This window comes from Megalops cyprinoides, chromosome 8 (genome assembly GCF_013368585.1).
Source record: "Megalops cyprinoides isolate fMegCyp1 chromosome 8, fMegCyp1.pri, whole genome shotgun sequence".
Classification (NCBI taxonomy): domain Eukaryota; kingdom Metazoa; phylum Chordata; class Actinopteri; order Elopiformes; family Megalopidae; genus Megalops; species Megalops cyprinoides.
The window spans coordinates 26,295,889-26,440,067 of record NC_050590.1 but is presented as its reverse complement, the minus strand read 5'-3'; the positions used below and the strand labels follow the sequence as shown (position 1 = coordinate 26,440,067).

The 144,179-nt window shown below is 42.2% G+C and overlaps 2 protein-coding genes across 6 annotated transcripts in view; one reads left to right on the top strand and one right to left on the bottom strand.

Annotated features, from left to right (window-relative positions):
- The first annotated feature begins 24,249 nt into the window (after window positions 1–24,249).
- Window positions 24,250–140,824, top strand: LOC118782129 (neuron navigator 2-like). 5 transcript variants are annotated; one of them, XM_036535390.1, is made up of 39 exons: window positions 46,261–46,333; window positions 46,430–46,547; window positions 51,319–51,371; window positions 61,447–61,519; window positions 61,974–62,214; window positions 64,925–65,073; window positions 74,822–75,941; window positions 78,104–78,216; window positions 80,043–80,151; window positions 81,756–82,142; window positions 88,936–89,058; window positions 103,178–103,307; window positions 107,314–107,617; window positions 107,969–108,656; window positions 109,594–110,052; window positions 110,595–110,660; window positions 112,040–112,084; window positions 113,774–113,934; window positions 114,128–114,307; window positions 117,975–118,027; window positions 120,423–120,446; window positions 120,698–120,772; window positions 124,711–124,794; window positions 125,910–126,021; window positions 126,566–126,723; window positions 128,653–128,661; window positions 129,156–129,328; window positions 130,243–130,396; window positions 130,730–130,889; window positions 131,117–131,214; window positions 131,295–131,390; window positions 132,064–132,232; window positions 133,014–133,249; window positions 133,696–133,850; window positions 134,039–134,110; window positions 136,126–136,322; window positions 136,601–136,719; window positions 136,885–137,088; window positions 137,318–140,824. In XM_036535390.1, exons 1-39 carry the CDS (start codon window positions 46,289–46,291, stop codon window positions 137,441–137,443), a joined length of 7,038 nt encoding a protein of 2,345 aa, XP_036391283.1. In that variant the 5' UTR covers window positions 46,261–46,288; the 3' UTR covers window positions 137,444–140,824. The 5 variants fall into 5 exon arrangements, with proteins under 5 accessions (XP_036391287.1, XP_036391283.1, XP_036391285.1 ...); XM_036535394.1 differs by lacking the exons at window positions 46,261–46,333; window positions 128,653–128,661 and adding an exon at window positions 24,250–24,635; XM_036535392.1 differs by lacking the exon at window positions 112,040–112,084.
- A 1,725-nt stretch (window positions 140,825–142,549) lies between these two features.
- The window catches only part of dbx1a (developing brain homeobox 1a), a 2,813-nt gene continuing 1,183 nt past the window's right edge, over window positions 142,550–144,179 (bottom strand). Inside the window, exons 3-4 of the mRNA XM_036535853.1 lie at window positions 143,054–143,256; window positions 142,550–142,864 (exon numbers count right to left, since the gene is read on the bottom strand). Coding sequence (XP_036391746.1) covers window positions 142,550–142,864; window positions 143,054–143,256 — 518 coding nt within the window. The remainder of the gene's footprint in view (window positions 142,865–143,053; window positions 143,257–144,179) is intronic.

Here is a 144,179-nt window from a genome sequence, read left to right as displayed (position 1 = left end):
TTAGGTATCTCTCTGATACCCAAAGAAATTGAGGTTTGCAGATGACTGTCTCTTCGGTGTCTAAATTTCTGGACCTAATTTGTAAAATCCAACCCTCTGCCATGTTATAATCTCAAGGCACTTTTTTGAGTTTTCATTCTGATTTCAGGTTTCAGTCTGTTGTAAGTAAAATGGTCTCTTGAGTAGTCTCAAAAACAGTCAGATGATGTCTGAAGTCTCACTGACTGTGCAGCTTGATCGCCTTATAAAGTAACTCCCCACCTCACTCAGTCCGAGTGGAAGTGCATTGAAGTGCTAAATCTTGCTGCTTTTGTCTTTGAATTCCTGGTTTAAATATCTGCTCTGGAGTAAGACAGGCAAGTAGCCTGTTTCTCTGTGACTGCCCAGGCAGTTAATGAGCCTCATCTTTCTTCCTCTGAATGCCAGCCACAGAGCATAAATCAGTGCAATGCTGGTCCTGTTGTCCTAGCTAAACTCATTCCTGGGTATTTATCAACCCTATCAAATGAATCTTCTTTACCACCAGCTCCTAGCTGTCTTTAATGGTGTTCCTCAACTGTACAGGGCCAACTCTGATGTCTGTGGTCACACTGAAATTCTGAACCACATGTAGGAAAGAAAGCATATTTCTGCAAAAGTATGTTGTAAAAGGCACCTGTTTAGCTGAAGATTCCTCAGGAAACAGAAGAGGGACATGAGGATGATACTGTTTACAGTTAACTGATATTGCTTGTTGTGCAATGTGCTATTTTACACTGTCTATGGCTACATTTTTGAAATTGAAATTGAAGTCCATTTTTGGGATATTTATGCTGTTCCACCACGATGTCATGAATGGAATATTTTTACACAGTGGTTATGACTCACTCATTGTAAATGTTCTGTTTTCCTTTGTCAGCTTCATTATGGCTGGACACAGACTGATTCTGTTTTAGCTGATATGAGGAGCTGATGTAGGAATTATATTGAGTCAGTTCAACGTAAAATTAGGTCTAATCAGTGGGATTAGTTATTATCATGAAACCACCTCTAAATTGAGCATGCACTTTTGATCCTGTTTAATTGAGGCCACTGTAATTCAGTTTTACAGTACACTTTTGAACTGAAATTTCTCATTTCAAGAATAAATTAAGTCTAATATTGTATAAGCTGCTCCAGTGGATATCAATGAGGCTCTACATTTGTATTAAGCTTTAACTTTGCCTTCATGTTTGCATGTTGCCTTTACGTTTGAAAGGTATCTGAAAAGAGCAGAATTAAGATTTCACACTGACCCTGGTTCATTTCGAAGAGTACTTAGACAGGCTCTGCTGAGAGAGGTCAGCCTGTAGACCCAGCTGATAGCAAAGGTTTGCAGAGATTGCAAAGGATGGAAGATCCAGGTTTTTCAACCACACAAGGCCAATGGGTTTATACTATACAGATATTGGGTCTCTACAGGATCAAACCTTCACTACACTTGTAAGTGTGTATTGCTTTGTGTTCCATGTTGTATTATATAATACTATAAGGAGTAGGATTTTCTGAGGCTAGGCTGTGTGTAGGTGGATTTTATTTAGAGAGCCCACATTAAGAGAAAACACCTCTGTCCTTCAAACATGTATAAATATTACATATAGAAAATATTCTCTAGCAATTAGATTATGTTGGTTATAACATAACAATTAAATAATTTGTGTATTATGTTGGCATGCGTAAAATGGACAGAATTTGAAATTTGGCAGAGATTTATCAAAGTTCAGTGTCTCCTTCTGTATAGATTATTTGCTAGGCTGCAGGTAAGACAGTGAATTTGTGTTAGAGGAATAGAAACCATTATGGAACATTCTGATTGGGGTTCAGGCAAGAATCCAGAGACAGGCATCAGCCGGCTTAGTTCCATTTGGACATCCTCCTCCACTCCCTCCCTTTTTGCTTTCAGCAGCCCTTGACTAGACACAGCACTTGCACAAAGGGCCTTTGCCTCTTGAGAGAAATGAATAGCTTAATTGTAGTGCCAGTGCCAGTTCTCGGCTTGGATCTGTGGATGGTACTGGGACTGTTGTAACTGTCTCTTACTGCCTAAAAGACTCAAAAGGTACTTGGCCAGTGTGACACTTGTGTAACTTGGTCTGTGTAACTAGCAAGGTCCTGTGAAATCTACTCCAAGCAAGCAATCTCTTTTCCCTCATAGGACCGTTAACAAGGGATCATGCCCACAAATCAACCCCACCAGTGTCTAACTTTGAAAGAAGTGCTCTTTCATTCTTTCTATTGTGCTGATATTAATTGTATAGGGATTTAGCTACTAGCACATACCATTGACACAAAATTTGAACAGTTAGTATCACCCATAAGGATGGCTTGGGAATGTGCAGTGTGCAGTGTTTGAGACTCCAGGGAATCACACCAGAATTCCCTATGAAGAGATGCATGACAGCAGCAGAATGTCTGAGCTTTATCACACAATACACCAGTAACAGCTCAGCCTCTGCTGAGCTCAGATGAATCACACCTGTACAATAAAACCATCTGGCAGTCACTGCCCTGGCCTCATAATTAATGGCTTTCATAAACCTTCAGTAGTACAAGTGCTTCATAAATTGATAAACAGGTGTTCCTCAGTAAGAAATTGATTTTATTGATTTGTGTCAGTGCAGCTAGTCTATCTGTTGGATGTACTTGTAAATGTGGATTTGTGGTCCAGGTGGAACAGTGACACAGCCCTCTAATGCTGTGCTGTGCATAAAACAAACACATTTCCCACTGACTATATACCATATGGTTACATATATTTTTCAGTATGATTTAGAGTTAATGTCAGTGTTAATTGGTCAAAAGTAAAATATGCTCCAGCTTGTTACATGAGTGTTCATTCAGTTCACTAAACACACTTAAACAAATGTTTAACAAATCGAAGTCTTCTCCTTTTAACGGGGCAATAAATCATTTTTTGCTGTTACTTTTGCAGGTTATCAGCAATGTGAAATGACTTTAAATGCATTGTCTGATGGTACATTTCACAGTCTGATATTTTTACTCATTCTTCCATTTTGCTGTTTTTAGTATAGCGTGTCTGCAAGTGTGAATATGATCCATTTAGCCTCATGATGAAGTCAGTAGCTGTATTAGGAGGTGTCAGGGCACTATGTTTTCCAGTTAACTGAGGGACGTGGATAGGGTACAATTCTTACAGTGCTCTGTAACAGAATTTTGATGGATTTTTTTTGCTCATGAAGCTGCAGGTTTTCAAAAACATTTCCTGCAGTTCCATGTTTTTGGGTGCAAATTGCAGCAAAATCACTAGTATTTTGAGCGCTGCCTTTCCTTTGATGAAGGAAATGGGAACATCGTGAATCACCAACCAAAAACAAATACAGGAAATCCACAACTTCCTTTCGTCTGTTGTCTCCTACCATTTTCTTCAAGGAATACATTCTGCTTACCGCAGAAAGCAATTACTCTTCCTCTGCTCTTCTGGGGAAAGAATGGGCCAGGCTCTTTCTTCTGTTAAATGAATCCTGTTATCTACAATGGAAGTCAAATTATATCTTAATAATGATAATGACAAGGGCATTAAGATAAGAACTGATGCATTATTGCTCAAAAAAGTAAATGCATTGAAAGCTTTCATAGAAAGCCTAGCATGTTCATTGAGAAACCCAAATAAAACAAACAGTATTAAGCTGTGTTTGCTCTGGCACATATTGATGGATACAAGGCAAATCTATAACACCCAACGGAGACTTAGAGCAGTTTGCATGCCCTCGTTACCAACTGTAGCATGGCCAAACTACCTGCCAGCCGATACATGAATCCTGTCTGCTGAGGATAATCACACTACTGTTTTGCTGTTAGAAGCGGGAGTGTTAAATCATGCTTTTTCCCCCCCTCTTGAAATCATATTGTCTGTGCTGTCTGATTGAGTGCACTTCAAGGATTATAACAGGAAGCAATTGTCTGGTTTATTATGCATATTTATACTGGTTTGTGCATACAACATGAAAATAATATCCTCACGCTTTATGTTTATTCAATTCAATGGTTTGGTTTATCTGTCATTTCAGTCATTTAGTCAGTGCAGAAAACATAGTGAACAAACAATATTAATAAATTATGTCACTATTTATCCATTACTTTATTGGTGGTAGTTGTGTGAAAGTATGCTTCTTGTATACAACTAGCACCCCACTCCCATCCAGTCAGTGAAGACTGATTTTGAACATGTGTGATGGTGTTTTACAGCAGATATTCATTTTTATTGCCTATAGTCTTTATATTGAAATGAACAGGAGCCCACTCCCTGCTGCTCTGCTGAAACCCAGCCTGTATCTCCAGTAGGGCTCATGGCATCTGTGGATCTCATTGCATTATGCAGAAACATTTTAAGATGGTTCTGCAGGGAAGTTTATAGCTTGCTCTTGGTGCAACACTTTAAGAGCCAGAAGTGAGAGAATGCTAAATTAGGTCACACACGTGCAGCAGCCAGCAGATTCAATAAGGTTATTAAAAATAAATCTGCAGGGAACTGCCTGACTCCCCTGATGGCTTCATGGTAGCCAAAAAACAACAGTACAGCACCAAACCTACTTACCTCCTCATATCCATATTCAGCAGTGATATGGGGCCATATGAGCTGGGTGGATTAGTGCTAAGCTGTTGCTGTTCTGCATTTTTTTGGGGAAGGGTTTGCTATCATATTATGAAGACATCATAATAAAGATCACTGGCTGCAAAGCACACTTTGGAGTCTCTTGATCTTCCGCAGCTGCAGGCTGGCATTATTGCTTCTGCGGTGGAGAGGGGGAAACTGCCAGAGTGGCTGCAATTCTGACGCGATCTGACAAGTCAAGGACCTTCAAAGGACACTGGAGGGCATTTCTGCTTCTGAAAGCAGACACCAAGATCAAATAATCTTTATGTTTAACAGCCTTAGTATACTACTTCTTTGCCCAAAGAATTTTTTTAAACCCTGAATATTCTCAGGGTAGTTCCATGGTTGTGTAAAGTGATATCTTTGCAAGGTCATTCTTTGTAAGCCCAGGGTGAATATAATCTTTTTTTAACTGTTTATGGTGTGACTACAACCATAGCAATGAAATTGTTCATAAAGGATTTATTTTTGTATACTATGCCATCACAAGTCACTGTAAATTGCCCGTGAATATGATATGTTACATATTTTTTGGAGTTACAAGGGGATGAAAAGTTCATGGGTGATGCTAAAAAATTCAATGTGAGAGGTTCTGTAAATTTTAATGGTATGTCATTATGAATATATTCATCACTTTTAGATTAAATACTGGCAGTATGTAAAGTGGAATATCTAGACATGTGTTTCATCCCAGTATGACTCCTATGTCTTCAGCTATGCCTTATAGATAATCAGCGCACACATTGACCCCTGGTAGCTTGGCCTGAAGACTCTTAAGCAGAAGATGGGATTATGGGTACACACAGGCTTACCTCACTGGCACAGTTTAAGAGTGCCAGTATGTTCATAAGATGCGAAAAGGGGTTGTTTGCTGACTGGGTGGTCATCTTGTAATCTAGTAATGGGATTGTGACTGCCCAAAGTAGAATAGTGCTGCTGCAGTGAAAGGGCCTTGCTTTTATATCTGAAAAGCTTTAGGCAGTGGCTGGAACTCTTAATGAAGCCATTTTACTGTTTCTTGAGCTCTTCAGGAAGAGGATAGACATGTCTCCATTAAGAAAATGGTGTGTGTTCCTGGTCTGTGAGGCTCAACTTTGTCTGAGTTTGGCTGGGACAAGTGCATATGACATGCTTCGGTGCTTAGGATGGGCTCCTAGGCATGATAGGTCCAGAAAATACTGAATAGAATATCCATGTAATTACCGAAGTATCAATGAATCTGTACAAATTGTATCGCGTGAAACCTCAATTTTGTAGCCATGGATGAGGGACTTAGCGATAAAATGAACAATATCTGTGGCAGACCACACCAACCATCAATCATTAATCAGTCTATGAACACAATATCTAAATTCACAGACATGTGTTGATGTTATTGCTACATCATTTTTAAAGCTTACTGTAATTTTGGTTAGATTGACCTTTATACTGTCCTCTCAAGCTATCTGTGATCTTGCCAACTGTTAAAGTAGTATTACCTCCCGTCTGTAGAGGCAGCCTTCCAATCTGTTGTCTGGTTGTAGAACTGTGCCAAAAGTCGTTTCAGCACAGTGTGCGGCCCATAGATCCAGCTCATGCCATTTGAACCCTGTCCAAGGCCTAAAACACTTAACTGCCATTTTGTTCATTCCCTTTATAAAACCAATGTTCTTTTAAGTGGCTAAGCAATTTCATTTGTTTTATTGTGCAATTTTTATGTGCGCTTACATAGTAAAGGGGGTGGGGTGGGGGGAAACATATATCCTGAAGCCACATATAAATTAGAAATGTAGCATGTTTAACATGGTCCTAATTTTCAGTTTTCCATTTTATTAATCCCATCTTTCTGAGTTTGATCGAACTGAAGTTTACTCCCATTGGTGCCATAATATATAAACAATGAAGCTCCATATAACTGAAATAAATTGATAAGAAACTGCAATGAAAGTGAGTGAATAGGAAATCGCAACTCTAATGAAGCCTCACTGTCTCACTTTCATACAGCAACAACCTTCGCATTTGACTTGGGATCTGGCTGTGTCTGTGTTGATTTTACTCCCCACACTGATCACACAAAGCCCAACTATGCCTAAGAAATTTTAAAAACCAAAGTGAGGTTTTTTATGTTGGGTCTGGAAATGGAGTGATAGCCTGATATCGCTCTTGTATCTTGATATTACTGTCTGTGTGATATTATCTGTGCTACCAACAAGCATTTTAACAGAAGTGGTTCTTTTTTGTGGAATGGAGTTGTGGTCCTTTTTTGACTTGGGGGAAGAACACATTTTTGTGCATAATATTTTTATCATGGTGACTTTTCCAGTAAAAGGAAAACAGTATATAGATTTTTTTTCCAGTTGTTGGTTGTACCATTAGTAGGGTTGGGTACCGAAACCCTTCCTATATGACCACTATCTACTGGACCAAATTGCAATGCAGATTTTGGTCCCTCATTTCGGTGCCGCTTAAATGCCTGAGTCAGCTGTCAATTGAAATATTTGCCCTCTGGTGCTCTGAAACAGACGTTACAGTCCTGTAACTGTTATTTAGTGTTAAATTATTGTAGTTGGGTTAGGTTTTTTTTATTATGAGAATTTGTTATGTAAATTTGGTAAGTGTTTTGTATTTATTTATGTTTATATATTTAAGTATACTTTAACCTTTTCGAGCATGCGGTCACACCGGTGTGATTTGCCATTTAGCGCGTATGCTAAAACTGGTGCGATTACAACACTTGATTGGAAAAATTCTAGCTAATTTTAGCTTTGACGAAACAGGGATTTAACGTTAAAAAAATAGAGCAATTGCTAACTGAAAACTGTGGGAAGCTTAACGCTAAATAAAAAATAACAAACCATGTAGCGCTACTGTTGTGTTACAGTTGTATGTATAATTAATGATAAATACTTATCGCAGTTTCAGCACCATCTAGTGGTCAGTTGATATTTTTCATTGCTATGACATGTTCTATGTCATGTGATTTCAAACAGGAATGAGGAAGTTAGTGTTCTGCCTCATGGAAGTTAGTTTGTTTACATTCAGACCTGCCAGTAATTATTGATGTCCATCTGACGCTTGTGGTAGCATCGTCCGTGTGCATCTTTTGTTTTTTTTTTATACATACCTTTATTTCTACATTATTATTTTGTGGAATTTCATTGTGTTGTGAGTTATAAGCTATGCTAGCTAAACTCTATGATGATTTATTTACAATGCCAGCCAGGCATGTGTTAGCCTGTTGTCAGATGTAAGACAAATTAAATGATTATACTTTCCGTATTATTTTCACTTACACCCTTTCCTGGCTAATAAACCTGTGGACAACAATTATTGTGTCTATGGAGTCTTGGTGAAAGAAAGGCATTTATCTGGCTGTCAAAATTCATCATTCGTGTTGAGGACAGCACAGCTACTTAGCATAAAAATAAGTTATGTGTGAAAGGGTTAAACTGTTAACAGTTAATATATTGTTCAATTTCAAGTTCAGATTTGCCTTAGCAATAAGAAAGCCATTCTTTAATGTGGTTGACCGTCGTTTTGTGCTTTTTTAAAAAATATCGGTTCAGGCACCATCTAGGCACCGGTATAGTATCGCTATAGCACCAGTATCAGGAAAAACCCAAACGATACCCAGCCGTAACCATTAGTAGTTTGGGTATATCAGCAGGTTATGTTTCTGCAACATGAATATGATTTTAACAAAAGTGTTCCATTCCATGTCTAGTTCCACAAAAGTAGTGAAAAAATGGTGCTCAAATCTTTTTCAGTGGAAGAAAGGTGTTGCTTTTTATTTACTTTCCATCACATCAAAATTATATTCAACCACTATTACTTCATGCAAAATCTATTAGAATCCACATGGAAGGTATTACTGAAACCTAATGGAACACATTATTTCATGAGATACAAAATGGGTTGCACATTTCTAAGCTGGCAAATAATTATAAAGTTGTTAAAGTGATAGATTGTTTGAAGCAAAATCTTTTATAGTGGTTCATTAGACTTGAGTGTGGCCTGTTCAGTAGCTGGTTAGCAGTTTCACCCTTCACAAACCCTGTTCCTGTCACTAGCTGTCTTTCAAGTTGAAGTCTTTATCAGATGCATATATGTCTGCTATAATGATGGTAGAGCTTCATTTTCATATTTGCCATTGACTTCACTTTTGCCATTTATGTCCAATTACGGTTAACTATCGTTCACCAGAAAGAAATTTCTTGCAAAAAACTTACAATTAGTGTATATATTACAAAGAATTAAATAATTAATTACCTTACAGGAATAGGTAATATTGTCCTTAGTTTGTAGATCTGCCAGGGGATTACACATTGCCTAAGAGACGTTGACTAGTGACCCGCCTGCACCCATAGACATCGTAATATAAAAGTAGAAAAGGTGGAGAGATGACAGAAACAGTTGACATGACAGTGCAGTCCTGAGATGTGTAAATCTACAGAAGCCAGTACAGTCAGTGTATAAAATGATAAGAAACTCCACTCCCAAATATGTGTGGAAAGGTTATATGGCTTGTTGCTGATGTTTATAAATGTTCACATTTAAGCATAAAACCTTCATGTATCCCCTGGATATTTCCTGTCAACTATACAGTTTGGCTCACTGTCAGCAGTCAAACACAATCCCCTAAATGACCCATGCCTGTTGTACAGTATGGATTTGTGGGGACCTTTGTCAATGAGCATATTGTCCTGAAACTAATAGTATAGCTCAAAAGAGGGGGAAAGAGTCATTTCCGGTCAGAAATCCTCAACAAGGGACCCACTTATTTTAATGTAGAGACTTCTCTTGTCCCCGTTTCCCCTCTGTGCTAACACACTGACCTCAGCATTTCTGATGGAAAAAAACACTGTCACAAAGGGCTTAAGCAGGCAGGCCAGTTTTTAAGCATACAGTTTTGCTGTGTCTGTGGGTTTCCTTTCAAAACTCGCTAAAGGTCCCCTGCTGACTTGCCCTGAATTTGGCCTAAAGCACACACAGGATAAAAGCACCGTGGAGCCACCACTACGTGTCGTCTGAGAGGATCTAGCTCTGTGATGTTGTCATTCATATTGCTCAGTGACACTGAAAATGAAATCGGCCAATAAAAAAACAGGAACAATGGAGTGTGAAGCTGGGCTGCCTTTCAAGGACAGATCTGTGAAGAGCTTGGCCGCAGTAAACCCTATCCAGCCAGCACAAGGTTCTGACAACATCACTGCAGCGTTACCACAGCCTTGTGAGAATGTTATGGGCTTTCTTGTTATCCAGGTGTCAGCTGCAACAATAAATCCATTCACTCCATTGCAGTTTGACTTCAAATAGAAACCCACCTGTCTCCAAGCAGCAGTGGGCTTATATTTGTTGGTTTAAGATACACACAGCAAAGCCTCAGAGGCGGTAGGAAGCAGGACATACAACACAGATGCCATCCTTTGTCACTTGTTATTTCCATCATATGTTGCAGTGTTTCACATGCTTGCAGCTGAAAGCGTGCTCAGTAAGACAGGACTGCACTGTATGACAAGATGCCTGGGACAGCCTTGGCACAGCCTGGACTTGAAGATTAGCCCCCATGTTGCAGCCATGTTGTTCTTTTCCTGCTTCACACCCTCTGAAGCCCACATGTAAGAGTCAGCTGCAGATCGGGGATTACCACCCCCAGTCATAACCAGCCCCATGGTAGCGCAGCGTATGCCATTTTTAAGCTTGCAGCCCATTCTTCCAGTGCTGCCTTAGGTTTGATTACCATTGAAACTTTGGGTAAAGGTCAGAAGGTTTTTGGTTACACGCTTAAATGGTCTTATCTTTGTTCTAAATGTGTGAAGCTCCTGGAGGATGATTGTCATATTGTAAAGAGAAGTACTGTATGGAAAACCTGACTCTGTTGGAGAGGGACTGGGTTTGAAGGAAAAGCAGACCTTGTAAACTCTTTTTCTCTTTGCATGTATCCCAGTTAAACATAGGCTGATTGCACGGTGTTATGTTTCTTTAAATGTATCAATTAAAAATGGAAAAGTGGGAATCTTACACAATTAACCATGAGGAAAATAATAATATATATGCAGTGTAAATACAGTTGACCGTACCACACAACAAACAATTGTATTAAAAATACAATTTATGTCAGAATACCTGTAATTAACAATTTATAATATTGTACTGTACCTATGCTAGCCTACATCAAATTGAGACATAGGCTACCTAATATCATACCTAATATCATAGCCTAGCCTACCTTAATAATAATAAACCATTAACGTACATGGTTGAAATAACTCTGCTATTGAAGACTTTTCTCTACAGCAACCTTGAACTAAAAACAGGCCTATGTAGGATGAACACGATGATTGATGATGAAGTAATTTAACGAAAAACTTACATACACCTCTCTCACACACAGTTCTTGCCATACAGTTAAGAGACTTGCACACTAATACGTAAACACACAAAAACGTATTATAACACTAAAGTCTAACTTTTTACAAAATACAACTAAAAAAATTGTGCATGTTTATGGCATTAAATGATAAAATACATTTATATTTATTTTATGCATTTATTGACTTACAAAACTTTTTCACATTTTCTTTACTTTTCGTCTTCTATGCGCGTCATCTACAGTGCTATGCGGTTTCCCACACAAGGCCGCAAAGCTGCCCAAAAATTCCCATTTAAACGTTTGTTGCTGACCCGTGAAAAATCGAAGCCACATATACTGCATATACAATGGGTTATTTTGTACTTTTCTATAGAAGAGAAGTATATGGAGGTCCATGCTTTTGTCTTTCATTTCTGGTGCTCCAAACTGAAAATGATGTCCACTCCTAAAGGTAAGCCAACTAAGAGTGCAGTGTTTTAGTGTAGTCTCTGGAAGTGTAGAATCCTTATCTTGCCAGTCAGTGACACAAACCACCAAATTCAGTGTGTCTGTTCTTGTTGCCCATAATCATGCCAAAAATGCAGAGATTGCAGCACTGGTCTTGGAAGGCTTAAGTGTCTGCAGGCTGTTCACATCTTCTTGGTTGTACTCATCTACCTTCCCACCCAGTTTAGTGAATATTGATGATTTTAGGAATCATGGGAAGCATGATGGACTGCATCCCCTCAAGGTTTTCTTGTGTGAAGCTGGTTTAAGCTATTTTCTGGCCATGTGTTTGTGTGTGTGTGTGTGTGTGTGTGTCTCTCTGTCTGTCTGTCTACTTATGGTGAAGTGAACATACTGTCCTCCATATCTGCTTGTTATCCTTAAGCCAGCTCTGAACACAATGTTAATTAGCTCAGTGCATTATCAGAAGCAGGTAGCCATTATCGTGGGTGAGAGCTGCACTACTGCAGATCCCAGCGCAGAGAGACATTGTGCCCAGCCTGCTGCCAGCCCCTTATATCCTTCCCCAGACCTGCCAGACCCAGGCCTCTTCAGAACAGGATGTGGGCAGTGTGATATTGCAGAGATATCTCTGCAGGACTTCTGCCAGCAGGAGGGGTATTAATACCTCCTCTCAGGCTTCAGTCAGCCTCCATACACACACACACACACACACACACACACACACACACACACACACACACACACACACACACACACGAGTACATAACCACATGCATACATACTCGCACACAGACACACCCATACTTACATGCACATAGACTCTCAGAAATGTACACACAAACATAAACACGCCTCAGCAGGAATCATTGGTTCTCAGTGCATCAGACTGGGAGACTGTGTTGGGTGCAGCAGGGACTACTGCTGGGAGATTCTGATACTTTCCCTGACCTTTAATACTAAAGGTTACAACTTCACAAAGTGTATTATAGAATTGCCTGTGTGTGCATGCGTACGCGCATACGTGTCTGAGTGTACATGTTTGCGTGTGTGTTTGGATCAGTCAACACTGACTTTTATATGCCAGTGCTCCACACAAACTTGGCTCATATCAGCAGCACTCATGATTTTGAGGTTGTAATTACAGCATAGAGACTTAGGAACATGGGGAGTCTGTAGTAGATTACAGATACATCAATCTGAAGCTTTCCCAAATAAATGTATTCTTTGAACATCTACTGCTGAAAAGGGCTATTCAAAATGCAGGTCATCAAAGAGTGTGCAATGAAGTGGAAAGGTTCAAGCTGACCACAGGTTCCTGAAGCTCATGATTAACTCACAGATCTTAATTTGGCTGCCTCACACCTGAGTAGTCTGCTTTATTCTGCTTGCTGTATCGGCTCCTACAGTGTCTCTGCATATATTAGTGAAGTGGGATTATTGCAAATGCACTTTATTTCCGGATCTGCGTTTCCGAAATTCGATTCATCATTTCATTTAAAAACCGCACATCACTCAAAAAATATTAAGCCATGGTGTTGTAATCAAAATCAACAAGCTTGTTGAACCAGTGGCTTAAAATACAAGCATGCCAAAGACACTTAATTAAACGGTGTGTTAGCTCTGAAAGAGTGAGCTGTTTATGGAGGGAGTGTGCAGGTGTCAAAGGGATAGGCTGTAGTAGGAGGGAGAGAATCTGCAGTACTGAGGACCTCTGTAGGATTCAGTCAGTGTAACTCCAGTTGTGATTGGGGAGGTGACTGTGTGACTGCTACAGTTTGGCTGGGATCAGATAAGGACAGGTCTTCCTGGGAGAACAGCATTGGCTCTGGCTGCAGGAGCCGGAAGCTCTCGATCCTCAATTCTAACAGCTTTGAAATGGAAAACCGGACCTCATCAGGGTCCAAATGGGGACTGCGGAACCGATGCCAGCCGTCAGCTTTGTGTCACCCGGGGCAAAGGCTTGTCTGCTGACCAGTGTTCTCATACCCATCAGTTCTAGTCAGAAGTCAGTTTCAGTGCTGTTAATTAGATCCATCAGAAGTCATTAGATTTAATTTGAGATGTCTCTGCAGAGACCACCTCATGTATGTTCCACTGTATACTCTTCATTGTTGTGTTGTACAGTATTGCACACATTTTATTAATCCTTTGAGTGATTGCACATAGACAATGCTAATGAATATCTGGATGACTGGATTAATCAAACAATGGAACTCTAACAGTTCCTGTATTTCTTAAGGTAAACAAGTCAAAGCTTTTGAAAAAGAATAAAGCTTAATTTGGACTGTTATTTTTTTTTATAAATAGAAATGTAAATCATTGCAAATTCATACAATATTTGCCATATTTTTAACCATACCTCAAAGAACGCAGTCCCATTTGGACATAAAATAGTACATCGGCAATATGTTTGCACATTTCTCCCACGGGTATAGGGAATATGGTTTGGATTATAAAGTGTTGCATGATGTATTGATGAAGAATTATGCAATATGTAAGTATGTCTGGAACTGAATAATACATTTTGCAGCATTTAATTTTACATACGTCAGACTTTCTTTTTCCATGTGAAATTGCACTGGAAGCAGTCAATTATCCTTTATCAAGTCACTTTTAATCCTAAATGCTTTTGTGGAAAAAAACTTGTTCATTTTGGGTTTCATTGGTGTTATATAAAATTACAATGGTATTGAGAATTGTGCATTGCTTTTGAGATCCTGTGTATTTCTGTTGGCAAAACTGCTAGGCCTAGGCTATCTATCTGCTGACATTTTTAATAATGTGCCTTGAATCTCAGCTCTTTGTATTGTAGCTGTTGTGTGTCTCCTTATATTTTTATAACCATAATGACATTACCTTCTGTATTTTACTAATTCATTAGATGTCTGTTGGTCAGGGTGGGTTTTATAAACACAGATTTACACTGTAAAAGTTGTTGAGGCGTCGAGTATCCCACCCATGTTTTACTTTGCAGCCTATCAGTTTATACCTGACTTTTAAGTGGCATGATGTGTCTGTTCATGCAAACTACTTTATACTTGCTCGTCCTTAAGTCTTTCCCCAGTCTGCTGTTAGTGTTTCCTCATGGATTTGGCGTAAGACAGAGACATGGAAGTGAATGATCTTACTTCTACTTAACTTAAACTTTAACATACTGTAAAGAGCTCTCCTTTGTACACAGGGATCGCATCAGTGATGGCAGTGAAGGGAAGTTTTACCTTAATTTAGCACCCTCTTTGTGGTTTACTGCTCTCTCTGTGTGCCAAAGACCCTTCTCCTTACATGGTACCTGTTGATTATGTAAATATTATTTAATAATATTATATTAAATATTGAAATGGATGGAAATATATTTATATTATATAAATGCATGCACTTGTATATGTCTATGTCCACATGTACCTATGTGTGTGTGTATATGTATGTGTGTGTCTGTGTCTGTCTGTGTGTGTGCACGTGTCTATGCGTTCATGTATTTTTGGTCTGTTTGACCCCTGTCTTTTGTACTTTGCTTTGGACACTTTCCAGATAACTGCCATTTACTAGCTGGAGCTGGAACTTGGCCTTCCTGTGATCCTGTATGTATTTATAGATTTAGGTATTTATATAAGGCTCTTCAATTTCAGATTTATAATGTACTTGCATTACCCCAGGGTTCCAAAAATCAAAAAATAAATGCCTTTTGGGATGGCGCCCTCACAATGTGTAGAATATTTTAAATTTTTCTTCATTTGCACTGGTAAGGTAAGCACAGAGGGAACTATTCATGAAGGTTTGTTTTTCTAACCATCCTACGATGCTACTTCACAACTCTTTATCTACACTGAGGCAGATGTGAGCTTATTTTCACCATTAAATTAAAGAGAATTTATTTTTTTGAGTGTACATATTAATTTTCAAAGCTTTTAGATGTCTTTTTTTTCAAAATACCTTCTAGTATTGTATTTATTTTTGCTGAGATCCTACAAATTCAGTACAGCTACGTGATACAGAGTTAACTCATTTTATGATGCAGAGCCACATGGCCAATTCCAGCAGTACTGTTACACTTTTGCACAAGATTCCTAGCTAGTGTACTGAAAAAGATTTTGGTGTGGGCTGTAATTGATATATAGAAAACATGTAGATAACATTTTCATATGTAGGGATGGATGGCATAATGGTAAATTATACCTACATGGAAGTGCTTTTTAATTTATTCACAATCATGACGTTCTTCCTTGTTGCAAACAAGCATAGTTGTTGTAGGATCTCCCATTGGAATAATCTCTCAGTTTGTGACTCTAATTCTCTGTTGTTCAGCAGCTATGGGGATCAGGGCCCACACAGGTGGTCCCATCATTTCTGTTCAAACTGATCCTGACACCCCACAGTCCTGAGCTCGCTGGTAATCATGAAGGGAAGGGGACCTTTGGTGCGCAGTCACGTGTCAGGAGCGATTTGCGCCAGTGGCGAGGGCCATCTGGACGGGGCTTAGCCTCACATGTAGGGGTATTTGTAGTAATGTAGTACTGGATGGCCTATGGTCTGTCTAGAAATGTACAACAATGTCTATTTTCAAAGGAAAAATCACTAGTGTTCAGCACAAAGCAAATACACTTTGTTCAGCCCATTGGTGAGAAATAACTGGATGGAGTGCCTGTTAATTTTTTGTCAGAATTACCACGCTGAAATGAACAATATCCTATTCTTTACTTCTGAGTCATAGAGAATGCATAGTAATACAAGGGAATACATAAAGATGAAGAGGATATTGTTGTTCATTTAATTTAGGTTTAGGTAGAAAAAAGGAATTGTTACTTGTTACTTAAATGGTTATATGTTGGTTATTTCTCAGTTATGGTGAAGTGTCTAATATATGTGGGCTGATATAGTATGATACTATCTACATATCTGTACTACATTTCCCTGGTGATTATAAACTAGGAAAGATTGTTATATTTAATATCAGTATTTCAATTCTGTAAACATGAAATGGCCATTGCAATTAAAAAGCCCAGTTCAGGTCTTTCTAATTACATGTCAAAAACATTAAGATTCTTCCTTCAACTTGTGGAGGGTGGTTTAGCAGATGGAGGGGAGTGATGTACCCTCATTAATACCCATCAGTTATGCAAGCTTCATTACGGGGGTGTGTGGCATAGCCATGCAGTGCTGCTCTCGGCAAAGGTTGTCAGTTCATTCTTAAGAGGGGTTTTCTGATCTAGATGTACAGTACATTTGCCTTAGATATACAATTTAAAATTGTTTCAGAATAGATTTTGCCAGTTAATAAAATGTGCAAGATGAGATTAGCCGTGAAGATGTAGTATATGTCTTTCCCTCTGTTTTCATGTTAATAACACACTTCCAAACAATCCACAATCAGCAGTCTCTTAGTCAAATTCTTATCCTTATTTTACTAAGCCTGATTAGTTAGTTAATTGAAAGAGCATTTCTGGATTTGCTGTGATTTACAGGAGATCTCTTGGTGCATTGGCAAACACTTTATTGAGGCTCATCCCCTGCTTTCTTGGAGAGAAACGACAGGAGGTCTTTCACAGGAAATAACATCATAGAGGACCACAGCTGAGCTTGTGGTGAGCAGGTATTCAACACAGAGCTGCAGGTCTAGCTCAATCACACCTTAACTTCAGGAGCATATGCACTCTGCATAGAAGAGTAATGCATTGGCAGTATACTGAACACCACATGAATTGACTGCAGTGGAGATACATCGTTCTGTTCACTTCAGATCCAATCCACTGCAGTGAATATTGGCTGCCCTTGGACGCTACGGGGAACATTTAAGTGTAGAAAGTAGAAACACTGTAGAGGAGGGTTCTATGTCCATCACAGTTCCAGCTGCCTGGTCGGGATAACACAGTCCAATGACTCCATGGGTTGCCATAATATAGGAGTGAGATGCCTTCTATTGGTGGAGCATGTTAGAGAATCACAGGCTTTTTTCATCAGTATCATCGTGTGGGTAATGAGAAAGTATGTTTAGTTGATTGCCAGGGCTTCACAGACATTCCTCAACTAGGCTGTGTACAGGGATGTACTTGCAGTGCAAATGCACCTATAGGGATCTGTATTGGACTGCACCTGTCAGATGTTTTATGACAGCACAGGTGTGATGAATCCTCTCTGTGATTCAGAAGGTGAGGTCATCCCTGGTGGCACGTCAGGGTCACTGGGTAACCAGGTCAACCGGCTCATAAAGGGTTTAACCCTCACAAAGAAAGATCTCAGACCACAGAGAGCCATCTCTGATGCACCTGACACAGTCTCCTAGAAGACACTTTGACAGTGCATCAGTACAGTCAAGTCGTCAGCGTTAATTGTTACCATACTTTAGTGTGCAAACACTAATACCAATAACTTAACTAGTAGCGACTGAATATTCATGATAACACAACATACATTCTTTAACTAGCACAGAAAAAGGGTATTTATTTGCCTCGTCTTTCTCAATTGAAATGTGTTTTTATTAGACTAGCACAGATTATGACATGATATTTGTTCATAATTTAGGATGGCTCATGGTTTTTGTACAGACTGCATTTTATTCTTCATAAGGCATGCCAGCTATTAGTACATCAAATGAAATCATATTTGAGAGCTGAACATACTGTATTGTTCCTTAAAACAGATTATATATTTAGTGTATTATTATCTGTAGCAAATCATTGTTGAACCAAAAGTTCTGGTCCATTCACTGACAGAGTTTGAGGAGAGGGATATATCAATCACACACCCTTCCACACCTCAGATTAGAACCAAAATGGACATGATCTCTAATCTGATGCAGTGACCTCCCACACAGACCAGAGAAATCAATCTTGGATATGGATATGGATATCAGACTAGAAAGACAGATCCTAGGTTGAAACAATTGTGTGGTCTCTTGATGGTTATTAATGTATGATTAATGTATTAATATTAATGTTTTATTTCAGAAAAGGTAGCGATTTAAGACTGTGTCCTTGCTTCATTTGTGAACTTTATAGTCTGAAATATATATGCATACATATTTTTATTTTATTAATCATTTTTGAAAGTTGATGATAAGGGGTAGTATACTAAATTGCTTAAAGCTTTATTCAAGAGACACATTTTGGCAACCTCATGTTCACTTGTATAAATGAACCTTCAGGTCTTCGTCATACCGTATAGCAGCATTTTGACAATTAGGAAACTTAAAATTTGTCACAGCAGCAGTTTATATCATGGATTGAGGTCATGCAAGAGCCAAAGTAAGTGCAGTCTAATTACAATGTTTCCTCACCAGCTGCCACAGCAGGACAAAAATGACTCATCTGTGTGCGGAAGGGCCATTGCTATTGTATGTGATGAAGGCTATTGACTGCCTTTTTATTTCCACTGAAGAATATTTTTATGCCCTTTATTGACAAAATGCCAGATACTGATAATGGTGTATTATTGTTGCGCTCAAAATAGTCATGTGACTTTTGAGTGTCATCAGTGGATTGATTTTCAAATTGTAAAGAGGTCATTGTTTTTCATTGTGCCTTTTCAATTATAGCCATAGGTGTTTTTTTTTCTTTCACATTTTCTCATGTGGCCATATTAGCTAATGCATGTAATCCATATTCTGTTTTTCTGATAAATCCATAGGCTAGAGACCTTTTCCCTGTTGTACTGTCAGCTGTCAGCCGTTTATTTTGAAACATGGAGTGCTGTGAAATTCAGGGGGAAATGGAATCAACCTCTTACCATAGGTAACCCCTTTAATGTGCCTCATGTGGATATTTGCATGTGTCTACATTTGTCTGTCTTGCTTTCCTAAAGGCTGTGGAAAAATATAAAACCGAACAATGGGCCACCACAGCAATCTTGCCCTGTGACAGGATTGCTCTGTATTCCCCATAGAGGGTAACAGACACACTGAGGCTCATTTTCGTTTATTTAATCTTATTTGCTATTGTTATTTACTTTTGATCTTTTGGAAGTAGGTGTGGTATTCACATGTAGTGCTTGGTGAAACATAAAGAGTGCTGAAAACAAACTGACAGAGGTGATCTGCAAAGTGACAATCAGATTGAATAATGCTGTAGTTTTTTAAAAGAAGATTTTGTTATTTATACAAGATTTGGCACATTTGTGAAGTATTGTGTTTAAAAAGACTATACTAAATTCGCTTTGCTGGGTGGTAGAGGCAGAGGGGATTGTGGCCTAAAAGAAATTGTGGAAAAAATGGAAAACTGTCAAGTGCAAGCTCTGTTGGAGAGGCCAAAGCCCTCTCCCTGGCGGATCCCTGCTGCCGACTGTCCACCCCACCTCCTGCTGGACTTCACAGCAGACAACATATGGACATTTAATGAGTGCAAGGTCACACTTAGCCTCTGGTGGGAATGGTACTTTCCAAAGGCTTTGGGCTGCATAACAGTATTTGGTACTGTGTTTTCTGTCACTTCAGATCTCTCATGAAGATGGTATATTCTAGCCATAACTTGGTTTACTACTATCCATGTGCTCAGTCAACTGAACAACAAAGCCTCATACACAGCTAGTGAAGTGAAATATTTCTGAGGTGGACAGAGCTGAAGAGAGGCCAGCATATTTAAAACACAGCAGGTCTCTAAAGTTCAAGGTTAAGGGTGTGGGTGACTCTATTATAGTCCTCATTTTCCCTGTTAACATGCTGTTTTAAAGACAAAAACAACTTGCTCTGTACAAAAAATGCTGCATCTAACAAAACCATGGAAAGATGATATTGGTTGTGTGACGCTGTGGAAAAATCTGGACCTTTTCCATATTTGTCCCCACAACTACCTATAACCTAACTGCAACTAAAACTAAACATAGAGTCTATATATCCAGCTACATGACTTTATTTACTGCATTTTGAGTGAGTTTTTTTATGTGATCTTTATACAGATGCAATGTTGAAATATCTGTTTAATCTTTTGATGCAACGCCTCTATTGCATTTTGATCATGTAAGGTCATAAATAACCAAATGGTGTAGCTTGGCGGCAGTAAAAGTGTCATACAATGTGAGTAGGATGTAAAGACCACAGGAGTGAATCTGTCAAAGCGACAGAGGGCCACGAAGCATATAGCCCTCATCGGTCATTGAATGGGTCTGTGACCATACCTCAAAGTGAGCAGGTTGGACAGTAACTGAGCCCACATGTTCCCCAGGGTTTGATCTTTGTTTTGGTTGATCATAGGTTTGAGCCCTGTGTAGATTGTACCACATAACAGGAAAAAGTATAGGCTTGGGAAGGTTTCTCATCAAGATGTACAGAGCAGTCTAAATGATGTCCGGTGGGCATGAGGAATGTTCCATTTGTATGATTTGCTATTCAAGCACATTGCTGTTTGGCACCTCTAAGGCCTTGGTTTAATTAACAAAAGCACAATCACCTAGTGCATGTTTGTCATGTGCTAAGGTATGCAAGCTCATCAATGTAGGTTAGTGTTAAGGATGAACTTATCACCATATTGGTTACTGTCAGCTGTTTAAAAGGAAAGCAGTACCATGCCCATGTGCCTGCCTGCTCCTCATACACATCCTTGCAGAGGTGAGGGTGTGCTGGTACTGTGAATCATGGGTATATCATGGAAAAATCTGTTGTCATGGGGACCACTCCCTTCTTGTGCAGCTTGCATATTACATGTAGGGTACATGTACAGTATCTGTTGCACATTCACACATTCAAGTTTACATCCATTGAGTTTTATTAGAAACATTGTTTATTATTGCTAAAACAGGGATTGCTGACACACATTTTTGACTGCTATGTGACAATCTGATCCTTTAAACCAGCCATGACACAGATAAACACGTGTGCCATTAGTAAAGTTGCTGGTCGCTGAGGGTGGAAGGAACATATTTGGATTGCCACTGCCTTCGAAATCTGTGGGACGGTTCCTAGAAGTCTGCTGTAGTTGGGATGAGCGAAGTGCCTGAGGCCGGACAGAGATTGCAGGTAAATTGGAACATGCACACATGTCATAAAGTCAGGTTACAGTCATTGTAATTATCGCCATCACACAAACAGCAGCACTTCTACCTCTAGTGTCAATAGTCACGCAGTGCCCAGATGCTAACAAAACAAGTTTAGCACATCTTTTAGCCACCTAGTTGAGTGAACTATAACTTCAGTTCTGAGAAAGGTAATACACGTACTAATATAATAATGTGCTCCAGATGCATTTTTCCCTCATGCTTAATAGACCATGACTGTGTGTATTACAGCACCACTATTAAAGGCAAAGTGGGGTTGTTACTGTATTGACTCTGTACAGGGGGCTTTATGGATAGTGGAATTTGCTTAGTTTGTTATCCAGGCAAAACCCACAGATAGTCAAGCAGTAGTGGAGACTCTCAGCTTCAACGTGAAATAGGAGATCCAGATGAGATCTGAAAAGCAGGGAACTTAAGACATTGAGCTTTGCTCTTTATGATTTTGGGCTTGTCTCTTTGGTTTTGCCAATCAATAGATGTGTTAATGGGGGGGATCATATGACTTAAATCAGCCAGAATTTTGTGTGGGAACAAAGTGATGTAAACAACAGGACCAAGACTCAAGATGTGGAAGCAGTTTCTGTATTGATTGGGAAGTGGAATTGGCTGCCTCCCTCTCTCTCCCTCTCTCTCTCTCTCTCTCTCTCTCTCTCTCTCTCTCTCTCTCTCTCTCTCTCTCTCTCTCTCTCTCTCTCTCTCTCTCCTCTCCAATCTCTCTCTCTCCCTCTTGCTTGCTCTCTTCCAGTGCAATGCGAATCTACTGCAGTACTACCAAATACAGATACTGTACCATCGTTCTGCAGTGAGCCTGTGCACCCCCTCCCCCTCCCCTGACTCATTGACAGGCAGAAACCCAGGAAAATCCAGCATCTCACAGTAGATCCAAACCTTTATTTCTCATTGTGAGAATAGTCGATGATGGCACGAGTGCCACAAGGCGGTCTGTGCTGCATTACTTCCAAAGTACTGTATTGTATCGTCTCTGTTGTGGGCAAAGGAAATGGAACTGAAGGGATATTATAGTAATGGTTCAGATGACACTCTTTCCGTGTTTCCTGTACAGACACAGACATGAATCCCGTAATCAAATCTGAATGCGGACTTCCATTACTTAAGATTACAGTAACCAGATTAGTGTCAGAGACGGGAAAGACAGAACTCCAGCTTTTCTTTCCACAACCATGTTATGCCATTGCAGCAGTGTTGAGTCATTTACTTAAGCGACTCAAATCTGTTGCAGATTGGGTTTGAATGCCCATTTCATAATTGATTGTTGATGTCTCTTTATTATAATGCCTGGTATAATACATTTAAGCAGTACACACATAATCTTGTTTGCTTTTAATGCCTAGACCAATCCATAAATACTTTTACTGTTCATTTACATGTTTCTGTGACCTGAATTCATATCGTCTGTCATGAGCTTTTTCAAGAATTGGCCATCTGTAATTATTGTAGTGCATATTACAAAGTTGTAAAAGCAGTGTTATGTTCATCATTGAACGTAATACTATAGTCTACTATAGTGGATGGAAATTAGGGTATTGTGATAAAATCTGTGAAAAACTGTCATGCTTCTTTTTCAATTATTTGTAAGATAAAAAATAATACATTAGAATCTGAAAGTTGCTGTCAGCATGCTTTGTTTAGTTTGAACCCACACAGTTCACTGGATAACTGAATTGTTTTAGCACTGTACACTTTTCTGTCTGAACACAGAATTATCTGTATTAGTTGTTCTTACTGTAGTCCATGTGTTACAGTATTGGCGGCATAAAAAGTGCTGGTGCAGCTCAAATCAGGTGACAAGGAATGTCTGTCACAGATCAAGGAGGCCCCTCCTCTATTGCAGGGATCCGCTTTTCTCCCCATTTTTTTCTATTTTGTTCAGGGCACACAGCCAATTAAAGTGCAGCACTCCTCTGGTGTCAGAGAGCAGCCTGCCCCTACTTCAGCTAATGTGCTTCCTCCTCCGGCTCTGGCCACAGAGAACCTGACACTTGTGGACAGATTTAAAGGAAGGGAGAGAGAGGGGCTCTCTGTGCCTGTGTGTGCTCAACCATACTGAGTGGAGAGGGAGGGAGAGAGAGGGAGAGAGAGCCTTTTCTGGTGTGTGTCAGTGCTGTAAAGCCGTGCGTGAGCGAGTGAGTGAGGGACTCTGCTTCTGCTCTGCGCAGAACACGTGTGGAGGCTGCCTCCTGCTAGCAGCCAGCAGTGGCTGTCGCCGGGGAGATCGGTCTAACTGCGTCAGCTGCGCAGCTTGGCTGCTCTGACTGCGTTCTGAGGAAAAGATGCTTCAGTGGAGACACACAGCGTCTTAGACTTCCTTCCAAGGGCATCAGTCCTTAAGTTCCCTAAGCCACATCTGCTGCCTGGCTAATGCCTGGGAAGGAGAGGATATCTTAATCTGCAATCCTGAATCGCAGGCAGGACAGCATCTGCGCCTTTTCATGTTTCCTTCCCCTTTTCCCTCCTTCTCTTCCTCTGACTTCTGCTGGGAGGTGATCCTTCTCGCAAGCAGCGGAGGGTGGATAATGAATTGGCGTCTGGGAAGGAAGGTACATGCTGCTTTCAGGAAAGATTAGGGAGCATTGCCTCTGGAGAAGGGAACAGGTGGAGTGAGACGCTCAGATCCTGCCCCAGGAATCCGACGGAGCCTCCTTAAAAACCCGACTTAAGAAGAGTACACGGTTTGGCTGCCTGTCAAGATAGCCTGTAGGAGAGCTGTGGTTTTTCTTATCGGAGGCAGGCGCTCCACTTTGACTGTGTGTGTGTTCCTGACGGAGCCCCTCACGCTGTATGTGTGCGTGTGTGTGTGATCACACGCTGACTCACTCCAGCTGCTGAGCGTGTGTCAGTGCGTCTCTGTGTGTGTGTGTGTGTGTGTCCTCGCTGTCAAATCTGCCTCTCTCTGTTCCCGGGTTCTGTGTTTCCACTCCCGGCCAGTAAAAAGTCCTTGTAAAGACGGGGACGAAGATGCCGGCCATTCTGGTGGCCTCCAAGATGAAGTCGGGACTGCCGAAACCCGTGCACAGCGCCCTTCCCATCCCTCAGGTCCCAGCCAGGACCCTTGTCCAACCACCCTGCACACTGAAGCTGGGAAGCAGCAAGCTTACCTACTCCAGCCAGATCCCCCTCAAGTCCCCCCATGGGAAGGAGAACGACGGCGATGGGACACCCCCAAAAAAGAGTGCAGAGACAGAGAGCGGAGCAGACACACAGGTCAGAGCACATTGGTTTCCTCTGTGTGGGTGTGAGTGCTTCAGTATTCACGCTCTGAAGCCCTAACCTGCCTGCTGAGATCTCAGTAAGATCTCTGCACCAGATACACTTATTATTATACATGTTATTAGGGCTTTCACTCTATTGAAAGATTAAATAGATGTTTTTTTTCCTCTGATCAGGGGTTGAAGATGAGAATAAGTTTCTAGCTGAATAAGGATAAATGGGAACATTTATTCTGGTGGAATGAATGATAGATATTGATGTTTGAGATCTGAGGGGGGCAGCAGTCATGTTTCATTTGACACCTTTTGCTTGTTGGGTGCTCTGCACCGATAGGCAGGCAGGCATGATGCTCCGCTTTGTTTGTAGGAATTGTTTTGTGAAAGTGAGATTAAACAGCAGCCCTGCAGAAATGCCAGCGCTGTGAATGGATCGCCTGAATACCATGTAAGGCTGTGCAAGGGAGACACGCAACGTGCTAGCAGCCTGTGGTACCAAAGGCTGTGTGGCGAAACTGAAAAGACAAGTCAGTTTAAAGAAACAGAATCAATGTTTCCAGTCATTATGCACTCAAGCAGCTAATTAAGCAAATTGTCATTTATTAAGTATGATTAAGTACATTTTATTGTGACCTTGTTATGCCTCAGTTCTATCTGCTGATGGTGAGAAAAAGTCGACTCCTGAGGCTTAATCCTTCGCCTTTCAGTGCATCGATTTGGACAGGCATTGATTAGAGAACAGAGCTGGGCTTTATTCCCAGTGACACATCTAAGGCTTTTTTTCCAAAAAATAATTTCACAGTGAAGTGGCATCTCTCTTTAACTGTAAATAGAATTCATCACAGCTGTGTGCATATTAGTGCTTAACCCCCTAAAGATGTGTGGTTTTAATGTTTCTGTGCAGGGGGTCTGAGAGCCCACACCGTTATCCCCTAACTGGAGTATTGAATGTGTTTGCTGGCAGCGGACTTGCAACATTACAGCAAACTTTTCCTGACATAGATACTAATTTCTCCAGTGTTTTTCTGAGTGTTTGTGTGCACATGTGGCTGTTGCCAAGGAGGCAGTGCATCTATTTAAAGATAACGGCTTCAGAAATACTTGCTCTCAAGACAAGCTGACTCGTCCCCGCTGGATGTAAATTTAGCCCTGAAATAAGTACTGTAACCCCTTAGTACTGTAGTGTCTCCTGGGGCGTAGAATGTGGGGTAAAGTGTGAATATTAATAGACATTATGGGGTAGCTCAGCTGCCTCACACCTGCACTCAAACGGGTTACACAGCAGGTGTTGTTTTAATGTCTGCTGCTGCATTGCTATATGATTTATGTACTCTACTGTTGATTCTCTTTGGGGTAGCAGTGTAGTAAAGAGATTAAGGGCCCTAGACCACTGAACTTGAACTGTGGGCTCAGTCACTGCTTTGACACTGCTGTTGGACCCCAGAGCAACACATTTCGTGTATGATGTAGTGTGCAGTGCGTATACAGTGCAGTGATCTGGTCTGAGGTGGCACTGCGACTCAGACAGAGCCACAGTTCTTAGCTGACCTTCACCAGCCCCTGTTCCTGGTGGCGGATTGATTCCACTCACCAGCCCCGCAGCAGTCCATGCATGAGGAGGAGCAGAACTGCTTAAAGCAGCACGGCGCTCCACCAGTGCATTAGGACAGCTTTATGCATGAATGGTCTGGCCTTCTGTTTTACAGAGGGCCTGCACATTTTGAGGTTGTTGAGATGCCCTCTGGGCAGTTTATTGGGTTTATTAATCTGCAGAGTGCTTCAGGTGTGAGTCATGCAACGGTTCTGTTGTTAAATATATACAATATTATGAAAGTATATTGCAGCCCATGTGACATATTATAAGTCACATGTTACACACTTAGGTACCTGGCATCTGATATAACAAATTAAGATGAAATACCATAAAATGCACACAAACCACAAATCAATATTGGATATGGGTAATGAACGCAGAGAAACTGACAGTGAAGGCCTGATGGTTTAATGATTGCGTTGATTGTGTGTTGGTCTTACATTAGTATGGTAAATCTTGTTTGCCCACTGTGACACTCCCAGAGTCCCTGTCACCAGAACCTAATTACAGAAAGTGATTGTCTGTGACCACCATCCCCCATGTGCTTCCCTCCTGGGAAACCGGGAAACAGGGCGGAACAGGGAGGGAAATTGATGTTCAGCTTGCTGTTGATGCAGTTTTCCATGAAAGCGTAGCTTTCCTGTCCAGTGTCTGGCACATATAGATTAAAATAAATGAATTTGTTATGAGTAGAAGATGTGATGTATCTGTAATCTGGAGGCCTAGAAGTTCTCAGGTCGAGATCTATAGACATAAGTCTATGCTGTGGTTTGCCAGAGGCAGTGCACTGCTGTGTGTGTTATGTTAAACTGATTAATTGACTTGGTGACGCCTAAGCACCACAGTCTGTATTCTGAAGCTGGGATGCTGAGTGACTTTTACAAGAGCTAATGTCTCTGAATTTCACAGCATACGTAGTCATAGTGTGTCATAAATAGTGTTAAACCTCTGACACACCGTAGTGTTTTGCAGTCATCTTCCCATTTTGTTAAATATGGTTTGTCTGTGTAAGCTTGGAAGGATTCTGTGCTCATCTCAGCACCAAGCAGTGCAATACCTGCGATGCAGGAAGAACAGAGTCTTTTCCTTCCAGTGGCATATCCTGTGCCTTAGTGTGCTTTATCCATTATGATGTGCATCATTCAATTTTGGGACCTGTCTCAACTTACACATTTATCACAAGGTCAGATGTCAACACAGATATCTCAGATCCCAAACATTTTTTCCCAAAAATGACTTTGATGGGTGACCCTTAAAGTCAGGGTTTACTGGAGCTCTCAGCCAGTCCTGGAGCTCCCTGGCTTTGAATGGTAAGAATATCCCCTCCTGGATATTCTGCAGAAGCTTCTAGGAAATCCAGGTGTTGTATGGGATGGCTGCCTGTCACAGGCAGCCATCTGTGACCAGTTCTGATGACGCCTGTCAGCAGTGTGGAGCAGAGCTGTCTGCCGGTACAACTATTTAGTACATTGTCCGGCTGACTAAATGTGGGGTATCACAGGGAGTCGATGGAGGGTAGAAGCTGGATGTGCAGGAAATTGCCTGTCACCTCCTCCGCTCTGCTTATCTGTGCGCTGGTGTATGAACAGATGAGGGGGAGACTGATTGTCAGGCTTTATTGATGTACAAATTCAGTCTGGAATTTTGTTTCTAGCTGGTGAATGGCCTTTGCTACCTGTCTGTATCGTACCTTTTTTACCTACAGCACTGGGAAAAAATAAACAATGACACGGTCTTCATGGATTGACAGGCATTTGAGAATCTACAAAATTGGCTGGTTGAAGGCAATTTGAAATGCTACAGTAACATTCAGAACATATTACTCATGTTGGGACACATTTCACTGCAGTGTGTACCAGATTGAGTAGTGCCACCTACTGGAGGCTTTGTTGTCGCTCAGAATTTTGCCATGGTTTAAGTTGCCAGGTAGCCTGTACTACTGAAGGCTTGGCTTGTAAACCAGGCCCAATTTCAGGATACACATATAAAGCCTACAATATGGGTAGCGTCTGGTAATCTGGAGTCTGTATTCCCAGATGTTTCCCATGTGTATCCATTGTCACAATCTCACTGTTTTGTAATAGCTGCACACTAAAACCATTACCGATATCCCCCAGCACAGTGTGCACAAGATTCTACATTATTATTCAGTAAATTCAAGCAGAGAGATTCCCTTCTTGGGCACAACACAGCACACCTGCCAGTGGTGAATATAGAAGCAGTGGGATTATGTTGGATAAGGTGCAGGCAATGGTGAGGTTTGCCTGCCTGTGGCTTCAGCCAAGGGCTCAACACTCCCTTTCCTTAAGGCATGGCCTTCCTGCAAATGTACATTTCAGCTTATTTTGTTCGTGTCACACAGCCAAATGGCTCCGCCCGGGATGACCTTGAATCTGTCCTCATTGCCAGAGAACTGTTCTGGACATGTTACGTAAATAAGCATAATGCCACAAATTCCGTTCTGCGTAGTGTTGTGTTGAATGCATCATTCTTTGAGAAGCAGTGCCAGGGGAGCTGTTGTGGTGAGGGCCCTGATTCCAGGACACGAGGGTTCAAACACAGGGTAATACACTTCAACTAAAATGCTCCTCTGAAGGCCCAGCAGTATGAATAGGTCTCAGGGAACTCAATGTGTAAGATGTCAGGTGGAATTAATTTTCTTCCAGAGGCGGGTGTATTTTTTTTCAAAGAACATGAATATTGCACTAGTAAGCATGGGCAGAATAGCAGGACTAGTATAGTATAGGCAGAGCTCATAAATATGGAAGTGGATGAAATTCAGTGCATATATATATATATATATATATATATGTGTGTGTGTGTGTGTGTGTATGTATATATATATATATATATATACTCATTTGGACAGTTGTCTGTAGTATCCCCCTAGGACACAAAGGGACTGCATGTTGTAACACAGCAGCCTGCAATGTGTGAATCTGATGCTTGCCTGATGTAGTGTAGCAGCAGAAGGAGGAGGGGCTGAGAGCGTCTCAGACGACCCCTGTCCCACTGACACACTTGGGAAGTGTTCTGCTTGCACAGCCAGTGTCTGCTGCCACCTAGTGTTTGGCACATGGATAGCGCTCCCCCCCCCCCCATAAGTGAGGGTGGGGTAGAGCGCAAAGCTGTCACCTTCAAGGCCACAGCACTGCAGTCTTTCTTGATATGATGTGATCACTTGTGAAACAAAACACTGTCTCTTCCCAGAGGAAATGTGTGGGAGACTTCATTTAGAAAGCTTGCTTAGAAACACCAGCACCAGTCTAGCCACCAGTTTGCCTGTGATGTGGTACTGTATATCAGCATTGTATTTTGGCTCGTATAGAATCTGTCTCACTAATTAAGAAATCCTGTGCCTTTGTTCTTTGGCTGTGGCTCCCTGGTGGGAGGTGTGTTTGTGTTTCGCACAAAGACGCACATGCTGCACTCCTCAAACTTGTTTGTAGAGACGTTTGTGTGGGTTGTGTCTACCAAAGCCTTGATCTCTGAAGAGTTCACCCTGTCTGTCTGTCTCCCAATTTTGCAACTTCTTTGGAAGTGACATTATTTGATGGCTCAGTCATCCTTTGTGAGATAAAAAAGGTACAGAAGAGATAGTCATGGTAAACTATGGCACGAGAAGCATCTGGCAGAGACTCTTATCTGTGGTTCAGCAAAGGCCGAGAGGAGCCAGGTTTGGTTATGGTTTGACTGAAATAGTCAAAACAGTAAGTCCTCTCTCACACACACACACACACACAAACAAGCAGAAACACACAAGCACACACAGTTCTTTCAGAGCCCAAAAATGCCACCCCAGATGTTTCTCACTGGAAAAAACTAATCTGTATCTGAGCAAGATAAAATGCTCTCATTTCTTTAGCCTGGTTTGTGGTGTCACCCTTTTATCTGGAGTGGCTCCATGCAGGGCCTGCTTTGCTCTGCAGACTCCCTGGAATAAGGCTGCATCATTGACCTTCTCCACAGTCCCTCTTTCTTCAGTTTATCCCTGTTAGCTTGGCCTATTTAATTTGGCCTTATCTTAATAAGAATTCTGAAGATAAGAGCCTTATTCTGTTTAAAGATGCAATTCCTTATTTTGCTTCATTAAGTAAACATCTTATCATGGAGTACTGCTCAATGCAATGGTGAAATGTTGATCATGTCATTGTTAGAAATTATTGACTTACTGAATTACCAGCTAATGTTTTCCTGTTGCAGTTTTTGCCAGGATATAGGGTAATGTCTTGGCAAGAAGTCTTTTCACAGAATACAGGAAGACAGAAGAAAAGTAAAGAATTATTTGCATTTTATTTGTTTTTCTTTTTACAGGAATATCAAGGTAGTCTTATCAAATTCTGGCGTTGAAAGAGCGTGGAGACTGGTCACAGTATTGATGACCAAACGATTTGAGGAAGTATTTAATCGAAAATTTTCTTTCTGCGTAGGTATATTTGATAATATTGGGCTAGCACAGGTATTTACCTGAGATAGCAACATTTTACAAAAGCAATATCCATAAGCTTATTTCATTATAATGGACTCAGAATTGATCATTTGCACTGTAGGGTTCAGAATATTAAATTCCCTGTAATGGACTCTAATTAATTGATTGTCTTAAGAGATATCAGAATGATTTGGAGAGTGCTGTAAGTAAATCGACATTGTTTAAAAGCCCTTGTTCTCTTGCATAACCATTCAATGTACCCATGTCTGGTTGAAACATGTGGATGATGTCCCCTCTTACATGCACTAGTTGGCCAAGTGCTGGTAGGTGATTGATCTCTGGTGGCATGTGTCACGCTGTAATGGACAGAAACAAACTGCATTTTTGCAATGAAAGTATGTTATTACTAGTAATGGAAAAGTGATGTTGCGTGATCATAGAAGGAGTAGGTCTATGCTGTGTTATCAGTGACTCACTAGTATGAGTGAAGAGGAGTATTATTATTATGTAATGAATTATTACATTACTATAAAGAGAAAATACATTTTATTAATTTCATGCACCCCAGGTGTGCAGTTAAAAAAAGTTTCCTTTAACATTGTAAATGTTACAATGTGCACAGTACACATTGTCAGTTTTTGCGTTCACAAGTCCTTCTACAGAAGTTTGCGGTTAAGGTGTGGCACTCTGTAGCGAAGGGCAAGAGCAGTCACCCCACCCGGCCTTGACCCCAGGTCTACAGGGTACCAATCATGCGACTTTGACCGCAACGCCAAAGAGCCAGGCTCGTTGGTATGGCAGTCAGAGCGCATACTCAACCGTAGTGACGGCACTCCATCACACTGCCCTCCCTTTCGGGAAGCGCACCCATGCGCTTCACGCACCATGGCGTCCCTCACGCATTCTTTTGCCATACTTCTCCCATCCCAGGGTGCCCCACTCACCAGTGCTTCACCCATCTCTGGGGTCTCTCACACCGTGCTTCACCCATCTCTGGGGTCCATCACACACCGGGGTCAACTGAACCTGGGGATCCCTGATACGACTCACACACCGGGCACGCCTCCGATGGCCTCGCAGCCAGCCATCCCACCGCTGACACCATTTGTAGCGAAGGGCGAGAGCAGTCACCCCACCCGGCCTTGAACCCGGGTCTACGGGGTACCAACTATGCGACTTTGACCGCGACGCCAAAGAGCTAGGTGTCAGAAGTGGGATGGTACGCTGAAGTGGAGCAGCAGTAAGCAGCCGGGAGGAGAGTGAGCTGGTGTCTGTGCAGGCCGGCATGCTGCAGCTGGGTGCAGCTGGTTAATTTGAGTTAATTTTGTTTGTTATTATTAACTTGTTTTTTTTTTTGTTCTTCTATTGGAATTTCATTTTGGTTTTTGTGTCTGCACTCCCTCTATGAGGAATGTTGATGGCTACCATTTTTTTTGCCATAAATAATAAATAAAAAAAATCTTTCCCTGGGAATCCTAAGGCCTGCGTGATTACTGCTGAGCTGGTGTGGCCACTTAGCGTCATCCTGGAGACTCAGGTTGTTGCCTAGGTCTCACACACTCACATGATCTCACAACATTGTGCTGGTTGTAGGCCAGTGCAGTTGAGAATGCACTACAGTCTGTCCCATGCACCCTGTGTCTGTGTTTATGGAGTTGTTCAGTTTGGCAGGCCAAGCCTCATGTACTGGGTCTCCTGGGAGACTGGCAAGTTTTTTCTCTCTCATCAAGAGCAAGTGTGCAGCACTTCAGCACTGGGTGCCAAACACACTGATCACTTGGATTACCATACCAACACAGCCCTGCTTTTAGCTGACCGCCCACATTGTTTCACACACACCATTGAATTTAATTTTGCCAAGTGGATCCCATTTCCATACAGTCAAACAGGTGAGTGTGAAAAGGAAGGCAGTTTGCCTCCTGACATTTAGCATTAATTTGCAGATTCGGAAGGAACAGATTAATTGCTAGTCTGGAGTTGATTTCTGTCCCCACAACAATGGTGAAGAGTGGTTTTGTTAAGAGATTTTCTTTGTGGCACAATGGCAACTTTCAGTGCATCTACTGCAGGTGCTCAACAGAGGACAAATGGATGCTACACAGTTGTGTTGTAGATTCACTGCAGTTACTGATCGTGCAAGATAATTATCTCATTACTTCATTATCTTACGACCAATATTTACTGAATGGGAAAGACCCACAGTAGGGTTTGGAAATGCAACATGCTTCAATGCTGTCTCAGTGGGAAGTGACTAGATATTTGTCCTGCACAGTGGAATTAGCCAGACATGACCCACTTTACTTATAGTATCATTTGATTAAAAAATGCAAAATGTGCATTTTCTCCCAAATGCTTCTTCCAAGTAAATAAAACTTGACAGATTGATCTGTGTAACAGTTGGCAGAAATTCAAAAAGCAGTTCATTGTTTGAAGTTCTGTATTGTCATCTGCATTTAAAACTCTGACTTTCTAAGAAAGCTTCCTTTGCCTTCTTGTAGATTTTGATCATGTGTGACTACACAAGAGTAATGTTAACAGCACAAATTATGTTTGTTAATATTTCATGAGCAGTATGAAAATACAGTGCCAAACCTATAAATCCGACTTCATAATTTCTGCTAGTTTGCCACTGTGTGTATATCCGTGTGTGTGTATATGTGTGTGTATATGTGTGTGTATATATAGGGCTGTGCGACCAAAATCTCATATCCCGATAACGATGAATATCACGATATAGCACATTTTCCGTAAATTCAATGAATAAATAGTTTATATAAAAAAAATATTATAGTAGATATATAAAATATATATATTATAAAATAGTATATAGTATATATATTTTTCAGTAAACCCTTTTGCGTGTATGGTCACACTGGTGTGATTAGCCGTTTAGCGCGTATGCTAAAACCGGTGCGATTAAAACACTAGATTGGAAAAATTCTAGCTAATTTTAGCTTTGGGGAAACAGCGATTTAACGTTAAAAAATAGCAAATGCTAACTGAAAACTATGAGAAGCTTAATAACGCTTATGAAAACATAAACCATGTAACGTAACACACAGCATAAAATAAGTTACGTGTGATAGGGTTAAGCATGTAACAAAATATATATTAATGTATAAAATAATAATTAAACAATCTCGTTGTAGCCTTCGCAAGCACACAAACTACAGACAATCTGCGCTGTTTCGCGAGCATAATCATTATATATATATATATATAATATGCGTACGCACACAGTATGGAGTAGAAACACAGTGGGTTGGCTCAAAGATTTCCCTTGGCCTTGCTGTGTGCAGCTATTGTGCTGACAACCACTGCTGAGCTCAAATGGATTTTTTGGGACATCTGTTTCCTTGTATTTCCTACAGCCAGTGTGGACAGAATTAGTTTTTGCCATGGGGCCTCTTTTAGTTTTTGCAGTGCCCCTACTATGCCCCCATTTTTTTCCCTGCTTACACATTAATGTCACTTATATGATATCACACAAAAAAGGGATTATTGTCACAGGACCACTGCCTCCAAGGACAGTATGGGATATTTTATGTAAAGAAATCAGAACAATTTTCTACCATTATGCAGAATGTCCATCTGTCAGTTTGCATGTTGAATGAAATGGCAAGGGCCACAGACATTACCTGGGCACCGGGAGGAAGGTCATCTCTGAGCTCTTTTCTGATCAGATGAGTCTTTTTTTTTTTTTTTGCTTGAATGTGCTGTTTCATAGTTACCTACAGCTGTCCCTTCGGCATCAGAGCTTTGTACCATTCAATTATTCATTGAGCAGTTCTAACTGATACAGTTCATTTATCAGTCTTTGTTTTCCTCAGTAAAGGAGCTCATCTGAGGTCAGAGTCTAAATATAAATGTACAGAAACAAGGAAAACAGGCACAAATATTTGCATTGTGCTCTTGAGACGCATCCAACTTAAATGTGCAGCTTTGCAAGGCTTCAGTGGGGTAAAGAAATGCATGTGTGAACTTCTGTCTTTGCTTCATACTGGCACTTAACATGCTACATCTGCAGCAGGAGTATTTGAAGTCACACTAATGTCTGAGAACCTACCCTGACTGAATTCCAATGAGTCTTGCTTCACTACCACAAGTAGAGAAACATTTAATAGTTAGTGAGTGCTTTTAATTGGAGAGCTACAGATCCTCACTTTCTCAAATAGCTATTGAGCTCTCTAGTTCCTATCTGGGCTGATAATTTCCCAGGAGTTAAATAGAGATGTGTGCAGTCACCAATGGCCACTGCTTTGCCAAGACCAGGACAACAAAATGTTCCACAACAGTGATATAGTAATCCATTCTCAACAGATGTCTTCAGACCCTGGATTCAGCAGATTGTACACTAATGGGCAAATCTCGCAGGTGTCTGTAGTGAAAAGATGTCCATGAATATGATGTCAGTGAGGTGACATGCTTTCAGTCGCATTTAGACTTATACTACTCCACCATTTTATCTGTGCTGTCCCATCTCATACATTATCCAAAAAACCATAGGACATTACCCTAAGCACTCACTTGTACTAGTCTCCTCTTTTGATTAGTCAAACTAGACTAGTATGCTGTTGCTAGTGATGGTAATGTAACAAAGTTTTGAATTGATGTTTGTGCTGAGGGCAATGGCAGGGCACAGCGTGGCCTCCATGGAGCACCAGAGACCTGTCATCAGGGCCTTTATATGCTGATATACCCCCGGCAGGCCCATATGCCCCCCTCCCTTCCCCCAACCCACAGCCAGCGGGTGTCTCTGAAAACAAAGAGCCCTCCAAGGAGGGTTAGCTTATATTGTCCACGGTTACTCAGATTTCTGCATACACACCATTGGAAGGGGACTCAAAATTCAAAGCTATGTTGCAAGATTAATGAGGTGAACTCACCACAGCTAAAAAACGTCTGATATTATTGCTCAATATAGACCTTAATTTTCCCATTTCTTTTGTGAATACAGTCATCAACACCATGGCAGCATTTCAAGGCTATTATTATATCAATTATGATATAATAAATATGAAATATGGTGTGATAAAGGGTATCTTGCTTCATAAAGGATATCTTTATTAAAGTTTCATATTCCTGTAAAATGCATTCTATCCAGTTTAATCTGGTGAATTTAGATTCAGGTAGATCAGCATCTTTAAAACTGTTATGCTGTTTCAAGTGTCATGTATTGGTAAACTTCTGCTTTCCTGTTTTTGCTGATAAGTTTCAGGCTTTCATGATCCAATATAAGGTGCACCTCATGGCACAAGACCATTTGTGAATAGTGTGTGCATTAGCGTTATGCTCTGAAGTAAGATGGAATCTAGTGTGTATTTTAAGAATGCAGATTCCCAGCATCCTGGCATCAATCAGTGTGGGAACACAGCAAAATTGGCACATCACAGCCTGGTGTAGCCTGAAATTCAGCTTGTAATTTGAGGTTTTTGGGGGGGGGGGGGGGGGGGGGGGGGTTGGAGTGCACGCAAATGGAGGACATCCTGTTATTCTCTGCTGCATAGTGTGGGCTGCTGCACTTAACTAGAGACTGTCATGTTGAGATCTGAAATACTCTGTTTGTGGTGATGGAAAATGAAACATTAAGATGGGGTGAGCTGAAGAGAAACGGGTGCAGCTGGTAGAAGGGGCCAGCCCAGTGTGGTTTCTCTTGGTGTTTCCTCCACTGCTCCACTCACTGCATCGTGGCGTAGCAGCGAGGGGCATGGACACACTTCTGAGAGGGCTGAGTGGAATGCTTTCTTCTGGCGCATGACGGATGGTCCATTGAAGTGGAGACACCCAATGTGAGTGGTGCTGTGGGCAGTTGGGTGGGAGGAGGAGGAGCGGGGTTGGCGGCTTCCTCATCCTGACTTTCACTTTTCACTTTTCAACTGTGTCCCACGCACCACTTGGTTGGCTTAGCTTTCTCTCTTTGGAGCATTTCTCCTAGTCCTTGGTGGGGGGTGGGAGGACAGACACAGTAAGCCACCCTGCACAGCAGCAGTCAGGGCTTTGGATAGAGTAATGGTCTGGCACTGAGTGTGGGGAGTGTGTGCAGCCCATGGATCATGATTTGGGCCGGCAGGACAGGCAGTGGCAGGTGTGGACCAGGAATAAGAACCCAGGAAGATGAGCGGGATGCTTTGGCGTTGGGAACAGAACAATGTCGCCATGAAACTGGTAACTACTGCTGAGAGATCCTTAATGAAGTGATCATGGTTTCTTTTTGCACATTATATGGAAAACTACTGGTTCATACAGTATGATGCTGACCTTGTATGATAACTACTACTGTAGTGCAGATAGACTTGTTTTGGTGATAAACATTTCTCTGTCTGCCTCTAGCAAGGAAACTGTTTCTTTTTTTGATGTATCTGATGCTAACATGGCTTTCATGTCAGCATGGAAAGCTGGAAAGCACAAAGAGGCTTACTAAGGATTTATTCGTTTTTTCTTTTGTGTGAGAAGATGTACTTTTTTTTCCCCTTTCAGAGCACCGGTTGAATGGAAAACAGATTAGTTTTGGTTCATTCGTGGTTTGTGTTGCACAGTTTTGACAGTAAACATCAGTACACTGATATTTTGATAAGCAATCTCATTCTTGAAAGACATGTTGAATACATAAAGTTTAATCATTCTTTCAACTTACCTGAGCATCTCTGAAGTGAAGAATTTAATTAGATTTTAAATTAGCTAGGATACTGACCTAAAGGCAGAGCTGTATTTTACTCAGTGTTTGACAGTATTATTTCAAGCTTTGTGCTTATCTGTACCTCCTACTGTACAGAGAGGAAGAACTAGTTATTTCTAGCCCGTAGATAAGACTGCGGTTTAATTATACATTATCAGTGCCATGCAGCTGGAGCAGGAGACTCAGGATAAGGGTCAGGTGTTTGTGTGTGTAATTGGTCAGATAGGAGTTAACATCATTGACAGTGACCACGGAAAATGGAATGGCAGGGCTGCTTTCATTCCTTTTGATGGCTACTTTGTTAAACTCAAGCCCATTTCTAGTCATGAATGGCCACAGTCCAGAGGATCCTCCTGCTTTATTCAGACATTGCATTTCCAGTTTAGAGCTGGAACCTGGCTGGGTCACTCACATCAGGTGTAGGCTTGCATGATTTATTTTTTATCACACTGTCACATGTCTGATTAACTCACTAGCAGTTCTGATCCAGGCCTAGTTAAAGCTGATTCATAGGTGATATCAACAAGCTGTGTAACCATATTGCTTCATCTGGCTTCTGCTAAAACCTAAGGAGATAAACAGATAGAAGAGAAGAGCACCACTGCTGGTCATGGTTAACATGGAGGGAAAGAAGTAATATGGAGTCTTTTTTCTGGGCAGCCACAAACTAGGCATGCAGATGAATATTTGGGGTTCATACTGATTTATACAGAGTCTTGCGTTCAGTGTGATGTTACTTCCCACAGCTCGGGCAGAAAATACAGGGACAATGGTGCTGCATCATCACTCTTCAAGTACTACACTGAACAAGGGGTATAACACATTCATTGGTAATTTTGAAAATGGTGGTTTAGTGGCTCTTGGTAATTGAATCAGTTGGAGTGCTAATGTATGGGACCAGGACTGTACCCCCTGGCTAAACTAGAGGATAAAAGTGGTACAGTACCCTAATCGTAAACCCTGTTTACAGCACAGAGAGGGTTTGCCTACTGCTTAGCTGCCCTGCATCATTGTGAGTGTCCCTGTTCATGCTTCAGTGTAACTTCTTGTATGCCTCCTCCCAGACACTCATTGTGGAAAGAAATTAATCAGGGGCTGACAGTTGTAGTGAGAGACTTTGTGCCAGGGCTCTCCTGGGAATGAAGGGAAAAAACAATAACTAGGACAACCAGGTGTCTGTCAGGGATGGGAGGAAGGAGTGTATTTGCTAGTGAAGAGGGATGGAAGACTAAAGGGAGGAAAGGAGGGACTGAGGGACTGGGGAGCTATAGAGAGGGGATGATCAGCGTAAACTAATTACTGGTATATTGTTGGGCTCAGGCTGACAGCTGTCTCTTCCAGTTAGAAATGAGGAGTGCTAATTGTCTTTAATCTCTTCCATGGAGCCCCCGGCCTGGGTATTCTCTCATTAGCCTGGGATAACTGTGAGCCATGACAGCCTGACCAAAGAAATCACTGGATCACATCCTCATAAGTTTATCGCTGGCGTGCTTTTTTTCATACTGGCACCGGGAGCAGATGGCATGAAGCTGGGCTCTGTTTTTGTTTTTTTGTTTTGTTTTTTCTTGCCAGCAGGTGTCGAGGTGTCTTTGTTTTCATCTCGCAGTATGTCAATAATGAGGACATGTTTGGGGTTGCCCTGACTGTTTCAGTCTGTCAGACAACCTTTCTGTTTTCTTCCAAGAAACAGGATTTTCCACTGGCGTGTCTTAAGACTCCATTACTTAGACCATACACTGCCTTTTGAGGAAATGTTCTAGCAGCTTGTTTCTTTTTCCAGATTTTACATGACCAGGTTAAATCAAAACAGTAAACCCAAGATGAGGAGATGGGTCTCAAGCCACTCTTTCTCTGACTTACTGGCCTGATGGAAACCTGGCCTAACTGCAAAAAATGACCCCTGCAGTCCTCATAACACATTTTTATGTACATGTAGGTGGTGACTTCCTCTGTGAATCCTCAGCAGTGAACCACTTTGTTTTTTGTTATGAAATTTGTGATTTTTGAGATTGACCTGAGACCGTGACTTTGGTTCATGGCTCTAAGCAACAGTGATCTGAGAGTATTTAGCCTGTCCCTTGAATTCACGTTCATCCACAGCTGTACAAAACCTCAGGCCATTCATCAGGAGCCGGACAGTGAGCTTGCTAAAGCCACTTAAAACATGGCCACACAGACGGTGCATGCATGAGCGGCCTAAAAAACCAAACCAATATGATCTGGAGTACATTCTAATTTGCAGAGGTTTTTTTTTTAATGAAAGGAATTCTCTCTGGCAGTATTTATTTGTATGTCTGAAATGTGTCCTTTTACTTGCTGCCATTTTTGTTCACTTAAATGTTTTATTTTAGTCTGCAGGAGCTGTTTCCTGTGCATGACAGGCAGCAGATGCAGATCATTTATTGAGGTAATAATCTAATCACTGGTCATGGAAGATTGTGATTTTAAACTTGTTCATCAAGAGTAATTGTGAACGGATTAAATGGGAGCACTTGTTAATGGGAATCACATGATAACAGCATGCCGGACTATGGCTTTCAAACTGTTCAAAAGCCTTCACTGTACACTACCAAAACCACAAACTGCTTGCACTGTTGTTTTAGTGATCAAATGGCCATTGATTTGCAGTGATTTTCATGGCATATGCAAGTTAATTTATACGTTTTTGCGCTTTTGCATCTTTAAATGAAAAATAAAAAATGCACTGCAAAATTTGCAATGCTGTTATCTTCAATTACAAAAGAGATAACAGCAATTTATGTTTGCTTGGGCTGGAGGGGTCAAACAGCTTCCAGTATTTTGAAACGGTGCAAACTGTTTTCATGTAATTATGAGAAAATTTATTGATTTTCAATATACTGTCTGCTTCTTATCCTAAGTGCAGCCTGAACCTTGACCTCTTGTCCTGTAATGTGCCCCTGGGTGGGAGGGTTTGCAAGAATTATGCATCTTCAGTCTCTGATTTATCCTTGCTCTGACATTTATGGGAAAAACTCAGCATGTGGTTGACTTTCAGGTCAACACAAGTGAGTACAAGCCTGGTGGGTCATTCCAGGAGAATCTCTGCCTTTGAGATACTTAACTTTGATTCCCTTGGTCATTCTAGAGATGTATCTGCCTTCAGCTGCAACTGTATGATAACGGCATGAATAGCAAAGTTGACTTCTCAGTCTGCCTCAGTCTGCAGAGTGTTGAATAAATCAGCTGAATGGCAATCTCAGTCATTTCCATACAGCCCAAATGGATGGCTAAACCATGATAGATAGGACTTTGGTGGAGTGTTTCAAGTTCACTACAAGAAATGTAAATCTGTTTCATGTATGATTACAGTACAGCTTCCTTGGGGTAAGGTAGTCTCTCGCTCCAGCCTAATTCTTTACTCTGTGCAATTTTTCATTTTCATCTGCATTTCCATTCATCTGTGGGTGCAACTTCACTGCACTGCCTGCATCTCCACTGCAGCGGACGCAGCTGTAATTTCATCATATGTGGTGGGATTTACAGTCTGAATTCCGTAGCTGTCAACACCTCTCAGAAAGTTGGAAGTTTATCTTGATAAAAGGCGGGGGTCAATGAGTTTTACATAAGTACAATGCCTAGACATTCATTTAGAGGATCTCACAACTTGGAGAGTACACCCATCAACATGTCTGCCATAACTGGCTGTCAGCCGATGAGAGACATCTTAGCTGAGCGCAGTTTAATTTGTAGTGTCTGTGCGCTGTTTCTTTGTCAAAGGATGCGTGTGATTAATAAAACAGTGCTACATTTAGCCCTTGACAAGCATGAGTGGTTGTAGCTCTACTTGTGTGGCTCCAATGTGTGTGTCCCAGGGTTTGCTCCACCATGGTGTACTATAGAAGTTCAAACTGTCACAATTCCATTGTTCAGGGTCATTTTCACAACAACTGTGGCAAGATAATTGATTACACCTTGACCCTGACCTCGTCCGTCACCCTTGACATAAGATAGGGTGTTCTTGGAGGGACACATCCATCGCTTAGTTAGAGACCATCTGCACCAAACTCGGCAGTGTGGCGTGGAGAAAGGGGAAGATATTCCAAATTAAGCATAAACAGATGGATTCAACTGTGAGAAGTCTGCTGGGCAAAAATGACCCCCTCCTTGCCAAAAGCCTGGTTTTCTTTCATCTTAACCTTTGGCAACATAAATGTAGTGGTATATGATGTAAAAATAAATGTGAGATGAACATGATCTTACTGAATGTGAAAATGACATGCTATTGGGTTTGATTGGATTTGTGTATGACTTTTTATTGACCCTACAGACTTGGATAGTATGTCTTGACTTGTCAGGAGACCACTGGGCATGTCAGTACAAGGTATATACAAATTGTCCAGCCTTCTATAGAAGTGTCCGTCTGGACGGTCATGGAGGCGGAGCTGCTGTGGTTACAAAGCCACAGATAAATCTGGTGTGGGTGGAGGCACTGAAAGTAAGTGAGAACAGGTTGTCTGTAAACTGAATTTGCAAAAACATCAGATCATAAGGCAAAACAAGAATGACATCTGGGTTCCATGTGGCCAGCCACAAGATTATTAGATTAGGTCTTGATGTTAAAGCTCCTGTAGAAATTAATTCAACACATGATGCTGCTGGTGCAAAGAGTTAGCTGATCCTGCAACCTTGTTTTATGGGACTCAGAGGACAATGTAGAATATATGCTCTTTTACCATTGTTTGACTTATTAAGTTTTATTGTGAATCAATTTTGAAACTTTTCCTGATTGGGCTGCCTGAACACAGTGATGTGCGTTATTGGATTTTTTTTAATTGAAGTATATATTCTCTGGACTGAAGCCACGGGGCTCCAGAGTGTAAATCTCCACTAACCCAGTCCTCTGCAAGACAATTTAATGTACCATGGGCTGCAAGGTAGAAACTTCTGCCACCAGGGGGATTTCATCACCTATGTACAAAACATGAGACAAATCTGTGACAAATTCACAAACATGTTTTCTGTTTTTGGGGTCAAGATTTGGAAAGTTAGTCACAGAAAAAAATATGGCTGAATCATAAATAGGGCTCCATCAAGCTGAGAAGCAGCAGTTCTCTCTGGGTTCTGTTAAGGAGGTGTGTGCCCCCTCAACATCTCTCTCCCCTCTCTCTGTCTCTCTTTCTTTCTCTCTCTCTCTCTCTCTCTCTCTCTCTCCTCTTGTTTCTCCTCTCTGTTTCTCTCATCCTCCAGATAACCTGGACACTCACAGTATACTGTTTGTTGACTGCCAGGGGATTGATTGTAACTGAGAGATTAGAGGATGTGGTGCAGCTGTTTGTTTGAGTGCATCCTCAAATTGAGCGACACCCTGTGATGGCCACAGAAACATCAATGACAGAGGACAGTTTGCAGGACAGGGAGAAAACAGAGGGGCTTTTCTATTATGTTGCTGTCTCTGGGTTTCAAGTGCTTGCCAGACCTCCCCCTGGACAGACAGGCCCTGGCCCTGCTTTATTTACAGTACCAGGTGTTGAGTTTAACAAGGCAGTAAACCCCTATCTGGGGTAAGCCCACTGGGGCCCTGTTTTCGTATTTGTCTGTAGCCCTGAGAACACATTAATGCTGTTTACATTGTCTGGGCCTGAACTTTGCTGTATCTTGAGAAGGGGAGGAGGAGTTAGAGCAGGATGGGGGGTTTCAGGGGCAAGGGGGGTGAGTCAGAGTGAGACCCTGCCAGAAAGAGGGACATGCTACTGTAGCTGGGAAAGCTGTAGGAAGGGAGGGAGAGGCAGCATGGCTAATTTTACCCCCACTCTTGCTTCCACGTGCTGACACTCATTTCAAAGCCTGGGGACGCGGCAGTAGGGCTGAGGCCCCACACCGCAGCCCAATATCCCTGCACAGGCCCAGGATGGCAGGCAGTGTGGCCCTCGGGGCTCCAGCAAGAGGCCCTAGTCGGCTCTCCTGTGAGCACTACAAAACGGTAAGCCCATCTTTTCTCACACATTGTAGGATGGAGAGAAATGGCAGTCTACTAAAATAGATACAAAGGAGTTTTGCCAGACACCTGCTGTAAGGTGTCAGGAAGGCCAAGTATTTTTAACTCACTTGGGGGCAGGTAATGTGCCATCAGATGAGATGCATTCAATCAAAGGGTAGAAGCTGGCGGGAAAAAGTGAAATGCTGAACTGTAACTTTAGAGACTTAAATATTCTTTTGCAAGTTCTCCTGCAGTTGGAACTTGCTTTGTCGGTTCATCTGAACCCCAGCAAATCTGACTGTAATGGTCTTGCTCATTTCGCTTCTCTTATTTAGAGACAAATGTGATGTGCCAGTTGCAGTGAATGAGTAGAAAACCTAGGCTTGTGTCTCTGAATTTATCTTTGTCAGAAAAGGCCCCAGTAGAGGTTAATGTCTAAGTCATTAAAGTGTCAACCTGCTGAAAAAGAGCCAGGTGCAAAACTTTCTTGCTGCTCTCACTGTGTTTGTTGTCCTTAATGTCTATGAATAACCAACAGTCGTTAAGCAATTCTTTCAGTGCTTTGATAGTAAGATATCAATTGACAGTCCTAAAAATGGAAGACCTACCACAGAACTGAAGTTGGCAGATTGGTCAGTTTTGATGAAAACTGCAGCTCTGTCATTCTCTGAGAGGGGTTTCAACCTGTTCACAAAGGGATTAGCCTCAGTCAGGGTCGTCATTACATCCACAAAGCAGGTGCTGACATCAAATGGCATGTGAGTGATGGCAAATAAACCAAACCAACAAATAGCAGCACAGTACATGTATGTTGTGGTAAATATTCTGTTGAATGGCCTGGGGTGTTCTGGCTACAAAAGCTGTATCTGTTACTGGCTGGACCGCCCTTCTCGCGGTTCTGGCACGCAGGGTCAGTGATTCACAGGCTTTGTAGTCTTCTGTAGTGGGGCATTCCGAGGCGGACCAGCTGCATGCGATGGGGGTGGACATGCTGGGCTTATGGTGGTGCTGATCTATGTCAATGGAACATCATGTGTTACTGATTCACACTGTGTACAGAGAGCAAGGGGGCAGAGCGTGGCCTGGAGAAAGAGTCAAGCAATGACAGCTTAACTGTCACATGGCATTCCCCCTTTACAAGCGAATCTTAAAATGCTGAACATCAAAACATGTTAAAATGAAGTGGTTATGAAAGGTGTTTTTTAAGACTGTTTGGTTTGAATGTCAATATAAATGCTATAAATGTCAAAAACTGTAGTTTGTTTCATTGCCTCAGACTTTCAAGATATAGGCCATTCACAGATTTAACATCTTTCCTATCCATTTTTATAAATTTTGACAAATTTTAATACTGCACTACATTCTCAGTATGATACATTTATACCCCCCAGGGTATGTTTTACAACACTGTATGTAGTGTGCTTTACCATTATATTTTAAGTTGCAATGAATCTTGGACCCTCTGAGTACATAGTTTAGCTAAGATGGTGATTTTGTGACCCCATGATCATCTGCTTAACTTAATGTGAATGAGGTAGTGAGTTACAAAAACAACCATCTGCATAGTTTACATGATCTTGGGTCTGAGCAGTTTTGTCTGAGCAATGACCAACTGAATTACCTCTAAAAGAAGATTTTGGCTATCCTCAGTCAGCATTATAGTTTTGTGCACTTCCATAATGACTGATACATATTTATTTCTTTTGCTTTGTAATCACGCAAAACTTATTCCAACCTGCATGTTTGACTTCAAAGGAGTCTTGTTTAGTGGGGTAATCTTTGTTTTAGGACTCGATGAGTGCAGCTTGAAAGCCTTGCAGTGCAGTGTTTGATGTGAAAAGGCATGCACCTGTTGCTTCCAGTCATTAGATAGCCATGAATCATGCAGTGAGTAGCACTGAGAGTTGTCTGGGGTTTTTTGAACATGAAACCACACAAGGTCAGTCTGTCAAATAGCATCCTGTACGGCAGCGAGGCGTTGTGGAGTAGTGAATCGTGCAAGGCCTTTAGTGGCTTTTTTGTGCGTACTGTGTTTGTTTGTTTGTGTGTGTGTGTGTGTACAGTCACGTGTATGTTGTTTACCGGGGTGCTGAACTCCTTCGATGTACATTTTACTCTAGTGAAGTGCAGTAGTGACATCGGCTTGAGGAAAGCACCTACTTACAGGGGCCAAATATTTCTCAGATTCCTCTGTGAGATTTCCTTCCTGCACCCAGGTCAGCATGTCTCTTCTTTGAATGGAATCTTCATTGAGCACACAGGCCTTATGTTCAATTTGGTGGTTTATGTCTATATGAACTGAAGGAAATACAATGCAGACTACTGAGATGTATGACATTGTAAGGGCTCAGTCACTTTCAAATTATACAGACAGACAGAAATGTGGAGAAAATCTGAGATTTCTTCTGTGACAGTTAAAAAAAACATTTTCTGTACAGTAAACTTGTCTCCATATTCTTAACCTCTCATTAGATATAACGGCAAAGCAGATTGACCGTCAAGCTCTATGGGTTGCTTAATTTCTTTCCCCATGTGTTCAGAATTACTCACTTGTCAATCCACCTTACCCCCCTTGGTGACATGGTTTTGTAAAGGAGCTCCTCTAGTATTAAAGATATTCTATAGAAGCAGTGGCCTGTATTATTTACTTGTATAATCTCATAAATTCTTTGGCCCTGGATAGTTCAGTGTTTGCAGACAGTTTTCAGAGTAATGAGATGCCAAAATGAAGGAGAAGCCGTTCTAAACGCCCAATTATCAACAAAGCTATTCAAATTATTCAGACGCTAGTACATTCAAGTGCTCTTGGCCAGTGAAGGCCGTGTCTGTCTTAAGCCGTGATGTCAGACTCCTCGTTTGAGAAGAAAAAAAAGCGCTCACACAGCTTGAATACGGTACTTGAATTGTGCACAATGCCCTGCATTTGAATACCACGCGAATACCCTAGCCCGCGCCAAGGGAAAGCAGTATGTGTTCGTAAGTTTTTACACCACTGCATAAAAGGAGTGTTTTTCATGTGCAGACGTTTGATTTATTGCAACATTTTTTTTTCGTTTAAGGTAATTAAGGTATTTTTCCGTTCGGGTTCATGACGTCTACTTTTTTCTTTCTTTCTACAACCGAATTAGTAAATATATTCCTCTTGTGTTGTACAGATTTACACGGACTGGGCCAACCATTATTTGGCGAAGTCAGGCCACAAACGCTTGATCAAGGACCTGCAGCAGGACGTCACTGACGGGGTCCTGTTGGCCGAGATCATACAGGTTGTAGGTAAGGACTTAACGTTATATTCGTTTCGTTATTTTCTTAACGTTATGTATGAACTAATTGATAAAAGACTTTAAGGATCATAGATAAACATATCAATTATCAAATTATATATTTTTTGTAGTATTAGTGTTCCTTTTTTCCGGATATTTTTTGTATTTCTTCAGGTTGGATTCGATGCATTATGATTTTTTTTTTTTTTAATTAATGTATCAATATAATACTTAAATAATAAATGCAGTTGTGGAAACTGATTGCACACTGTATTTTTCATGTTTGTCTTTTTGTGAAACCAGATTTTATTATTTTTTTTATTGTGTAAGTACTATAAGTACTAAATGTTCACAATAACGGACTTTTGTTGAAACATGGTAGATTTAACATCACTTGTAGTTGTGGTCATTTCTGAAAATGTAAGGGGAATATTTTGAAAGTGTGCAGGTATACAGATATTTAAATTATTGTGCTTTGATGTATACTTTGATGAAAACAAAGTTAAACTGTTTATTCTGATGCTAATACTTTATAACAGTCTGTTAATGTCAGTATTTTAAAAAGGGGAAGTGTTTGTGTAGGATATGGGAAAGCACCTCATAACATCTTTTACAATGATGGAAAGGAAGTCGTTGTTCCTACACATCGGGTGGCATTGTCCTCTGGTTTAGTGAATCCTGTCACATTCTTGGTTCAAAAGCTGCCCTGTATTTTACGGAGGGGTGCAGTATGCCCTGGGGCCTCCTTGAGTGCCCAGCATCGCGTCAGCACAGCAGTGACACCGCAGCGCCTTCCTCTCACTAACATGACAAAGGGGCTCCTTGCGGGACTCATCCACTCTTCCGGAACTGAGCCCTGCATCCTCTTCCTGCAGTGGACAAGAAATGTTTCAAAGATCAAAGTAGGTAGGGCAAGTGTGGAAGCCTCTTTTTAAAGGAGATTCTGTTGGTTATTTCAGTAAAATCTGGAAGCCATGTTATTTTTAAGTGAAGGTCAGCTACAGTCAGTTAGAGATTTTGATGGACCTTGCATTTTTGTAATGTAATATACTGATCATGCATTTAGAGCTTCTTTCTGTAGAGATCAGTAAAGGTGATCAGAGAGCTGTAGCTGCAGCTGTTATTTGCAGAGAATTCTTTTACTTTTTTAACTTCTCACCCAGTTGGATACAGATATATCATCACTTTTCATGTCAGATTGACTCGTCTTGTTCCAACTGCTGTTATTAACTACAGCTTCACAGCTCCAGTGAAAACTGAGTGATGTGTGAAGCCCTGTCTCAATCCTTCTTTCCTGTTCTGGTAAACATTCCAACCATTGCAACTGCTAGCTTGCCAACCACATAAAATTAGCACCTGGTCACTGACTAGCAGAAACTTAGCTAGCAAGGTGGAAAAGCAGTCCTACTAATCAGATTTTAATTTCCTCTTGGATAGTTTGGTTTGTAACATTAGATAATATGTAATCTAGTCTGTGCTGCCTGCATTTTGCCATTTTCATTAATTTAGCTGATAAACATGCAGAAAAGAAAATGGCGAGAATAAACACAAAAACAAACAAAAGTTCTCCCTTTCCCCCTAGCAGTAGGGAATGATGACTTTTTCTGGCAGGACAAGTTAGGTGATTTTACACAATTTCTGTCTGCAGGTGATCACACTCTTTACTTTCCATTCTGCCAGGCTTCTTCCTTCTTTGTCAGTACCTTAAACAGGCTTACCTCTGCCAGTAGTACTACCACGTTACCTTTTATTGTATTAATTCAGTTCTATGACATGTGAATGTGGAATTGCCTCCAGAAATGATCCAAATGAAAAATGCCATGATTGTTGACATGATGATAAAGAAACTCTGATGTGTTTCACAACAGCTGCGACAAAGATGTAAACAACTTAATGCCTACTTCATTAGAACTATGAGAGCTTTTCAGCGAAGTCAAGGGTTACCCTTTTGTTTTGACTCCACACACATAAAGGGAATCCCTGGGTGCCAGTGAGAGAGCATAGCAGTCAGTGCGCTACAGATGGATACCAGAGGACCAGTGTCTGTGTTTTGGACTTTTCCTCATCTCACAACATTCACTAAAGAATGTTTGTGTTGTCAATGTAGCGGCAACAGAATAGATAATCTTTGTGTCTAAGTGTGTCTGTTTCAAAGATCCACTTGAGAAAGACAATGACTGCATTCTGTCCTTTAACAATTAAGAGGTATGCAGTATTTGTAATAACCTATTTATTTGTGTTCTTCTGTATAATAACTGAAAGTCTTAATGCGATGTGCTATTTTTGAAGTGACAGACATACAAAGGGCTCAACACATACTTTGAAATGTGGTTGCTACACTGGCCATCAGTCATCAGTTTTGGTTGCCTGGAAGGAAAATATGATTGCCATGTTTTATGTATTTTGACCCCCCCCAAACCTTGGCAGTGGTAAAATGCTGACCGTTCCTACCTGAATTGGTTTCAGCTAGATGGTCATGCTGTAATTTTTATTTTTATTGCAATGTAAGTGCAACTGAATTTTTAGTTACTCACTTTTGGCACAGTTTGGAAGTTATAAAATATTAATTTTCAATTATCTCAAGATTCTCTGGGAAAGGAAATTAGAGATTTGTACATGTGTCTTTGAAGAACAGATCTCTTCTTTGCAATACAAATAAAGATCACAAGGTGGCAATTGCCTGTAATATTACCACAGGGATGCTGTGTATTTAGCCTCTGCCTTACCTATTAGCCTTCACATGTGGAAGAGCACATAACAAAAAAAGATAATGTGTGCAGCAGAGCTTAACATCTTGAGCATAAAGCCGGGAGGGTAGCAGGTAGCAGAGTGCTTTCAGTGTTGAATTCAGACTTAGCATCACTGCCTATGGAGTTAAGGCCAAACTGCAATTAGCTCAACTTGTAACAACGTTGGTGGCTAGAGTTTAGTTGTGCAGTGAGACCAGGGGTTCAAAGATCACTTGTGGAGTTGCAGAACTCTTTCACATTTTTTACATTTGCAGTGCTTTCCCAACGTCATTTGACTATAAATAAGCTTATCAATATGCGCACAGGTTTCTTGATTGTCTGATGTCTGAGCCAAATTGTAATGTAGATAACTAAATAACTTTAAATAATGTATATTTAAAAAAAACATAAAACCCCCAGCCTGTAGTCATGTTGCTGGGAGATTTTTAGTGCTGGCTTAATTCCTCAATCAGCCTTCTCACCTCCTCTGTAGCCCCTGCCTGTCCCTGCTGTGGTGGGTACTGCCCCCAAGCATCAACAGTGAACAGAAGTAGGTGTGTGGTGGCATGGGTGTCAGAACTTGGAGCAGCTGACCAACCCACTGACTGACAGACTGCACAGGCTGGCTAAGCACTCCTGTGGCCCCCGCCTGTGCCCTCCAACCTCCCTCCCACCCCATCCTTTCTTTTTGTCTGAAAATGTCATGAAACATCACACTTGCCAATTTCACCCTTTCATCCCATCTCATTGCATTTGAGGCTGGTGGGCAGTGATCAGAAGAGAAAGACCTGGTTTAAATTAGTAGGTAAATCATTTTTTACTATGCTTTAAGCATGTCAGGTCATGCAAACTTAACTGTACTCCTAGTGCTTTGGGTGGAAGAGAGGTTGTAATTATCTCCAATAGCTTTGTATTAGACTGTAATGAATGGATGGAGGGAAGTTGGGGAAGGCTAAAAAGGTGTTCCCCCACTGTGGTGTTACAAGGATTTATATTAGGTATGCTGTTGTGTCCTGTCATGGTTGAATTGTAATTGGAAGAGCCTCAGAGTTGAGAAAGTACAGCATTGTGGTTATGGCATAGCTGAGGATAATTCAGCTGCAATAGTAGATCCGTTTCAAAGCTGTGTTTTTTGGTAGTGTACCAAAAACACAGCTTTGAATCTGGGTTTTCTGTATGGCAATATTTTAGGATGTTACTGGCTGAAAGGATTAGAGATTAAAGCCATACCAATCTTTTTTGTGTAATGTATGAACATTTTGAGAGGTGTTTAAGGCCTTATATAGGCTGTCATTCTCAGTTAACTCTAATGACCTTTGGTTTTAGGGTTTGATCTTACAGGATTTGACGTACAGATACAAAGCTTAGTGTTTGTCTCCCTCTCTGGGTGGTCTATAGCTAGTAGTCCAGCCACACTGTCTCTTATACTGAGTAAGTTACATTCCAGTGCTGTGCTAGGTGCTCTGCTAAACGTTTTGCAGAAGTGGGTGAAGATCTTGTCTTTTAGCCTTGTCTGAAAATGACTGGACTCTTAGTAACCTGATGATGTGTAAAAGAATTGGATACTGTTAAAGGAATATTCCATTTTGTGTTTCTTTTACTACTCATTTGGTGTATAAGACATGTAAGAGAGGATACACCGTAGTGTCTAGTGTATGTTCACGCAGTGCAGGTAAAGCCCTCATGTGGACTGCAGCTCTTTCCCGCAGCATTGGTGGCAGGGCCCCACTATGGAGCTGCAGTGGTGGGCTCATCAGGAGAAGCTGTCAGCACAGTTGTTGGTCGGAGAGGATGGCCTTGTTTCAGCTGCTGTGGGCTGGGCCTTGGGGACCCCATGAGAATACCCCCAGCCAAGGACCACTCAAGGCCCAGCCGGCCCTCCACATTTGCTTTGATAAGATTGGGTTTCGGCACTCCAGGGTAGTGCCTTCCTCCGCATTCAAGTGGTATGTTACAGTCTGCTGTGACGGCCTGAAAGAAGACGCCATTGCAATAACAGCAGATATTACTAAAAGGGACTCTTCTCTGTTTCTCTCCCTCTCTTTCATCCAGCCAATGAGAAGATTGAAGATATCAATGGATGCCCTAAGAGTCGGTCTCAGATGGTGAGTGCTCCTGCTTTTACTTCACTGTCCATATTCCTCTCATTTATTGCCTTTGTAAACTTAGTGTGTGTGAAGTAACAAGTTGGTAGACAGCCTGCTTGTGAAATGTGTGTGGGCCCTTAGCTGATAAAGTGGCTTACATTGTCCTCAAAGACTCGACACTCTTCAGTAGATGAGGATATTTTTACTCTGCTCCATGTGACATGTGGAAAATTCAGTGATGCCAAATTAGATGTCAATTAGTGTGAGTTGTAACACTTGAGTGCTAGAGTCTGGATAAAAAAATAGTCCCTGCAGCTCAATGGCTTATATACAAAATTCAACCCAGGAGTCAAGAATGACTGTACATTCCCCAGAGGTTTAAGTGCTGTAAAAATACTGTAAATCAATTACATTACTAAGAGGTACTGTAAAGGCTTTGTCTCCCTGGGAAAATGATTTGTCTTGACAACATAAGACTTTGTGGGAAGCTCTGGTGGAGAAATAGACAGCACCTTCCTCCACACAGAAACGGCGCTGAGATGTGAACACAAGTACCTCATTGTGGCTTGGCTGTGATGGACGCCATTGTTCTCAGACAGGTATCTGATTTCCAGTGCAGGGTGTAGTGAATTGGGCTAATGGTGGGCTTGGAGTTAAATACAGTACTGAGCCAAGGTGCTCAAGCGCTTACAAGCACTGGCGGGAAACCTGCACCCAAAATTTAAGAATCACTCAGCCACCCCTCTCAAGTGCCGGACCACTCTATGTCCTCCACATCAATTAGCTAGGGCCCATTACCAGCAAATTACGCCTCCAGTTCTCTGCAGTTGAGAGGCCTCGGACATTCTGTCTGTTGGCTCTTGATTTCCTCTTTGTCTGTGATTATCTCCTATGATTCTGTTGATGAAAACAAAGCGCTGCTTTCAGCGAGAGGCCCTTAGCCCGCCGCGTGCTTCAGTTTGAGGAACAGCTCGAATCGAATGCACGTTTCGCCATGGCGATGGGCTGCTTTGTTTTTGCTTTTAGATTCAGTGGAGCTAGAGTGCACAGAGCTGCCACTGAGGCAGGTGCTAGTGCAGCCATTATGCAAATGTGGTGCATTTTTTCCCTGAATACATTTGTGTCCTTTTAGGCAGCAGAAATCAGGCAGAAAGATTGCCAGGGACCGATGGAGAGCTCAATTACTGAGCTCGCTTTGACTGCTGTGCACGTGCCCCCCTCTCACCCTGGAAAGGCAGTCACACTATGAATTAGCACATAGCACCTAACCTGCTTATTTAAATAAATAAATACACAACTAAACAAACAAACAAATTGATTGGTTGTTAATAAAAGGTATGCATAAATATATTTCTAGAAAGGTAAATGGACAGATGCGTTCAATAAAGCAGCAGTAGTTGGGAGTTGTATATGATCAGCTGTTGGGATAACTTCCTAGGCTGCTTTAGGAGCACCAGGAGAGGGATGCTACAACAGCGTCTTAAGAGAGCCAACTTTGGAAAGTAGATGTGTGAAAGCAAACCTCAATGAGTAGTAACTCAGTTAGCCTGGCAGAAATTTTATTCAGAATGTTCCCATTCTTGTGTTGACTCACTGTAACAAGTAGGGCTGGGTATTGGCACAGATGCCCCGATTCGATTCGGATTCACAAGCTAACGATTCAATTCAATCCGATTCGATTCGCTTCCGATTTGATAAGAATGAGATATGAAATACTATATAGCAGCTTTCCATATTTGGGGAGATGTTTAAAAAGCTCTAAAGGGAACACAAATTTACAAATGCAGAGTCATTGGAAATTGTGAAAATCACTAAAGAAAAGGCCAAAGGGCTTGTACAGTCATGCGCCGCTTAATGTCCATTCGGACAACCGTTCGTATATACGTCCGTAGTCCCATAAGGTTATAATAAAGCTTAAAAATCCCGATCGCAGAACGGGATGTAGCGGACATAACCGGACGTAGTGAAGGCAACGCTTCCCGCACGCAACACGTCTATCTCATGCGTCTTGGAAATTGAAAGTGATTGCGCTGCCAGGAGTATGGTCCAGTACATAGTGTACCGTATAATACATATGTTTTGATAGTCATAATAAACGCCTATGCGAATGTCTTATGTAGCCTATGAACTGTACTGTACTTTCTATCGTTGTTTTAATGTGAATTACATACTTACACTTATACGGCAAACTTTTTAATTGTATGCTTCGACTCATAAGCAGCAGCATCCAATCTCGTGCCTATTCCATATAGGTTTGCTAAGTATATGTCATGGTGTTGGCACAACGTCCAAATCACATAACGTCCTATTTCACAGAACGTTTCGTTGACGTTAAGCGACGCATGGCTGTATACCAAAATCTTTTGAGGAACATATGGGTATAGTTCCTTAAAAACAAAACCAACCCGTATCATTGCCTACTTATTAATGACATGAAGCAGCAATGTGTTTGCATCATTTAGCTCAGGGAAAGCTGGTTTGTAAGGTAGCTACAATGACTGACAAAACATAGCTGACTGCCAGTATAGCAACTTTGCAATTGTGAACTTTTTCTTGCTAGCCTAATATGAACAACTAGCTAGCTAGCTACCTAGCTAATGAACATGAACAACTACGTTTCTCTTGAATTGCGCTAAATTACATTGTATTCGTGAGGAAGTGTTGTGGTTCAGTTTCGCTAGCTAGCTAGTTAGGTAGCTAAGTAGTGGTTGGGCACTGTATTAAAGTTAAAGCTAAAAAGCTGTGACTGCAGTGCACATGTATATGAATATGTATAACAGGGATCTCCGTGATTTCGGACACCCTTCTCCATGCATCTTTTTATTTATATCTCTGTACGTATCAAGAATCAAACTGTACGAGTATGGGGAAACCCAACACTGCCACGATAAGCTTCTCCTCCATGTTTGACTGGAACCAAAAATGTTGGATCATTTGTTTCAGCAACGTGTGTCACGCTGCCTTCGCCGTGTGGCATTGCTCAGTATTTGCAGAAACCAGATCTCGAGTCTAGTCTATTTTAGCCCCACCTAGTTGGCTTTGCAACGGCCACTTGTCTCTTGTTGCTGTAAACCTGTAAATCGCCAACTCTCAAATGAAAGGCAGCCGTTCGCTTTGTCCCTCTTCTGTGTCGTCCGTGTGTAAGGTTAGCCATGGTGAACACTGAGAGGTCGTATCATAGTAAAAAAAAGTTGACGCAACAGGTTTTCCTCTATGCGTTCGCAGCTCGTTAAAAGTTAAAAGTTAAACGAGAGAGCGACATCTAATTGGGGGGAGGGGAGGAGTGGGCGGGACTAGTAATTGCCTTTAATATGGCAGTTAGGCTGTGTCAGAGCCCGTCTATTTAATTCTTTGGCTATGTTTACCCATTTCGGAAATGAACCTAGAAAACCGGAAAAATAGCATATTAGCCTAAAAGATCGATCCATAAATTTTACAGATCGATATCGAATCGTAACAAGTATTCTCAAATCCCCCCACACACATAGACAGAACACACCCACTCACTCTTGTTTGCTCTTTATCATGAGTTTACACACATAGACACACAGGAGCATCCTTGCAGAAGTAGCTTCTTTTGTTTCAACAGAACTGTAGGCTAACACATTAAGAGCTGTTTTTACAACTGTTTACTGTCTGATCTTGTTTTAACACCCCTCCCTACTCCAGTGACATCCACCCAAGAAATAAAATGAAACAAGCCTATTTCATTTACGTGTTTAAACCAAGGGGACATTGACACAGGATCACCAAAAATACAGGAAGTTCCCTGCTTTAAATAGTGGTTGATTTGCACTGCTGAAGGTAGATCTGTGAGAAGCCTGTTGTTCCTCCAAAAGCTCCCATTTATTGTTAGGTTTATTTGTATAGGACTGCAATGTCTTGCAGTCAGGTCTAGGTAAGCAGGTTTGTTTGTTTATGTACCATCAACTGAACTGTATAGTCCACAGTTTGCAGTTTAGACCAGAGTAATGAGATGCACACTCACGATGACCCAGCCAAAGCCTTTAATTCCAATGTAAAACCATGGGCACAGCTTTCTTTAGTCAAATTGTTTTGCAGAATAGAGCACCCCATCCTTTGTTGAGATGCCCGATTGAGAGCATTAGGAATTCTGTGATGACCTCTCTTGTTGCTCTATTGGGTAGAACACTGTCTGCCACACCAAGCCTGTCTTTATACTAGTTTACTTTCTCTTTCTTCCAGAATGTTGATACCAGTAGTGGAAGATTTGTTTGTTGGATTTGTTGTACTTTTTCCTTTGATTGTTTGTGTCTGTAATTGGGATGCCCCGATCCGATACTCAGTATCGGTATCAGTCCAGTACTGGCCAAAATCACTGGATCGGATATTGATTGGATCCGATACGATCCATTATGGTGGATCATGGTCATGTCTCTGTGCGGGCCAGTCAAGTTCTTCCACACCGAACTCATCAAACCATGTCTTTATAGTCCTTGCTTTGTGCACTGGGGCACAGTCATGTTGGAATAGAAAAGGCTCTTCCCCAAACTGTTTTGCCAAAAAGTTGGAAGCATAGCATTGTCCAAAATGTCTTGGTATGCTGAAGCATTAAGGTTGCCCTTCACTGGCGATAAGGGGCCTAGGCCAAACCCTGAAAAACAGGTGTGGCTAAATACCTTTGTCCATATATTGTAGCTGGATTTTGTCACGTCGTTGTGTGTAGGCTACATTTTGTGAGGTTAGGCTACTGCTTTGTGTGTGTGAGTGAGAGAGAATGGGTGCTCTCGGTGTTCCAGACAAGAATATTTTAATGCTTCAGAAAAGATTAATCACTGTCAGGTCAGCAAAGATTTGTGCATGTAGATAAAGCTTAGTATTGTGTTGTTTCAATGAAGTTACATCTAGATCTGAGAGGGCTCTACCAGTCAGCACGATATAGTTAAAATCCATACCGTAGGGCAAATTCATACCAGTGTACTTTCTATACCGTTTATACCATCCACCCCTACTATCATGTAAATGCTTAAAACCCTTTAGCACGTACGGTCACAACGGTGTAATTTGCTGTTTAGCGCGTATGCTAAAACTGGTACGATTACAAAACTCTAGCTAATTTTAGCTTTGAGGAAACAATGATTTAACATAAAGAATATCGCAAATCCAACTGAAAACTATGAGAAGCTTAATAACGTTAATGAAACCATAACAAACCATGTAATGTAACATGCACGTTACATAGCATAAAAATAAGTTACATGCGAAAGGATCAGGCTAACTAAACTTTGAGTGGTTTTGAGTGAATTATAATTCCCTCTAAATACTCACATTTAAACTTTTGCACGAAGTTGCACTTTAAATTTCATTTTGATTGTTTGAATGGTGCTGACCAATCAAAAATGCTGCTAAAAGTTCTGTGTGAGAAAAAGTTTAAATAAAAAGAAGCAGTAGTATTGCATAACTGGGTCATGTTGTAGGCTATGCATTTCTTCCTTTAGGGGAGTAGAATATTTGTTTCACAGTTTGAGCATGATGTTTTTTATATGGCTAGGTTAAGCAAAGTGCATCCAGACAAATGTATTATTAACAGCTTAGTTGTTTAAGAGAGGGAAAAAGACGGTATCGGATTGGTATCGGTCTCGGACATGAAAAAGTGGTATCGAGTCATCCCTAGTCTGTAGCCATCTCTCCACATCTAGAGCAACAGTAAGCAGGTTACGAGTAACCAGTTCAAACCAGTTACCCACAGTGTTTTCTTAGCTGATGTGATAATTACACAGCTTTAGGGTCCTCCTCACCCAGGAAGACATTTTAAATCCTTTTACTGGAATAATGTATTTCATACTAAGCCATATCAGTTTGTTCACAGTAGTGTAAGAAACCAAATGTTAGCCCCAGAAGACTTGGTGACTCGCTATGCAACTCACATGAATGGAGGTTTAATCATTGCTGCATTTAAGCTATGCCCAAGCAAGGTGAAGCCTACTTATGTAGCTGTGTTGCTATGGCATTTTGGCAGTATGAGACCAGTGTTACATGAACATTGCTGGAATGTTTTGTTAGATGCTGATGTACTTCATGTAGTTGTACGGTAACTTTTTACTCTGCACACTGTAAATGACTTGCCGGTGTACAGGAAGCTGAATCGCATATGCATTTGATAATGATAACGAAAGTCTGGGTGTGGTGAGGATTCAAAGGTTAATGTTTGAACATCGTGATGGGGAATACCGGCCAGGCCACGTCACATCGCTAACGTCTCTCCTTTATGTTCCCCTGTTTGATACACAGTAGTATCAGCTGGCTGGAAAGGTAAACTGATTTAGAAGACTACCTGCCTTCATGCAAACCACCCTTCTATCACAGGTGCAGCACAGTGTTGCAGAGGCTAATATGGGCGTGATTTGTATGTCTACAGTATACCTGAATGCTCTGAATGATGTGTGCTGTTTGAAAGGTGAGCTTGTAATTACTGTCTCTCAGAATTATGTTTGTGCTCGGTAAGTAAGCTGCTTTGGATTTATTATTTTTTTAGATAATGCTGATATGAAGATGAGGTGGTAAGATATAGTTAAATTTCATGAGAATCATATGTCTCTTGATTTTAAATGGTTTGATATTAAGTGGTTAAATGCTTGGTTTGCACTGACAGTAAGTGAAAGGTTTGCCCTTACTAAGTTCATAAAGTACATACAAATGTATTATCTAGTTGCGTTATATACACCAACCATTTTATGGGACTGGAAAAAGGGTTCTTATACAACAGGCCACAGTTCTGGCAGTTGTATCTCAGTTAACACAGGTGATACTTGGATCTGGCTGAAGTATTTACAGTGAAACTAGTTGAAAGATGCTGCATCCTGCGTTGAGCTTATGAATTTCCTCAGACTTGAAGCTGTGTGCCAAGACCTGTCAAACGCTGACAGGCAGTAGTGTCACTTGCCACTCTCAATCTCAAAGACATGCTGTGCAGCCAGATTCCTGCAGGATTGTATGGGGGATACCCATTTTTGTTAGGGCAAAAAAACTAGTGCTCATCCATAAAGAATGTTGCAATGAGTAAATAGCTTACTGTTAACTGGGAGTGTGTTTATTTAGAGGGCTGTTGCTGTAGCAATGTGCTGTCCCTCCTCTGGTTTCACTAGCAATCAGTGTAAATTGACAGTTATGAATCTTAGAGCCATAGATTTGCTTTGGTGTAATGGGGAGTTAAACTCAGAGAACATAACAGTAGAAGGTAAGATGTAGCTCTTAGTTATAGATATGCTGCATAAAAGTTTTTTTCTCTATGGTTGTATTGTTCTTTATATTTTAATTGAAGAGGACAGTGAGAGTGTTGCTGTGTATCTACAGACTAGTGGTGATGTCAGAGTGGTTGCAGTGTAGAGCTGTAGAGAGGGAAGAGTTTTATCACATTTCAATGTGTTGTGCCCATTATTTCAGGTGCAAACTCTTTGACGTACCTGATTTATTACATCACAGGCAACTCGCTAAAGCTTTGTAACATACACTGTTGAGCCTGCTGCAGTAATCTATTTACAGGAGACATCAAAACCTGTATGTCTCAGTTCCATTTTCCTCAGTCTCAATCTTCAATCAGATGACTTTTAAACTGTTGCTTTATGATATGTAGTTGTACAGTATTTCATTGTGTTTGAACTTTGTCTGCATGAGTCATTTGATTTTTTTTTTTAATTTTGAAACACTGTGGGAGTTATATTTAAAACCCTGAGTGTACTGGGATCAGTCATTTCAGGGGGGGAGAAGAATTCAGAAAAGGGCATTACTGGTATTCCAGCAGGGGCGTCTGGCTGTGCTGAAGAGACATGTGTCACTAGAACAGCTGTTAGGGGTCAGGGCAGTTTCTGGCTCTTCAGCTCTGGGACCATGCTGCCTCTGTGACCCTTCAGGCCTCTACACACAGACTCAGTGTGGCCCTGGGGTGGCCAGGAATTGACATTCTTGAGGACTTATTACATTTTCTTATTTGTACACAAGCTGCCCATCCTCACTGGATCATCAGCGCTTCCCTGAATCTGCTCTATGCCTGAGTGAGGGAAACAAAATGAAAACTCCAGAATAATGTTAAGAGGCTGCTTTGCTCCTTGGATTCATACTAAATTGTTTGAATGTAGAAGTTATTTTACTCTTTCAAATCCAGACTAGAAATAAAGATCTAGTAGCATAGGGCAGATTGGTACTACAGATCCTTTAACAGCATAATACAGGTCAATTTGTAAACTATTGGAATTTAAAATGTGAGCCATCTGTTTATGATTATGTTTGACCTGTAAATTTGCCTCTTATGACGCTTCCACTGTGTAAAATCCTCCTCTGTGAATTACTATGACCTGCAATGACTCGTCATCTTCTCAGGGGGCCAGGATTCTAAAATAAACTGGAATTAGTGTAAATGGAAACGTTGACCCTCCCTTTAAACACACATTCCTGATATTAGTATGAGGTTTTTTTCCCCCGGAAAGACATTTGTTTTACCCCAAAGCGAACCTGTTAATAGCACTGGGTGCATAATTTCAAGTAATGGGTGGGGTGTACGGCAGTGTGTTTATTTAATCTGTGATGATTTCTTTTTTCCTTATTAAGGTGTTGAGAAGACAGAATGATTTTGTATGCATTTATATGTCAAGTGCAGTGTTGTGCTTTTATTATTTTAGAACAGTGATATTCATTAAACATCTTAAAACAGCGGAATGGCATCTAAATGTGGAGCATAAAGAAAACCTATGCAAGCAGCTGTGCGCCCAGCTTTGTTCTGCTTGTTCATCTGAAACAGGCCTGTTTGCAGACTCTGATCTACCTTTATTTATTGAAGCATGATGTCATTTGCTGTTAGAGTAAAGGCTGCATTTAATTTCACCTGACGATAGACAATAACCAGAGTCAATAGTGGTCACATGATCATAGCCTGGTGTTTGTCAGTTTTGTCCTCCTCTGTGTTGAGTGAATGCACACCTATGACTGTACCTCAGAGCCCCAGTGTCTGGGACAGCACTGTGCAGGTGGGTCAGCTTTGTCATGTTGCTTGGCAACAGGGTAATGTAAACACCCTCCTCAGGACTGGACTTCAGCCTGCTTTGCATTTTGCCTGATGTGCTCCTGCTCTGGGAAGGAAAATGCTGCATGTCATTATGTGCCACTCAGCATGAACAAATTCCCCTGATTTCACCATGGAAAACGGGACAAGACTGGACTTAGACAGGTGTGTGTTTGTAGGGAACTCTAATAAGAACTTCCCCCATCCTGGTTGTGCTCTGTGCTAAAAACTTGCGTTACACCCCAGTATAATGAAAAGGCTACAGGGAAGGGGTGATGATCACTCATTCACGAATGCACTTGTCTATACACCAAAGGTCTTCCCACCAGATTTTTGTTCAATAGGACATTGTTGTAGGTGGTTCAGTCCGTCAACAACATGTGCATTTTAGCAAAAAGCCAAGTAGTATTTGAACCTATTTGAATTTTCATAGTCACGTTGTCAGGTCAAAGTGAATGACTTCATTTTCACAGGCAGATCTTGCTCCAACAGTAGGAAGTTTGTGTGTGCACGAGCAGTTGTGGGTTTAATGATGTGATTGAAGCCACTTTTAGTGTATAATGCACCTTCAGACTGGTATTACACCCCTTACCACTAATGACAGTTATCACTATACAGCAAGTTCAAGTGCATGTTTCTTAATTTAAATTTAAAACCTGATGCCAGTGTCTTTAGATATATGAAATAAAAGATGAACATTTCAGCAGATGTCACTGCTAATGGCTCAAGCTTTATTTTCTTCTTTACTCTGACACACTCATTGAAAGGATTAACTTTGAAGAAAGCTAATTATCATGAAGTACATTCTAATTTTGTCATCTCTAACAGCTACCATCTCTGGCAGGTGACTTTCAGGGCATGGTTTATTTAACCTGACTTACAATGAGACTGAAACTGGGCTACAAGCTTATAATGTTCTTCAGGTTTTTCCTGTTTCAGTGGCGTCCTCTTTGTTATGCCATATTAAATCTTTTACAGAACCTGCATTTATGCCACAGAGCTCATCCGCCATGGAAGTTTACTTTATGCACACTGACAGCATACCTCTGACGCTGGTCCTTCTCCTCTCTCCCCCAGATTGAAAACATTGATGCCTGCCTCAGCTTCCTGGCAGCTAAAGGTGTCAACATACAAGGCCTGTCTGCAGAAGGTAAATCGGCCAGACCCACATTTACTGCTCTACACTGAGCTGGGAATGAACTGGAGTATAACAAATTCTCCTGGTCCATGACTTCAAAAAAGTGACTTCACAGTTGAGAAAATGACTGACTGGAGGTTAATGTTCAGTTACTGTTGTTACCTCAGATCTAGATAGGCCTGGAGTGAAACTGGGAGGTCTTTTATAAAAGGAGCTACAAGGATGACTTTTATTTTTCTCTAAAATTGTGTAATAATAAGGTATAGTATATGTATAGACATGGTAATGAGTCCATATAGTATATGGACTCATTACCCTGGGAGTTACAGTAAGAGAATTTCCATGTTAAAGGTAATAGTGTGCAGGAATGGTTTGGCTGAAGCCCCTCAGTATGAGATGTTATGTTGTGATGGTCTTAGGGAGATGGCCTCCCTGCTGATCCCCCCTCTGTCTCTGCTTCATACAGAGATCCGGAATGGGAATCTGAAGGCAATCCTGGGACTCTTCTTCAGCCTGTCGCGCTACAAGCAGCAGCAGACCCAAAAACAGGCACCCCATCAGCAACACCACCACCAGACCTGCGCCCCCACCCAGCAGCCCCACAGCCAGGCTGGGCCCCCCTTGCATGGGACCCCTGCCCAAACACAGGGCCCAATGCACACCCCCTCAGCGCACACGCAAAAAGCACAAGCAGAGATGCAGTCAAGGTAAACAGCTTCACAAATTACAGATGTGACTCATGCTGGGAAGAGTTTACAAGGAGTTTATAGAGGCAGATCAGCCTTCTTCTTGGTTTATCCCTTTACTATTTTAAATTCTTTATGTAGCCCCTGATTACAAGAAGTGATGGACTATGAAAGTACCCCATAACTTCAAATTATATGGGCCTGAATTTTTTTATTATTATTTATAAAATTCACTAGTTTGATATTTGATACTTTTGTTAGGTTTAGCTGGGAAAGAAAGAAGGAAACATCTAGTGTTTGTAGTAAGTTAATGGCAGTACCATTTGATAAATGCTTTTATATACTGTTACAAATCCAGAAGATTTGTTCCAGTTGTGAAAACCAGTCTTTTTTGCACTCAAAATCAATTCCTACACAATGTTACATTCACACAATATGTTTGGTTAATGACATTTTAATGCAAAAATTGTAACCACAGTTAATCGCTGTTGTATTGAGCTACATGCTGTGCTCTGCAAGAGAAAGCCCAGCTTTTATACTCCATGCTCTTCGCTTTGTTTCTACTCTCCCTTCTCTCTTTTCTTTTGTTTGTCACTTTTCTCTCTTTCACTCTTGTCAGTCTCTCACTTTTAACCTCGCTTTCTCCCATATCTCAATCTCACTTTTTCTCTTTCCTTTTTTCAACCGCTCGCCTGAGTCGCCTCACACTCTCTTCTTGCTGTCTTCTCTTCTTGCTCTCTCTCTTTTTTTTCTCTCTCCCTCTCTCTCTGATTTGTTCCATGCCAGTGTTTGGCAGATCATCTCTCTGCAGCCCCTGTGCTCCTGCTCCTGTAACATATGTTTGTGCTTCTCTCTTCTCTTCTTCTCCATCTCTCTCTTCTCTCTTCACTACACAGTCTTCCATCCAGGGATTCTTCTCAGAGTAAACTGCTGAAGTTTACTCTTGGTCAGAGAAAGGCCTCTAGGTCAGCTCTTGTTTGTGTCATGTGTCTCCCCCTTCCTCCACCCTCAGTGCATGCTTTCAGGTTAGATGCAGGGCTTGTCCCAGGTTGATAAGTGTGACCTTCCCCAGTATTGATACATTGTTTGAGAAATCTTTCCAACTAGGTATGAGGAACCTGGCTTTAGATGACCCATGGCCCCAAATGTGTTTGTTGCGTGCATGACATTTTATTTGAAATGTACTATAAAATATACAAAAATATTTTACTGCTCTTGCAGTAGAGCATTCTGTGTGTGGATATTCTAACCAAAAATGCACAATTCTGCTATTGTCTTTAAGGAGAGAAAACGCATCAGCTTCATGTTTGGACAGTATCTAAACCGCATGCCTTTGGAATATCTGTTGGATTTCTTGTGTGTGCTTTGTAACACATTCAACTCACAAAATGCAAAACCAAACATAAGTTTAAAATGTAATTATTTCAACTTGCACGTTGATGCTGCTCATTCCCGAGTACATTTTATTAGACCTGTTCATGGAAATTGTACAATATTGCCACCTACTGGTGAAAATGGTGTAACATCATGCAATTTCGACCGAAGTAAAGCTGCTAGGGGGGCTGTATTTATTTGTTGAAAGCTTGTGTTTCCCTTCTTATTTGATTGGTGCTCCTCTATGAGCACTTCTATTGATTACTCCCTTCACCTAATTTTCAGTGTTTATGTATTCTGGTTGTACATATCTGCTGATAAAATACAAATGTGCAAATACAAATACACTCTTGTCATGTGATTTAGTTAAATTGATAAATAAAAGACGGGCTGTTTTTCGTAGTGTTTGTAAATTATCGATGACGTAACACACAAATATACATGAATTAGACTGTTGCATTTTGGTTAAAAGTGTAAGCGTAAGATCATGAAAGAGTGGAGGAGTATGAATCACACCCATGGAAATTACTGTATCTTTTGTCGTTTTGTCACCTTCATAATGACTTGGCCAGGATATTAGAGTAAGAAGGGGTTAAACTGCCATCCTATGTTTGGTGTAACTGAAAGTCAAATTAGCCACTATGAGATGGACAAACGCTGTTTGATTTTCCGGTGAAGAAATGAATGAAATACATTTACCCTTCGGAATAGTAAATGGGAAATTAGAATTTTGATGTTTTACACCGCTATTAAAAGGCCATAATCGGCTTACCGGCGCTTTCAGCATTGCGCTGTCGTTCCCGCCGTCAAATTTGCAATTCATGAAGCCATGCGCGAGACATCAGGAATAAATCAGTGTGGACACCCGATTCTGGCTTGGGCGATTAAATGGGAGAAAAGGGTAGAACTGCGGCTGAAACGTCGGCCTTATCATGAGATATATTATCGGAATTAATAGTAATCCTGGCACATCTGCAAAGTCACGTTTAACTGTCCGCCAAATATTTAATCGATACGTTGAATTGCGTTTAACGTAATGTAGTGTAATTTAAATGCAGGCATTTTGTATTTAATCACCTTGTCTTTTAAGTATGTGGCTGGGTTTTCTAGCTGCCTTTGTGGCAGTAGTAATGAGTTGTAATGAGCGAGCGCAAACAGTGTAACAAGGTTGAGGCCACATAAAATTAAGATAATTAAAGAGCCAGAACGTGACTGTGGTTGCGCTAGTTTACCCATTAGTGCTGTGATGGTCACTGGTCACATAAGCACTGATCTGAGTCCAGTGAGCCATATGGAATTTCCAAAGAATTGGCTGGTCTCATTCCTATCTCTGTCTCCTGTCTCGACTGGACCCCAGGCTCCCAGGCCCTACGACGAGGATGTCAGCTGCAGGCAGCGAAAGCAAGCCTCGTGGGTCAGCCAGCAGCTGCAACCGGCGGAGCCAGAGCTTCAACACTATCGACAAATCAAAGCCAGCCCCTGGATCAGCCAGCGCACACAACAAAGGTGAGTGCAGCAATTCAGGGATAAATCCCAGGAAAATCTGGGACAGTCCCCTCGCTGGCCACTGCTAACTGAGTCTTGCTTTTTCTTCCCTGTTCTTTGGTTGTTAAACTAATTGGAGCCTCTGGGTTTGTGTTAGAAATTTATGATTATATGCATGTTAATATATTTTAAGCATTGTAATTCACCAGGAGTAGATTTTCATACCACACAAAGAGCTAATTTCGTTCAGGAGAGTACACATACAGCATTTTTCTTTGGGTGGGTCCAGTGTATTAACTTCTTTTAAGAAAATTTGATAGGTTATTCTATCATTGTTCTCTGCTGCAGTTCCCTCTTTTCTAGCAATGTTTGTTTTCTATAGCTCAATTCTGGCTGTTGAACTAATTCGATCCTCCACATCATCAGTGTTCATGGCAGATTTTCTGGTTTCTGAGCGTGATTAGGCTTTAGGCCCTCAGTTCATTATGAATACATTTTCAGCGGTTTGCTTGGCAGTTTGAAAGACAGCAAACATTTGCACTGTTCTTTATAGCTCTGACTAGGTTTATTGAATGACTGCATACACTTGTGAATGCAAAAAAGGATGGTTCTCTGTATATATTTTTGTAGTACAGGGAAGGAGGAGGGGTTGAGGTTGTAATATGGATGCCAGGTCTTACTTCATTTTTTTTCTCTTGATTTGGGTTCCTGTTTGTTTAGCTGGTTTACATCTGCTGTGATTGGATATGAGTGTACATCTGTCAGGCTGCAAGAGAACTCCTTATGGAGGCTGCTTAATGTTGTATTAATTGAAAGCAAATTCTGAGGATGCAGTGGTGCTCTAGTTTAAATTTTTAGTTTTAAAAGTAACTGGTAATTCTTGAATCTATTTCTGACCTCTTTGGTTTGTTTGTTTTTTTGGGTAATTTTCCAAAAACAATTCTCACACAACAAGGGAGTCTCTGGTCTGCTCGCTACACAGACTTATATGAGCAGTCCGGCATGGAAACACCATAAATCACGCCGGTTGGCCTATGACATGGCACTCCATGGAGCAGTTATAGGGGTGGAGGTGCGGGAACCAGGAGGGAGAAATGCACCATGGGAAAAAGTTAGCCTGGTTGCACCCAGAATAGATTAGAGCCAGCAGCCACTGTCTTCCTGATACAGTGACAACACTTAATATACTGGCCTCATTAATGTATGTCGATCTTACCAGACTATCTGCCACCCAAGCCGGTCTGTAGACATGATTTTCTCTTTCACTGTATCAGAAAATGAATGTCACCCCTGTAAGCAAACGTAGCATTGCAATTCAGCAACCCTGTCGAAGTGGTTGATTGCTTTCCATTTTAGTTTGTTGCTGTAATGTGCAGATCAAACCACCCAATCACACATGTCAGTACTGGATCTTGGAGAGTTAAAATAAGATCAGGAATCACAGGATGGGTTTGACTGAGTACACATCTAATAACTGTGGTGCAGTCCACACAACTCATTACCTGATTGTATCACTCTCAGTATTTTAGCCTGTGATGTGAGTGGAAAAGGAAACATCCGGCCTCTCCACCATGATATGATCCAGACTGATCCTCACTGGATGCCAGTGTGTGTCTGTGGGAACCGCGTCTCGGTGTGGTGTCGTTTCCACGCATAATGAGCACTGCCTTTCTCTGACACCTTTTGATAAGTGCAGTAATTAGATTTGGGGGTAAAGCCAGCTCAGTGAAGGGTTAAAGCCCTCTTTGTTGCTAAGGAACATTGTGTGGGGATGTGCAGGGCTGGGGAGAACAGCTGTCTCCAGAGAGGGTGATTTATCCGTAATGACTGAACTGTCAACAGCACCACTATTACTGTTGCATTAATGGGCTGTGCCACAGGGGCTAGAGCTGCCTGCTTTTTGAGAGGGAATACAGTGAGCCTCCTCTCAGAGGCGGGCACTGCTGTTAGAAGACTCTCCCAGGAACCTTGACACTCATTTTCTCGGTTAATGGCTGTAGGGCACAGGGTCGTGATTTAGGACCTAGGGGCCTCTCACAAGAGCTGAGCATCGTAATGAAAATTGCGGACAGAAACTGGCCAATGGTCCAAGGTGTTAAAGAGGGACATGCTGGATAGGAGCGGTTGATTTTGATACTGTGGATTGGCGATTGGCAGTGTTACAGAGGTAAACCTCTACTCTTGTGTTCTATTATTTTTCCAGTTCTAAACATGTCCATTTGTCTACATGTTTGTTTTATCAGCTGTATGCAAGTGTGTGTGTGTGTGTGTGTGTGTGTGTGTGTGTGTGTGTGTGTGTGTGTGTGTGTGTGTTGTAATCCCTGACGGTCTTTGGAAACAAGCCCTGATTGCTGACAGCTTGGTTAGAAAAAACCTGAAGGCCTCTTGTTGTATGCTTGTAGGAAGCTGCTCGGACCCAGGGCCAATGACCCGTGACCTGTCTTCTGTGCTAATTGATGGTTCCTCATTTTTGGCACTCGTCAATCAGCTTAAATGCCCTATGTGTTTACTGAATTGGTGGAAATGTCCTAGTGTGCCAGTTTCTCTCTACCAGGCAAATGGGGTTAAACATTGGCCTGTGAATAGAGCCACATTGTCTCGTGCTTGTTTGCTCAGCATAGAGTTCAGTGATTCAGACAAGCTCAGAGATGTTGCTGGCTTGCAGTCGCAGGACCATGGGACAAGATAAAACAAAGAAAGAAGTTTCCCTGTCATTATGTGCCTTTAAATCTGCAATCCCTTTTGGATAGCATGCATTCTTAAAGAAAACACAATCGTTCTTCTCAGTCATTGTGAGTCTGTTACTTTGATAAACCAAATGATTTTTCCATGTCAAAAACTGGGCTCATTTGACTAATTGCTTGTACTTTTATTTGCTGAATACATATTGTTTTCACAGTACAAAGTACAGCCAGGCACAGAATTCAGAATTGGCAAGACACGTTGCTCCTGTACTTTTCCAAGCTGTGTAGTTTATCCCAGATCTTGAGCTCTCCAAGCCTAAATTTACACAGCTTTTCTTCAGAGTGTATTTATAATGATTGTGCAGCAGCCACAGGGGCCTTTTTAGTCAGGGAGGTGTAAGATTTATTGGAGTAGAGGTTAGAGTGTGACCATGTGGAGCTGCTGCCTTGTGCATAAGGTCAGAGTTACTGTATTTCTGTATTCAGGTTAGGGGTCATGCTGTGCTGGCCAGAGTCCCCCAACTTTACGGGCAAAATTTCAGACATGTTTGTGAGTCATACCAGCTTTTCTGGGATACCTCCACCTGACAGCCCTCCAACAGTGTAGAGTACCTTTATTTTACTGGCTGCATGTTCATTGTTAAAAGCACTTTGAAGCACTGACAAAGCTGAATCATCTGTATGAATTTACCTTTCCCTGCATGCAAGTAAGCTGCAGAAAACTGTGGCAAAAAAATGTACATTTTGACACCTCTGCTTTTATTCTGACTTAATCCTCACTAACTGCACGTACATTAATATGGAAAGTTGACATCCACCTTGAAGTAGTGGTGTAGTTTGGGTCTAGAGCTGTCTCTCTCAAGCACTGCATTATTTTTAAGTCAGTTACTCTTAGAATTCATTTGACATTTGGCTTAAAGTTGTTGGTGGCAATTAGCAGATGATCTCTACTTTCCTCATGTGAACCATGGCCCTAGACCAGCTGTTGTGGTATGTTGTGGATTGAGGTATTCATTGGGCATTGGATTAAGCTGGAATTAGTATGCAGAAATTAGAAATGGTGAAAAGCAGAGAATCACTTTGTAGAGAAATAACCTGTTGAGTTAGACCACTCCAGGCCCAGCTATCTCACCTGTCAGTCAGGTTTTGGCTGCAATGGCCACTTTGTCAAGCCCACTCCCCTCAGTATTTCCTACTGCATGATGTCATCACTCTGCTTTGATTGATGAGGTCTTTGTCACCACTAGTATCACATATTGAGGAGGGGGGGGTTGATTTTTCCCCTCTTCTGAACTCGCTGAAATCCCTCCAAAGGGGAGTGGACATTTAGAGAGAGAGGTTGAGAGAGTGGATGTTCAGCAGGCAAGGGAGGGAGAGAGAGGGGGAGAGAGAGAGAGTGTGAGAAGTGAGAGAGAGAAGTGATTGGTATCATTAGTATGACCAGGGAAGAGGACCTCAGATTGCCTGTCTCTGCATCCACTGATAAGCTGCCAGATCTCACTTCTCTTTGCCCTCTGAGTTTGGCTGCCTGTCAGCTTTTGGATTCTGCTCAAACCCCACACCATTTCTCTGGGGTATCTGCACATGAGGTTTGTAAAGGTTATCCTTGGTATATTTTGATTTCAGCTCCTATGGGAAATATTGCAGATTTTTTTCTGTGCTTTGTTAAGTTTGAAAGAAGGTAGCAGTGCTTGTGTATTTTTGTTAATACTGATATAACCATAGTTTTACCCTGATGAATACATCTGTGTTATTTGGAAAAGGCACCGAGGCAAAGGACAGTGTGATAAGATGAACACTGTCAAAGGTTTCACCTGTTTTATGTTTAGTGAAAGTGGCATGGTGACCAGCGATGTAAATACTGCTCAGCAATACTATGGAAGTGCTGTTCCAGTAATGTCCTTTTTTGCACATTTACTGTGGTCTTCCTCCCCAGTGTAAAACTATCATTTTAGTAACATTTTTCCTTAGCTTGCTATGATTTGTAACAGTCTGTGGAGATGAGGAAATGAGGAACTATTTTGTGATCCTTGACCTACTAAAAATGACCATTTTTGGTTTCATGGGGAAGCAGTGTCAGTGGTCTAGTATAACAGGTGAGCAGAAATCTAAGGGAAACTGCTGTCACTCAAAGTGCTGTGACTATTGTACTGTATCTTTAAGGTGACAGAGTACTCTTCCTCAGTAGCTGTACTCCATGTATATGAATAGCTGTTACCACCGACAGCCAGACCGTGAATGGAGAGGCAGCATAGCTGTAGTTGTTTTATTTGTGTTTATTCATGTGAAGGAACTTTAAAAAGTTTATCAGTGACTTAGAACAAGGGCGGACTGTCTAATTCACTTAAAAGGGCACAATGGCTGAGATGTACTTTTTTATGTGTGCGGCTTTGTGAAGACATCATTAGTTATTGGGATGCAGTTCAGCATTCCGTAGTGTACCAGAACTCTCTCTGATGTTCCCATACTCTGGAGAGATGTGCAGACAACATGCTTTCAGAGCAATACTATGCAACTCCAGCTTTTCTTTTTTGCACAGCTTCTAGTTATGTGCTTTGCTGTGTAGGATTTTTGGAGTCTTTTGTAATAAGAGATAAAAAGCCTTGACATAAGTATATAAGTAGACGTTATATCCACCATCTGAACTGTGAACTCCTAATATTCAAGATACTAACAGTTTCTGCAGTATTGCAGTCTTGTGTATTAGATGGCTACACATAGAACAGTGAAGGGAGTAAACAGTATTAGTTTAGGGTGACTTAAGACAGTTGAAATGAAAAGCTCATGACCATTAAATATGGTGAAACAAACTGTGTTGGCTGAATTAGGCCTGTAATGCATTTATGCTTGTTTTTCAACTCGGTAAACTTCCAATATTAAAGCAGTAATCATGGTGTTATCAAACAATCCTTTGGGGAGAAAAGTGGTCCTTTCAAGTGTCTCAGTGTAACAAGGAACATTCTAAGTGATTTTGGCAAGTTGAACTGCTCTGCTCTTGACCCATGAAACGGGGTCATGTTGAGAGCGTAGCTGCAGGGTGTGGGGGTGGGGGGGACTGCCGGATATCCCGGTCAAGCAAATCAGTCGAGCCCTCGCACACGCCTGTCCCAAGGAAAGGGTCCTCTTCTGAAAGAGAGTGCAGGGGCACAGAGGTATTGATACAGTTACAGCTAACTTTTGGGAGTGTCCTTTTCTTTCCTTAAAATTAAGCTGGATAATGATCATAACATGAGCAGCAAAATGTACTTACTGTAAAATGTCTGAAATTCCCCAGGTCCCAAATGATAACCAGTTTACAATCAACACAGAAACTGTGTGCAGCTTCCCAGATTAAGTGCCGAGGGTGTTTAATGGAAGTTTTTATGGTATTCACAACTAGGTCGCTGCAATGCTGCAGAAGTATGTGATTTACGAGATCCCTTTTCTACAAGATCGAGTGCTTTGCTGTTGTGAACTTCCTTGATAATGAGGTAAATTAGGTTTCAAGCATGTGATGTGAACTAGGTTAATTTGACTTATTGCCTAAAATCTCATTAAAGTACTAAAAAGTATGGCGAAGTGTCAAAATTCGGCTACAGATATCTCAGGCGATTGCGCTTATTTGTATTACAGTCTATCGTGTCATTATCCGAGTAAAGGGGTTTGCCATTTCTTTAATGTCTCAAATAACATTGCAGTTAACACATGAATTACAGAGAGCATGGAAAGGCCATCATTCGGTGTGTTGCAGCTTCCATGAAAAGTCCCTCTTCCTTTGCATTAAGTACTGGACTGCAAATCTGTGAAGTGAAGTTCCTTTTCCCACATCTTGGAAGCACATGTTGCACTTTGAATCACTCCAACACATTGGCAATTACAGCCAATCTTTCATTCATCTGTTTATATAGGAAGTTATTAGCAATTTGACCCACTTTCTGCTAGTTGGCATGGCTAATTGGTCTTAAGCGTTTGCTAATTACTTTTTTTGTTTGACCAGGACAGTCAAAATGTGCAGAAACTGAAGCAATTTTAGGGCTTATCTAATTAGTGCATGTTAATTATTTTAAGGTGCAAGGCATGAACACGTGCAGAAGGGAATGAAACGCTGTAAATGGACAGTGAAAGAGTTTCCTCTGAATAAAGACACAAGATCTCGCAAGATTACTGTGAGCCACTCTATCATTCCAGAGCCAGACTAAGTCTGAGTGTGAAATTCACATTATTTTGGGATAAGGGGCTATATGAATGTAAAGCCTATATGTTGAATGACATGTTAATGCAATACAGCATTTCTTAAAGCAATAAAGAAGTGCAATTTCAATGACAGTTTGGTAAATGAAATATATGATGATATATATATATATGATTTTATGCACTGACTGTGTAATATCATCTGTGTGTCTCCAGCCATGAAAAGCAGTAGTAGATTTTTGCTCAAACCATATCTACGAAAGCTTGAATTAGGAAGGGACTTCACTGCTTATACAAAAAATGCTGTGGTTGATAACTAAACGATCTAATACCACCGCTCTGCTGTTTGTTATGACAGCAGGCTTTTAGAGTAATGTTACATTGGGCTGCTCCAGCAGCTCAGCAGCCTGTGTGTGATATATGCATGTGTCTATTGCCCCATTTCCACCAAGGCAGTTCAAGGGCAGGTTTGGAGTCGGTGCCTAATCTCAAACCAGTTGTTCACATTTCAACAACCAAAGAACCGGCTCTCGGCCAGGAAAACTGGTTCGAGAGCGGCACCAACACTTTGCTGGTCTAGAACCAAGAACTGCTTACATCAGGGGCTGGGCGCAGGATTATCGTAACCAACAAGACCAACTAAACTAAAATGTTGTGACCACCATTTTTAAAAATAAAAAAACAGAGCTAGTGTAGCATCTAGTCTGCCTAAAAAGAAGAAGAAGAAGAAGAAGAAGAAGAAGAAAAACCAGAGTTTTATTTTTATGTTTCGCCTTGTTCCCAGCCAGCTATGGATTTCTTAGCTGTTTAGCGAGCTACTAATTTCTCACATCAATGATACGAACGTAACATTGATGGCTAGCAAGCATACATTACCCAAGCAAGCATAGCTACTAATTTCATAACATTGATGTGAGAAATTAGTAGCTATGCTTGCTTGGGTAATGTTAACTGACCAAGAGCTCGCTAGCCAGCTACCGTAACCTTGGTAACAGTAGCTAACATTAGCATGCTACTTTCTAACATTGCCATTGACTCACCTACCAAATCACTTAACATTTGGTTCCACAAAAGGCTAACATTGTATAAAATGTAGTGGGCAAATTTGTTTTTTTAAAGCATTGTTGTCTTGTTTTTGTTGTTGTTTGTTTCCGCTAGCTTGGCGCTAGCGGGGAAGCGGAGACGTATACAGTGACATGGCTCTATGGTGGCTCTCTAGCCGTGGAAAAGCAAACCGGTTCTTAGAAGGTTCGCAAGTTGAACCAACTCCAAACCGGCACTAGCACCAGCCCAGAACTATCACCTAGTTCGCACTGGTGGAAATAGAGCAATAGAGAGCAATAGAGCAATAGAAAAGCGGGTTATAGGCCTACAGCTGAGGAGGGCTCATTCAGCATATAGCCTCTTCGGGAAATGACAGAGGCAGAATTCCAGTCCTCCACTGATGGTGTTGCTGTCACTACAGAGGGGGTGAGTGGAAGCTCTTGAGGGCAGGTAGGGAAAGGGGGGGCCTGGTTTTAGGCGAGGAGACGTCTGTAGTGTGAGGATGCGTGGGGGCTACCCCAGCTACAAGCTATCATCCAGCAGACTCTGCCATGATGGTGCGGCAGAAGTACTATGTTACTGCAACGTTTTTAGAATGTTATGTCTGTGGTGCTAACTGTGTGGGGTCTGGGTCATCTCAACTGCCAGGGGGTTTGGGTTGAGTAAGAGCCAAGCAGACAGCCTCTGTGATGATATACAACCTGCAGGCGCACAGCCTGGCCACACTCGCAAAACATAGACAAAGCTCTATCTCTCACAGTTTGTTTTTCCAATTTGAAACGCTTGCCTGCTGGTATTGGCCGTTAGCTCCCTAAGGCAGTTATGTTTTTCCTCCTGTCTCCTGTATATAAAACTCCCTCTCAAAGGTAACGCTAGACTTACGGCTGAAGCTGGGTGTTGCTGCAGAGTTCTCAATAAGGATTGATATTCCAGGTGTAAGCAGGTCATATTTTCATTTGTTTTTTACTTCTTATATTTTGCTTTATTTCTTTGTTTTGATTGTAATCACCTTCTGCAGTTCTCAGTCTGTAACACAATGGTTGCGGTACATCTTCTAAAATTCTAAAACTTGTCTTAAAATTGAACCTTTTATAGAACAGATAGTAAAGATAACATTTGTGCTCTGCACTGCAGGGATTTTGTACACTTGGGTATTGCATCGGCTTCATGAAAAAGGCAAATGTAGGTTTATGTAGGTTTAAAATATGTTATACTGTAGTTGATTGTGTCATGCTGTGAATGAAAACATTCCATAATTACCAGCATTTAAGCATTGTGTACTATTCCAGTGACGTTTCAGCCAAGCTAGGACTTATGAAGCACACCCAAGAAAAAAGAGGAAAGAAGCACAGGGAAATGTTTATCTGGGGAATCTTAAATGAAGGTGGAATTAAAGTGTTACTACTTCATACGCACCACATGTAGACAAAAATAAACCCATGAATGTACCTTTACTTACTGAAGCTGCCTCGGATAGACATAAAGGATCTACTCATTGTTAGTGTTAGCAACTTATAATTGTTCTTGGTTTACTTTAAGAGTGTCTTGGCAGACTTTGTTTGAAATAACAAGTTTTGTCTGGCTCCAAGTTCTCTGTCCAGTGAAAAATACAACACTTGCACAGAGTGTCAACAGTTGAGAGATACAAGCAGCAGTCCTTACATGGATGGGTGTTGTAGCTCAGAGTAGACTGTTCTGATTCAGGATCATATACATCAGTCTCTAATCCCAACCCCAGCCATTTTTTTTTTGAATAAAGATGAAACTGACCCAGTGTCAGTGCTGAAGGGAAGTATCTAACTCCATGCTGTAATTGTGGCAGCTCCCACCACCCACCAGTCCCCTCTACTTGTTCCTCTCTCCTTCTACAGAGCCATCGGAGGGTGCCAGCACACAGAATCCCGGGATGACAGAGCGTGCTCCGTCTCCTGCGCCTATCAGCACCTCCGCCAGCACCTCCACCATTAGCAGCTCCTCTGCCACCTCTTCTGCCATCCCCCAGCCTAACTCCGCCAGCAAGCCCTGGAGGAGCAAGTCCCTCAACGTCAAGCACAGTGCCACGTCTTCCATGCTGTCTGTTAAGCAGGACCCCCCCAAGCAACAGCAGCAGCAGCTGGCCATGCCGCCCATGGAGGCCCCCCCGAAGGCCACCCCCACTGCACAGAAATCCATGCTGGAGAAGCTCAAGCTGTTCAACAGCAAAGGGGGATCCAAGGCCGTTAGCACGGGGCCCCCAACAGACAGCACGGTAATCCGAGAGCCAGTGGTGGAGAGGGTGGAGGCTGGCTCCAACACCGAGCCACTGGAGGAAGCGGAGGGTAACGCAAGGCCCTTCAATGGAACGGGCACCCTCACCAGCAGTCCCAAGATTGCCTTGAAGGGCATCGCCCAGCGCACCTTCAGCAGGGCCCTGACCACCAAGAAGAGTTCCCTGAAGGTCACTGAGAAAGACAGGGACAAGCTCAAGGAGAAGGACAAAGCCAAGGAGAGCTCCAAGCGCCTGTCTGTCACTGAGAAGGCAGAGTCAAAGGAGGAGCCAAAGGAGGAAGTGACAACCATCCCTGAGGTGGAGCCTAAGAAGACCTCCAAGATTGCCAGCTTAATTCCCAAAGGGGGAAAGGTCAGCAGTGCTAAAAAGGAGAGCTCGGTCCCAGCACACAGTGGCATACCAAAGCCAGGGTCCAAGGCCTCTGGGGCAGGTAAAGCTTCTGGGGCGCCCTCTTCTGGGAAGGATGGGGACAGACCTCGAAGCATGAGGTTGGGTGGGGGGCTTTCCCTGCACAAGGGTCAGCTGGATGGCAGGAACTCCAGCTCCTCTTCCAGTCTGGCCTCCTCAGAGGGCAAGGCTCACCACACCAACAGCGCTGCCCCAGTGGCCACAAATGGAGCTACACAGTCCACAGCCAGCAACACTGTTAGTGTTCAGCTACCTCAGCCTCAGCAGCAATACAACCACCCCAACACTGCCACTGTTGCACCCTTCATGTACAGGTGAGACATTCTGAGGAGCATAAATTTACAAGCAATAATTGTTGGAGCATCACCTAAAAATGTGTAAATTCTGTTTGAATTTGTTGTGATAAACTTGGTTGACTTGGTTGGTTGCTGTCTTTGAGTTGCTTGTTCTCAGGATGCTAGCTTCTGCACTGTAATTCCTTTAAGGTATCTTATTATAGCCTGGAGATAGAGGGTCATAAATCTTTTCCACTTGTTTTAGATTTAAGAGGCAAAATACTTGGAATTTTATATAAGAGTATTGAAGCTATTTTGAAGTGTGTACAGCTATAAAATCTCTGCATGTTTGTGCATTTATTAAACCTACCAGCTTTCTACAGTTTTTGCCCAAGCTATAAATATGATTTACCTTGACCCTTATTGACAATCAGTGATATAGTATTTTGTATTACTTACCTTTTCTATGTCATTACCAGTGCTGTTTTCTCAATCGTATGTTAAAGATCCGGCGTGCAGAGATTTTAGATCAGGCAATGAATTATAACTAGCGTATACGGGCTCTGATATTACCAGACGGGAATGCAGTTTTAGTAAAAACAATCACTGACGTGTTTTTTCAGATGAATTTTAACAAATGGTAATGATTTTAACCCTGTTTAGGCGACGTACAGGCGCGAGAGCACCAATCTATCCAATGTATCCGATCTGCAACTAGTTTCAACTTTCTGTGAGGCAGTACCAGGAAGTATTTGTGGGGACTGTATCAGCTGATTACTGCACAGTAGGCTAGCGTGCATTGAAATAGATGGAGCATGGAAGCGAAACCTGTGAAGGTTGGCGCAGACACAAGCACAATAGAATGGGAGATGAAAAATAAACGGCGATAGGCTTGGTTAGATGAAAGCGCTAATAGTGGAAAAAACGTTCGGCGTATGTTGTCACAAATTAAATGAGTACGGGACCTGCTTTTCACCATTTGATCTAAAAAATTACAGTATAGGACAAGCGGCAAAAGGTATCGCCTCAGCATGATACAGATCCCTCACACAAAGCAGTTGTTCGGGCTCGTGGTTATACGTCAACGTTGCAAGGGGCTGTAGCCACTGTAGCTGCTGCCGCTTCATCCATCCAAGACTGTGTGTGCTGTCATAAAGTACGCATTTATAGCGGAACATGACCTGTCTTACAGGATAACGCCAGCGCTAGCTGACCTGTGCAAAACATTCTCACAGGACAGAACTGCTGCACACTTTAGCACACTTTATACTTAGCGTGTCAAATACACAGGCCAGCTACCTCTCCACTCACGGCATTGCCTGTCACATTATGCAATGTTTAGCGCACAAGCTGTCAAAACAGATGTATTCACTGAATGTTGACGAGTCCACAAACCGCAACATGGACAGAATTTTCAATGTCTTGGTCTGATTCTATGATGATGACTTGGACAAAGTTGTAACACAGCATCTTGGTACTCGACCAACTTTTATTGAGGTTGCACTTCTCATTTTCTATAGCATTTAAGAAAAAAGAAAGCACTTTTAATTTGAGCACGGTAATACAAAATTGTTTTAATGTGTTTTTTGTTGTTGTTTTACAATTTTGAATTAAAGCTGTTGTGGTAACGCTAAATGTACGTGCGTCCCATTTTGTCAGATTCCTTTATCTAGTTCCACAGATCTCCTCACTTGCCTCATTTTTAGGCCCTGCCCTGCTTTCTCTTTCCATGCTGCTGTAGCCAATAACCAGTCAAAAGAGAATAAAGACTGGTCCATTCCAAAAGCTGCTGGTGCTAAACCCCTGCTGGGCCAGCATTGCCTGTTCACAATTCCCCCCAGTTAAGACACTATTTAAAGTCAAATTCTCACAAAGAGGAAAAAATAGTGGACCTTTGTACTTGTTTTTAGTAGTACTGCTAAGAATGGGGACTGAAATGGTTAAAACCCAAGGAGCTTGTAGTCAAGTAGTGTACCTAAGAGTCTAATCTCAGCGTATTCTCCCTTCTGTAATTCAATTCTTTAACCCCTGAATAAAACCTGCTGTTAGTAAATGCTGTGTGGAAAGGCAGGTAGGGCCTGTGATGGTGAAGAAGCGTTACTGCATGAATGAGAGCTGATTGGCCAGTGAATGGCCAATAAATAATGCAGACTTGAATGTCGAGGGAGCAGGCTTTTCCTCACTCCTTGCTCCATTTGTAGGTCACAGACGGATGTGGAGGGGACCATGATGAGCGAGTCGGGATCTGGAGCAGGGAGCACGGACCCTGCACCCCTCAGCAAGCCTGCACAGACGTCCGTGGAGGATCTCACAGGTATACTGTTACTTACATGTGTTTTGTAGTAAATATTTAATATAAATATATAAATTAAATATTTCCTGAAATAGCTGAATTAGCTCCTTTCTCCCTATCTCTTGTTAAACCAAGATGTGACAGTAAGAATAATAGATATGTGACCCTAGTAGTGGCAGAGATGTGGCAGTGGGAGTCGCACTTATAGGACCATAGCGGTTGCAGAGTGGGTGGTAGACAGCAGTCTTTGCAGGAGAGGCATCTCTGAGCTGTACACAGCTGGTACAGGGCTTCGTGTTTGTGCTGTCGCTGTACCTTTTCAAACAGATGGATGAACACAGTGAGTGGGTGGAGCATTCTGGGAGCCGTTGTGTCATTTCTCCACATTGGGAGCATGACTCAGTCTTGAGTCCCTGACAGCAAACGGTCTGGGTGGCCACTGTTGATTTGCCCCCACTTTGAGGGAAGTTACATCACTGACAAATGAAAGTTACATTAGTGTAACTTTTACTGTAACTGTTGGGTGTAGCTTTGCAAGAGAGGAATATGCTTGTGTGAGAGACAGAACAGGCATGCAGTGAAGTTTGGAAGCTGTTAGGGTTAGCAGCGTGAAACAGTGCTAGAGAGGGCTCCAGCACGGCCTGGGCCAAGCTAGCCATCCTCTAGCTCCACATGCTGGCTACATGAAAGCCACCCCCTTGCAGAGTGGGACCTGCATTCTGGCCCCACAAGGGAAGAAATGGATGGTGGGTGGGGCAGCAAAGGCTGGAAAGGGGAAACTTGGACAGAGGCTAGCTCTGAAGCATCCCAGACATAGTCACCTCTGCCAGGTGCAGCAGGCCCAATGGGGAAGTCCTGCTCACTATACTTGATATTTACAAGAAATTTGAGAGTAAGTGGAAAGTCTGTGTCGCTTTTACGAGTTGCCTACATTTCTAGTTTGTTGAACTCTTCCCTTTTATAGGAAGGTTTTCAATGTAGACGAAGCATAGTATATTTGCAGAGGATACGCTTGCTAATACCCTTTAAGTATTTGCAGCATGTTAATATTTTTCTTTTCACTAAACATTCTGTCAGAGCTCTTGACATATTTTACAGTGAAAGCCATGTAAAATAAGACTTTAAAGAGAGGCCATCTTAAAACTGGGAAAAGTTACACAAACCTTTCATCAAAGGGGGAAGCTTTAAAAAGCTCGCATTAAGGAATTATGACTGTTGTAAAAGGGCAAGTTTAGCCTTCTGAATGGACTCGTTTGTGTTCTTCGAGCCGACTGGAATGCCTGTGTGCAAAGCTCTGTCTCAAACACGTTTCCACACCACCAAAGGGAGCTTTTTGAAAAGCTCAATCCACCGATTCGTGGCAGCTTTGGAGCCCCCCCCCCCCCCCCCCCCCAATCATAATCAACAAAGAACTTCAAATCCCTCCACTCTCTTGCACTTCCTGTGTTTTGGAAACAGGGCTCTCGGAGTAATCACGCAAACATTTACTCCTTGCCCCTCTGTAACAGTGGGCTGTGGGGTGAAGCTGGAGATTTCCTCTTTTTTCTTTGAAAGGGAAGAATAGAAGCCAAGAGCAGCAGAAATGACAAGGTGTATCAGTGTGTTTTTGTGTTTAGTTTGAGTTTTCTGTCTGAGCAGCGCTGTACTGTTTTCTGTGCTCCCTTTGTAATGAGTGTTACTCTCCCAGGAGTCACATGGACACCTTCTGTAGTGCTCATGAGGTGGTGTTTGAGAGTGTTTTGGGGATGAAGCCTGTCACATTTTGACAAAGTAGTGTGAATGGTAGGGTCACTGAGGTGACACTGTAGTACAGACTGTTTCTAGCTTAATGTGCTTTTTCTCCACAGGGGAGGATCCCGAAGCCAGGCGTCTGCGGACGGTTAAAAACATAGCTGATCTCCGGCAGAATCTGGAGGAAACCATGTCCAGCCTCCGGGGCACCCAGATCACACACAGGTAGGTACAGACCCGGGATAAAGCCTCCAGAACCATTGCTGTGTGTGTGGGCATGAGAGAACCAGAAGGGGGTGTTAGAGCAGACCAGGCACCAGAAGACCCTGTGCAGCCTTGGAAAGTGATAAATTAGAAGACTGCTTCCTCAGTGGAAAGCCAAGCACTAGCTGAGGATTTTAAAGGAGAACTGTGGGTGGTGCTGTTTGTACAAGTAATCGTATTTACTGCTCCTTTGGGAGAATGGGATCATTTGCAAAGCTGAGCCCTGTGGTTTGTCCAGCAGACTAGAAAGTAGTGCTGGCCTGCTTTGCAGTGATGAGACTGCCATCTAGTGCACATTCAGTGTTAGAGCTATCACTGATATGACCAGGACATTCTGGTAAATTACTGATATGGGAAAGGGTAATTGCTCACATTTAAAACATGACATCAAGCAAGATTGACTGATGAGGAATGAAAAATGCACCAAGGAGGAATATGTATAACAGCTCCTTCTTAAGAGACACTTTAGATTAATTGAAGTTATTGATGTAGGTGAGAATCATCTGAATATGTGCGCAGCATCAAGCCAATAGGTTTCCCTAGAAGAGTCACTGCCGCTCACATAAGAAGGCTTACTCACTTATGCTGTGTTGTCTGTGAAGACATAGGCACAGTCTCTGAGATGAGGGTAGTGTGTCTCAGTCTTCCCTTACCAATCTTTCCATTAAATCCTGTCAGAATGGGAGAGTGAACACTGCCCCCCGTCAGGCCTTAGGTTTTGTTGCCCAAGTCAGCTAAAACAAAATGTGCATCCTGTCCATGTGGAGGGTTCTGTAAGTTTAGTAAAGACCTTCACTCACTTCTGTTCTGTGGAAAGATGACAGATGTAGAAACGCTGCCAGAGCCTTTATTGTTGAAAACAGCTTCTTAGGGGAGCTGACATCCTGTATCTGATTCCAGTCTCTTCACTGTAACATGTGTACAGGGTGGACATACACAGTACCTCTGTTCATCAGTAGGTGTTCATTTTAGGATGGGCATAGCCATTCTCAGAAGAGCTTAAGTCTGTATGAAAGCTTTTAATGCTGAAACTGTTCATGCAGGGGTTAGAGTACTACTACAGTGAGAGTGTAGTATTTCAGCTCCTACCAATGTCAGTTTTTTTAAAACTAGTTCTGTTTAGAAAACAGCATGTAATTTGGCTTGTGTGCACTACAATGCACTGTCTGTCATAAACTTGGATCAATTCCGGACAGAAGCAGGCTCCCTGTTGGTTGGCTCATGGCCAAATATTAGTAAACCAAATGTAATGTCTATTTTTGGTGGAATCTTTGGCCAGCTCGGCACAAGGCCCTGGGAACTACAGCAAGAGGACTGCTCAGAGACACATATCCTAGAGTGCTTTGAATGCTTTTAGGAGGCTTTTTGTTTCCCTCTCAAAGGGAATATGTGTGTGTCCACTTTTGATTCATTCACCCCCTATGGAGTCTTTGCATGTGATTGACAGGCACTGTGCTGGATGAAGTACATGTTCGTCTGGCTACTTGATGGACAAAGGCAGCAGGCAACAGGAGTACAGTTGATATTACGAATGCCACTGAGTTTCTCCTCCCTGTTCTCCTCAGCACTCTGGAAACGACCTTTGACAACAGCGTCACCACAGAGGTCAGCGGCCGCAGCATCCTTAGCCTGACCTCTCGTTCTGCTCCACTATCGTGGCGATTGGGCCAGTCCAGCCCACGGCTCCAGGCAGGCGACGCCCCCTCCATGGGTAACGGTTACCCACCACGTGCCAATGCCAGCCGCTTTGTAAGCTCAGAGGGTGGACGCTACCTGTACTCTGGCCCCCTGCGCAGGCAGCTGGTTGCCCGTGGCAGTGGCATCTGTGGCACCGACCTGACTGAAAAGGCAGACGAGTTGGACCTGGAGGGCATCAGCATGGATGCCCCAGGGTACATGAGTGATGGTGATGTGCTGAGCAAGAATGTCCGCACCGATGATGTAACCAGTGGGTGAGTCCACCGCGCATGCTGGAAATTATGGCCTGTAACTCAATGTTTCCTTGTCCTCATCTTTTACCCCCTTCTTGGCTGCCGGGTTTGTTTATAGCTGCACTGTATGGCTTGATTGGAAAATGTTTGGAATTTGGAACTGGATTTTTTTCAAATACACTTAATTGATGGTTTAGTGCAGGCTCTAGTATGGTTGCATATAGTTCCAGCAGAATGGAGCCAACAAATGGATAAGTATTGTAGGACCAGAATGGGAAATTGCTGTTTTTACACTCAAGGCAGTTTTACCAATACTGACAATGATTAATGTTGTTGCACTGTTTTGCCACTAGGGTGCAGTGTTTCTCCAACCGCTTACAATTTACATTTACATTTACATTTATTCATTTGGCAGACGCTTTTATCCAAAGCGACTTACATAGGTTACAGTTCTTTACAATGTTATACAATGTTATCCATTTATACAGCTGGATATTTACTGAGGCAACTGTGGGTTAAGTACCTTGCCCAAGGGTACAGCAGCAGTGTCCCAGCGGGGATCGAACCGGCAACCTTTCGGTTACGAGTCCTGGACAATGGCAGTCCAAGTTATGAAATACAAGCCAGTGAGGCAGCAAGAGGTCTTTTATGTCGAGCTACAATTGGAATTGAACAGGGATTGCTTTTACAATACGTTGTTGAATTCTGTGAACATGCAATCAAGTTTCAGTGCAGATGGGAATGAGGGATTAATTGATATGGCCGTTGGTCCTTAGGTCCACACACAGTGCAAGATGTTTTCCCCAATAACTGTATGATCTATAGCCGATACATACATGTGTGTACAAACATTTGTGTGCTTTTAATGCAAGGAGTTGGTGTCACAACATAAAAATGAAGAGATCTTCAGCAGGATTGTTGAAACGGGTTTACTCTCATACAAAGATGACATATAAGGAAACGTTGTGGTTCACAGTGACATTAGAATCAAACACTGTTTTTATTGCACCCAAGAACAGTATTAGCTGAGAGCTCAACTCTTAGCACCTTCAGAATCTGCAGACAAGTGTGCATTTTCATAGGTGAACGTGGTTATTGTCATGTGACACCAAAACAGTTTGTTTGTGCATTGTCTTCTCTCATGTGTCCTTCTTTGGAGTCTAGCCAACTCCATTGCTTTCATTCACCCTGACTGTGTTGTGTTTCATTTCACTTAGAAAAATCAGTGGTTCCTGGGACACAGAGAACAATGCTTGTGTGTTTATGAGAACAGTGAACTGGCGTCATCTCTACAATACGGCAGTCAGCCAGTATCTTCGTCTAGTCTGCGGCTATAACACTGAACTGATGGTGACTCCGAAGGAGACATGGTTTCCTTATGCAGTTCTCTTAATCTAGTAATCACACGGCTTTCCAGTGAAAGACTCAGAAAGACCCAAAATGACACTCATTGGATACCAAGTACTCTTATGTATGGTGGCGCATTCAAAATAAGTAAGAAAGAACAGGGTGTTTCTGATCTTTCTGACCGGCTAAATCGAAGGAGCAACAGTCATACCCAGCTCCATACATTTGTTTGTACTGGCGGCATGCAAATTGAGGCTCCTGTGAGTTTAAAACAGAGAGTAGGGCCTTGTATAAATAATCTGCTCAGGACACCCATAGAAATGGAGGTCATGGGAAATATTCATGGCAGAGTCTGGGGATGTGTATGTAGGCCAGATTTACGGGAGATTTTGGTGCTTTGAGCCAATGCAACTGTAAGTTAAGGTAAAGCAAATCAATGTAGACATTTAGTTCCATAGTTTGCTGTATATGGAGTTTTTCCAGGAAGAAGTTAACTGGTTTCGCATCCTTTAACTGTATAAGAATCAAATGCACATTTAAACAGATTAATGTCATGTTGAATCCTGTCTTTTGAGGAGTCTTAACAAACCACTTTCAGTAATGATTGTATGTTAATTATAAGTTGGTTCACCAAAGGTACTGAAACCCTGTTCTTTGTGTTAGCTGTTTGTTTGGCTAGGGGACATATGATCACAGTCGAATTGGGTAGCCATAGGTAACCCAATATCTTAATGTGTCCAATGATCTTGGTGGAACAATAACAATCATAGTGGTGGTGGCGGCCCATTGAATTTGACCCATTTTGGCAGTTATTATCATTGTAACAGGCAGCACTTTTGAATGTTTGAGCTGTCAACATGCAGCTGTCACTAATTTACTCTGTAAAGCCGTCCAGATTTTTACAGACCTATAGGCGGTTTTGTGTGTTTAAACACGGTGGTCATAGGTCACATTGTATGGAAGACCATTTCAATGTGTGGTACTTTTCTCCTGTAATCGGTGTTTGAATATTTATTTCAAATTGCAACAGATGGTGAGATAGAAAACCTAGTTGGATAGTTTGAAATTAGTGGTTTTTAAAGGGTGTTGTAAATGAATGCCTTTGACCACACAAGTTAACTGCCTCCAGACAGGAGAAACCTGATAACTAATTATTTATCTAGCTAAAGAAAGGGGAATCATTCAAGAGATTGCCAAATCCAGACAGACAGGTAATGTAAGAACGGGAGTTGGGGTGTGTTTTTATCTTCACAGAGCTGGTGTGAATATGTGGTTTATTTTTACGGCTGTCTCTAGCCGTGTCGAAGCAGGCACCTGCATACCTTGGCTTTTATACACCGCAATTAAGCCACTTTTATTATTTTACTCTCCTCGAGGATTCCGCACCAGTGTTGGGAATTAAGGGAACATGATCCTCTCTCTTGAGGAAAACTGTTAAAAACAGGTCTAATGATGTAGTGTGAGGTTCCTTTGTAATTAAAAAAAGAAGCAGTGATATGATTCAAACTTATGATTGCCCCCATCTTTTAATAAACCTTTTTACAAACCCCACATATTTAAAATATAAGTTTGTACAATCTAGCTGACAAATTCTGATTTAAAGATAGATAACATGGTTTTTTAGTGTGTGTGTGTGTGTATGAGAGAGAGAGAGAGAATATGTTTGTGGGGTATGCCCTAACAACCTGTAATTTGGTAGATGGCACAACTGGCATCCATATTTTATTGAGAGAGAGAGAGAGAGACAGGAGCTTTAGGGGTAGAGAGGAGCTTTAAAAACCTTTATTCTCATTTTCAGTGCATTGATGCAATAAGTTGTACGTGTTTTTATAAAGGAAGATGAACCCAACTAATGTCAACAAATGGGGTAAACACAGAAAAACCTTTGAGCCTGTTTTCAGCTATGAACAGTGTGGTGCCCGTGAGCAAATAACAAAGACGTCAGGGTCCTCTGAATGTGAAGGTTAATGAGTTAGACTGAATCCAGACCTTGAAAGTGAGCAGGGGGCTGTGATGATTGCAGTGTAAACAGTTGGCCAGCCACTGACCTACTGGGCTATCTGCTTCTCTCTAACTGTCCTGTGTTGTTCAGTAACCAAGTTATCAGTGGTCTGTTTCCAATAGCCAGGCCCTGTTTCCAACCCTTTACAGGCGCCATGCTTTTCTCTGCTGAAAGGGTTGTACACAAGCTGGCCTTGACTCACACAAGGTGATTGATTTGTTGTTTGTATTCAAACAACATTTCACAATGTTGCAGTAGTGTTGTAGCAGTGTTTGGAGAATGATGTGTTGTTGGTAGGACTAAAGCAAAGTTACCCTCTAACCTAATGAATAAAACAGAAGAAGATGAGTAATCTTTCCACTGGCTTTGCTCTGGGTGTAAAACAGATAATTGTAAATAATTGCTCATCGCGTATTGTTTTTACTGTACGTGTGCACTGCGGTTTGTTTGAGAGGAGACCTGCACCCCCATGTCAGTGGGCTGATACCTGTCTGTCAGGTTTTTCAGCATACATCCTGACTGCTACAGCCTCCGACAGGAAATGGCCTGTGCTTTTGTCATTGGTGTTATTATTCCTTTCATGTGTTTATCAGAGGACGTGAAAGAGCCTTAACCTTTCGTTCATACTAATTTGTGTTTCATTATTCACCTGTCATTTTAGGTAAAGGTTGTTATTTTGTTGTATATTACAGGTTTATTTTTCCATTATTTGCTTGGTTGACTGATATCTGATTATTTTGTCTCAATATGAAATTGTTTCAAAGTTATCATTCATATCATGCATCACACCAAGAATACAGTCATTCATTACTGTTATAAGGCACAGATGAGCTTCTTTGCTTATTTGTCGTCATGAAATACTGAGTGTTCATTTGGATTACACTCATCCAAGATAAAGAAGGGACCTTGTGTGTGAAACCAGCACTTAATGTTTCTTTTTCTCTGTAGTTAATCGAGTTATCTTCTTTCAAAAACAAGTTAATGTAATGGATGCACTCTCGCCTCATAATTCGTGATAATCAGAACCCCAGGCTATACTGCGCCCCCTCCCTCTGCCATTAGACCCCCCCCCCACCCCCACACACACACACACACACACCCCCTCTCCGCTCCATGCCTCCCTGCCCCCATCTCCAGCCCTGGTAGTGTCCCGCCTCGGCCTACCTCCCTCTCACTGTGCTCCGACTTGCAGAGGTGATTCAGTGCTCCAGCGTTCTCCTCAGGCAGCCTCCTCCTCCCTTTCACACACTCCGGAGAATCGACTGGGCAGACAGGCACTGCGCTCACCAACTAGGATGTGAGGAGGGAAGAGAGGGGCGCATTCCAGCACAGGACAGGACATCCTACACACACAAACTCACATGTGTCGGCTATTAATGGAGGTTTAGGGTGCCTCTGTGGGACCTGCTTTTATCAGTCTGGAGTTTTCATTGGGCTTTTCTTATCTAAAAGGGACGGGTTAATACATTTGCCCTAACCTGGATTAGTCTGCTTGGGCTTGGATTCACGCTGCGTACATGTTCAGCGCGGAAAGGTATGTCTGATTGTTTCACAAGCCTTTTGGCTGGTACTGAAGTAGCTGTAGTCCTGTTAGCACCAGTGGCTTTCTGACTGTTACCTTGGATATTTCACCTAACTTCACTAACCTAGCAGAAATGTGAAGTAAATGGTTAGAGCCAGTTGCCTTGTGCTGATTAATGTCTTAAACATTAACTTTTGTTCCATGAATCCTTTCAAGTCATGCTCTTCTTTGTCTGGCTGCTTTTATTGCTGCAAATTAGGGTCTTGCACCTTTTGTTGAAGCCAGTGTGTTAATGTTACTAATAGCCTGCAAAAATGTGTCAAGGAAAGGGGACAATGCACAAGTTAATCAGTAGTCATTACAACCCTTTGCTTCCTTTCAATTTTTCAGTTTATCTTGGAATGCAATATTTGTCCTCTTGTGATCAGTTTTTTATCTGTGCTATGCCCACCACAGAGATGACTAACACTAGACTTTTTTTGAGGAGAGCAAGTGTGATTATGCTTAGAGGCGAATCCAGCTGCAATACCCTGAAGTATTTGTGTCTCAGGCAGTCAATACAGTATCTCCTTACTGAAAGAGATTGTGAGTGCTTTCCAGTATCTCTGGCTCAGGTAGAATTCACTTGACAGGAGCTTACACAAAAGGAAAGCTCTGCTCTGCTGTGCCACTACGTGACAGCCACTGCTTGAAAAAAGATAATGATGCCCCTATGTAACCTCAATGGCTGGGAGTGTGCCTGTATCTGTCCCAGACAGGGAGGGTTATCGAGGGGGAGGACCTGGGGTGCTGTTCATTGAAGAGAACTGCCTAAAGAAAGTGAACATGGCATACATATCTGTTAAGCTGTGGCCTCTCCTGCTCTCTGAAAGTTTCCCATATGTAGCCTCAAAGGTTTGTTAGGGATTACTGAAAAGGGCTAATATATGTAATGAGTTTTTTGTTGACCTGGTGGTATAAATGAAGTGTTTAACTGTGAGTGGTTGTCTTCCCCTTAATGTGCACCAAGCACTCAGTACTTAAAAAAGAGTCACTGGCATTTTCCCCCACTTCATGTCCTGTTTCTTGTCCAGAGTGAGGGCTTGCAGAAGTGAGATTTTTGAGCTATGTTAATCATAAAATGGTTTAATCTGGTATGCACATACTGGAAAGTCTCTTGCTTTGACTCAGTTTAACAACCAATATTTTTATAAGTAGAGATGCACATATATATATTTTTTTCATTCAATGCATTCATCAGTCAAGTAACAGTCAAGTAAAGTTAGTTACTTGTTAGTTTTTACCAGCCGCAGTACCCATGTTGGAATCTTTTTTGCCTTTTGAGAATGATGGAAAGAAGTGGGTGACCATTGGCTCACTTCGAGTTAGTTATTGCAAAGATGTATCCTGTCGGCTGATTTATTTGACATCCACACATGTTTAATGTGTTTTTTTTGGAGTTATTCTGCAGTTAATTGTTCCTGAACTGCTTTTTATTGGCTCAGTTTCCAGCGTGAAAGACAAAGATATCGTTACATTTACTTTCAGCCTCAGTGTGGAGCTTGTTTCTACTTTGAAATAATGGATAAATATACCTGTTTCCTCACATAACTGCAGAAGTGAAGCTTTATATGTAAAACTGAAAAATAAAGATATTTGAATAAAAACATAACTTTTTAATCTTGTTTAGAGCCCTCTCTGTTTAGTGTAACAGTTTGCTACTAGTCAGACCAAAAATCCATAAAAAACTAAAAGCAAAATCAAGCCCTAGTATTGAGCAGTCTGTAGATTTGTAATGTTTACTCAGCCAAACAGAGTACGGCAATCCTGTTTTATAAGCAAAATACTTTCAATAGCTAAGTGAAGCAATAAGCATGTTAGGCTATACCTCTGCCCTCTTCATAGTTTGTGTGGAAAAGAGGCAAGTTTGAGTTTGACACTGTCTGGTCTGTCTGTCCTTGCAGCTACATGACAGACGGAGGCCTAAGTCTGTACACACGGAGACTCAACCGGCTGCCAGATGGGATGGCCGCAGTCCGAGAGACCTTGCAGCGGAATGCCTCCACGGGCCAGGGGGATGCGGACAGGTAGGTCACCAATCTTCTTGTATCATCCCCCTCTGCACTGCAGAACAAATACAGAAAACCACACAGGCATGTGGAGCTAGTGCTCGATAGAATAACCGTATTCATAAAGAGCTCCTAAAGAGAGTTGTTGCATTTACATTGTATTATTGTATCCCGCAGAACTACAGACATCTGATATTTTACATTTTTAAAGTAGATGATATAGCTACTGTTGTGAATGAAGAGTTATTACAATAAAATAGCACTAATATATCTGCCTGGTTCTGACATACTTGTGACCTTTTGCTTTCTTATGAGTGGAAACATTCTACTGATCAGGTCAGTTGTCTGTAGTTCAGTTTACTTCTACAGGATCCTAATTGGTTCTCATTGGCCCTATAGAACAGTATTGTAAGGGGACAGAAATTCCTTTGTTCTACGAGACAGAAAGTGAGCGATTGTTTGGCTCGCGGCTATTGACAGCTGGTTATGGATGAGTTCAGGCACAGAGTCTTCCCCTTGTTTTGAGCCATAAATTCCTTTTTGTTTCTCCTGGTTCTGAGTGCAGTATTGTGGCTCCCTTGTGTGTTTTTTTGCTGTTGGCAGCAGATTGCAGCACTGTATTAGTCAAAGCCCTCAGGTGTGTGCTCTCCCCACCCTTGTCTTCCACCACTGCATGTCTAGCTGTGCCACTTTAACATGGGAAGGAGGATTGTGTGTGGAATGAATGCCAATGTTCAGCATATGCCTGCAGTCTCCACAGGATGCACAAACATCCCAGTGCTCAACAGCCGAACGCCTAGATGCAAATTTAACTGTGGCCATCTTATTTGTTGATAAAGAGGTTGAGTCCGGATGCAAATGATTCAACGTGGGAGAGTCTGATAGCTGAAAATTAATTGTATTCTAAGCAACAGAGGAACCTTAGAAGGCATTCGAAACATTTATTTTCATGGCGCTATCTTCAGTTTGGTATATTAATTCAAATTACAGAATACTGAAAGAGCCCATAGCATGATATTGTTTTTGGTGATGTGGAGATTACAGATGTTTTGAAACAGCTTTTTGTAAGAGCGTTGTTTCCTGGACCTTCCTGAATGAGTACAGAGGGGTTGGAAACGTTGGAAATGCCCTGAAGGAATCCTGGCAATTTGCTTACTTGTTTGCATGGGGGCCTGCATTAAACAGTGGGTGCTGTAAGCAGGGTTCTCCACATTAACGACATTAGCATAAAACACAGACCCTGCTAGGTGCGTTTTGCTCTCCCTGCACCCCTACTCTACCCCCTGCAGCGGCGCTGGGGAGCCCAACCAGACAGTGCTAATTTAATAGATGACAGAGGGGTTAATGGACCCAGAGTGTAGCCACAGCTGAGCTCCAGGCAAAGGTATCAACTGCAAAGAGAGCGGTGGGCATTCCCATTCACAGTGTTACTGTTGCTGCTGATAGCCTTGTTAGACCTCAGCCTGTGTCATAGCCATTATTTTAGACATAGTCTTGCTTGTTGATTTTTTACTTGTTGGACATTCCTCTGACTGCCTCCTGATTTTAGAGTAGCGTTACTAAAGCTGTAATTTACAAGGCAGTAATTAATTCTGAAACTGAGCTTAGCATTCCTGGATGTTTTATAGGCCCCAACTGTCACTTTGAATGCCCCCTCGGTGGCTTTCATCTGCAAAGGTGTCAGCTAATGATGACTCGATCTATAAAACGTATCGCTTTTCATGTGGCTGGCAAATGCAGCTGCAAGGGCCTTAAGACCCCATCAGACTTGTGCTGGAGCACTTCTGTGTGCTGTTTCAGATGTCTTCATGATGTTAGGTAAAAGCTGGGGTAAACCTTGTTAAGTACATCAAAGTGTCAGAGTGAACACTGATATTCCTGTGTCCCTGATAGATTTGCCTTAGCTGGTGTTGTAAAACATCCTACAGATCCTGGCAGGGAAAGGCTGCTGGAGGATTGGAAGAGCATAGCTGAATGCAGGATCATTCCCTCAGAAGCTGTCAATGCTGGAATTGAGCCATTTCTTACAGAATTGAACTTGGAAACAGGCAGCCTTGCCTCATTTGTCTTGTTGTTATCGTGCATTACCACAAAAGTATGAAGAATCCTTTGGGACGTAGTGCAGTGTTTGAACACAAGGACTTCATGTATTATTTAATGATCACATTTTTAGCTCTTTGCACTGTCTACACAAAGGCTTGTGCTGAGCTAGACATGAGTCTTATGGTAATTTCTGGGCCTCTGGCTCTGTTTAGGTCTTCTTTCTCACTGCATTTTTGTTAGATAGGCTCCCAGCAACAGAGGAAGCAATGCTTCGCTGGGTGTCTCGTTTTATTTCAGAGATGTTTGTTCCCTAACAAAGAGCAGCTCTATTGCTTAGCATGGGTTTATTTGCATGGTGTTTGTAGCACTTTGTCCTGACGGCACTGTCTTCATATTGCATGTCTGGAAAGTGAACTTCTGAGTTGTTGCATCCGCTTGGAAAAAAAGAGAAAAACTGTAGCGTCTGGAAGATACTGGAGCCCCAATACAAAAAGAATCTCACTTTTTGAATGAAATGCACTTTTTTATGATACTGTCCTTATCATTTTTGTATTTGCATTTGAGATGATGTAGATTTTGTGGAGTCATTAGAAAGTGCCCTGGGGAGCATCATGCTTTCAGCCATGTTGTTCAGATTGTACAGACCCTCTTCTGTATCCCTGCCCTGTGCCTGTGGGCTCGCACCTGTCAGCCAACCCCTCCCCCACCTTGTCCTTGCCCTGGAGCTCAGGCCTCCAGCACGTGTGCTTGAACCCTGGGCCTCATGATGCAGGTGCTGTCTGTGAGGAATCACCAAGGAAAATCTGTCTTATCCTTTCTCTCTTCCTTCACATCTGTTACTTTTCTTCTGTGGGTTGTTGCAGTTTCCTCACAACTTTTAATATTGATGTGAAGGTTTTCCTGTGGTTGTTTGATAACCATTTGACTCTGTGAGGGAGCTGTGGTATGATGTGAAAATGATCAGGTTATGTGGTTGTTGGTATTTTATTAGAAAAGTGATTCTATAGGGAGGCCGCTAGGACCACACCTCTTCTAATCAATTCTTTTGTTAAATGACATCAAGAAAAGACTCATTGTGTGTCACCAATCATTTGGGGGGATCTCGTTGCCTCCAGTCTGATCATGTCTAGACTGTATTTTTTTGACGATATAGAGAAACAAGGTTATTAACATTAATCAAAGGGATATGTTAGAGTGCTCAGAGTAGAGTGGAGGGGAGTCAAGAGTTCCCTGTGCCCACCACAGCTTTTAAGCCCTCACCTCACTGATCGCCTGACAGATAATGACCCTGCAGCGTGCAGAACTGAAGAGAACATGAGGGTGGAAGGAGATTGAGACAGGGGGGCTGGCTCTCTTAAGATTTCATAGATAGATCCAGGCTTAGCGTGAAGAGTGTAGTTGATGTTGTTGGTGGAATTATCTTTTCAGTGCGGTTTGGTTTACTGAAATGAGCTGTGAGAAGGAAAGCCACTCCCTCCCTTTGTTTGCCCTGAGTCTCCCATTTTACACACATATCCTCTCTCTCTCTCTCTCTCTCACTCATACACACCTACATACACCCATGCTCACACTCACAAAAACACTCAAATTTTGATTTAATTTTTCATTTATTCTGGGGAAACATGGATTCATTATTCAAAATACATGTAGAGCTACCTGTTGGAAATGAATGTAATTATTGTACCAGGAGAGGTCTTTGAGGTTAATGTGTGTCACCATTTCATGTCCCTTTTGAGCTGTGCGTGTGTTTGATACAGTCTGAGCTGCACAAATGTGATCAGATATGTAGCACAGAAAGGCTGCTGTTTGCACCACCAGCAGAACCGGTGATGAGATATCAGTATCCAGTTGAGATCAAAGCCCCAGCCATGGCCACACCAACACCTACAGACACAGGGAACATAATGAGCCGCTGTACTCTGAACCAGCGCAGTGTAAGGCACACAATAGCGAGAGGCTCGGAGTGCCCTCATGGACAGCTTCCAGTGAGTGGGACCTGAATAGGGTTCCTGTGGCTCAATTCTCTCCTGCAGGTGAAAGAGAAGACACTGTAACAAAATACTGCCAGTGATTATCGCAGGTAAAGAGAGAGGTCAGGCCACAGTGGGTGTGTCTCCCCCTTGGGACCCTCAGAGCACTGTGGCTGTGGATCACAGCCAGATTACAGCCTCCCTCTCCAAAAAACCAAGGTAGTCTCCAAGTAGAGACAGATTTGCAGTCCGTGTCCCATAACCTCCATTCTGCAGGATTAACAAAGCTGTTCCTAAACAACTTCAGACAGTGGTAAACTAATAGGGTAAACTAATAACATCCCATCACTTTCTCTGCTGATGGAAGCAAAGGGTTTTAATGGTGTTTTCGGATGGGTTCAAATGACAACCCAGGCGGGACGGATGACCCCTTGAGCACCTCCACTGTGGCATCCCTCAGACCCCAGGAGACATTAGGAGTGGTGCCGAGGCCAGAGAGGCAGCCAGCCCACCCTCACGCCAACCCCACGTGCTGTCAGAGTCCACACACAGCAGCACAGCCTTAGTGGGGGGGGGTTAAGGGGCTATTAGTATTCCACTGCTGAGTGGGAACGTGACTGAGTCTCTCTGGCACTACGCTGCCGTGGGAGGCGCTGCTCTGTCTGCAGAGCGCACCTGCTTCGCCCAGGAAACAGGTGGGGAGGGGCTTCACTCCACTCCGCTCTGCATCTGTCTGCCTCTCTTGGACACAATGCCAGTAGGAACAGCCACATCCCCTGTTTTGTCTGCAGCACTGATTTTTATCTCCAGACTGCCAGCTCTGGTCTGGTTGTGCCATGTGGTTGTGTCTCACAGTCACACAGCAGTCTCTACCTGTTGAGTGCACCCGTTCTATGCTCTCCTGCACATCTCACCCAGTGGGGGATTTTTGTGGAAGGAGGACTGCAAATGAATGGAGACGCATCGTGTCATGTGCTAGTGCAGTTTTGTGTGACAGATGTGAAGTAGCTTTTGTTCCGGTATATTTCGGTAGCAAGGCTGGTATCCTGTGATGTTTTTTTTTTTTTTTATGGGCAACACTTTTGGAGGGAAGACACTTCCATTTGTTCTGCTGTGGAGGTTCCAGCCTGGGCTTGGCTAAATGTCGACACCTTGCACCGTAGCACCCCTGTAACATGATAAAGGGTAAGTGAGAGGCGCTCACTAGCCACATTGGGCATCCCTGGCATTCTGCTGCCACCACTTCCAGATGAAAGAGAGCTCGGGATCCAATTATGAATGCAGACTACTGCTCGTGAACAAACCCTGGGGATTCCAACCAGAGGAAAATATCTTGCTTAATTATTTATTTCAAGCCTCACATGTCTCGATTCTCACTTGGCGAGAATGTTAATGCTGTAGTACTGCCTTGGAGTCCTCTCATTAACTGAGATGGAGACTTGAGTAATGTTGAGGAGGTGCACTGGCTGATTACAGCAGACCGGAAAAGCTCTGGAGGGTGAAGGGTCATTCACCAGGTCATTTGTGATTTAACTGGTCAGGCCACTCAAATTTCCAGCCAATCCAGGGGGGAACAGCAGGCAGTGTGGAGTTTAAAGGGGAATTAGAATGTGAAATATCTGAAACTTTGTGTGCATGGCAAAAGCAGCTGTGCCAGGAGCTGCAGTAGTGTATCAGGGACAGTGTGGGGGGAAGGGAAATTGGTTGCTTGCTGAATCCCCCGGCTCCATTTTGTTTCTGGTCTGGTGAGCAGCGCTCTTGGTCTTTGGCTGCATGGGGGCTTTGCTAAAACACCACCAGCTGCCCCTCTTTCAACAAGACTTGCAACTGACTGGGAAAGAGAATAGGGAATTTGGCTGTGTTTGATCTGACTGAGGAAGACTTCCTCTGCATTCATGAAAGGAACAACTTGTGTATTTAGAAAGTTGTTTTTTTTTTTTACACTGGTACTCGAATATCCTTTGAGTTAGGTTGCTGCTGATTGCTGGTTTAAAACTGTCCATGAAATGGTAGAGAAAGCATCGGAAGCTATTAAGCCAGATTGGCAATGGTTAGCTCCCCTTGCCAATAGAGTGAGCATTGACAAAGGGTTTGTACGTGCATGAAGGCCCTAGTATTCCTGAAGGCTATAGCCGTATTGGAAGATCAGAAAGGGATGTGATTGACATCAGTAAAATGCCAGACTGTGCTTTGCCTTGTGTCACACCAGTGTTGCATGTGAAGCCATCAGGAAACCAGTCAGAGAGAGGGTTCCCTCACGGTCATGGTTATATAACAAAGCAGACTGTGTACAGGGGGGTGAGTGGAAGTCGTTCACACCCTAAATTGTCATTTGGATTGAGCTCCAAACAGTACCCTTAATTACACTGAAGTGCTGTTACACCCAAGAGCCTATTCATGTGCAAATGCATGAGTGTAAAAATTCATGACTAGCACCATCGATGGAAGAGAACTCCTGGTGGTGATGGATTGATCTATTCTTCCTCTCCGCGTGGGGGAACAGAGCAATGGGGGAGAATGAGGGCGATTTTGACAGATTTCAGATGAGAATGCTGGAAATGGTTTCACATAAGCCACAGTCAAATTACTCTGCAGGACTGTAATCACCTTAAATACCTCAAATCATTTTTCAGTAAGCAGTTCAATTGCTTCCAGAAGATAAGACAGGGAAATCTTACAGAGAAAATGCTGTCATAAATGAGAATGCAAATGCCAGAATGTTGCAGCAGTCAGCATGTGCATCATTTCAGTGTGTCCATTGTTAGCTGAGATGCTTTTGAAGTTGTTAGAAAATATATGCTCAAGCTGTCGCACTCATTCCCAAATGACTGCTGAAGTGAATTGGAAGGAGTGTGCACTGGAGTGTGTATATGTGTCTATATGTATTACTGTGAGTGTGCATGTTGTTGAGTGAGTGTGCATTTGTCTGTGTGTGTTTTAGGGACTCTTCATGTGTGTGTGTGTTTTTTTATGACTTTTTGTGTGTGTGTGTGTGTGTGTGTGTGTGTGTGTATGTATGTGTGTGCGTGCGCGTGTGTTTGAGTCAGCATTTGTGTCTGTATTTTAGCAAGTGTACATGCCTGTATGTGATTGTGTGTATGTCTGTGATTAGGGCAGTTAGGGTATGTGTGTTAGAGTGTGTAGCTGACCTTGTGTATCCAATAAGGAGTTTGCAAGTGGGGACTGAGGGTATGTGTGGCAGTGCGGGGTATTGTACTGTGTGAGATGTGAGAGGCTTTACTTTGACATACTCACACAATGCAGCTGACAGATAGACCGGATATTGCCTCTGGGCAGAGGCTAAGCTGATCAGTCAACAGTAGGGTCCACCCTGTTGACACAACACACTGCAGGTTGAGGCTTAATTGGGCGGTACTGACCACGAGGCTGGAGAATGCTCCATTTACACCACAGAGTCCCAGTCAGGCAGATGCTCTGCACTGCTTTGTAAATTCAGAGTCCAGTCCAGCTCTCACATACCTTCCACACCACTCAGTCATTTTAACTTTTTTTTGTTTTTCTTTAAAATCACATTCCATGGGTGCGATTGGTGTGTTCAACACTGCCCCCTGCTGTCACCACATTTTCCCCCTTTCTCCCTGACTGCTCAGTCGGGTGAGATTTTTGCAGTGTCACTTGCTTTCCATGACACTGGCATAGCAATCCATCAGTTGCCTAGCAGTGTCAAGGCCAGTCTCCAAATGGCATACATTGCGAGATTTTGGTACGCAATCGCCAGGAATGAATTGTTACAGGTAAACTCAAGTTTCAGATGTGAAACAGTCCCAAGATAGCAGTAACCACAAAGCTGATCTTAGTCTTTATTCATAACATGGCTTTAACATCACATTGTTTAGGGTTAGAGGGGTAAAAGTGCACGATTGTGCATGGTAAAAGTGTTGCTCCAGAAAAGTAAACCACAAATACCCAGCTCTATCAAATGTCCGAATGAAAAAAAAACATGTATGTATGTGATGCTATTCATTGCCAGACCTGTGAAACTTTTCTGCTGCACTGGAAATGATTTGAACATAGATTTCTTTAAACATAGATTTCTTTTTTATTTTAGTAATTTTAGGCCCAGTGTCTTGGTTCAGCATTAGAGATATGCACATAAGCAAAGTGGATTGAATTTTTTGGAGAGTTGTTATGCCGAATTCCTGACACTCTGACCCTGTCATTTCTCTGGGTTTCAGACAGCTGTGTCATTACACACCACAGGATTTGGTCAACTGTACTGGAATGCACTGACACTGTCCAACCACTCCAACTCCTTATGTACTTCCCATGGGAGCATTCATGTATAGAGGGAGAGATTTGTGGAACAAACCCCCCACCAGCGTCTACAGACAGCTTTTTTAAAATCTCAATCCCTCTTATGATTGTAGGGCTGATGGTTTCACAGAAGCTACAGGGTTTCGATTTTTTCAGACTTCTGACCAATAAGATGTCAGATTAATTTTAATTAATTTTAATTTTAATTTAATTAATTTAATTGATTTTATATTAACCACTTATTGTTTTCCATTGGCTTAGATGACTTTTTGGTTTGCCCTCTTGATTGTGATGAAATTCTGTGCCAGTCAATTTCCAATGAAAGTAAGTTGTTTATCTGAAAAATGCCAGTGTCATAGCAGTCCTCGGACTACATTATGTTAAGTGATATTGTAGGATCCAAGTGGGGATTGGTGGTGGTAGTTGTGTAGTTGCTTGGTTACCAGGGTTTCACCTGTCTTGACCTATGAGGTAATCTGTGGAATTTCGTGGTGATAACAAAACAACATTGCTCTGGGGTCCTGCTTAAGCTCACGGTATCCTGCTTCCCTCAATTCATTCATGTGCCTGCAGCAAACTTTTGAGGAGCAGTTATTGGATCCAATATTAGCATGTTGGTTAAGTGGCTGTCAATGTTCTCAGGCAGAGGAAGTCCCCAAACAGCACTTCCTTTTAGGGGAAGATATAATGAGTGTTTTGGGAAGGAAAGCAGCTTAATCCGTTTTTTATAACTGCTTTTTATATGCCATGTCCCAGGCCCCCTGCCCCTGTGTCATGACACAAATATTTGGGAAAGAGGGGTTTTTTGTATGAGCACACATGTGTGTCTACATGCACGTGTGTGTGTGTTTGTGTGTCTGTGTGTGTTTTTTTGTATGTGGTGGTGTGTGTGTTTGTGTGTGTCTGTTTTTGTGTCTGTGTAAGAGGAGACAGGATGGGGGCAGAGTGCGATCGCTATCTTCTGCTCATCTAACTGAATAGAGATCAGGACTCCAGCTGCACAGATGTGAGCTGTAGACATTGCAGCTTAGTGAGAAAGGTGCTGGCTGTTCATGCTCAATGAGTGGAGAAAAGGGCATCTGTAGCAAAGAAAGTTCAGCCACATTGACACCATCAGGGTGTGACGTTCCACTGTTGAATGCATTCAAAGAGAAAATTAACTTGCTTGTTCACATTTTGAACGCATTGAGGAACTTGCAGGTCGTAACCATACTTGTGGGAGAAATGGAAAAAAAAGGGTTTTCTCAGGGCAGCGCCCTGCTGGAAAGGCTAGTGCTTTATCTCTCAGCGGTTTGTCTCTGGAGTAATTCCCATCAGTTAGTCCGCTCTCTTCCTTTAAATAACAACAGAGTTTGACCTCAGGCTCTGACCCTGAAAAATCCTCTTTAGACAAGAAGGCAAGAGAAAACGGGCTTTTCTGGAATGCACAAATTGGATTGATTCACCAAGTCCGCTTGTTCGTTTCTCTCTCGCCCTGTTGACTTAGCAAATACTCTTAAGCTCAACCACTGAAGCCATTCCACCAGTCACAATTAGTGTAAGCAATTCTTTTAAACTTGTCTCCACTGAAGTCCCCCACAGTATCTCTATCATCTGGGGTGCCCAGTAGAACTCTCCTGTGGAGCAGTAAGAAGGATTCAGTGGTCTCTCAGCGAACATTCAGTCCTATAATGCAACCTGTGTATTCATCCTCATTTTTGAAACATTAATCAGCAGAACACAGTTCGGTCACTAATGCCAGCAGAGTAAATTTAATTCATGCATGTCTTTAAAACATAGATTGTGTGTGGAGTAACCATTCAAAACAAGTTTATGCTACTTCCCAAGAGCCGTAAATTAAAGTACGCTAAGTCCTGTAATCTCTAATGAGCCTCCTGTTGTCTGATAATGAGCAAAATCTGGCTGGTTGTTGTCAGATCTCCCCCTCCCTCCCTGGAATCACAAAGGCATCCCCAACTCACCACCCCCAGCTCTGACTTTTTGCACACAGAGCTCTCTGACCAGCACCCGCTTCAGCAGTTCGCAGGTTAATTCTGCACTGGGATCAGGTTACTGGCTCTGTGGCGATTGGTCTCCTGCCCCCACTTGCAGCGGCTTCATTCAGTGCTGCCCGGTTGAGCGGCGGGAGAGATCACTGACTCAGCGCACTGCACTGGAGCAGCGTGGAGAGGCGGAGACCAGGCCCATGAAGCTGTTCGCTCGCACTCTTAAATTCAGCGCAAACTCCATAACTCTGGGATCCCACCCCGGCCAGGGGGTACTGTGGCCTATCACCACATCGAGGTAGAGAGAGGGAGTTCTGTGTCTTTGTGGATTTAGGGAGCTGTGGCAAAGCTCTGAGCTCACAGTTGCAGGGGGTCTGAATCTTTCATCTACCTTTCTCTCTGAGACTTTGCCCACTGAGCCTATGTACACGTCTGCTTGGAGGAACTCCATCGGCTTTACATTTGTCTTCTGTCAGCTCTAACTTATTTAAACCTGTACCAAAAACTTGCTGTCGCACTACAGTATGCTGAAGGTGAGAAATATCAGTGTAACTATGTTAAGTCAGATCATTCTAACTTGCTGATTAGTGAATGCCCTTTCCGTAAATATTTATGGTTTGTGAATGCTTTTTTTTTGCTGGAGCTGAGGGGATGCTTTGTGTATTCAAATGGTTTTCATTTGTGCTTATTTTGGCTGTAACCACTTGTGTTATTTTGAGTGATATCTTCAGTTCATCAAAGCCGTACTTTGTGTAAGCATTTGTAGATAGCACTAAAAGAGCCCCGGGTCTTTACCTAAGGCTGGTAAATGCTCTTAATCTCTGCCTTTCGTAGCAAGAATGTCTGCTTCTGCTCAACAACCAGGCACACCAAACCATGCTCTGTGTTATGAGTGCCAGGGTTAACAGAAAGCTCACAGATGTAAAAAGGGTGTCCTATTCTAATTTTAATTTTCTTCATTTAGAGTTCTTCATTTTTGCTTTTTTCACAATATAAGAAAGCCTCCTTTTTTAGTGTATATAGGCTGTTATTACTTGTGAAGTGCTTCTTGACAACTACCGGCACTGGTCACAATAGAAATGATAAATCTCCCAGAACTAATCGATTGCCAAACAAACCAAATGCAGTCAACAATACATGCTGCCATGCTTTAACCCATCCCTTTCTTGGGCCCTTTTAAGAACCCGGTTTACAAAGTCATCCAGTTTCCTACCTCAAAGACAGACGGTTGATCCCTCTACTCTTCTGCTGCTTGTCAGTAATCCCTCATTTAAGGTTTGGTGAGGAGGCTGTGTTATCCCCTCTGCTCCCTCAATTTGCTAGCCTCAGGGTCTATACCAACCAAATGATAACACCCCAACCCCCCACCCCCCAAAGAAAAGAAAAACAACAAAAAACAGGTCCTGAACCCAGGATGTCACTGACAAACATTGCCCTTTGGTAGTGTTACACTGCATCCACACACAGCCTAGACTGTAAGGTGAGACAGCACAGCATGATGTCATGTTTGTTGAAGGTGTCTTTCCCCTCTCCATGTCACACTGGAGCACACTAATCTAGTATGGGAGATCCCCTCCGTAACAGACAGAGAGAGTGCAGCCTTGGGCCACTATGATGTCACAGTCTGGTCCCAGGTGCATGCCTACTGCTGTTAGGGTTGATTATTCACACTCAAGGGTTTTCTGCCCGTCACTCAAGCTCTGTCTGCACATAGACAGCAGTGAAACAGGAGCCGTTGCACCCCACAGTTAGGAATTCTCACCCATTTTCTCACCCATTTTTATAAAGGGGTTCTGCGCAGCTCATGCCTGTAGATATTTTTGAAACCTGTTACATACATATGGACTTGCTCTTGTTACATTTTTTAAGGTGTGGAGAGGCAGCTGTGTGTTGGTATTCATTTATATGGTATATTGATAACTTTGCAGAGCAGAATGACTATAAATACAGTTTTCAGCATGGTCTTTACTGACTAACCCTTGGTTTGGTTGCTATGTTATAATGGTATGCTCAGAAGGGTTGTGGGGTGCCATCAGTGGACCTGTCACTTGAGCTACTGAAGTGCTGTCTGTGTGGTCAGAACAGAGAACTTACAACTGAAATCTGCAGTCTTTGAGATATCAGCCTGTGAAAGAGCAGACCTTCTTTTCCCTCTCTTCCTGGAAAACTAACCCTGAAAGGTCCCCACGCCACCCCTCCATCCCGCGCTGCCCCCTCCATTCTCCGCTGCCCCTCAACCTTGGGTGCAATGAAAAGATGAATTGTCCGACAGGATCTGTGGAGTGCTGTTGTGCCAGGGGAACGAGGAGGTTTTGGGAGTGGTGGGGACGACACGGAGCAGCCAGGCCAGTCACACGGGATGGTCCAAGCTGGTAGGCAGCTTTGTCAGGACACCCTGTCCCCGTCCTCCCACTCTCTCTTCCTGGCAGCTCATTTGCTGGACCAGCTGAGGCCCTTTTTGTTCTGTGGGTCCAGTGGGAGCCGAGCACTCTTAGTCACCTGACCGACTACAGGGATACTCACACACCCCCCCAAACAAAGTGGGATTATTACAAAAATGTGCACAAAGTAATTTATGTGCTGAGGTACCAGGGCCTGGTCTTTCTTAATTTAGCTGAATTAGTGAATTCCAAGCTCAACTAACAGTCCAAACAAGCTTTTGAATCTGTCCTCTCCCCAAAAGCACTGTCGGAGTTATTGATGCACCTCTCAAACACAGCAGCAGTGAACGCTTGTCAATATTGCGCTTTGAACCTATGACACATCCTCCTCTGTGAATCCTTTATAGATAACAGCAAAGGCCTGGTTAATGGGGGTTTCTCTGAAACCCCATCAGCTTTGCCTGTGAATGATGAACGTCAGACGCTGCAGTCCTTACTTCATTCCTTTCACATCATTGGTGAGAAATTGCCCAACTGAGCTGTGTCTTAAAGCTCAATCCATTCTCATGGGTTGTTGGTTATGCTGTCTGTCAGTTTATCTGTTTAGTTCAAGCACATTTCATGTGCTAGTAATTATATGTGTCAACATCAGAAACATGAAGTAGAGTTATAGGCTCTTACTTTTGACTAGTTTTACAGAGAGGCACCTTCAGTGAATATGGAAGCATCAGAATTACACCCCTTACATTAAAATGTGTTTCTCCCCCTGAAGTAAAGATAATGGTACTTGTCAATAGACATGGTAGGCATTGACAATAACTGTGAAACTCTTAGGGTTTGGGGGGGGCGTGGTTGCAGTTACAAGGCATGGGCAGGGTGTAACAGACTCCAAGCCAGCAGAGACAGACCTTTTGATCGATGCATGTCCCTCCCCATGTCCTTGAACCTTTCGTTTTGAACACAAAGAGACAGACAGCTTCTAACTCGGCCACTCTCTCTCACAAACTCACTTTCAGCCCCAGGTCTGGCCACCTGCACATCATGTGCAGCTATGGACCTCATGCAGTCAAAGGGATTTTCCTGGCTCAGAGAAGAAGATGAAAGTGTCTCTTGGTGTAATGGCTGCCTGCTGAGCTGAAGATGATTGAAAGCCATGTTTCTGTGTTCGTTCATTAGTGAGGCTGCATAGGCTGCTCATCTTTCTGCGTTCAAGTGAACTCCTTGGATATAATTGAATCACAGCCTCAAATCCATGGTCTGACGCAGACACTTTGGTGTGGGAAACTACGCTATCCAAGCAGAGGGGGTCTACAGAGAAACAGCACATGGAAATTTAGAGAGTTCTGAAAGGCGGGAGACATGCCTAATGTCATAGGCATGAGGGGAATGCAGGTCGTGTAAAGCTCTCTCTCAGGGACAGAGCTGAGAGGGTACTGCCAAAAGGAGGCACAGTTGTAAACCCCCCGTCTCCCCTCTCCTGCAGCTGGGACGACAGCAGCTCAGTCAGCAGCGGGATCAGTGACACCATTGACACCGATGACATCAACACCAGCTCCTCCATCAGCTCCTACGCCAACACACCTGCTGCCTCCCGCAAGGCCATAGACGGACAGGTGAGTTTGCACCGCAGTCTCAGAGGGTGCTGCTATGATGAGCTAACTGCCAGTTGCTGGGTATGCCAAGTATTTGTAAATTAGTCTTGTGAGGATTCTTGTCTCACTATTTGCTGCTTTTTTTTCTAATCTAAAGGTTGGTGAGCTTGAAGTCATTTGAACCTTTTCAGTCACAGTTGTAGAAGATTTACAGGGCAGAGTTGAATACAAACTAAACTAGTGTAGAAATTTGAACCTCGACAGCCACTGTCATTGGAAGTTGGGAAAAAAGATGTGAAGAAAAAGAATTGAGAGTAGTTAGGTTTGCACATGTAATTGTACAGCCTGGGGAATGTCAGGATACCTGGGTTGCCTAGGCTCTCATGGTTTGACCCCCTGTGATTCTCAGTTGTTTGAAATGACAGTATAGACCTCAGCTTCGTGCCTCTGTAACAGGTTGAATACAAAGGTGTTACTTTGGCACTACCGTTACAGTGATCAGCATGCTATTCACAAATGACAAACCATCAATATATCACAATTTCAGCAAGGGACCTACAGAGAAAAATCTGACGTTTGTGCCTGTTGCGCAGTCTGTGATGAGTGGATGTGATAAAGTTACCAAAGGCCAGTTACCAACTCCTGTATATACGTGGAGAGAGCAACCAGTGATCCAGTTCATCTTTTGAAGAAACCTAGTTGTTTGTCCTCAGTGCAGAAACACATTCTGATGGCTTCATTAACAATTCAAAAAGCACAAGCCAGCAATTTAATCACAAAGAATGACACAAATGGAACCCTTCTATCTTTTAACACTTTAGATAGGATCACAAACAATTTTGAGAAATGTCTGCTTAAGATATTCCTGTTCATTATTAAGAAGAAAGCCTTTTTTTGATGTGGAGCATTTTGAACCACACCTGAAAATAATGTGTTTCGTTTTGAAGTTCTGACTGGTTTAATCAAAGCCATTCTCTGATTAGGCTTTCTGTGGGTTCCCTAATTGCTTGGAAAAGCCTTTGAAAGGATGAGTCACAGAGTGGTGTTTATGGCGACGTCAGCAGTGTGGGGTTCAGATTAGGAGACGGCCCTCTTCTTTTCAAGATGAGAGAAGGATCCAAGTGAGCCAGCACATGGTGACCAAATGTACCTGGGCTTCAGATGGTTACCTGTGACACCTCTCAGTTTCACAGTAAGGAAGGGCCCACTGCTGCTAACCACATTACTTCCTGTTGTCTTTTGCTCATATCCCAGGGCACTGGTAGTGTTTGCAGTTATCTTGGTTTTGCAAAATCCTTTCTGCACAACTGAAATTTACTGGAGCAATCTGTCTTAAGTAGCCCACTTAGGGACGCAGCCCCACCCAGCATTCATGAGCATGACTGTAGTAACCAGGGCTGTGCCTAGTTTGTTCCACTGAGGATCAGTTCTCAAATTCAAAAGGAACCCAGAGGGCAATGTTTGTGAATAGAAAGAAAACAGCACAACGCCCTGGCCTGGAGAAGGTAGTCTCATTAGGCAGACTAGTGTTCACAGTGAAAATGTTGGCCTTGGCAGCTGTGGTAGTGTGGTGGTGCAGTGACTGACCACTCCATATTCAGCTAGAAAGCGGGTATGAAAGCAAATGTGATTGCACTTTTAGTTCATTTCATTTATGTGCTGTGAAGTGCCAGCAGGCCATGGTGGTTAGGATGCTGATTTCCTCCAGTGCCAGAGCATGACTTAAACACACACTAATGGCTGAATCTACATTTAGAGCCAAGAATCTCTCTCACAAAACCTTTTTTCACCCTTTCTCTGAAGTTGTGTTGCCTTTTATAGAATTGTTTTATTCTCTCGTATTTCTTAACAGGAAATTACAGTTACATATTTAATATCCGATAACTGTGTTTTGTTGACTGATAAAGAGTGAGACCCATTTAACTTTTTTGCAAAGCTTTTTATGACTTCTTGTAGCAATAAGCTATAATATGTGCTTGGAACATAAGCTTTGTCAGGTTATGGTAAACGTATGGTTCAACGCCTCTTTGAGTTAAACTGAGGTCCTGACTCACTAGGACATTAGAGATCCTGTGGCATTTATCCTGATGTGTGTTCTGTGATGTCTTGGCCACATTCCCAATCTAACTCTTACAGTTTGCCCATCTAATCATCTCCAGGTTGATCTGACTAAGGCCTTTCCCCCAAAAACTGCTGTGTAACAAGCTTTCTGGCTCCAAATGGGCTGAACAAAGACACTATTTGATGATTTATTTAGTGGCTCTGTTTGCTGCTTTACCCATTTTCTGTTATTCCACTGACAGTCAACGACAAAGAAGATAAATAAAGCATGAATAAAAATTGAAATATCTTTCACTTCTTTTTTACATGATTTTGCACTACTGTATGTCCCTGACTGAGCTTGTGCAAGTTTTCCACTTAGCACACTTCACACTCTTTGTGCCCTTTTGTGTAATGATTCAACTGCATACCTCAGATTGCAAAGAAAACACGTGGACTGGGCAGTAGACTTGACCTAATGTTAATGTTTTACCTGAACTCAAATACTCTTGCTCTTATTGTCTGAAAACGGGTATGGAGAAACAGAGGTCAGCAGGCAGTGAGTGCTTTGGATGGAGTCCATTAAAACCCACCAGCATAGGACTTTGATCTCCTGCCATCTCGGCTACCCTCGCCTTCTGGGTCTCCTGCAGGAGAATGCTGAATGGGTGTTCTGTGAGAGGGGGTGGTGAAAGAGCATTTGAGCAGACCAACAGAGCATTTTTCAAACAATTTGTAGTGAACACCTTGCATTGTACACTTTATGTGTGTGCCATGAAGACTGTGGTGAAATCTGTAGAGGTATGGGTGGTAGCATAAGCCAGCTGTTCAGCTGAGACAAGTAACAAGACAAGGAGACTGGGCAAACCTGAAATCAGCATTTAGCAGAAATGTTTTGTATCAGAGCAAGCTCAGTGGTGAGGTTATTGTTGCACTTTGGAGAGGAAGTGGAGGAGAAAGGTGTTGTTGAGCCTCCCATCCCCACCCCACCCAGTGACGACACTATCTCCCTCTCAGCAGCCCTTTCTGACTCAGGGTTGCCGGAACTGCACTGCCATCAGCAAAGTGAGTCTGAATGATGTGTGTGAGAAAGCAAGGTGCTCCCAAAGACCATTAAGTCTTCAAGTAACCATAAAGGAATGAACATCTCACATCCCCACCCATCAAGTGCAGGTGTTGCAGTGTTCATTAGCAGCCACATTACGCCATCCTGAAGCTCAGTTTGAATTGTTATTCCAGAAGAATGAGACCTACCACTAACTGTAATCTTTATTTCAATATCAATCAGTATCTTTATAATGTGAGCCCTACTCACAAGGCTAAAACTTCTTTACGTAAAGAACAATGTCGTTTACACAAGAAATTCCATTCAAAAAAAGGAAATTTGTACTGAATCACCTATATATAATATCAATGTCAATACATGATATCCATACCATTTACAGTGTAGGGTAGGAAAGGCAAAGTACAGTGCACACAGTGCCCATTCTGATGTTGTCTTGGATCATTTCTGCTGTGATGCTTTGTCTGTTTGCATTTGATGTCATGATGCCTGAATCCTAGACAGTGTAGTCTGCGGAATGTCCATTTTTTCAGATGCATTTCTCTCACCAGTTGCAAGGCTCACAAAGGCAGCATTTTTCTTATTTCTACCATATTGACAGGCATCTATGCATTTAGCTCACCTACACAATCTTCTCACATGTGCTTTGGTAGTTAGTGCAACATAAGACATACATTGTACTCTTTTTTTTCATTAATTATGCACCAGTGCATGCCACTGAGTGAGCTCAAATTGATTCTTACAAGCAAACTGCTTGATTCTTACAAGTCTTTAAACATCAATAGAAGAGGTATAATGTCCCAGTGTTTTTGATCAGTACATGTGATTCTTATATCAGTGTTTCTTATAAGTGGAGTGCACTGTAGAAACATACTGAAGCAATATGAATAACCAGCATGATCACTTCCCTGTCTACATCCCTAGCCCCAAACAGACGCTGAGAAACACTCGGCTGTGGAACGCAACACGGCCTGGTCCAGTGACGAGGTCAAGAGATCTGACGGGGGTTCAGACAGCGGGGTAAAGATGGAACCTGGCTCCAAGTGGCGCCGCAACCCCTCTGATGTGTCAGATGAGTCAGACAAGAGCACCTCTGGTCGCAAGACTACGGGTATCTCCCAGACGGGGTCCTGGAGGAGGGGTATGACGGCCCAGGTGGGTATCACCATGCCCCGCACCAAGACCACAGTGACGACAGGCTCCTGCACGCTCAAGACCCAAGGCAGCGGTACGTGTGGAAATGAGACACCTTTTTTCCACAATAAGCCACATCTTCCTGGCTATTGTTGTCGTTGTTTTAACTGTAATAAATGCGTCAGGTGTTGTGGAACGTAACAGAGAGAACTTAGAGACGACAGAGAGACTTGACTGTTGAGGTGTGAGATCAGGTTACCGGAGATAAAACAGCTGTCTGCAAGAAAGCTATCTGGATATGTAGGCATGTGTGAGTGTGAGGCATCAAGGGCACTGAGTTCAGACATGTTAGGACTGATCAGCACCATGTAATACACTGTTTTAATATTAGGGAACTAGATTTTTGCCTTCCAGCTGATGGGTTTTTGGTTTGTTGCTGTAACAGGGAAAACTGATGATGCCAAGGTGTCAGAGAAGGGTCGTCTTTCACCGAGGGCCAACACCATCCAGCGTTCCCCTTCAGATGCGGGGCGGAGCAGCGGGGACGAGGCCAAGAAGCCCTCATCGAACACGGCCCGCACCCCTACCAACACCTTTGGCTTCAAGAAGCAGCCGGGCAGCATGACCATGATCACAGCCAGCGGGGCCACCATCACCAGTGGCTCAGCCACCCTGGGCAAGATCCCCAAATCTGCGGGCCTTGTAGGGGGGCGGTCAGGAAGCCGCAAGGCCAGCGTGGATGGTTCGCAGCCTCAGGACGATGGATACCTGCCTGTCAGCGCCCGCACCACCCTGCAGTACCGCAGCCTCCCCCGGCCCAGCCGCTCCGGTGCTGCTGCCCGCAATGGCAACCGCTCATCCACCAGCAGCATCGACTCCAACCTCAGCAGCAAATCAGCCGGGCTCCCCATGCCCAAGGTCCGCGAGCCTACTAAGGCAGCCAGCGGAATTTCTCTCCCTCCAGCCAATCAGACAGACCGGGAGAAGGGCGTGTCCTCAGACACAGAAAGCGTGGCCTCCTGCAGCTCCATCAAGGCCAGCCCCACAGCTCCCAGCGGGGGCACCATTGCACCACAGGGTGGGAGGCAACAGGGGACAAAGTATTCTGATGTGTCTTCTCCCACCCTGCGCAGGTAAACTGCATGATTACAGCCCTTAGTCACTAACCGTTCTATCCAGAGCCACCTCCTCTGAAACAGTCATAACAGAACAATAAAACCCTTCTCCCCCCAAGGCACCAGCCTGCACAGGCAATATGCAGATCTGTCTCATAGTCTTGGCAGAGTTTTGCCTGAAAATGAATCACAGATAAAGGTCAAGATGTTATATTAAGCTAGTGTGTAATGTTTTCTCAAAGTTGTTGTGACATTACAGAAATGTTGCAGGACAGTCACAGCTAGCAGGGCTTGACTTGTTGGAAGTTGATTACATTAATCTTTTCGATGTTGAACACACAAAGACTTCACATACCATTGGCCACTTGGGTCCCCCCCCCCCCCCCCCACATGTCTGTGTCATTTGAAACAGCCCAGATTGATTACTTCAAAGAAATATGTCCTTGCAGACTAAGGGGGCGTTGTTTTTATTAGCTGTGACTGAAAACCTCTTGTGTTAGTTTTACTGATGGGGCTGCTCTGTTAGCTCTTTGCTGCTTTGTGTTTCTGGTTTTGTTAATGAGCAGGGCCTTTGTAGTCCTTTCTCTTATTTTTCTAAGATTTGGTTTTTTCATCAACATCAAACTGATTTATTTTGGCAATTTGATGGAATTAAAAATGTCAGTGTTTTAAAGAAAAGGAGCATTATGAAGGAACATGTTTCATTCTGATGTGTAATATTGTGCCAAGCCTGAATTCAGTTTTCATAGTGTTTCTTTTGCTCTTCTTTCTTTATGAAATTTGAGGTTTTTTTTCCTCCACTCTGCTGTCAGAGTGCCAACTAGATAAGGTGCTAACACAGTGAAAATAACACAGTGAACTTGAAAGGACAAGTGCATTTTCAATTTCTGAATGGTGTATCTGGGGTGAAAGTAAGTATCTGATTCCCTTTGACTCTACTCCTCTCTGAATGCAGGCTCTTTGGGGGAAAACCTGGCAAGCAGGCCCCTGTCACCACAGCAGAGAACATGAAGAACTCGACGGTCATCTCCAACCCCCATGCCACCATGGGCCAGCAGGGGGTGCTGGACTCACCCTCGGGCAGTGCAGCACCCAGCAGTGGGGGGAGCAGCCCCCTGTATGGGGGCCGGACAGGCGGAGTGGGTGAGCCAGCCCACTCCTCACTGGCCTCCAGCCCCGGCTCGGCCTACTCCGCCCCCTCCAACAGCCTGACCTGGGGCACCACGCTCAGCAGCTCCTCAGCCGTCAGCAAGGAGGGCCAGGGCTACCCCTCTGTGAGCAGCCTGCACACCAGCTGCGAGTCCATCGACATCTCCATGAGCAGTGGCGGTCTGGGCCATCTTGGCCCCGGCAAGGATGACACACTGTCAGCCTTCGTCAGGACCAGCAGTGTCAAGACAGGCATGTCAGAGAGGTGAGGGAAGGGACCCAAGAGGATGGGGGCGGCTTTGCTGGCGATTCTAGACTGGGCGAGGTTGCTCAGGTGGCTGTATCAGAGGTTGCTCTATTGACTAATATGTCCTTCCAAAACTGGTTCTCTTTGGACTCCTTCGTGGCAAAGGCAGGAGATAAATGGCATTTTTATATACAATCATAGTTATTAATGTCTGTATTGATCCATTCATCCACTGAGACATTAGTCACACTTTAATAGTGTAGTGTCACCTGTGTAATGATATAATGGAATAATATCAGTGTAATGTAAGAAAAGGCATTTTCGGAAAATTACTACTAGTATATGTTTTGTGCCACATTTTACATTTTAGGTTGTTTGCTACATAATTTGATATGGGGTCTAAAGTCAGAGTCTAAAGTTGGTGGGAGCATTTCTGTTTCTTCGGGACTATGAAGGTATTTGTGTGTTGAAAGTAGGGTTTCTATCTTGTTAACTGATCTCTCCTACTCCCTCCTCCGTTTACTAATTCTCTCTCTGTTGTGTCTACCCCTACCCCACAGTCCCCTCTCTTCCCCTTCTGCTAGTCCCAAATTCAGCCGAAACACTTTACCCCGGAAACAGGACAGGTAAACGTGTCTGTGTTGTGGGGCTTGCTGCACCTGGCACTGTTGTGACTAAATTCATAGCTTCTGTCTGTCTTGTTGTGTAAAGCGACCTGCCAAGCTAAGCGTCCTCCTAATAGTGCTGTGCATCACACTCACAATCTATATGCTGCCACCTGCTGGCTGGATTGATATTGCAGCTGTGTTTCCTGAAGATCGAGTCAGTATTGAGTTGCAGATGCAGGAAGGTTGTAATAAAACCTGCAGTATGGCATGATAGCATGACTTCAGTGGAAATGAGCTTCAGACATTAATGCTAGATGGACACAATTTACCATAGCTGTTGGGACCAAAGTTGTTTAGTCCTCACAGATAAGAGATCTTGTTCCAGTAGTTGCATTCTTTCTATACATTCAAAAAAAGCAGCTGCTGCTGTTTTCCCCTCTACAGTGAAGTCAGTGAGGTCAATCCCTCCCCCTGCATCTGATTGGTGTATCTTCCATGTAGGTGATAGCACCTGTTGTTGCTGCTGCCTTGACCTTTCTCTATATGTGTGTGTGTGTGTGTGTGTGTGTGTGTGTGTGTGTGTGTGTGTGTATGAGATTCAGTTGGTCACGCATGATAACTGATTTTACAAAGGGATGAATATTTCACTCATTTACTTCTTTACTGAGCTTGGTGGTAAAGGCTCCACAGCTTGCTCCATGTTCCGTGGCATGCAAGGCTTGCTCTTGGCTGCGTGTCATCCTGTCATCAGGTTTTCATTTCTTATTAGAAACTCCTATGATAGGGTCAGGTGGCTCCCCTGAGACTCTGCTTGAACCCTGTGCTTGAAGGGTTGTGATCTTCCACCATAAAAGGGGCCTTTTCAACCTAAATATGCCTGATTTCTCTCTGCAGTGACCTGCCAAGTAAATTCATGTTTCAACTTGGATGCGAGACGTTAGTTGTTGGACTGAAATAACTTGTATGTGTGAATTACCCCCCATCTGAAATATCCAGTAAGAACTGAATGGAGTAATGACAAATGAAAGTAGGTACAGAATCTTGACTGCAATTCCATGGCTCTTTGTTGACTCTCCCACTAAACCAGATATGGCTTGCATACAATAATGGTACAGAAATTCTCTCAAGTCCATAATTCACAGTTAGTAAATGCGGTGTTATTTCTTGATCTGAAACAGGCTTCACAGGAATCTATTGTTAGGAAAAACATTCCATCCCCCCTCAATCTATTCCTTGACCCCAGATGTCCCTCACCTACTTTCATCGTCCTAAGTCATCCTTTACCTCGTGCCATTGCTCTAGTTCCTCATCTCCTTCCATCCCCCCTTATTGTCCCTCTCCACCTTTTTCTCCCCTTTTCTCCCTCTGAAGTGTCTCTTTCTGACCCCCTTCCACAGTGACCTACGTCTCGATCGAAACACTCTGCCCAAAAAGGGACTCAGGTACACAGGGCCTCTGGCTGCCCCCTAGCTCTGCTCTGTCCTTGCTCTCTACCTCTGGGTGGCAACTCACTCTCTCTCTCTGCTTGTGCACACATGTTCTGTTCTGAATGTGCTTTTTTTACTTTGTGCTTTCACCAGTTTGTGTTGAACCTAAAGGTGGAAGCATGACGGCTGTGCCACCGGTCACTGTGCTGTGTATGTAGCTAGAGTTATAGTCACGCGCAAAGTGTACGGTTGCTAGGCAGTTGCTTTGAAATCAATGGAATCGCTTTATTTTGATGTCGGCTTGTCTGTGGCCTTTTGCTGTAGGAAGCTGTGTTGTAATTTTGTAAGGCAGAATCTGTATGGTGTCACCAGTTACAAAACTAATTTTGAATAAAACAATGCTGGAAATGGTGGGCCTCACTCTCTCACTGCAGCTGCAGGCTTAGGGCCCCTAATTTTCAAGGATCACAAGCATTACTGTTGACTTGACTTGTGGGAATGCAATTTCCATTTTCAGACAGAATTGGGCATTTTAGAATGGAATCAGATTTCACAAGGGTGCAATTTATTTCAAGGCAAAGTTTGAGAAAGATGTGCTTCACTTTCATTTTCACTTTTATATTTATTGTGTGATAACTTCAGCACTGTGAAGAAGAGTTTGGCTTTTCCTCCTTCTCAAGAAATCACCCAGAGGAAGGCAGTCATTAGTTCATTGTTTGTAATTTCATTGTAATTGCTAGTCTAATTACTGAGTGTGTCGCTGTGGAAGAATTAAAAAATACACATTATACTGTTAATAAGTGGGGAAATGTGCTTAAATCAACAATAACAAACAGACAAAATTGTAAAAAAATGAATTGCAGACAGGAGAAATGCAGTAAGAGAAAATACAGAGTAAAAACTGTAAGTATCAATTTGAAAAACAGAAAAGTAGAGACCCTACAGACACTGCTAAGCATTCATAGCATGCTGCATTGGGTGCATTGGGCTCTCAGGGGAGGGGCCATTCTATCATGGTGCTGAGAGAGAGGCTTAAAACCAGACTGTTTTAGACCTGCAAGAGTAAACACAGAGGTCTAGAGGCCAGCACACCAGACACCTCATATCTTCAAGGTCTGCTGAGCCCTTTATCATTCCACTCAACACAAACACTCCAGACAGGCCTGCACACATGGAGAGGATCTATGTTATTGGCAAATTGGATGACACAGTATGTGCACTAGCTACCCACACAGGACATACACATGGTTTCCCAGAGCTGCACTGGATTGGATCTCTCATCTATCTAATGCTGTGTCTCTGAGGTGGGACTGAGGTGGTGTGCAAGTGGATTATGTGCACTTCTCTGCTGCCCTTGGCTCAGTTTCACTTGTCATAGTCTTGTAACTGTACCCAGGCTCCAGCTCACAAAATATTATTTGAATTGAGCAGCATACCTATTATAGCAGTATAGGTTTTTATTCAATGTTAAAAAAGAAAAGATTGACATCGGAATCATGGTTTTCAGCATTGGCCATAAACATACTATCCTTGCAATGTCATTGCACAATTTGCTGGTGTGTTGGCTGTGACACCAGAAAGTGAAGCTTGTTTGTTGAAAATCGCCTAGACACAACCTGCCAGCGCACTGAACCCCGCATATGAGAGAGGCCCACTGACTGTGATAGTAAATCTGAAGGCTAGCTGTTCCATTCAACTTTGCAGGTACACGCCCTTGCCCCAGCTGCGCAGTCATGAGGAGGCCAAGGAGTGGCTGCGCTCACATTCCGCAGGAGGTCTGCAAGATTCAGCCAGCAACTCACCTTTCTCACCTGGCTCCAGCCTCACCTCACCTTCTGGGACCCGCTTCAACTTTGGCCAGCTCGGTACTTCCCACCCCACCATTCTCAGCATTTGTGAGAGTGTGGTGTGTTAGCAGGATCACTCTTTTGCTTTTTCAACTGATGGCTCAAGGGCTTTTAGTTGTTTGATGGAATAATATATCATAAAGATGTGGATGATAATTTATGTTCTATCTAGATACTGACCTGTGTGATAATGTGATGTGTAATCCTGCAGCCAGCCCCACCACAGCTGCACAGATCAACCTGGCAAGCCTGCGCACCAACAGTCTGTCCAATCAGGATGGCACCTACGACCCCTACAGTGACTCCCGCCTTCGCAATTCCTCCATGTCACTGGATGAGAAAACACGCACCATGAGCCGCTCAGGCTCCTTCAGAGATGGCTTCGAGGAAGGTAAGTCAGAACAGGACTCCACGAAAGTTATACCACTGGATATCCAGTATAACCAATAACAGTATATAACACTACATTTTGGATGATATTACACAGTAGTGTCTAAGATATTTATCATTTTGGATTTGTTGTTTATCAGTGAAATATACTATTGGTGTAGTATCGGTGTAATGAGTGAATTGGAATAGGGAAGTGAAATCAAAATTGCAGTTCTCCAAAATAAGCATTATCTACTACCTATAATGTCATGAAAAACCACATCATTTATTTATCTTAAATGTTTAACTGCACACAGGCCTTTTCTATGAGGAAAAAGAAGTGTTTTTTTTTTGTGGACATACAAACCTTTTATGACTTTGCATAGTAGGGGCCAATATCTGCTTGGAAAATCCAGTTATATGGTTCGCTTTGGGTTCATCTCAGAAACACAAATGGCTTGTTCTATAAAACTGCAAGTTGAAGCTCCATTTATGTTTTACAGTACTTTGTATTATAATGTAAGTGCATTTACCTGATTTTGATCTAAACTATTGTATTTTTTATTGAACTTGCAAATGGTGCCTCCATAACCTTTGGAGTCATCTTTGATTTTAGAGGTTCTGGTTGTTCAGATAGTTACAGGAGAACAGAAAACACAACAAAATGTTTTGTGGATTTTCAACAAGCATACTTGGACTTCAATTTGAATGGTTTGAATGGTAACTGCAATTCTTATGAGAATATGAGTTGTGCTTCAGTGCATATCAATAGGTTCTCTCATTTTCCAGTGCCAGAGAAGGTGTTGATTTCTGCATGTCAGAGTGCAAGCCACAGACCACTGATCAGCCTGTAGTGTTTCCATGCCATGGCATGGAAAATATTGTGATTCAAATCAGCTTCCCTATGAGAAAGCCAACCACCTTTTGTTGGTGAGCCAGTGCTAAACATAAACCCTCACTTCATTTGTTCAAATCTTGCATCAGGAAGCCTTATTTCATGGCTCCAAAGTGTTTACTTAGGGTAATACATGCAGGATTACAATGTAAATGCTGGGAAAATCCCATGTTTTTCACATGGGACTCAGTGACTAAATCTTCTTTTCTTTTATTTTGCCTGAGCATTTGGTTGGCGCTCTTTGTTTTGTTCAGTCTGAAGGCTAAACACACATGTAGTCCTTTTCTCAAAACCAATGTAAAGCCCCAAAAGTAAACAGTGGATGTTTTGATCTGCGGTTGTTTTCGGATCTCTGTAGGGAGCAAAATAGCGCAAAAGGCTTCAGCCTTGATCAGTACAGCCCGTTGTTGTATGTTGTTCAGCTTGGCCAAGCCCCCTCTCTCATCTCCTTTAACACCTGAAGCTTGACCATATTTGACATTGGCTCTGTCTGAACAGTACTCTACTAGCCTTGATGAATGTGTGTCATTGTGCTCTGTATCATGCCTCTGTTGAGAGACGAGGAAGGAGTTTATGAACCCAGTGACACTGACACCAAACAGTTTTAACACGCGAGGGTAGACGGGACACATTCATTCAAGAATCCTGAAAATTCTTCCCCTGCACACAGAGGCTTCTACCTCATTACAAAGAGTAGCATTAATGCTTTATCCTTTGTCATGCCTTCTATTTCCTCAGCTCTCTCCTGGGGCATCTAAAAGAATATAATTACAGAGGGGAGTTAAAGATAGCTGACTTTATAATCATGAAATGTGATGACATTGAGAGCACACAGTGCCAGAAACCTCTCAAAGTGTTCAGAAGTAAGAGATAAGCAGGTGTTATCCAATATGACAAGATGTAGTTGCATTCTCTGAGTGTTTTGTTATACTCTTTTCTAGTCACTACTGTTACTGGTAGCACTACCTTGTTGCTCGATCTAACATTTTATTTTTTATGTACTTATCTATTTACTGACTTTTTACACAAAAGATGACAGCGTAGTCACATCATTATAACCCAGCCTGCTATACTGCTTCAGTATATTTAGTGCCTGACAGAGTGGAATCTACTACAAGTCTGTTTCATATCACACTTGCTCTGAAGCTTTGTGATTGTGATGAATTACTGTTGCCTTGTATTCTCTGCTAAAGTAAACTTTGCATCTGTTGGAGAAATTACCCAGTTTCCCACAGATTTTAATTTAATAAGGTTATTATGTGGTGCTTCGTCAGGCTTTTGAAAGTCTAAATCCATAATAACACAATCCGATTTGAGTTTAAACTTTTGTGACTATTACTTCAAAAATAAAAATTCCAGGAAATTTGTTAATCATGATCTTCCTTGCAATCCTTGCTGATGACCCATATAAAAATAAGGTAGTGAGAATATAATTTAGAGAAATATATATTGTTAGCTCAATTAATATTTTGAAAATGTGTAAACTGTCTTTTTGGTGTATTGCAATGTATTTTTTCCTTGCATATATTTAAAATGTATTTGTAAGATTGTCTTGGGCTGAACAATATATATATCTCAGTACATTACTGTCTATTTCTTTTCTTACTCCATAATGTAATTTTTTTCACCAGGAATTACTCTGATTTCATAGATTTCAGTGTACCACAAAAAAAAACTGCTTGTTAAAGTAACAAAACTGTATTTGCCCCGATCGGTAATATAGCTATCAGGAATCAGTAGAAATTCGTTACATTAGGTTATGTGTCACTTTTCAAAAATGCAGTTCATTATTGTTCTGCTTTTATTGTTAAAGAAAACAAGTTTGTTGGGCTCATGGGGTATGTTTAGTCAGAGGTATTTTAAATACCCCAGTTCTTCATAGTGTTTCTTTTCTGTGGTGTCACACATTACTTTGTCATATGTAGTAAAATGTAGTTTGGCAGCCATAAACATTTACTATGTTGTAGTTTTCAGGTGTGGATGCAGCCAATTCTTGTAATTTATGATTATTGTGTATCAACAGATAAGGCTGTGGAACCAGAGAGTTTGCAGAAGTAACTGCAAAATCACACATGGAATCATAATCATCTGTAGCAGAACTGAGTTTAATTAACCACTAACAACACTATGAAACCTAACCATTCATTTGTAGTGTCTCAATTTTTTACACAAATGTACATCCTCTTGTCAGATTATGTGAGGAGCCTGCAAAGGCATTGATCCCTGTTTCTAGTTGGATGTAACGGTTATAGTACACGAGGTGCTGAGATTATAACTCAGGGTGATTTTTCGGATAGTGCACGTGAACAAGGAAATGTCTTCAGAAAGTCTGTCTCTCATTCAAGTGATCATGTGTTCGGAGGTATCACATGAGGTACAAAGATGTTATTTAATGTTTAAATATGACAGTTTGGTTTTCCAGAGTTCTACTGTACAGTCATGACTGTAATTGTAAGGTGGGGTCCTGTAAATACCACTGAGGCGTGAATATTACTTTTATGTGTAGAGGGAGATAATCAAGTTGGGACAAGCGAAAGTGTTAGTACGCAGTCACGTTTACTGGCAGAGGTGGGCTAGGAGGACAACATATGTCAGGAAATTTAAAGGCACTGATGAAAAAGCTCACATCAAAAAATACCACCCACAGCACAGCTCAGGTGTTGTAAAGGTTTATTGAAGCGATTCAGTAAAATGCACGACTGAATGAAAAGTTCGGTTTTCCTGTCTTATTTCAGCATTCTCTCACAATTTTGTAAATCTCAGCTATGTCTCTTCTTTTTTTTAATGTTTACAGTTCATGGGTCATCACTGTCGCTTGTATCCAGTACATCCTCAATCTACTCAACGGTGAGTGTAAAGCAGTAGCATTTATTTACCATTAAGAAGAATACATGTGCATGGATGGAGCTTGAACATGTTATAATAGGAAGTTGAATGCTTACGTAGCAAGTGCCAGTAAGCACTCAGTCACCCTTTCAGACTTGCCCAGATGTGCACTAGAGAATTATATGTTTGTGGTTGGACATTGGCAGTGTTGTAAAGTCTTGGATTGTTGCTGAGGTAATCTCTTAATGCTGTAGCTGTTTATGACCTGAGGGAGGTCTCATCAAAGATTAAGCATGGAAGGCTGGCCTATCCTTGTTTAGCCTCTTTGCAAGTAAAAGCTTCGCCAAGCTTGTAGGGACTTGAGGTGAATTGAACAAAAGATCACAATCCAATAAGTACAGGTTTCTGTGTTTCCCAATCTTGAATATCCGTCAGCACAACTTTTTCTGCTGCTTATTTAGAAATTTTGGCGCATTATGTACGTCCAAGAAATAGGAGCTTAAATGTATTTTGCAGACCTGCCTTCAGTCATATCCCGATAATAGGCGGTTATTCCCTGACGTGGGTGAGACTCGCTGTACCAGTTAAGTGCTTCTAAAGCACATGAGCCCTGTGGATCCCTCCCACATGAACACGAGCACAGGGCTGGCTGTGTGCTGGGAGCACCGACGGTTTTCCAGAACAGGTATTAAGTTGTTGAAATGACAGCTCTCTCGGGCGTGGTGGAACCTGACACTATACAAGAGCCCTGAGGTAGTGAACATTAAAGAACATCAGGACGAGCTAGGGAGAGCGAGTAGGTGCCTGATAAAAGATGATGGCCACTCTCTCCTTCACCAGCGCACTCAAGCCATGGGACTCCACGGTAGGGCTGATTTACTGTGTGGGGGGAAAAAATAACACTGACTGATTATCAAATTTGGATGTAGCAGATAGTCTGGCTATTGCATCGGGATGTTTAGGGTCTGCTGTTTGTTTCTGTTTTTGATCTTAATTGATGTTTTCTCTTCTTTTCTTACAACATTGCAAATAGATTTTTGGCCTTGCTTTAGTCTGGGTAGAATTTTATACATGTGAATCTGGGTAATTGCAGTGTGAAGAATGTGTAGAAATGGTTACGATGTTCATCTTTATAATCATAAAATCTTATTGGTTAAAGTAGCATGGTTAATCCCGGCTTGTTTTTATGACATAAAAAGGCTAGACATTGTTTGATTGATTTCCTTGTTCAGGCTGGTACTGACATGCAATTCCTTCCTTTAAAGTGTTCAATGCCAGCTCAGAAAACAAAGGTTATAATGCGGGGACACTATATGTCATGGCTGTCAGTTTTAACGTACCATTAGGTCAGAATAAAACCCCGTTATATACTCTTTGTTTGGTGTCCTGCTGTCCATTGTGTTAGCATGATGTTTGCAGCTGTTCTGTCATTGTCGGTGGAATTGCAAGCAGACATAGAGAGGCATCATAAACATCATTTCTCAGTATTCTTAAAGCTGTCAAAACAGCTCTTTACACAACCTGAACCGATGTGCAGTCTACTTGAAATGATTTTCCAGTCCAGTTGTTATGTAACAATAACTCATTAATCTGTTTGTTTTCATTGCTGCCTGGACCGACAGTTCCTAGCAACTGCCACAAAACAGACACGGAATATTTGAATACTGCAGCAAAAGCTGTCAGGAAGAGTTGATATGAAACCTGACTCTAACCAGGTCATATACATGATACTTTTAAGTGCAAGTATTTCTCAGCGTAAGCTGTATTGAAGGGGGTTATTTTTAGTGTTCCTTTTTAGAAACGTATCTTTTTTTCTCTGGAGATGGAGAAGCTTAAGTGTGTCAGTTTTATGTGTCAGTTTTGCGCCACCTTTAAGGATAGTCTCCATGGTGAGTATTACCTGTCCCTAATAAGATGTTTTCAACAAACAGGAATACGATACTTGTCTTTTCAGAATGCAGTGTAGCAATAAGCAAGTCTTCTGAGGTGAAGGTCATATGTTCACAGCACATCACAGCACTTTTCCCATGCTGTCCATGCTCGCATTGCCAGTTTTGTTGAGTCTGGGAAACAGTACAATGCACTGTAAATCTCATGTTGAACCATTTGCCCCCAAGTCTAGTCTGCACTGAAGATTCTCTGCTTTAGAGGAGGGCCACTAATTGTTGTGACTGTATCTCCTTAATCTATAAATTACCTGGAGTTTAACAAGAGGAAGATGAGCCTTCAAGGCCAAGTCTGGTACCAAGTTACAGTCTGCCTACATAAATGTGATCTGTGTGGCTCTGTCCCCCAAGGTGGAAACCTAATACATTTGGCCTTTTTATTGTCCTGCTTAAGAAACCATCTTTGCATATTTTCAGATGTAAATGTAGTTTGTGCCATAGTAAACTGAATAGTGTCTTGTTTTTTCCAGCCTGAAGAGAAATCCCAGTCTGAGGTAAGGATGTTTTCATGCACATATTTATTTTCTCTACACTCTCTGTTAATTTAATGGAGAAAAAATTCATAGCCAGTACTGATCTTTTTTTGTGTCAGCTTCATTTGACCTAGTGTGATGATGCCAGCTCCAGCCTTGTGTTTGCCTACATGGCTGTTAATGTTACCATTTTTAGTAATAATCCCTTCTCTCCTAAGCCATTTGTGCTAAAGGATGTAAGAAACCCCCTGATTACCTCTGTCTGATTTTAGATCCGGAAGCTCAGAAGAGAGTTGGATGCTTCTCAGGAAAAGGTGTCTGCCTTGACAACACAGCTGAGCGCAAATGTAAGTCCAGAGAAGAGCCGAAATATTTCCCTATTGCCTCCTTTACCTTTAAGCTATTGTTCAAGCCTCACCCAATCTTGCTACTGTACCTGTATTTTTTGGAAATTACCACACGGGAGTTGCCCAGAATACAGCAAAGCTCATGACTGTGCACTTATTTGCTTATGGTGGGTATTTTTATGAACAGCTTGTTGTTGCCAGTAAAAGCAGCCCTGAAGGAGAGAAGCATTGGCTGTTCTGTGATGGGACATTCTGACAGTGTGGCTGATAACATGGCTGCAACACCACCAAAATGTTATAAGAATGTTACTTGTTAACAGTGCCCTTGTCTGCTAACAGATTTGATACGGAAACAGAAAGTGATATTAATTATAAGAAATGAGTTATAAGAAACGGACACTAACCTGAATAGGCTTGCCAGGAAATGGGCCTGGATTTACAAGGGGGGGAGTTTCTATTCCAAGTGATATGTACTATTATACATCAAAGACAGAGAGATGCTGACAATTATGCAGATGTATTTTCCACTAAAAACCCTGGTGGTTCTGTGTCAGTTCACTTCTTGTCTACAGTCAACAGTCACATCTGCTCGTATGGTCAGAAAGCTTCAGTTGTATCATGATAGCAGCAGAGATAGGTAATAGCTGGGTGGGCAAGCAGGTGTATGGTTGGCAGAAGTATTTCAGGTGTAATTCCTCACCAATGCAGATCATGTTTTGGTTTGGAGCATTGCTGATGTCTGTGTTTACCCCTGCACTCTGTGTCATATCTGCTATGATTGGTATGATTGCATGCTGCATAGCCCACCCCCACTCCCCCAACACACACACACACACACACACACACACACACACACACACACACACACACACACACACCACCTCTCCTGCAGGTGCTGCGTATTCTGTCATGCTATCATAGCTCTCAGCTCAGCATTTTTGAGTGTTCACAAAGCACAAAACAAGCACACATTATCCCACACCAGCAAAGCTCAATCATAACTAACTTTCTGTCTGTCCCCCTTTTCCATGGTTGAAGGGCTGTGTGTTTCTGTACACACAGTTGTCAATCGAAACCGTATCCCAGAGCAGCTGTTTGTTTAACCTTTCAGATGCAGTGTTTGTAGGTTTGTTGCAGTGACGTGGAACAGGTTGTCTACACTGGAATACAAGGATTTGTTTTGTACTTCCCCTAATTGCATAAGCCATGCATGCTGATTTAGATGTTTTTACTACTTTATATTAATGTGTTTAATGTTTAAATCTAGCACAAACTAATTTAGATTTCATGTTAATAATTTGATTATAATACAGATGTTTGAATGTAAAGGAAATGAGGCAGTTAATGGATTATGCAATTATAGATTTTCCTAGCTCAAAGAACAAGTTGAAATGTGACCTTTTGAAGCCAGCTTTAATGAAAAACATGTAAGTGTGGTTGCATCACGGGAGGTAAAGAATATCTCTGGAGCATTTCCTGTGTGTCAGTTTTTTTTTTGCTATTGGTGAATTGGTGTGCTGAGACAGAGAGGTGGATCAGAGATGGCAAGGGTCAGTAGTCCCTCCTGCTCTCAGCTCGTCACTCAGCAACACTCAACCTGTTGTCTCTACATGCTTTCAGTGGCAGCCAGCGGGCAGCTCTTCTCCCTGGTGTGTTGCCTGCAATTTTGTGAAATCGCTCTCCAGTGATTCTTACCTTGTTGTGCAACACTGCCTTCCTTCGGGCTAGAAAGTCATTACAAGATGGAGGAATTTAGGATCCTTCAGTGCACATTTTGAATGGATGACAATTGGAGTAGAAACAATTTGACGCTGTTAGCATGGGCCCATTCCACTGTGTTTAGCTCTAGTTTACCCCCGATGGTGCTGTGTGGTATGTTGGGCAAGACAGTGTTGAACTCTCTATCTGAGTGGAATACTTTACGCAAGCTGCAAGTGCTAACATGGGACATAGAGACAGGGTATCCCAGCTGAGGAGCACATTGTGAAACGTCGTGTAGGAATCTCTAGCTCAATTGTGGAAGCGCTGCAAGGGCAGTCCCTTGATGGAAGCACTCCAAGTCCCTGCATTTCTGTGCCAATCTATCAGCTCATGTTACATGGAGCTGCTGATAACATCGTAACCTGCCTTTACGCATTCACCCACACTGCACAGCAGAGGTGATATTTCCCTCCCACCTCACTCTGCTCTGACTTGTGACTGGAGACAGTACATTCCACCGGTCCTCAGGACAGCTCCTCTCGCCATGTCATCTGGTGGCCTCCGTCCTGGAGCCGGCAGCCCGGTGACCTGGCACTATCTCAACCGGTACCCCTCCCTGAGGTGCAACCGCTTGAAAAACGTGCACCGGCCCATGAGAAGGAGCAGGAGCCACAGCCTGACAGGAGCCCCAGCACTGGGTTTTGTGGAACCAGCTGACCATGACATCAGTGAGGTTGTTTGCGTTTCCAAAGGCTTTACAGGTTTAGTAAGCTGGCACAGCATGCGGGGGAGCGTGCACAGCACATAAAGTGTTTCGGATTATGTGGGGATGCATCCAACAGACTGCTTTTGCACCCTTCGTCATAAAAACAGACTCCGACTACTTTCTGCTGGCAATTAATCTTACGGCTCCTCTGTGGGAGCGCCAAGACCCCCTCTCACTTTGTGCTTTGTGATGGACGTAAGAATAAAAAGTGACTTTTTTTTCCCTATGAGCTTTAAAACAATCATTTTTTTAACGTGGTGGCTCTGCACATGTTATATTTTACGTAAATGTGTTTCATGACTGCTGTCAGTCTTTAGTATCTTTATGTCAGTTGTATCTGAGCATTTGTCAGCTGAAGACAGAATCTAACCATCATTTTGGTAGACATCATTTATGAAGATGTCAGTATGAGATATATTTTGAATTTCCAACAGCAATGCTGAAGAAAGGTTAATCATTTGTTTCACACACATGATCAGTTTTGCAGGAAAGATGTACTGGTAAGCCTCTAGAGTTCTGAGCCTTTTGTTTGAGTTTCATGCCACACATCTTTGCTATTAGTCAGGAATTATCAGTGAGTAATGATTAAAACATAAGTGACCTTGCTTAATGCTTTAAGTTCTAGATTTATGTGTAGTGTGCAGTGCAGAATAATGTTTTGAAAATACAGTTTACATATTGTACTTTTACACAATGTTTCAAAAACAATGCTACTGAATACAAAGTAACATCAGCTCCACACTGACGCAGGAGTCCGTCCCTTTATATTCATCTATTTCATGTATTGTTGTGACTCTGTGTGACATCAGATCTGATTCTTGGAGTAATGCAGCAGATCTCTGGTGTCAGTGTGACAGCCATTAGCAGTGTGTGAGAATGAGGGCTTGTCTGAACTGTACATTAGTACAACAGGGGCTCTGTCCAGACAGGTAGTCATTTAAGAACCCATACTCATCTTGTCTGTTTCCAGTGGTATTTTTTAACATCTGCCAAGATGTCCTGCATTGACCCATAGCCAGCAATTCCTTGTGCTGCAAGATGATGCTGACAATGGCAAAGCGCTATGAACAAAATGTTTGCCATATTTGCTATTACATAGAAATAGGTCTTTGAACCTTGTGTGCACATTTGTCCAGTTAGATTGTTATCATTGCACCTGTAATTGGTGTGTGCGTGCGCCTGTCTGTCTGTCTATTTGTCTTTGATAGTATTCATGTCTTGTTTGTTTATGCTTGTGTGTTTATTTGTAAATCTTTGTAAATATTTGGTCAACTATGACTTCAGACCCAAGGTCCAGTCATTGTACCCCAGCCAGAGAGCTTCACAGTGCCGAGCCGCTAAGCCAGTGACTACAACCCTGTATGTTACTGACACTTCCCATGGCTTGTCATTTAGTGGCCAGAGAGACTAACCTGGTGTGTGTGTGTGTGTGTGTGTGTGTGTGTGTGTGTGTGTATGTGTATGTGTGTAGGCTCACCTGGTGGCCGCCTTTGAGCAGAGCCTGGGGAACATGACGATCCGCCTGCAGAGCCTCACCATGACCGCAGAGCAGAAGGTGAGGAGGGAGACTGCAGCAGAGGCAGCAGACACATGTAACAGTAGCTTCCAGACGCCACAGTGTGGCCTGTCCATTATGCACCATATCCATTATGCCAAGCACACAACAACATGAAGCATAAACGAACCTAACACCTGGCATACTTTCGAAATACTGAAGTCACTACCTTTACAAGTGCAGGGCAGAATTTAGCAGGCTGCCTGTGAACCACAATCCCCCCACTCAGCCCCACATGCTGACTCCAGATGAGTGGTAAATAAATAAAATAGGAACAACTGCTGTTGCTTATGGTGCAGAATCAGAAAGGTAGTCCCCATATGTCCACCTCGGTCCCCTTTGCGAGATCAGGTGCTAGCCAAGCCAAACAGGTCCGGTGTTCCCAGATATTTAAATTTCTTTTTCCCGTCTAATCTCATATCCTGCCAGAGATGGGGACTCGAGTTTGCAACTTGGACTCGAGTTGCATTTAAGTCGCACACAGTGACTTGAGACTTGACTTGAGACTTGTCCTCAAAAGACTTGAGACATGACTCCGACTCAAGATTTGAGACTTGTGAATGATCTTTATTTTATTTTTTATTTTTTTTGGTGCATTAACATTAACTCTTTCGCACGTTATTTATTTTATGCTATGTAGCGCGCGTGTTTCGTTATATGGTTTGTTATGTTTTCATTAGCATTTTAAGCTTCTCATAGTTTTCACCTCTGCATTTTGCTGTATTTTTTAATGTTAAATTGTTGTTTCCTCAAAGCTAAAATTAGCTAAAATTAGCTAGAATAGAACTTGCCCCTCAAAGACTTGAGACTTGACTTGGACTCGCAAATAATGACTTGTGAGCATCTCTGTATCCTGCCATATTAGGCTAGCAAAGCCGGAGTGCTGGTATAGTTTCCAACAAATCAGCATGACCTAAGTGGTCCAGTAGCAAGGAATTATCCTTCATCTTACCCAGATAGGGCTTTCATTATATCATTCTATCATTGTATCTCTGTAATAATCCCACAGCAACACTGATACTTTTATATGCTATTTGATCACTGTTGTATATCTTATGACCCTTCCAGAAACCTTCCTCTTGCTTAGAAACTCATTTATGTTGTGGCTCCTGCAGGACTCTGAGCTGAATGAGCTGAGGAAGACCATTGAGTTCCTGAAGAAGCAGAACGCAGCAGCACAGGCGGCCATCAATGGTGTCATCAACACCCCCGAGCTCACGTGTAAAGGTGAGATGACATCATCACACTGTAACTCCCTGTCGCACAGTATTTGCCTACTCTCACAGTAATGTTCTTCAACAGCATAGTCACCCAGTCACATTCTAACACCCTTCACAGTATAATCACCCAGTCACACAGTACTACCCTCAACACTGTATTCAACTAGTCACACTGGGTGTATGAATGCTCCATAATCTCATCAAGATAAATACTAATCTGTTTCAGACTTCACATGACCTACTACACAGAAAATGAACCAAATCCCATTTTAATGACAAGCATTTACATTAATCTCCTACTGAACTCAGAGAGCTCAGAGCTCAACAGTGTTGCAATTGGAAAAATGAACCAAACTCTGCTTTCTTGAAAAGCATAGTGATTGTTTGGGAAGTGTTTTGTGTATAATGTATGAATTTGCTGCAGTATAAACATGCTTTGATCAAGTTAATGAAAGAATAATACTAATGAGGACGGTTTTGAGACTGGCATTAACAATAATTCCAGTGCACTGACAGCCTATAATGGCCTCTCTTTTTCTCCATCTGCACAGCCTCGGGCAATGGGATGCCCCAGGCACAGCCTGACCTGCGCATTCGCAGACAGCACTCCTCAGACAGTGTGTCCAGCATCACCAGCGCCACCAGCCACTCCAGCGTGGGCAGCAACATGGAGCTGGATGCCAAGAACAAGAAGAAGAAGAAGAACTGGGTCAGTGAACACCATCTGCCCCGTATAATCTGAGCATGACATGTTGTTCCTTTAAGGCCATTAAGTAATAAAACATTTACATTTATATTTCAAATAAAGGTTGATTTATCCCCAAACTGTGGCAGAAACAGTGGAACAATGACATTTATTTGCAGAACAATCATTAGAGCGCAGATTGTGTGCTTGTGTCACTGTTAACCTGAGCTTAAACGCTGATTTTTGGCATATGTGTACAGTCTCTGTCATTCCCTGACATTTATTTTTTAGCTTGTGAACACTGGGGTGGAAACCTTTCCTGCATTGTTTTTGTCTGTGCAAGGCTAGCTTCTGCATATTCTATCACCAGCTGTTTCTCAGCCTGTGCTCCCATATTCTCTCTCACCTGTGTCTGTCTCACTCTTGTGTCCCTGCTCAGTCGTCCTGTACGGGAGGGAAGGTGAACACGGTGAATACGGTCATGGTTTATGTGTGAACTAGGGGCCAGGCTAAATCAAAGCTCTGTCCCACCCATAAACTGCAAACACCATAAGGCAGAGGAAAGTAACAGCATTAAGCACTTGTGTGCAAAAGTTGCCAATGCAACAAGGTTTGTTATTTGGAATTATGAGGCGGGTCACAGTTTTGATGCCATTGCAGTCCATGTGGATGTGTGGTACACCAGCAGAGGTTTTGTAAATGGTTATGATTGGATTTGACATGTTTCAAAGACTGGTGGAGTTAATGGTGTTGTATTTGTTTTTCCATCCTGAAGACTGTATCCTGCACTGGAAGGAAGGTGAAAGATGACTATGTATGCTGTATATGATTTTCGCCCACTTTAGTCGCCATTTTATGTTAATGTCTGTAAGCAACAAAAACATTCCGGCACTATTGAGATGTTTTTGGGTCCAATTTCATTTCTTTCCGAACTGTAATAAAAACAAGATATTGTTTTGTTGCCTACACACATCTTACAGAATGAGAGATTAGAGATCAATGCCAGAAGAGCTACTGTAAACTAGCAGTTGTAAACTTATAGAGTCTTTAGTGGACATCTTGTTGTGATTTTGACCCCTTGAATCAAACTCCTGTCATATGGGAATCCAGCAAACCAGTGTCAGATCCTGTAGAGTCCTTGTGATTTGTTCCAGTAATGCACATTCCAGCCGATTTCTGTGGTAACATAGGAGTTAAAGTGATAGCTTGAGCTCATTGTGAAATCACATTTCTCACATCCTCTGGATTCAGCTTGGCATTATTTTCTTCACTGCCACAGCCTGGGTGTACACCAAGTATCCATTAAATGTGGCAAGTCATTTGATTACAAGATTATAGCCTGAGTTTCCTTTGCTTATGATGTCACTCCAGCTATCACATTTCTTGTATGTGGTTTGGGCTCCAAAATTTGGTTTTATGGTAAATCGCCACATCCCGCTCTATACAATCTTTGTCTCACCACTGTTCCTAGATAAGATACAGAGGCCCTTCTGAGCACATGTGAGGCATGGCAGCTGCCAGTCATGCAACACCAAAGAGCTGGCGGACTATGCTCAATCAGTAGCATTAATATTGGTCCTTATTGGTTTACACTAACGTCACCCTGAACCAGTGTGTATCTCTGCTCTGTAGCAGGCATTGCAGATCTGATTCTGCTAGAAAAATAAAATTATAAAGAATCATGGATTATTTCTGGAAATGCCTGCGTGTGGATTCTGCCTCGCTTTGATGTTTTTATACAGACAGTCAAGTCACTGCCTCAAGAAAGGCCTGAAACAGCTTCTTGATCCATTCACCAGACAGAATCCTTATCCTCTGTCTAGTGAATCTAAACAAACCTGGCCACGTGCATCCAGCCACATGCGACTAACAATGGCTGGCTTTCCCCGCAAACTCAATTTGTGCTGTTTTTGTGTCTTCTGCTCTCTCTCGTGCTTTCGCTTCACATGGCAGGTCTATGAGGTAAGATTGGATGTTCTCACAAACCGCTAAACCTGGGTAACCCAGGCTAACCCAACACGCTTTAGGTTACTAACCCTCTCCCACTTTTTCCTTGTCCTTTAGTTCTTCACCCAAAGTGACTCTATCTGTCCTAAAATGCACCTCCGTGTCATCAGTGTTAGTGGTCAGTTGTTTCTTGTTCAGGTTGTGTGGGTGGTTCAATGTCTGAAGGTTAAAGTAAAATTCAAGCTATTGGTTCTGAGGAATCTGTTGCTCGGTCTGTGCACAGCTGTGAAATCTGAAGCAGAGAATATCAGGTTCACTCATTTAGTGAATGTGGACTAGGTAGGCTTAGATTTTACCACAAGGATAATGTCCAAAGGGATCGAGTCACTTCTCCTATGCTTTCCTTCCTTTCTCACTTTGTTTTTTCAGTTTTTGTTTGAGATTTTTGCGGGTTTGTGTTGTGTTTCTGTTCCAGGAATGTTCACTTTCTGCTCTGCTCTCTGTTATAGCTGAGGAGTTCCTTCAAGCAGGCGTTCAGCAAGAAGAAGTCCCCCAAATCTGCATCGTCACACTCGGACATTGAGGAGATGACCGATTCCTCCCTGCCCTCGTCTCCAAAGCTCCCCCACAATGGCTCCGCCACCTCCATGCCTGTGCTGAGGAACTCCCACTCCAACTCCCTGTACGTACCTCTGCTCTTCATTCCCATTGGCTGTGCAGTGATCACCTGCGCAACCCAAGGGTATCTTCCAGTTGCAATCATCCACTCAGGACTGGCCTGAGCAGATATTTGATTTTTTTTCTTTCAACAAACTCTCAATGGTTTTAACACTCAATTGTCAGTTGGCTCCACATGAGCCAGTCAGATCTGTTGTCGCTGAAGTAAATGAAAATTAACTTTGTGTGTTATCCGGCCAAGTGCAGAGGTTACATTTAGGACATGAGTAGTCCCTGTCTGATGTTTCAATTAAAAGTATTCTCTTGTCCATCTGTCCTCATATAGCCCCCATCTCTCTAACCTGTCTGGTAATAGAGGGCGTGGCTGGGGCTGTGGTCCCCCAAGGAGTGGGTCTCTGGCTCGGTAACATATTATAGATGTGTCTCATTCACCCAGTAACATCAAATCATTGATGCTTCATTCTGTCACTAAAAAGATTGTTTTATACTTGTGTGGAATTCTCAGAATCTCAGAATTTCTCAGAAAATTATTGTTATTATGCTAACACAATAGTTATTACAGCCTTTATAACAGTCTAACAGATTCAGTTACAAGCCTGATTTATGTTATTTCTAGTGCCTCTTACAACCAATAGCCGTGCAGCACATTTTGGGCAAGTAACATGAAAATAGCTGGGTTGTTACCCAGTAGGAGAGAAGCTTTAGATACAGTGTTAGTAGTGGCAGTCCTTTCATGTAAAGGTCTTCACCTTTCTTATTCTTCTAATTACCTTCCACACTGTGTGTTTCGATCAAGCACCATGATCAGTTTTGATCAGTGAATTGACACTGATTCCAATGCCTTGCCAATGATCCCTGATCCCAGGTCTGTGTTGAGTGTTGGTGTTAAGAGTGTTTTCTGTGTGTTTCTCCTGGTAGGATCTCAGAGTGCACGGACAGCGAGGCGGAGACCGTCATGCAGCTGCGCAGCGAGCTCCGAGACAAGGAGATGAAGCTGACGGACATCCGCCTGGAGGCCCTCAGCTCCGCCCACCAGCTGGACCAGCTGCGGGAGGCCATGAACCGCATGCAGGTGAAAGCTCCCACAATGCCCCTGGGCAGTTACACACGTGGTGGCGTGTGTTTCAGATAAGATATCTACAAGATATCTACAGATACATTAGGCTGTTTTAGAGAAACGTTACTGTTCTGTATTCGCTTCTGGCCACTCACCACTGCAGACATGAAGCACACAAACACAAGGCCTAAGGCTGACTCTGAGCCAGATCAGGATTTTGTAAGCAGCAGATGGTAGTATGAGTAGTTGTTTGGTGGTGCTGCCAGTGGAATTGCATACTGAAGTGTGCCTGTGTAAGATTATTCTTTATGGACCCATTGTGACAGTTTGAGTCCCTGTCTTTGTCAGAGTGAGATCGAGAAACTGAAAGCAGAGAATGACCGTCTGAAATCAGAGAGTCAAGGCAGTTGCAGCCGGGCCACCTCTCAGGTGTCCATCTCCTCCTCCGCACACCCCCCAGTGGCCCTCTCTCAGCACAGCCTCAACCTGACCGAGTCCACCAGCCTGGGTGAGCATGTGTCTATGCACCTGTGTTTGTGTGTATGCATGCATCTCTGACTCTCTGGATGTGTGTGTTTGGGTATATGTCTGTCTCTGTCTTTGTTCATTCATTTTTGCGTATCTATGAAAGTGTACATAGTTGATTGTTTTTTTTAATTCATAGACCTCCTTCACATTGCACAGAGTGTAGTGTTGGGCTGTTTTGCTCTCACTCACATGTCCCTGTCCCCTCAGACATGCTGTTGGATGACAACGGAGAGGGAGGTACACGCAAAGAGGGACGCCACGTCAAGATCATGGTCAGCATGGAGGAAGACATGAAGAGGAAAGAGGCAAGCTGACTCATAGTGATTTCCTTAAGCATCCAGATATATCAGACTGTTGTTTAAACAAATCATTTGTCTGTGCACAGGAGTGCAGGCCTCGTCACTATCTGATTGGCTGTATCGGCGTCAGTGGCAAAACCAAGTGGGATGTCCTGGACGGGGTCATCAGACGCCTCTTTAAGGTAGAGTTAAAAATGGGATCACGCTGCCCTTTCCATAGGTTCAGCCATTGGTATGGGAGCTGAGACATGGACTCTTCTGTGGACTCTAGTGTGAGGGTACTCTCAGCTCACAGTTTTGTTCTACACGATACTGGGTTCACAGTTCAACACTGTCACAGTATTTTGAACAAAATTTGAATGGAAACAAAAGTATGGCTGAACAAGATTCCTTGTTTATTCCTGAGATATAAAATATGTTGTTTACAATTTCTTGTTAAAATTGTAAACAGTGTGTATTGCTTCAAGTGGAAATTATGGACTCTCTTGTTATGAATATTTCTGAATTAAATGAGAGATCTCAGCTTTTAAAAGCAGCTGCCCTCATTCAGACTGTGCTTCCCACTGCACGCCATGAAGTATGGGTAAAGATTTAACAAGTGTGCTTATGTATTGCATCCTCTGCTGTTCAGACAATACAACTAAATCTAAAGACTGTGTTTTGGATGTGTTCTGTAGAATTTAGTATGATAATTAGACTAAATGGATTGCAGCTGATATCACAACCTATTTTTCAGCTCCATGATGGGTATCTTTTTGGTTTTCTATTGCAATATAGTTTTTCACAACATTTCATTACACCTCCACTATTTAGACATACTTTGGGACTAATCTGTGACCACCACCCCCCCTCCAGGAATACATCATCCATGTAGACCCAGTCAGCCAGCTGGGCCTGAACTCAGACAGCGTGGCTGGGTACAGCATTGGGGACATCCACCGCACTGGCGGGGCAGAGACCCCAGAGCTGCTACCCTGTGGGTACCTGGTGGGGGAAAACAACACCATCTCTGTCACTGTCAAAGGTACCAGCACTGCTACTGTTTTTGTCTTCACATGTTTCTGTACTCTCAGTGCATTTAGAGGTACAGTATAGTCCATATGATTATCTACACACTCAAATACAGACACTCTCACTAACACACACAACCCTGGAAACACAAATGCAGAGAGGTCCACAGAGAGCAGGGACCATTTTTGGATCTGTGATCGCTGGTTTCCCATCAGGCAGTGCTTTATTGGTTGTGTGTGAGTGGTAGCAGTTGCAAAGCCCTTGAGCTAGCTGGTATTACAAAATGAAAGGTATTGCTATAGTATTTACGCTATAAAATTCAATGGGCTGTGAGATGATTCATCGTCCCATGTAATTGATGATGTTAGAAATATCACCAAATGAATGAGGTGCAATGAGAGAAGGAACCTGTAAATTTGTTATGGTCACTTTAGTCTCTCTTTGGTTTACACTGTGTTGTCATGCATTATGTTCTATTTATTTTCAATGAATGATAGCTTTACCAACATGTGTCATTAGTGTAAAAGTGAAGTACACAGAGACATGAGATTAAGACATCCTAGCTCTGGAAATATTGTGAAAATGTCAGCAGAAAGAAAATTATTTATAACCTGGTATATCTCCTGACAGATCATGAGAAATGTATTTCTCACACACATCATGTCAAAATGAACAAGTACTGCATTGACACCAAGCCAAAAAATTTCCACAGTTTAAGAATGCCTAATTCAGTGCCTGAAATGAAGGAAGAGTGGTAGACATCGTCTGATATTGTATTTTGTCGCCCCCTGCAGGCGTGTCGGTGCACAGCCAGGACAGTCTGGTGTTTGAGACCCTGATCCCCAAGCCCATGTTGCAGCGCTACGTGTCCCTGCTGCAGGAGCACCGGCGCATCATCCTGTCGGGCCCCAGCGGCACCGGCAAGACCTTCCTGGCCAGCCGGCTGGCCGAGTACATGGTACTGTGGGAGGGCCGTCAGCTCACCGACGGGGTCATCGCCACCTTCAACGTGGACCACAAGTCCAGCAAGGTGCAGCATCCATTGCCATCAGCTCCAAGAAATCACTCACTCTTGCACTGCTCATCCTCTCAGTAGTGTTTCTTTTGCACAGCACACACTGACAGCCCTCTCCATTGTTACAGCCACATGCCTTTGTGCTCAGTATTGTAACTATTTTGTGTTGCGATTTGGACTGTTTAGCACTGTGTTTTTCTAGTATGTATCTGTCAAGGAGAAAACTCACAAAAATGTCAGCATATGAGCTAGTAAACCTGAACAATAATGTTTAAATTGCTTTTTTGGGGGTTCTCTGATTAGGTTCACAAACTGTCCTAAACAAAGACTGTTCTAGAATTCCCTTCCCTGTGAACTTGTGGGATTGTGGATTTACTTTCCCGACCAGCTGAGGATCTGTACAATCCCAATTATGTTTGCGGTGACTCTGTTCATGACTGCATGCTATGGTTGATACTCAGGAGCTGCGTCAGTACCTGGCGAACCTGGCTGACCAGTGCAACAGCGAGAGCCATGCAGTGGACATGCCCCTGGTAGTCATCCTAGACAACCTTCATCATGTCGGTTCGCTGGGGGAGATCTTCAACGGCCTGCTCAATTGCAAATACCATCGATGGTGAGTCCGCACACCTGCAAAGCTGACACAACATCAGGGTAATGTAGGGACAATGTAGCTGCAGCAGGACAGCCGCTTCCTGCTGCCCCTCCCTGATCAATATCATCTCCAAGAGGGAAGACACGTTATGATAGTTAATGGATATTTGTGTATTATTCATTTGCTTTTTGCTGTGCTTCTCTTCACAGCCCCTATATCATCGGCACAATGAACCAGGCAACATCATCAACTCCTAATCTTCAGCTCCACCACAATTTCAGGTACTTAACATCTCAGACTTCTTTGTGCGCAAAGGAAATTTCACCAGTTTAGACACCAGTATCACAAATGTTTGTTTGCACAGATTGACCTCTTTTTAAAGCTAATCTAGGTATAGGATAAATTCAGTCCTGTGAAACCATTTGTTAAGAGAGTGTAACACAGCATTAACTCTATGGGAACACTAGAGATAATGCACTTACTTTGCCTTTATCTTACTTTATCTTAGCCATTCCTGTAGGCGGAAACTATTTTAATATCACAGATCTACTGAATACATTATTTTCATCTTCATTCTTGCTTGAATGGTTTCCATACCAGAGAAAAAAAAATACTTTTCATTGTCTCAGAAAATGAAACTTGGAACTCAATTGTAAAGACTATATCAGTCAGTGCTGTAATTTCAAAGGATATCACAGAAAAGTGTTATAAAAATTGAACCGGATGTCACAATTCCAGTAATACAAAATGTTTCATTTTATAAGGAGCAGGATACATATACTATATTTTCCTATTGAGTGATGGTTTATTTACATAATTTACATAGGGTTAAACAAGTTCAGGACAGGCAAATGCTTAATGTCCTTGCACTTCAAGCCTATCACCACTAGAAGGGAGTATTTAGTCATTAATATGTTAGAGTTGCTGGTCAAGCTAGCATGAACATGCTATATTAAAGGAACCGTGAAAGATTTCTTTTTATCATGATTATTGCTTTGTTTCCACCCCATATTGAGTGACTTTTAATTTCAAATTAGTTTTTTCTTCCTAGGAATGTATTTTATGGCAGATTATTTTCTGCACGTCATGGCCATTTTCCATAATTTTACAGACATATAATATTAATTCATATACATTTACATTACACTTACATTTTGTATCTTAGCAGATGCTCTTTTCCAGAGTGATGTACAAGATGAGGTCATGTACCATTACATTCACTTTTTTGACATTCAGTAGATACTCTTATCTAGAGTGGCTCCAGAAGTCAAGCATATATGCATCCAGCAAAACGACACAAAATGATAAACAAACAAGGAAGCCACCATCCTCACAAATAAGAGCTAATATCAAACACACAAGGCTGAGGCCAAACCTGCAAACCTGGTCCAACACTCAACCGCAACACAATATACCTGAGAGGAGTGTACCATTCCAACATATACGCAGGTCCCCCTATGTCCAGTTCCTCCCATAGGACACTGAAGAGCACCACCTTCTGTCCTCCTTGGGTAACTTTAATTGAAAATTCTTAGAAGTATATTCCATTTTTAGAGGCTGGCCTTGTTTTCATGTATGTTTACTTTTTAAAGGTGATTTGTCATTAGATACCATAGGGACTTTAAGATACCACACTGTTTTCCAGGTTAAGAAACTGAGCTCCATTTTCCTGTGTAAATTACATCACCAATTTTCAGTTGTATTATTTGTGGCCTAAATTTGCGCTCAATCTTTCATATGACTGAAGTCCAACTTGCCCATTTTTCAGAAACCTTCAGATGTCTGCTTTCTAAGATATCTACATGAGATTTATTCTGAAAGATGGTCCACCATTGTACAGTGTTTTGTTCAGGGTTTACAGCTGTAGCTAGTTAGCTAATTTACAGGCCAGCTACATCCATCTTGCAATACTATTATGTTAGTGTAAGAAAGTGATACATCAGCTAACCTGTTTTCATTTGACAAGCACACACACAGACACACATACATATATATGCCAGTATTTCAGGAACCTTTTTTCGCGCCACCAACTCCCATCCCGAAAGGTATGCATGTATGTGTCTACACTTAAGGGTAGTAATTATAGTGGAAACAGGCTGCACAAGTACTTCTTGTACAGGTAGAAATTGTGGTGAAATCTAAGTTCTGTGGCAGAGATGTTTTGTCAGTGTTGTGGATAACAAAGTTTCATAGGAGCTTCAGCATTGTCTGAAGCATTTGTCAGTGTTGTGGATAACAAAGTTTCATGGGAGCTTGAGCATTGTCTGAAGCATTATTTGTGCTGTGTGTGTGTCAGGTGGGTGCTGTGTGCCAATCACACAGAGCCAGTGAAGGGCTTCCTAGGCCGGTACCTGCGGCGGAAGCTGATTGAGACGGAGATCAGCAGCCGCATGCGGAATGCGGAGCTGGTGAAGATCATTGACTGGATTCCCCGTGTATGGCACCATCTCAACCGCTTCCTGGAGGCTCACAGCTCCTCGGACGTCACCATTGGTGAGAAAAACAACTTGTGTAACAGTTTAGGGCTGAGCTTAGAGATGACTCATAAATCTTTCAATGTCTCCAACGATGAGAAAAACAACATATGTAACAGGTTGGAGTTGAGCTTAGATGTGACTTACAGCTCTTTAGAATGTTACCATTAGTAAGAAAGATGCTTTCCTTTGTTCTCAGCAATTTGTTTGTAGCAGTGTGATGAATCCATTTGGTTTGGGTTTTCTTTTTTTGCATGAAGCTTTTAACTCATGTCATTCCTGTCTCCTACTCACCAGGGCCACGCCTCTTCCTGTCCTGCCCCATTGATGTGGATGGCTCCAGGGTGTGGTTCACAGACCTCTGGAACTACTCCATCATCCCCTACATGCTAGAAGCTGTCCGAGAGGGCCTGCAGGTACGGATCCCACTTGGTTCACAGCATTATCGTTATGATTATTACACTTTTGATGGCATGTTTCACAATCATCACAACCTTCCTGAAGAGTGAAAAGGGCCTCAGATCAGCACACAACATGCTGCTTATTTGGCATTAACGCAGCACCTGTGTCCCTGTGTTCAGCTGTATGGGAGAAGAGCGCCTTGGGAGGACCCAGCCAAGTGGGTGATGGACACGTACCCATGGGCAGCCAGCCCCCAGCAGCATGAGTGGCCCCCGCTTCTGCAGCTGCGCCCTGAAGATGTGGGCTTTGATGGCTACTCCATCTCCCGAGAGGGATGCCACAGCAAGCAAGTTCCTCAGAGCGACACAGAAGGAGATCCTCTGGTTAGTGTTTAAACCACCCCCTACCTTACCTTTGACCCCCCCCATTCTAGACATTTTTAGAAAGACAAAGTTTGCTTCATAACCTTGTTGCATGTGTCACAATAATCATTTTGGTGGGTGTTGCATTTTGGGGAATACGGTCCACTTCCCTCTTGGTCAGTGTTGTCAAGCTTGTTGGAAAATACAAAGCCCCATTTGCCTGACCTTTGGTCTTCCATTCTTCCTGCAGATGAACATGCTCATGAGGCTCCAGGAAGCAGCTAACTGCTCCAGCCCCCAGAGTTATGACAGCGACTCCAACAGCAACAGTCACCATGATGACATCCTGGACTCTTCACTGGAGTCAACATTGTGATTTGGCCCTCATCAAAAAAAGTTGTTTTTTGACATCCCACTCCCACCCCACCATATCTCCAAAAAAGATGACCAAATGACAAAAACAACACAGAGAATCTGCAGAGAAGCAGTGAGAACGAGCCACTTTAAATTGTTAAATCTGTTGAAAACGCAATGGGTGCAGGTAACCCAATGGAGAAAAGTCTTTTCTAAGTTAAAAAATGAAAAATGAAACTGCACTACTCTATTTTTACAATGTGTTTGTAAAAGGCTTTTAGTAGCCCCTGGTGTATGAAGTTAAATGTACAGGAACAAAGTAGCATTTGAAACTGTGGAGCAAGTATTAGTGCCATGCCCTAACCATCCAGCTTAAGGAACGGCTGCCTGTGCTACTGTGACCAAACCACCCTGCTAGTGGCTGGACTTCCAAATGCTTCCTACAATGCTCTCCTCAGCTGCAGATGGTGCTACAAGCTCTACATCCTGTTGTATTGTGTAAGACTGTGACCACCACCCTAATCTATCCTCTCGCTTAACCCAGCTCCTCAGGCCTTTCCTACACTCTGAGGCAGGCAGGGTCTGCTAATTTTAACAGCTTCAGTACTCTGAAAAATCCATACCTGCAGATTAGAGGCTGATGTTCTGTTGAGGCTTCAGGAAAATTTTTTTCATACTGTCTTTGCACAGAAAAACATCTGCGTTTTAAGGAGCCACTTTTGCTCTCATGAAGACATTATACGAAGTGGCAAGACTGCCCCTGTGGTAAAAGCCATAGGCGGAGTTTAGTTTGAGCTTGGGGGTGGGGGGTGGGGGGGTTGCAGGGCCAACTGATGAGCCACATGCTCTAGTAGATATCCATAATTTAGAATGTAACATGAAACTCCATGAAATGTTGACAGGACCATCACCCCTCAGTGTTCTCATGCCAGATGCAATATTGCTGTGCTTACATCTCTCATTAGTTGTCTGTAATAACAGCGTAGGTGTTAAGGTGCTCTAGCACTTTGAGGTTGACAGGTTGTATACATAATTGTTTCTTACCTCTGCCATGAGCGATTCTAGATTGGAATAATGTGGCACCAATCGCTTTCATGAACAAATTGCAAAAATTACTGTAACACTGTAGTTAATCATAATGCTAATTAATAGTTTAATTAATATTAATATTAACTAATTAATACTAGTTAATACTTAATCAGTAATGAATGTCACTGTCCTGTTTACAGCACTCCAGCCACACCACATACATTATCATTAAAGATTGTGTTGATGTGGCTGAACCATATGAAATATGTTTCCAGGATTTGCATTGTGGTTCAGTCAAATGCATGAATTTTCTGGCTGTGAGGACATAGATATTTATTTAATGTTACTAAGGTTTAAACATGGGTGAGTGTAGGTGGAACAGTAATGCAGTTTTTGGTGAACGTAATTAATCTGAAGAAAGTGAAATGTTAGGTGCCTGACTGTGAATCGGTCTAGATATAGAGTAGCCACATTACGCTGACAAAGTCCTTATAACATGATAAATAAATGGCTGATGTACTGAGACTGAGATATGTGTGATAGTTGTGCCACTTGCCCCCCTCACCACAAAAACCATCAAGCTCCGCCTATAGGGAAAGTGCTTACAGTTTGGACTGATCTGTTTTCAAAAGTTAAGCAATTTGAACTGCTTTTCAACCAATGGTGGCACGATCTCTCAATATACACACTTATACCCATTCCATTACTTCAGGTATGGTTTTGACTCCTACAGGCATAAAACTCCACTGTAGCACTTTTTTTTCATATGTACAGTGTGATAGCAGGAGAAATCTGCAATGTTTCTCCAACAATGTGCATTCTCTCTAGCAAGCAGTACAAGCTTTGATGAACATCTTTTTGGTGCTGAACTTCAAAACGATGCCTTACTTCTTTTGTACTAATTGCATTTTTGTGCATTATGTGCCGTTTTTCTTATTTTTTTACATTTAACTACAGGGCTGTGACATCATCCCCTTTGAATCTGCAGAGACTGGGTAGATTCAAAGTGCACTGGCGTTTGTTCATGATATCAAAGGCTAATGGCATGTCATTGCAAAGAAAAGGGAAGGCAATGTTTTTTTATTTTGGAAACCATATCACTTCTTTGCTGCTAGGTGATAGTAAGATGTTTCCAAGAGTTTTGGCAATATAGTCAAAGTTGGCTTTGGACTCAATATCAGCACAAGAAATGCATGAATACCAGTCTAAGGCAGAGAGAAAGAAAAGAGAAAACGACAAATTGTTCAGCTTGGTGCTCAGTCAGTGCCCCTTATATGATGTACTGTACAGATTTCATAGGAAGATGAGAGAAAATACCATGTTGATAAAAGGGTTTTCCCCTATACCTCATGCGCCTTTAAACTTTATGCCATTGTCCAGCTTGTTCTGTTTTAGATTGTTTTCTAAAACTGCAATTGAAATGTATCACTGCATGAAATGTGACAACTGATGTATTTGCTGCTTTAAGTAAGTTTATTTAAAATTATGGGTGGGGGATGTATGTACTTCATGTCATTGGTTTTTTTTTCTTTGTAGTATAGAAAAATTGGTTTCTTACAAAGATGATTATGGCAATGAAACACTTTAAGGAATCTGAAATCTGAGAAGTTCTGAAAGGGTCAGAGGAACCACAGTGCTTTGAAACTTACACTGGCGTGTCTAGTAGTTCTCTCCAGAGCATTAACATTAGGTCTATTTGCATTAAGTGTAAATGGAATTCTCAACATTGCTTTATTTGAGAGACTATACTCTATTCCCCTTTTGAAATTTGCAAGATTGTGCTTTCAGACCTGCTCTTGTTAGTATGATGGATGGAGTCAGTTGTTTTTCTCACAATGCTTTCATTACCTGTCAATGTTTGAGCTGTTCATTTTGAGTGTTCTTAGTTATCAATTCTATGCAACATTCATCTTGACTTTTAAATGGAAGCCAAATAGTTTCCTAGTGTTTTCAGTACTGCCAAGAAATTGTACAGCAAGTAAATAGATGTGTGAATAATTTTTTGGGTCTGTATTTTAACTAGCATTATCTGTGCGTTTGAGAATTTTGTTTGTTTCAGTTGATGCAAGCACAAAAAATGTTTGGTTGTTTGTCAACTTGTGAATTTTTTCCCCACAGAAGTTTGGATGTTGAACTTTTCTGGAAGGTTGCTGTTGAATCTAGTTGTTTGTGGAAGTGTCTGTCAATGAATGTGTACTTTAATATGTACATTTTTCTTTGTAACATAATGTAAATATTTGATTACAGTGCTGCATTTTGATGAATTTTTTCTAGCCATTTTTAAACAGAACTAGAAAATAAGTATTTTATGTACAGTCCGCTTTCACCCACATCAAATTCAAATTTGTCATGAATAGTCCATCAAAGATCATGACTCCCTTTGGAATAAATTTGATCACTGTACCTGTCTTAAATTATTCATGATTCAATAAAAATGAATGCTTATTTATTAATCATTGCACTGGCTGCTTATTATGGTATGGAGAAGGACATTGAAGGGTGGGGCATAAACATAGAAGTATTCATTAACTTTCTTAACTTTTCCTTGTAGGATCCACCCAATAATGTTGTCCCCTGCTACTACAGTTATACACCAGGCCCTGTCTAAACCAGACTTATGCCTTCTGTAATGCTCTCTGTTTTTGGATTATGACATTTGACCAAAGTCCTTTGTATATAGTAAAATGCAATTTTACAGTATTTTGAAAGATTTAACAGGACAAATTCACTCCAGTGAAACGTTATTACTAACCACAAACAAATATTTAAACAATGCTTGTAGATCGTGACCACCATCTATGCTCTAAATCACCGAAATAACCAACAGTGACCTAACGAACTCGGCCGCGCGAGGGAAACGGGAAGATGACGCTGCAGAATTTACCGAGGTGTGATTACTGAAGCTGTCATGCCTCGTCTCCGGGAAAAGCAGCTTACACATCCATATTGTCGAAGACCGTCGTGTGGCTCTGAAAGTTAAAGTAATACTGTTGTAGATTTGAATTCGCTTTGAAGGTGAATGGCTAAGCACAACATTGTTCTATAAGTAAGAAGCGAGTTCCTAATAAGTAATAACAGGAAGTGTTTACTAAGAATAAACCTTTAAATATATACATTAAATATATATAACACTTTCAAAAGAGCGTAACATTTGACCACTTGTAGAAAAATGTGCGGTGAGCACGAGAAAGCAAGCAGCACACAGCACCGCTCACCGAATCACAGCATGTGTTAGGCATATTGCTAATAACACCATAAACGAGAAAACGCGGGGCATTTAGTTTTCAAAATTAAATGTGAGACGAAGTTCTCCTTGAAGTGTGACACAGTACCCATTGGTTTATGTCAAAATACGGTTCGGTTGTACTTCACCTCTATAAGATTAAAGTGGTAGCTATGTTTCTGAATGTGCTATACTTGGGCCTATTTTATAAATGATTATAATTGTTTTAGATATATCTATCGTGTAGTTCAGTGCAGTTGTGATGCCACATATACTGTTTGGAGATATGCGTGTACAAAATGCATTACTTTACGTTGGCGCTTCAGATTCATGCGTTATCGTTCGCATTTTCTACTTTATTTGGCGTTTGTACAAAACATTTAGAATATATACACATTTAACTTTACATACAGCTGCATACAAAATATATGTTTTTTATAAGTTATACATTTAACGTCTACATTTCTTAGTTAAAACATCGAATCTAACGTAAAAAAGCCATACTGAATAATCTTGGTATAAATTTCCATACAAAAAATATTTGTACATAATACTGTACAATTCAAACAGCTGTGCAAACACAGCAAGTTATTTCAAAGAAGTGTATCCCTTAAAATAAACGATGAGATAGATATTTGTATGCACAAGTATCACTACCAAAACAACTTGTTTCCCAGTTTTTTTTTTTTTTTTTTTTTTTGAAAGATTCCGTTAGAAAGTGTACAGATAGTAATAAAGATGGACATTCTTCGGAATGTCTACGTCTATATTAAGGGATACATCCTCTTACGTTCAGAGTTTGATTACATAATTTGTATATAAGATAGGCTATATATAAACATCAGATATATAAACATAATTTATTTGTTGTTGAGATTAAGAAACGGTTATTTCTTCGTCCTCGGAGTCTGTGAAGTCTGAGTGTTTGCTGGAGTGAGACGGCGAAGAAAGATGTGATTCAACACTATCCAAGAGTTTGCGCTCCGTGGGTGAGTGGCAAAACGTGGTGCGCAGGCTCTCTCGACCAAATGCATCCTCTTCCTCTGATGACTTTTTCCCAACGTCGCTGAGGTCAGGGTGCGGGTTCATTTTCGTGGGCAATGTTTGCTCCCTACACCCACCGGAAGACAGCAACTCCCTCTCTTTAGAATTTCTCCATTTCATTCTTCGGTTTTGAAACCAAATTTTCACCTGTTAAAAGTAATATTTGCAATGAATTGTTAAATGATCTAATTGTGAATCGGTCTTTAAGAAAGAACATGATTTTTATGGACAAAAAACACGTAGGATTATATGTAGAGTAAACTCAAAGTCCATATGTATCCTATTTTGCTCTGTTAAAATGTTTCGAATTAGTAATGCCATTCAGCATAGGCCTACCTGTGAGTCTTTAAGGCCAAGTTTTGCAGCGAGTTTCTTTCTGTCAGGTTTGCTGATGTACTTCTGTTTCTGGAACATTTTCTCGAGAGCTTTGCGCTGCACATCAGAAAACACTGCCCGTCTTAGCATTCCCCTCCTGGGTTTCCCTCTTGCGGCAAGCGGCCATGAGAAAGTACCAGGAATAGGCACAACCGAGGAGGATGCTAGAAAAGAAGATGAATAAAATCAAAAGTTGTCACTATCTGACGTTAAGAACACAGTGAGTGACTGTTCGTGTAAAGCCTTCTTTGACGAGTCAACGAAGTGAAATCTCAGTGACGTCATTCCTGCTGCTTTTCACGACCGCGAGTTTCCGACCAACATTTCTGTATAAAAATCTATAAATATTGAAGACGTTTTTGTTCTTAAGTTATTAAATAGCATTCCGTTTGAGTGAAATGGCACGAAGCAACTAATTAGCACATTGCTTGGTTCTCAATAGCATTGGTATGGTAAAAAGGGAGAGTATCCTTTAAGAGAATTCCAATGAAAGATAGAGGCGCTAATGAAGCGTGAACGGTAATTGTGTAGTAATGAACTAACAGAAAAAGACCCAAGACAGGCAGCTAAAGCCATATATTATTGTAACAAAAGAGATTTACACTTTCAAACTAAACACAACTGCATGCCAAGATCATTTGGAGAATACTGATGACTGGAGCCCATTTTTGCCCCCAAATCATTTTCATTAAATGAACACGAAAAGCTATTCATATAGCTCAAGTTGTTTTGTTGAAGTATTCACACAGCCATGAAAAGAATCACATTCTATTATCATTAGTCTGAATGAAAGCACGATCTAGCGACTTTATAGACTTTTCAAAAAGATTATTCTTTATCCCTCTCAGTTGATAGGCTTGCCTTATCACAACTAGAGCGGGTATTTAAGACATAATAGATATGTTGAGATTAGCAGCGGTGTATAACAGGGTAATCGTTTATTTTTGTACTTTTAAAAGTCTGCTTAGAATTCTAAATATAGTACATATATTTTGTGTTGTTTAAAGTTTTAAACAGCTTGGGAACATTTATTTCTACATGCGCATAGTTTTACCTAACGCAGTTTTTACATTTTCGGTTTTGAAAT

What these genes read in the sequence shown, in the direction of transcription:
- LOC118782129 (XM_036535394.1), top strand. Translation starts at nt 24,390, where the DNA reads ATGCCGGCCATTCTGGTGGCCTCCAAGATGAAGTCGGGACTGCCGAAA. An exon ending in GTTGCACCCTTCATGTACAG is followed by an intron (nt 75,942 to 78,103) that starts GTGAGACATTCT and finishes CTCCATTTGTAG; the next exon opens with GTCACAGACGGATGTGGAGG. An exon ending in GACCGAGTCCACCAGCCTGG is followed by an intron (nt 130,890 to 131,116) that starts GTGAGCATGTGT and finishes CTGTCCCCTCAG; the next exon opens with ACATGCTGTTGGATGACAAC.